This window comes from Hermetia illucens, chromosome 2, assembly GCF_905115235.1.
Source record: "Hermetia illucens chromosome 2, iHerIll2.2.curated.20191125, whole genome shotgun sequence".
NCBI lineage: Eukaryota > Metazoa > Arthropoda > Insecta > Diptera > Stratiomyidae > Hermetia > Hermetia illucens.
Genome location: NC_051850.1, coordinates 6,627,951 through 6,772,129, shown reverse-complemented (window position 1 = coordinate 6,772,129; position 144,179 = coordinate 6,627,951). Strand labels below are relative to the sequence as shown.

At 44.0% G+C, this 144,179-nt stretch overlaps 3 protein-coding genes across 6 annotated transcripts; 2 read left to right on the top strand and 1 right to left on the bottom strand.

Annotated features, from left to right (window-relative positions):
- Positions 1-54,090: 54,090 nt before the first annotated feature.
- Positions 54,091-84,695, top strand: LOC119650362 (inositol polyphosphate 5-phosphatase K). Of its 3 annotated transcripts, none has more exons than XM_038053050.1 (6): positions 54,091-54,682; positions 74,410-74,758; positions 74,828-75,003; positions 75,221-75,451; positions 75,622-75,775; positions 83,023-84,695. In XM_038053050.1, the coding sequence occupies exons 1-6, from the start codon at positions 54,654-54,656 to the stop codon at positions 83,590-83,592; spliced, it is 1,509 nt and encodes a 502-aa protein (XP_037908978.1). In that variant the 5' UTR covers positions 54,091-54,653; the 3' UTR covers positions 83,593-84,695. The 3 variants fall into 3 exon arrangements, with proteins under 3 accessions (XP_037908978.1, XP_037908977.1, XP_037908979.1); XM_038053049.1 differs by having other exon boundaries at positions 54,092-54,985; XM_038053051.1 differs by having other exon boundaries at positions 54,098-54,985; positions 83,182-84,695.
- A 6,699-nt stretch (positions 84,696-91,394) lies between these two features.
- LOC119647553 (inositol polyphosphate 5-phosphatase K-like) lies at positions 91,395-100,789 on the top strand. Its single transcript, XM_038048546.1, has 6 exons — positions 91,395-91,603; positions 91,661-92,018; positions 92,081-92,256; positions 92,382-92,612; positions 94,893-95,046; positions 100,178-100,789. Exons 1-6 carry the CDS (start codon positions 91,395-91,397, stop codon positions 100,727-100,729), a joined length of 1,680 nt encoding a protein of 559 aa, XP_037904474.1. The 3' UTR covers positions 100,730-100,789.
- A 351-nt stretch (positions 100,790-101,140) lies between these two features.
- On the bottom strand, positions 101,141-131,772 carry LOC119650360 (probable G-protein coupled receptor Mth-like 14). 2 transcript variants are annotated; one of them, XM_038053047.1, is made up of 6 exons: positions 131,214-131,772; positions 112,416-113,184; positions 106,206-106,673; positions 101,945-102,108; positions 101,661-101,892; positions 101,141-101,457 (listed from the first exon to the last, which is right to left on the bottom strand). In XM_038053047.1, the coding sequence occupies exons 2-6, from the start codon at positions 113,066-113,068 to the stop codon at positions 101,175-101,177; spliced, it is 1,800 nt and encodes a 599-aa protein (XP_037908975.1). In that variant the 5' UTR covers positions 113,069-113,184; positions 131,214-131,772; the 3' UTR covers positions 101,141-101,174. The 2 variants fall into 2 exon arrangements, with proteins under 2 accessions (XP_037908975.1, XP_037908976.1); XM_038053048.1 differs by having other exon boundaries at positions 101,661-101,880.
- Between the last annotated feature and the right edge of the window lie 12,407 nt (positions 131,773-144,179).

Here is a 144,179-nt window from a genome sequence, read left to right as displayed (position 1 = left end):
CCTGGTGGTCACTATGTGTTTATTTTTCGCCGAGGTATCACTGAAGTTCCTTAGCTAAAATATTGCTAACAAAAGTGACATCTATCATAGACCCTATTTCTCTTTTTCGAAAAGTGTTGACAAATCCAGTCTTTGCAAGTACCGGATTCAGGCAAGAAAGAACTACAAGTAGTATACGTCCTCTTGCGTGCGTTTCTCTGCTGTTTCAGGTCATGTGTTGAAATTGCCAGCTATTATCCTAGGATATTTGAAATAATTAAGACTTGCTTTTTCTATGCACTAGTGATATCCACTAGCTGGCAAACACCGACATTTCGGGAACCACTTGTTCCCTTCATCAATGCTAACAGGTCTACTCATTACACCTAGATATTATCTTAGGACTATGATAATTTCCACCATAGATTGGAACTCCTCCTTCGTACGTCTTGGTGCCGCATAGCAACTGTAGATGGATACTCCACCTATTTTTGCTCTCGTGAAGCCACTCTCGAGGATCTTCATGATTCCTTCTATGGCTCGATTTCCGCATGTCCATATCGCCGCTTTTCTGCTCTTATCCGCAACCGAAACTCCACTGCCTAGATCCTTGTACTGCTTGCAGACAATGGCGACGTCGATTTTGTTTTCCAATACTGTCAGGATAGGCAGTTCCTGGCCCACCTGGGAATGGTTCAGGTTTAGCAGTATCTGTTGTAGGTTAACTTCTTCACATTTGCTACTGCACCAGTGTACAGTAGGTGCAGTAGGTTAGCTATTATCACTACAGTGCTTTCCAAATCATATTATTTGTGCAAATGACTTTTCAAAAAATGAAAAGGAACGGATTTTTTTTAATATGTGCGCAGGGAACTGTCATACACTCAACGTTCCTCACATAGAGAAACACAAAACCCGTCCTGACTTGTTTCTATATAATCTTCAGCTGAAGAAACTGTGCCCCGTTAAAAGCCAACCGAGGACCACTTCTAAAGGATCAATAATAGTCGCTCCAGAGGCTTTTACAAGGATTATCGCCTACTGGCAGAAATTCAAATTTCTCCAGCCAGCTTAGAGAATCCTTGCATCTTATCCTTTCAAAGCAAACTTAACAATGGATGGCTTGATGCTGGCCTTAGTTCCATCATTGTGGATCTATCAAGTTCTTCACCAGCAACGATGCTGGAGTGCCCAGGCACTGACACCTGGAGGGTTTCGGTCAGTCGCCTAAGCTTCGGCAACAACTCGTGGCAACTCTACACCAACTGACTTTATATGGTGTTACTATTTAGTGCTGATAACTCTGCCCGACTGTCAGAACAGATTGGAATAGGACGACCCCGCCTTAACTCCGATAAATTCAAACCTGCTATGGAGCATACTTTCCTCGTTGCTTCTGTTTCATTTATATGCTCAGAGGCGGCTTATTGATGACCTGATTTTCTTCTTCTACAAAGTCCTTGTCCCATCATAAATGGGATTGTTCAGCTTCCAAACTGGGTTCTAGTTGGCACTCCTCCTGGCTTCCAAAAAAACTTTTATATTCGAGGCTCCGTACTCTCACTGCGGATTAGATGGACCATTGCGTATAAACCATGGGGTGTCACCAGTTCTTTAGAGTCGAAACACCGGACAACGGGTGGGAGTGCTTTCAGGTACTTCTATACTAATGGCTGGCTGCTACCAGCTAAATGGAAAATCTGAAAATTAGGACATTTTTTACTTTTAATTAATTGATCCAAATATTGAAGTATGGGTTCCGCTACCTACCTTGTCCTCTACTTTTTCTGTTTGAAAAAGCACTTCTTCCCTACTTTCATTTTCCAATACCTAAAATTTAACTTTTTACCAAGGAACTGCTGGTAGCCCCTTAATTGGAAACTCAGATTGCATATTAAATCAATAACGACAACTACCAGCCGTGTCAATATTATTTGCTCCGTATTAAATAATTTCAATTATAGTATGTCCTCCTGAGATCGCAATGGCTATCTACAAGTCAAGATATGTACGAGTATATGCATGTATGTTCGCTGGTTGATCAGCTCTTGTATCTTGCCGTTGGCGACCAGATACACAGCCTTTGGTATCAGAAAAAAACGAGAGTATTAGCCGTTAGGTATCTCTCATCTGGCGTGGTAGATACTCAATTTAACAGACGTCCGGGGATCGGGGAGGACTTGGAATTGATATTCAGGCATCACACAAAATGGTCTCAATTAGGTGTTGGAACGCGGTATTAGCATATTGTTTCAGGGAGAGCGCGTATTACGTAAGAGGGTTTATCAGCGATAATTTATGCCAGTAACTAATGCCTTCCTGTAGAAACTGCTTTTTGCTGGTATCACTTGCTCCAGAGGTGATTACATAGTAACATGGGATCACATTTTGTTGGAACTGGTTACTCGTTCTAAAGTTCCTTCCCAACCAATCTAGGCCAACAAGCAGGTACTCCAGCCAGCATTAAGTTGATGCGGACTTAGGACCCCATCATTCTCAAAACGAACAGGTACTATTTCTTTAAAAGATAGATTTGTCAAAGCAATTAAAGAAGATTAAATCTCGTTCCTCAAAACTTAATCTGGAACAGATAATCCCAAAGGGCCTACCTCTCATCCATCACGCAATATGTTTTCTCAGTGTCAACCTCCTTTCCTACTGTCAATCTTGGTAATTCAAAATTGATTCCAAATAAACTATCGCCGGCGGCAGAAGCATTCTTCTTGTGCTACTAGTTCACTACCAAAACCATTAAGCCTGAAACTTCGTGATGCAATTTGGATGAAGCTAATTTACATAAGATAAGTAAGTAACCTGGATGCATGTGCGTACCAACTGATACAACGACCCCCATTCCAATAATGCAGGTTATAAAATCTAATTCACCTTTCAAACAAGTTGACAGTGTGGCAGTAATTCGGTAATCACAAGAAAATAATTCAAATTGCGTAACGGTATATTGAGGTTGAAATAAGATAAAGATACTTTTTAGCCGTAGGAGAAAATTGAAGTTCAAGATAGTTGCAGTAGTTGAAATGGGTGGATTTGTTGTCTGTAATTTCTTATGCATTTGTTCAAGAGAGAAACAATTTTGGTGGAAGGCATTTTTCCATTAAAGTTGACTGTGAAGTTTTATTGAGTTTGGATGTTTGCTTAATTATGGTAGCAATCCAGCAGGTTTTAATCATGCAATTATGTTCCTAGATTCATTTCTATAACATGGGTATGTTTAATACTAAAAACTCCAAAGACCATGACTGCTCCGGTAAGAGCCAGGAGGCAAAGTGAAGTCTGTTTAGATCTTCAGCGGTCCGGAAAGCGGTCCGCCCCCCAGCAAGAGATTTCTCTGAGGTCCGCAAGGAATGGTTTACCTAGCGACCATAGTCTCGCTCTGCCCAGTTCTAGGCAATTGCAAAGGAAATGCCTGAGAGTTTCTCCCTCTTCGTCATAGTTCCGGCAATTCAAATTGTATGATATGCCCAGTCTGATAGCATGATCTCCTTTAGGCCAGTACGCCGTACAGGCCGCCGTTATCTTGTACGCGCAATCGTGTTTTGTTATTGGCAGGCCAAATCTTCCTTGACTTGGGATAAGTGGTGAGCCTATGCCATCTGCGGTCCGAAGCTGCAAAGTAAGGCAAGTAGATTTCACCTTTAACAGTCGAGAGTCCAGTCCGGTCAGCCCGCTCATTTCCCTCTATATTCATTCGACTGGGAACACAGAGGAGAGTGACCTTCAGCATGTCGATCAGTTAGCGCATTTCTGCAATGCCCCACCAGCCTGGAAAGTATCGTCACTGTGTACAAGGCTGTTGGTCAGTATAGCTGCGTTACGCTTGAGGTCCCGATCATCCCCCAGCCATCGACATGTTTTCAGTATCGCCACTTCTTCCGCTTGGAATACGATGGCGAAACCTTGGAGACGTACGACATACATATCCCGGAAAACCAACCCGACAGGCCATCTTTGATCCGTCGGTGAAGAAAACAGTATCATAACCTTGCAATACGCTACCGCTCTTACCGGTCTTTTTTGTCAAGTTCCGCTTGCGTGTGCCGTAGTCTGTGAGGAACGCTCAGAAAACCCGGGGTACTTCTTCTAAGAAGTTACTATGGCCACAGAGCTTCACTGTCCAGCATCTGGACAGCACCGCACACTACAACGTACTAAATGCCTCGGTGTGTTGAGGTAGGGAGGTGTAGTAGTCCATTAAGAGTATCTGCCTGGCAGGACTGCAGAGCCCCAGTACTACCTACAAACGAGGCTCTTTGAACCCTTTTGAACTTCGTTCTATTGTACCACAGTTGTACACATCCATAGAACTACCCTCGGCCGGAAACCCCATTTCTTTGCATCAGTTCCATTTTAGCGGAATTTATGTCGAATCCATATCTTGCAGCCCGCCCCTCCCCCCACTCATAATGAAAGGAAACATCCCAACAACAACCAATATCACCAAGTCGTCAGTATACGCCACAATCTTAGCCCCGCTTCTGTCCGCAAAATTTTATCCATCACTATCAACCAGAGCACCAGAGAGATAGCGCCAACCTAGGGCACGTGTCTACTCACAGATCTGCTCAACTGGCTATCTCCCAGATTCGACTAGATTATCTTGGTTCTTAGCATGGATATTACCCAATGCATAATACACCCTCTCCCTAATCTAATATTCCTTGATGACATCGGTACAAACGTTGCTGAATGCTCCCTTTATATCCAGGAAGGCAGTATAATGCTTGTACTGCAGTGGTCGCTCAAACGTGCCAATTACCTCGTGGGGAGCGGTTTCTGTGGATTTGCATTTGAGTTAGGCAAGCTGGGACTTAGGGAAAGGCGCTCTCCTCGTAATCGTCCTAAAATACATGTCCAGGACGCGCCCTAGGGTGTTCAACGCGAAAGAAGTCAGGCTGATCGGGCGAAAGTCCTTCGTGGACCTATGGCCTCGCTTGTGCTCTTTTGCTATGAAAACCACTCGTGCACGTCTCCAAGAATATCCCAAGGAGGTACCACTTCGGTAATTATTGACAAGCCACGGCACAAACCTTTCTTGCTGCCTCTGCAGCTTTACCGGCACTACGCCATCTGAACCACCCTCTTATTATGTGGAGAATCTGTTTATAGCCCATCCGGTTTTATCCTCGGTAATTGCCGAATTGTCTCACACACTCTCTCCAAGCAAGGCTCTGATTCACAATTCAGGCAGCTGCAAGGTTTCACCAAAGATTTCGTCCAGGAGCCTTCCGACTTTTTAACAAAAAATTGGGCGCCTATATTCCCTGGACAGAATCTTACTGAGCCACGCAGATTTTCTGGGGGATTCAATGTTCTGACAATAAGGGCATCTCTTGACAGGCTTGATGGCCGACTAGTACTTCTTCAGGCAGTCTGGCCAATATTTGCGCTTGCAGTACATGTTGAAGGTCTGGTCAACTTTCTGTAAAACTCTTCCTCAAAAAATCTTTATTCTACCATGGTAGCAGTGTCTTCTTGATGTATTTAGTAGGGAACGAGACTTTAGAGACGGTTTCGGATGTCATTTTCATAGCCAGGATCTTTGACTCCAGTTCGTCTGTCGTGCCAATCTTATCAATTTGTGCAACCCACCTTGGGTCTCAGAGAGCTTTGGAAATTTCTGCGTAGGCATTTAGACTTAAAAGTGTCCAACTATGATCTGAAAAGGATTTCTGGTCAGACACTGTCAAGTTCCCTACCCTAAGAATCCTACTGCCGGTTAGTAAGATGATATCAAGGGTTCCTCCCAATCATCACAGTTGAAGAAGCTGAGAAACACATGGATAGATTTGTATTAATAATAAAGTCAAAGAGAGACTCACCAATTTCGCTGATTTCTGAGCTGCCCCAAAACGTATGACTTGCATTTTCGTAACTTATCAATAGGTTGACAGTCTTTGCTGCAATGGTGGACGTTAAATGTAGCAGTTTTCTGCCAAAACTGACTGGTCGTAAGCCATGTAAGTCGAGGTAGTATACGCGTTCTCCGCTCCCGCCTGATCCTGCTTAACAACGCTTTGTTCGCTGGAACTCATTTCCCGACACAGACGCTCTTGTCCTTATTTTCGGCAAAAGCGACCAGTCTCCTGGGGACCTCGTCCTAAGGGATAACTTTGAACTCCCAGACATTGCTGATCTTAGAGACACACGAACTTAGAAGGTCCCTACTACTGACGGAGTACATGAGCGGAATCGAAACAGGGTCATCCAGGGGATGCCTGATGACCATCTTCGAAAGTCTGACCTCGACGCTTGGTCCGGGAATAATGTCCACCCTGGCTAGCACTGGCCGCCAGGGTAAAGGTCTTCTTCCAAAATGGAGGTGCCCAAGCTATTCAGATTTCGCAAACTAAAAACCAAGCGTATCCTGTTCCATATTGGTTTTGGGTCCTGGAAGCACTAGAAGAGTGCAGGAAGGACGATTCCTGGGTTGTTGCTTCGGCTCATCCTCCCACCAGATTTACTTTTCGTTAATACTTGATCACCAGGCAAACAGAACCTCGTCAGCTGGATAAGCCTATTTGCAGTGTCAATTTCGGCGAGATGGCTCCCGGCCGTCGATATTCGGCGACTACAATGCCTTGCTATTCGGAAACTAGACCATTGATATCTAATGCTTCAAACGATAATAGTAGGGCCGAGGAAATGAGATACACACCGTATTCTTTTCAGAAGAGCTCAAAACTTGAGAGGCCAGTACCGAGGACGACACTATCCCCCGGCAGAGGAGACTCGTTGCAAGTCTCGGAAAAGAATACGGGTAATCCCTGGATCGATACCAACGTCGCTGGTGCACAAGGCGAATGAAGACGCTGTTAAAGGAAAAACCAGACATTATTAAGGAGGTGGAGACTTTAGAAAGCAGTTACAGGTAAGATGGAGTAGAACGCAAAATAATCGAGTATTTCAAAAGTAAACTCAAAATATTTTAGGAGCAGACGACAAGATACTACGTCGTCCATCAGAAGCTGATCCAAGGACCCTTGCTCCGAGATACATCTCAATGTCAGTATGAACTCAAATAAGAATGCACGTACCTCAGGATCTTCCAAGGTTGCCACCCATTCAGATTCCGGTGTCGACGGGTCATAGTGAAGAATGGTGTCATTTTATGGAGATATTTCAGGCGGTCATTCACTCAAACTGTATGTTGGGTAACATTCGAAAAATATAGTAGTTGCTTGGGTACTTGCAAGGCATCGCCAAAGAGGCGTTATTTCATCTATAAGTGACCAACAGCAACCATGAAGCAGCATTAACTATCTTGAAAGAGCGAGTTGCCAATACCCAGCAAACTGCGACGGGAAAGCTTACATTATATATTTTCTAGCAACTTTTCAAACAAATGAGGATCCCGTGATCGATAAGCTTAAATGGACAAATAAACTGTTACTGACTGATCCCACATCTAATGTGAACTCCGGCACTGATTTGATTCTAGGCACCGAGACTTTTGAGGAAATCACCGGACGAGGCATCCAGAAAGAGAGCGAGCGACCTCTTTAACTGAAGAGGATAGGGATGTTTATTGCCTTCCTCATCATTCAGTAATCAAGCTTGAGAGCTTTGCTACATCAACTGGCGAATAAGGAAAAGGCATGGTATATTGCGGAAGCCAAACATTTAAACGGTTTCAATTTATGAAAATGGGCTTTCAACGATCCGAACCCGTGGGACGGGATCCCCGAGGATGTTAAGGAATCAAGATTACTCAAGGCAAAAGGAGGGCAAAACCAAGGACATGTGTCCAATGTCTTGCTTTCGAAAGATGTGAGCGGATTCCGAATTAAAAGACTTGAGCGATAGTTTGAACCATATCAGATGGACACGGACAATCTTATGTTTTAAGTATTAGACAAATCTAGCGATAAATTAGCCAACAGTTTCTCTTAAGAGATACTTCAGATGTCTCAGTGTTGACTATTTTGCATCACCATGCATCAGTAAGATCAAAAAGGTACAGCAAGTGCAGAGAAAAGGGCCGTCCCAACAAGGATTGGACTGGTGATCCACGATGCAAGTTATGTAAAAAGAAAGAGGCAGTGAGCGACTGGCACATTGCAGGCGGTGTCAGGTGAGGGAGCTAAATTGCATCTCTAAACGAGGTTAATACGAAATTATTACCTCATAACCTCATCCATTGCGCGGCAGCCCTGGGTCTAATGTCCAATACCGTACCATTTGTGAACCATACCGAAGCAATGGTAGAACTACATAGAGGGGCTCGCTTTGCAGTGACCAACATTATTGGCATCCACCTCTATAGATTTTACGCTCATTCTAGTGCAACAATAGCACAATATGAAAAGATACTAGACAGTCTAGTGTCAGACACCATATCCTACTGCAACCTTTGCAGAGGTAACTATTGCAGGGGTCAACGTTGGATGCCGCGCCAGTTTCCAAGGTGGAGGATTTGGTTGTCGACCTTACATACCTCAGTAGCTTATTGGTGAGAGGGATTGGGACTTGCAGGCCATCTTTCTCAACTTTGAAAACGAACGAGGAAACAGAAAAAGGCCCATTGACAGTAGCAAAACTAGATAACTGGCTGATCCGTTGGGCCTTTTGAGGATGAGGCATTGCTGGCAGCAACCCGAAGAGCAGCTCTGAAAAACGTGATTCAGTTGCGTAAGTGTGTAGCTGAGGTTTGCATCAGTAGAGTATCGCGACGGTGTTTGTACTACAGTAGGAAACCGAACTACTGGTAAAATCAAGAAATTTTGACTACGAGCGAAAAGACTTTGCCAAAAAGTAAGGACCCACCCAAGAGAGAGGGAGCCCATTCCAGCTTACAAGAACCGTTCTACACGAAACGTCTCACCATTGGGTCAAAGTTCTTACTGTACAAGACAATGATCTTGTCAGTCCTCCTGAATTCCTCGGGATGTTCATCTTCCCCCTAGATCCTGCATGTGCACATGAAGTGTGAGGGATTGAAGTATCCAGAAGACACGTGGATAACTTTCCTGCAAAACTCTTCTTTTTCGAATTGCTGAAGCCGTTTCGAGCATTTGATTCCTCCAAAAATTTACCTCCAACTATCTGGGTTTAGTAGCCGCATCCTCCAAATTGTTTCATATAATGGCATTTCCTCCATGGCGTTGAATGGACCTTCCTATTTTCTCCTCAGTTTTCCGACCGGTCTTCCTTTATAAAATTTCCCCTTCAACTTCCTTTTGGGTATCCATTGTGCCACGGTCGAGTCGCTTGGCTTACCATGGTTCTCTCTTGGTACTATGTAAATTAGCCAAGCCAAAGCCGAATACGCATATACAGGTACAGATTCATCATATCCTAGTGATTAATAACTACCTGCTTATTACCTCGAACCTCGAACTTGTACAGAAGTCAATGTAACGGAACCCAATAAGTGGCTGATCCTAATTTGCTGGATCAAAAATGGAGAAGCAGGATGTCTAATCCATATGTTCACAATTTTCCATCGCGCTAACCACCTGGAACTATCTTCCTATGTTTCGGTCAAGGTACTTCTCACTCCGTCAAATCGTCTCTGCCTCGCTAAGAAATGAATTATGACTATTGCATAAATCATACCAACTCGACGTTTGACTCTAAGAAACGATAGATCCACTGGAAGTATCGTAAATCAAAACTTTATTGAATGTAGACAAAACGTAACGGACAGGCCATTCCACCGTCCTATCATTCTATAGTGACTTTAAAGCGTATCACATACAGCCATAGTCGCATTCATACGTATCTCCCGAGTATATCGATGACTTCCCATAAAGTTCACGATAGTTCACATTTCATATCATCGTCATCACATGTGAAGCTCAGAGATCAATAGTCCTCCACAGACAACGTGGAAGAGAAGAAAACTGAGGAAGAAAAATTGCAAAATGATCGATCGAATCGATCACATCGTTTTCTTTTGAAGAGTCTGACGACCACGATCATTTACATGACACCCATGTAAAAAGATACTCTAGAATGGAGCTAAGATATAATAAGCGCCGCACAAAGCTCCATTGGAACTGTTTTATTGCAAAATGGGGGAGAACAATTCCGTCAAGAAATATATTTCCATGAAGATAATAGGATTGGGTGGAGGTGAGGAGTACTCTAGTAGACCTAGTAATTAGTAAAATCCACTTCACCAGTAGAGAGATCTGCAATAGTTTTGTAATATGTTTTACCTATTCAGTAAAATTCAACAAAATCAGGGATTTCTACCTGATACCCAGTCCCTTTGCAGATTAGAGAAAACCTAGCCTCTCTTCTCGATTGAGGGCCTTATGGTAATCTCTATAGCAAGTTTGCAAATATTGAAGTTCCACTGAAGGGTCCCAGCGACACCCGCTTGCACAACACTGTGCTAGCCAGGGCCCATTTTGACAATTCAGTCCCGCACGTATCACTTTATGAGGATCCACGTATCCTTTATCTGATGCGTGGAAGATCACCAGGTCCTTTCAGGATTGGTTAATATCGCGCGAACCTAACAGAAAACACTCTTCAAGCTAAACCTCCAAATAAAAGAAAACCGGTTCGACTGCACCCGTGGAGCTGTAAAACTCGAGGCCCGAGTTCCACAATCGGGAAGGAATCAACAATCGGGATCACGTCTTGAATCGGTGTGTTCGCTACGACGAATATTCAGGAGGTGCAGCCTTTGGGGTTTCCCTTTCTTGGTACCCCGAGACCATAAAAGGAGGAGGATACCTCTGTTTAGGATGGGGCAAGATAGCAGTCAAACAAGCCTCATTTTTTCAAACTTAAAATCACAACATTCAAGGCGAACTCTGAATTTTTGGTGGAAGTTCAATAACTTAGCAATCAAAAAAAAGAAGTCAAGATTCCTTTGATACTAAAAGTTTGTCCGCCGAATTCCCCACTCAACAAGCTCCAACAATTATCCCTGAAAAATCATCACTCATTACAAACCATCCAAATTAACGAGGTTTTAAAAATCCATCCATCCTTCTAGAAAACAAATATCTGATGCATCATCGATGGGGCAACAGCTGCTGTCCTGTCTAGGACTGCGCTAATATGGAACTTCAACCCTGGCGGGTTTCTGCCTCGGTCGCTGCATCTGTGGTGGTTTAATGTGAGTGCCCGTGGTTTAGGCCTAACCCCACGGTCTTCTTAAGGCACGGATTGATTGTTTGACCACAATCAAAACCCCGCTATCCATTTTATACTAAGTGCATAGCTTAGCATCCATACTGGTGGATGTAGCACCTACCCAAATCTGTTCCGAACAAAGGAATACGGCACCGGAGGTAGAGACCCTGAACACCAACAAGTCAATGTAAATAAAGTTTTTCCCGCTGACATCACGTAGGTGTTCTCCTCGGCCATCTTTACCCATATGGCCATATGACCTGCCACATTTTATCTACAACCAAATGGCAGTGATGTCACCCATAAATTTCATTGTCCATCCTCCTGTAGGGGATGAACAATTGGTTAGAGTATTTTTCTCAAATGTGATTAAAGGGTTCCTTTTGCTTTACTTAGGTCTTTTGTTTATTTCCCGAAATACCCATTGCGGCGACCACGTCTTCCTCAGTGCTTGGATTTGAATGAGAAAAGGAACCTATAATTTTCCGATTTATATAATATTTCTTGGCTCTCTGTTAAACAGTACGTCCTTCGCGGCTCTGTAAACTTCCAAACTTCCTTGCATCTCTCATGTATTTCACCAATCTCACGTTCTCCTTCCAAGGATGTGATTCTTCAAGACAATGTGCTCCGCCAACTTCAATCTAAAGTCTGCCGCTCCGGGACGAGTTATCATATTCCTCCTAGCCTGTCCACTGTATACTTTATTACGATTTGCATTATAAGTCCCGGACTAGACCATTTGGTTACTCGGGTCCTTGTTTGATTCCAGAAAAGTTTTGAGCTGGCTGTTCCTATTCCTTAAAACGACATCCAAACCATGTTTCCCCAGATTCCACTTTAAGAAAAGGGAGATTTGATTAAATTCCAAAACTATTCTCCTTTTGGGCTGTTGATCTGGAGTAATCTTGGGAACGCGTACCATCGAAATCGGTTTCTTACTTTTGCTGATCGAATTGCTGATGGTCTGATCAGGATATGCGTTCAGTCTTTGGGACATAAAAAATATATTTGGCCTCCTTCTCCACGCCGTCCAAGGGTATGGGAAAGGTTAAAATTCAGTAGATCAACCCGTTGAAAGAGGCGACTTTTTGCGGATTACAGTGGTCCAAAGGGCTGGGAATGACTCATTTGACATCGGCCGGTTAGCTGTAGACAACTAGGTCTAGTTGCTCATGTTTGCTCCCCAGGTCTAAAAAAAGTTGCCCCTTTTCTGGGATCCCCAGAATGAAGTCAATGTTGAGATGCAGTCTATTGAGGAGGTTGAGTACATTTTCGACCTCGTCTTTTCTGATGACTGCGCTGAAGTTATTCACATTTCTCTTTCCAAATCTTGTCACCAGACTGACCATGAAAATTTCGTTGATAAACGAGGAGAGGGGTTTTCTCATCAGCGTTTCTCTTAGCTACTTATAATAGTGGCCAATAAAAGTGAAGCAATTTTCCTTCATCCAGATTCTGAGCAGTTCCATGTACTGTTTCACCTTTCCTTACTACTGTGGATTCTTTTGTGGTTGATTTAGTCAATTCTCGACTGGGGTGGTAGGTTCTTTGACCAGGACACTCGAAAAAACAGTTTTCCAGTCAATTGAAGAGTTTAGGAAAACTCGCTTCAATTCTTAACTCCCTCGACTATCGTAATTTCACGCACATGCTGAATATTCAACAATCGCAGTACCACAGTAGTGGGAATTTTGGCTAATTTGGTATTAAATGTTACAATCGCATGGGAGGGAGTAGAATAAGTTCCATCGATGGACGTGTTCAGAAGAAATTCTGTTCTTCGTAAATACTAACCATTTAGGCAACATCCCATCAAAGGGACATTGCAGATGGAGGAAACCACCATGAACACTCTAACTATGGAGGCAGAACTCAAATTTTTAGCTCCAGCAAGGATAAAAATAGATGATGCGGTGGATGTCCTGGCTTGACTTATATATCGAATGCAGAAAGGAGCAGAGGGTCGTATTAGTAGAGGTTAGAGATCTCACTTTATAAATTAGGCATAAACCACATGCGGCTTACGAAAAATGCTACCGCCACTCCCACCTGACACCATCTTGTTTTGGGCAAATCTGCCTCGCTATCATGCATTCTAGAAAGCCGCACCTCCCTCCACACGTAAGTGCTAGTCACCAACGCGAAAGGTTATCCGAATTGGGTATAGGGATTCCCATCTGGTGCGGGCCCAGTCCCTAAGCTAGAGTAGTCGGTCGATATGCAAAGTTATTGTCGTGCAGATACGATCCGCTAAGATGGAAGCAGTCGTGCCACAAGTTCTAGTGATAAAGAGTAATAGCCCAATTCGTATAACTCGAAACTGTAAAAGTTGTAAACACTATACCTATCATCATGTCTGTACCGTAAAGAGAAAATCCGTACGCAGGCCGGGGGCCTTATCCCTTTTTTAATGAAATTTATATTGTAAGCTCCCGGAGGAAATACTTCCTTTCCCACCGCTTTCATCTCATGACGACTGCAGATAGGAAGGGACACCAGACAGAAGCTCAGACGGTCTTCCAGGGGGCAATCATCTATGAGGTCGCAAAATAAATAGAAATGTCAAGGAGACTTTACACTACTTAATGGGATGGGAATAGGGCAAATGAACACTGGTTTCAAGATAAAAGACGTTTAAGCCAAAACTTCAAAAAGGAAATCAAGTGTGGAACCTCGATGGGAGCAAAGTTGGAAGACTGATGTCCCAATAGAATTTGCAGGTGTGTCGGCAGATATCCGTAGATTCCACAGGTTTTAATTGAGCCTGCAGTGACCCGTAAGTATTGTTGAGGATGCTGAGTGTCCTGAGTCTGCACCCACTTGATGACGGACCGGACCACATAGGAAGCAACTTACTTCCTCTCTTGTGGTCCACGCACCCCTCTTTTTTGGGTTAAATACTTAAATTTTTTCGAAAAAGTTCATTGACGGTTTCATCTAGGGCAGAGGCAAATCATCTGACGCTGCCTCACCTCTGCCCTGGAGCAGCGAGATCGACAGTGGCGACAGGTGGTAATCGCTCCATTTCTCCGCTCATTCTGCTATCAGGGGGGCAATTAGTATATAGGTAATCATCCCACGGTATCAGTATTTCGGGATACCACCTAGAATGGATTTCAATCTTCTCCGCCTCGCTAATTCCCCCGGACATCCTAAAGACTACTGTCCTTGTCTGCATCTTCGTGAAGTGGAGGGTGAGTCAATTCCCGAAGGACATCCAGGAATACCAGCTGTACTTCTAAGCGATGCAATTTATTGGGTCTGAAATGGTTAAGTTTGGTTAGATTAGTGTTCAAACCTGGCCTTCTGCATCAGGTACTACTAATTCTTAGTCCCAGCGGAACTCTGTGAGGTCGGGTGTCCTCATAGACTGTGTAATTGTGCTTTTCATTTGTGGTGATATTACTAAAGCCTAAGGACAACTTGGGATTTGCTCATAATTATAGCATTTTCCCCATCCAAAAGGCCACGGGTTCCCAACCCTCTTGCGGATTGGGGTATTCTGTACCTCTGCATGCGATGTGTTGTTGAAAGCAAGTTCGACATCAAACACCGCACAAAGAGCAATTTGTTTGGTATCTATGGCATCACGTAATAAACTCGTTAGCTGATAGAGGCAAGTTTTGGTTGATGGTCTTGTTCGGTAAGCATTTTGATTTGAATACAGGAGATTATGCGCTAAAATAGAATATTCCGTACAAATGATGTCAGGTTTATTCATCTGAAAGATTTATGGCGAAAAAGTTCATGTTTACCCGCCTTAGGAATGAAGGTCGCTTTTGGTATGTATTCCGCAGCTGTGCTGTGTCTTACCACATTTAAAGGGGATCTTGAAAAAACAGGCCCATGTGAAGTAATGATGGAAAAATTCCATCCATTCCGTGTAATTTCAGTGGTTTGAAAATTCCCACTGACTGTCTTACCCTAGTGTCCTGGCGTACCTATTTTGCTATTCTCCGTGGGATAAGACGTGGGACGAAGTGCTTAAGTACCCCGTTCTTTTCATTATTGGAAAATGTCATCCTTTTTCAGATTGAGAGAGAGAGTTATGCTTTATCCTTGGATATAGCGTGGATGCTTCTGTAGTTTGTTCAATCTCTTCACAGAATTTCATCTGTGCTTTTTGTACCTTTATCAGTCCCCTGTTTGTTTCGCCCGGTTGAAAATTGGTGCTACCCCAGACGGCAGGTATGCATGCTTAGTCATTTCCAAGGTTTTTGGTCAAATAAAATCTAAAGTAAAACCAAGTGTGGAACTATAATGTCACATGACATGGAGGATACTAATGCATATAAAAGGAAAGGGTTCTCCAATGAAAAGTCTGAGGTAGTAGTTTCAGAAAACAAAGTGGGCGGGTCACTAATTCTGTATGGGGGAAAATGATCAAACCTGGAAGGAGATGTGGTAGAGCCTGCCTCAGATGGAGCGATGGTATGTGTCAGGACCCCAGCCAGCTGTTGGGGATCAAAAATTGGTAAGTCCTTTGTTTGATTAATAAGCGAAAGATAGTCAAGGCTCTATTATTTATCATTCATGGTCTTTACTTGATAGTTAATTCTCCAGTGTTCGACAAATAGAGAGCATGACCTAGAAGCAGGTCCTTGCCTTAGTTTCCTTACCTTACGCATCAATAAGTTAAGATTTTCAGGTTTCCATATACTATTACCAATTTCTCGCTTTCAAATTCACATTTATAAAAACTTCTGACCACTACTGTTGCCAATCCCATCCAGACTCCTCTCAGTAGAATATACAGAGAAATTCTTGGACTTGACTTTCATTATGAGTGCAAATGAAATTATCAAAGATGTCTTGTGAATTTTATTTATGCGTACACCTATGCGTGCGCGCTGATAGTCTCCTAGTCTTCACCTAAGGCTCAGACCCGCGTCCATCCCTCAGACTCAGACGCATATCTGCACTGTTGCATATCTAGACCTGTATAGACCCGAAGAGTATAAAATCCAAGACAGCAAAATTTATGAATATTCAAAGACCCACAAGCAACAAGTTACCGTCGTTCACGGACTCGTACAAGAACTTGTCCCCGCTGCAATCGGCCAAGAAGTGGTGAAAAAGAAGTTCAAGCCTCGGCCCAACTGTGAACATGAAAATGAAATTTATGATTTTACTTATAGTACGCGGTCTAGTGCCGATAATTCCTGGATAGTTGCACTAATTGAATTTTAAATATTAGTGAATTAATGCAATTTTCAGGCCGCAGGGATGAATTTGTTCGTTCATTCGTCGTTTCTGATTAATTTATTGATATTGGATGTAATAATTTTACGTATCAAAATGAAGCAGAACAGAAACGGTTCTAGACGACTTTGTATGGAATGGCAGGCATTGGTGATACGCTCTGTTATTACTTTATTAATTTCTAGAAATTTTTAATCTAAAACGACAAGAGCAGAATAATTAAATACCAATGGGAAGAGGATTTATGCTAGAAGTGTTAGATGTTTCCAATTTGCTTACAGTTAGCATCGAGTGCCATGTAAGGGCTTTCCATTTGAATGAGATAAGTGGAAGTACTCAGCGTAGTCCAAGAGCTGCTTAATTTCATGATTTAATCCATTCGACATTACATAGTTACATAATTACGTGCAAATTCCACGACATTTCATGAAGACCTCTATCCCTGAGGAATTTCTTATTCAAACATGGATCATTCAGTATCTGTCAAAATGACTTCTATGTTGTTGGTCATACACACTAAAAACTGACTTTGGTATTTCCAATCTTCCCCGCACAGGTTTACCATTCTGGTGTTGCTTTATGAAGCACACTCACTATGATCCCGTCAGCCCCTTCCCTTACTCAGCATTTAGACTGTTCTTTTACCGCTTTCCCCCTTTAATTTCACGAATAGGAACAGAATTTGAAGTCACAGTCAGACCTGCTCCAACTCTGTCAGTCACTCAACTTGGCTGAACACAAAGATCTTTCAAAACATGCATTGCAGCTACTAAAAACAAAGATACTTCTTGAGCCTCTAGGTCGCCCTTGCTAACTCTGACTTGAAGCTGCCTTCTTGCTCCGCCCTTAGTTGAGTTTTTCATTGGTAATCTTGACACTAATGTCGGACCTGGTTCTTATCTTACCTAGACTTGCTCCACAATTCCCGAGAACGTACGTCAACGACTGGCAATACGCCTGCTTCAAACCTTCTAGACCTTACCAACTTCATTGCTAAATGCCGTAATTTATGACAGAAGATACATGATATTTGTGCCGATTTCTACGAAACTTTTAATACGCTTAACCACAATATTCTCCTCGGTCAAATCTCTCTAATCAATCTGTCAACCCATTCCTGCAGAGTTTCGTTCCATAGTTACTTATCCCGTTGTTTCCTCGTTCCTCTGGTATTTCCTTCCTTTTACTTATGACCTCCTCTCCAACCCCACCGGCATCACGCAGACGACCTTACATTATTTGCCTCTGGGTCGAGGTCACTGGACCCTTCGGCAACCATGACTGTCGCGCTCTTGAGACTATGCAAAGTAAATTCACCCGATCCCTCTTCCTTCCGCGTTTGCACCCTCAATTTCCGTGCAACATTCCTTGATATGTGCACCCTTTCTAAACTTTGCAATTGCTTGCTGAACTACTCTGTCCACTCCGATATAATACTCCCTATCGGCTCCCGTAGTCCACGTAGCGCGTAGTTAAAATTCGGAGGAAACGTCCGTCCTATCGGAGGATGAAGTTCGAGAGATCTAGCATGGCTCGCTCCTTTCAATCTCCTCTCTTGATTCCGTCAGAGAACAACAGCTATGAGCCTCTGCGGGGCAGCAATTAACAGGATTAGAACTTGGCTATAAAAAGCCCCCGCAACGCCTCACTCAATCGATTAAAAGCCGCGCTGCTACCTCCGCCATCAAGGACCAACACCAAATATGTTCAAGACCGAGGAGATGCAGCCGACTAAGGAGCCGTCCCGATTTTCCGGTAGCGAAACCACACGGATGCTGGTATTACCCATTGTATGGCTTGTACGCGCAGAACCGACTTGCTTTTTCAACAGTATTAACCCGAAAAACTTGCAAGACAGGAGAGGTCAGCGCCACTGTTTCCGCAGAAAACCCAATGCTAGTATTTAACTACAATACCCGTAACAAGCTCCTAATTGGTTGTCATCAAAAGGAAGAAACTCCAGCGCAGCGTTTCGCACATTGCTATATTTGGTACGCACATGATGACGCTAACTTTGGGCTCTCAATGTCCGCAGATTTACAATCAACAATCATCTGCGTAGACTCATTGATCAGCTCCTTAACTGACATCCGAAGTAAGAAACAAAGGGATTCTTTGACTTAGGTTACCTAGTAATGCAGCGTAGTAAATCCTTCAATATACAGCATCTTTATTATTTCGAAGTTGCCCGAGCTTGGAGCGAACTCGGAGGTCGTTACCAGGGTCTCTTAGCTGAATTCAAGGACGTCTACAGGGTGCATCTTTCTCGCTTCCAGACCTTCTATTAAAGGACAAGATCCACAAAATAAGTCCCCAATTTTCGAAGAAATTGCAGACTCTTACCCGCGTTCGAGAGAAGAATCCTCCGAAGAATTGTTGGCCCCCTACATGAGCATGGACGATTCCGTAAACTATATGACGACGAACTCTATAAGCGATACCATGACCGTCTGGTTGTCGATAAAATCCGGCCCAATAGGTTGCGGTGGGCGGGTCACTTAATCCGTATAGATGAAGATGATGCAACCCAAAAAGTCTATAAGGGCAATATCTATGGTACAAAAGGAAGATGAGGCAGACCCTGCTTGAGATGGAACGATTGCGTAGACCAGGACGCCAGACAGCTTTAGGAACATCGAATTTGTGGACCTCGGTGCAAAACCGGGATCTCTGGAGTTTCTTATAAGGGCAGACCTAGACCGGACACCGATTGTTAGGCCGTTGGTGATGATGATGATTTAGATAGACGCTAAAAGAAAGCAGACGATCATCTAAAAAACTTCAAAATAGAGAAGACGACTCGAGTAGCATCACTAGTTTAACGATATTCAACCTTTGAAGTTGGAAAACGTAGTCACTCAGCCCAAAATAGTAGACCAAAATAAATTGTTGTTCATGATGCAGTAGGCAAATATTCCAAAGCCTTAGGCGATTAGACCTGGGTCTGCACTCGGCTTCATCTGAATTGGCTTCGGCCAATTGCGTTTACAACTTGGGTGCCAAACCCCTTAGTTAAGTAGAGATTCAAGTAAGTTTGCTTCCATCAGTACCTGCACTCAGTATAAACTGTTACCGTCAATCCGTGTCTTGGCAAGACGGCACGGTTAGGCCAACCCACCGTAGTTGTCCATTCTTGGAGTGGATACGCCCGTAGAAAGTAGTAACGGAAGGGGAATTAAACAGAATTAGGGAAGCGCGAAAAATGATGATGAAGTTGCAATCAGTGAGCACTCCTTTGAAGAGAGTATGAATGTTTCTAGTGAGGACTCAGAGAAAGAGGTACCTGCGGAGAAACCAAGGAAAAACGTGTTCTGCTAAAGAATGGTGCTAAACCGGCAGTTATTGATAAGGTGACCAATTTGGTCAGCATAGGTACGCTTATAGGCGAGGTGTATTTTGTTACAAAGATTTGGTCAGGCAGTCGAAGGAAGAAGACTAGAGATGTTTCGTCGGTGGGTACAGCGATGAACCCTGGAGAAAGATCTACCAAACTAGCAAAGCGAAACGAAGTCACCACATCACCGGCAGTATTAATTGTGTTTGTGCCTTGCTAGGTACGCTCTTTCCGACATCCGAAGCTTCGGTGTCTCTAATCCCTAGAGGATTACGGTGCAGCCAATGAGTTTAAAATATCCCATTTGACATCTGGAAGGCCATACAGTTTCTGAACTGACAGGTCGACCAACGACGCCTTAATGCATGTGAAAGGTTTCGTTACCCGTTCTGTTAGCGAATACGTCACTAATAATGACGAAACTCTGATTGTGATTGCAAATCACTCCTTGTCCGAAAAAGGACGTGGGGTTATGTCTACTTCGCAGATACTCATGTTAAAACCCCAAGGCTTTCATGTCGATTACTGGACGAAACAAACCGAGTCGGGAAACTGAAAGCTGGACGCTTCAAATATGAAAGGTTTTGTGTATTTCTTTTATAAAAACATTTGAGTGTGCATTTGTTCCACTAGTATATAGCACGTAATACATTTATGCATATATTATGAGAGAATACCCACTTGATTTTGGAAGGACGTGGTGCTTCGACTGCAGTGCCTCGGTGGCGAACAGCTTGGCCACCATGGCATCGAATGCTACAAGCACCTTGGACAAGGAGGTGTTTAAACCGAGCACATCGCTTCCTAGAACAACCATAGCAACGCGCAGAAGGATGTGCCCAAAGGAAACGTTGGTCGCTAAAAGCCGCGGTGAAACCAACCGCATCCGAGCACAAAGAGTTAGGGGAGGCTCCTCAGTATTGAGAGCCGGATCTGTTTACGAAAATCTCAACGATTATGAGATCTACCCAATATCCGAGGCGGAAAAGGACCTTGGCCATAGGAATCCTGTTAATGACGGAAAATTTATGGAAAGAAGAATGAAGGCTTTGGAACAGAAGTCCAACCTGGAACAATCATCCTTCATTTTGTTTGGAGTAAAGATTAGTGAGTTGTCGGAATTCATCAGAGATAAACACAACATGCACCAAGCATTTAAGCCTATGGTGAATGCTATCAGGGTTCCATATAACAAATCGCGAGAAGATGAGGACGATTTGAAGAACATCCCTAAGATTACTCCTTCGACGGTGACGCAGTCAACACTGGTGACACCCAACCGTATACTCGCGAATGGGCAGAGGAAAAAGAAGCTTCAAAAAAAGGAAAGCGAACATCCAGGACATCAGCAGGTTTCCAGAAAACGAAAACGCATACCACACCCTTTGAAGAAGGGACCTAAAACCTCGGTAGGCGCGAAAATACTGCCTAAAACACCCAAGGAGCTAATGTCTCAAAAGGTACGCGACGATTAGACTAAGGTTGGACCAAAGAAGCCAAAAAAAAAGAAGGAGAGAATTAGGATCCATCCCGAGGCGATCATCATTTCAAGCACGAGTAGTATTCTAAGAAGAATGAAAGCTGCCCCTGATCTCAGAAACTTTGGGGGGGGATGTAAGCAGGATCCGGAGGAACTAAAAGGGAGATCTCAAGGTTTCCGCAGCCAAGTCAAAAATTTACTTGGGGAAAATGCTGCCGTGCGTGCTCAAAAGCATGAGATTGCTATATGGTTCGAGGACCTGGATGAGGTCCATTCTAAGGCAGAAGTTTGCTTGCCTTAGCGGAGCAGTTCAAGCGGCACGACTTGCAAGAAGCATCTATTGTAAGCCTTAGAAAGGCATATGGAGGTACCTAGACGACGACCATCCGGCAAGCTGCTGGATGCGGGGATCGACATTTTGGGCGATGAGATGGCACATATCTATGATTGATCCAGTTACTCCTCTGATCGGCATGTGTAAACCCCAAAAGGGAGGAATCGTTTAGCAGGTGGCAGCAATGGTGGGAACGGGCGAAAAAAAGTCAATGGACCCGCAGATTGATTCCCAGCATCAAGGTGTGGACGCATCTCACACAGTTTCTCACGAGACATGGCGGTTACCGTAAATACCTCTCTAGGTTTTACCTGGACAGCTCAGCTAATTGTCCTAGGTATTCCGGAGGACCCGGAGCATGTTTTCTTCCATTGTCCTAGATTTGGTGAAAAAAGGGAGAATCTAGAGGAGGCATTGGGAGGAACAGTAGCACCGGAAAATATAATTGGGAAAATGCTTGCGTGCCAGGAGATTTTGAATGCAGTGAACGACATGGTAGGGCGGATTCAGCACAGGTTGAGAGGGGCAGAGGAGGCGAGAAATGCAACCGATGGGCGAAGAGAGAGGCCAGAGTCATGTCCACCCTACGACCAAATACTTTGTGGTGGTTCCGCGGGGAAAAGACAGTAGTTACGGAGTGGTATTCTTGGGTAAAAATCCAACACCCTGGAACATATGTACCAGTGTCTTTGAAAGATTTCTACCTCCAGAAAAAAAGACAAACAGACGACCGGACAGACAGGCAGAAAGTAAACCGATTTTAATAAGGTTTTGTTTTACACAAGGTAGCGGGAATTCCTCCTAGCCCCGAGTTTTCTTGGTGGTACAGAATAGAAATTACATTGGGAAAACGGGATCTGGTTGATTCCCTGGGATGGTAAAAGTTCAATTGCGATTAAGAAGTTGAACTGGTTGTGGGCAATTAGCTAGAGACTCAATTTCCATCTTTTGGTGGCTATGAAATCAGCGTGGTCTTCTTCTTGCTATCAAAGCACTACTGAGCCAGTTTCATGAATCTTCACAATAATTTACTATGGTCCAGGCTACAGTATCTCGGCATCTGAGGCCGGCACATTTGACAAAAATAAAGAAGAGTAGGTTTGCTCCAAACTCCATAAGAAGGGACTCGCTATACGGTACCCTTCCCAAAGTCTACTTAGTTAAGATTCTGCAGAAGCGATTGCCAATAAATCCAGAAGAAGTTTCAAGTGATTTCTCCTAAACCAATAGTCATGCTAATGATCCTATTCTTATGATTTATATTCATCTGAAAATCAAATAACTAACCACTGACTTCCAAGAACTGTTTCAAGTTTCCTGCCCATTCTCCCTGAACGAACAATGGAGTTATAATTTCTTCTACATCATACACTCAAATACAAGCATCATTAACGTCTGTTACACCATGAAATCTTACCTATAAATATCTCATGTAATATGCAACTAAGTGCGCAAAATTGCCACTTTCAATAACTCATAGGTGGGCTTTCCCTGGACTACATAACACTCGAGCACAATGAGTGAATGGATGAGATATCACCCAACTATTTCATATTAACATGGACCACAAATTAGAATTTATGGTAACAATTATTTCCTTTGCAAATTCATAAAAGTTTTGTAGGAAATCTTGGGTAACTTTTTTATAGGTTTTGAATCTTGTCTTGGAGGTGGCTGGAGGGCCGGAATTTTTCAGAGGATTCAGCGCGGATTTAAGACCTGGATTTCATGCTTTTAGAAAGTGCAGTTTAGGGCTCTTTTCTGGAATATTTCAACAATGTCTTCGATAAGATTTCCATTGTATTTTTTGTGTATCTTTGTATCTTTTTCCATTCTAGATGAGAATGCAACAACCTTAGACAACCACCCAAACTGTCCGGCACAGATCGTCCAGATTCAGTAGACGGACAGACACCTTCAATGCAGTCTAGAAGCATGTCTAGTCCAAGCAGCCTCTCCCACTAGACGTTCCTTAAACATTCCTGAGCCTCATTCTCCTCATTTTTCTTCTGTTAGGATTTGCTCGAAGCTATTCCTCCATCGGTGCCGGTCGTTCCTGTCTCTTATAGCTAGTACGTAGCCATTTCCCTGAAGCAGTCCCATTATACACAACAACCAGTAGCCGGGGAAGATGGCTTCTGAAAGCGACGTGCAGAAAGAAAATTTTGACGCGGTCAACAGACTACGAAGCTTGGATGGGTGTTGTTTGGGCCCATGAACCACGCTCCATCCACGGCTTACCAGGGTCTATTTCTCATTGCTAGATAAAACACTACAACGTTACTGAGAGATTGAAGAGTCCTCTTCATCAAAAACCAACAGTAAGGGGACGGACGAATTCGAAAACTATTACCTGGAAAACACCAAACCAAACGTCCGTCACTAAGATGGTGCGAATTCAGGATTCTCAGCATCCTCAACAAAAATTTACTTAGGCCTGGTTTAGGTCTGGACTTATGAGTGGAGCGATTTCCATCTGCCGTTACTTTCGGCCACGCTGCTCCCAGGGCAGAGGTGAGGCAGCGTCTGATGAGTTGCCTCTGCCCTGAACGAAACTGTCAGTCAGGGTTTTCGTTCTTTTTTGGAAACTTGGGTTTAACTCAAAAAAGAGGAGTCCGTGAGCTACAAAAGAGGAAGTAAGTTGCTTCCAAGTGGTCCGGTCCGTCACTAAGTTGGTGCGACCTCAGGATTCCCAGCATCCTCAAGCTCCCCATTCTTAGCCATCCAGACTCTGCAAAACGCAGCAGATGACGAACAGGTCACCCGTCTAGAAGCTACAGATACGCCGCTGTTTATATACCTTCGGGAAGAATAAATCCCTCCATTCAGTCGTCCATTCCACGTCTGTTGTTGTGCAGCGCAGTATTACTTGTGGAGACTATGAAACAACTAAAGAAGGCCCTCGGATGGAACGAAATACCAAGAACCTACTGCAAGTAGTTGCGTCCTAGGTTGTAGCCTCGAGAAAGTTTCTCGGTGGAGAGCGAACTGCTAATGACCGATACACGCCGGGACACACTGGGAGTCTCCGGAGCCATCGACAACTCCTTGTCGACATCGATAGGATGATGTGAGCCTAGCTTTGCCAAGGTGGTAGTTGTGGCGTGTATCAGGAGCCAGCCTCTTCGGGACCCTGGTCGGGCAGTGTACATTGAACCGGTATTAGTAGACCGCGTTGCTCCGAGCGAGTGCTGATCTTTGTCCCGGAGGGTATAGCCGTTCCTGACTATTGCGGCCCCCTCCATTGCACATGATGCGCTGGCGAACAAAAACAAATCAAACCAGGAGATAGTGGAATTGGAGAGTAAGCTGGCTGCGTTTATTCGTAGCACGAAAATGCGTCGCTCGCCCCAGTGCCCAGCAAAGGACGCAACAAGGGTTTAAATACTCGACATCAAGACGCGCAGATGGAGAGAAGGATTGGCAAAGTGATGCGGCACCTGCAACGGAGACAGGAACCCTGACCATACCACCCAGGGGTATAATTGCGGACATAGGCACAGTGGAAACTGCCGAAACTAACCAAATGGTTTCGAATATAAGCCGAGTGGAAGGGCTGTCGCTGTAATGGAACTGGGGGAGCTCCTGGACAGGATTTTATATTATAAGCGAACATGGAGAGTAAGAGAAAATCCTCGAGAAGCAGAAAAAAATGCACCTCCCAAAGAGATAACTACGAATACCAAACGGATCACAAACAGCCCATTGCTGAGCGAACTGGGGAAAAAAAGAAGGGAGGAAGGAACATCATTCTATGAAACAGTCAAGGGGCTTCTGGGAGAAAAAGCTTTAGTTTCCAGCCTGCAACCCACGTGTCCTCTAGAAATCCGAGATCTTGACTGCCACACAGAAAAGAACGAAGTAGAAGAGGCCATCAAACGCGAGTATCCGAAGGTAACCGATGCCCAGATTGGTATCACCTCTGCAAACTCCCGAGACCAAAAACTCGCTGTACTGAAAGTTTACAAACAATACGCGAGGCAGCTTCTAAACAACAGGAAAATCAAAATTGGCTGGGTAGTGTATAGGATACGAATCCAGGCCACCCCAATCAAATGTTACAGATGTTTGGATTATGGGCACATATCTGCAACCTGCCAGGGACCTGACAGAAGGGCAACATACCGTAAATGCGGTCAGGCAGGCCATAAAGCAAACGCCTGCAATGAAAAAGAAAGCTGCGTTTTATGCAGGGACGTGGCGCGACTGATGAAAATGTTCGGCACACTGCGGGCTGGGGGCGGTGTCCAATCTTCAAAGCAGAATTGAAAAGAACTAGGACGTAGTCAACATGATTCGCATCTTACAAATCAATATGCAGTGCAACCGCTGCGGAGACCAAAGCTGATTTAGTACTCATCAGCGAGCGGTACCAAAACAAGGATACAGTTTCATGCCACCCTGACATATCAGGTACCGCTGCCATCTGGGTTCGGGACCGCACCGTCCTTTGGGTTCTTACCCAAGGCCGAGGGGACGGCTTTGGGTGGATTCGGTGTTCAGGGATAACGTTTTTAGTGTCTATCTTATGCCGAATGAGACGATGCCGGACTTTCGACACAAGCTTGATGCTTTGGAGGACACTCTCTTAGGCACAGTTGGACGGATCCTGGTCGGGGGTAACTTCAATGCCAGGGCACTTGAATGGAACATGCCTCACAAAGACTTCAGAGGGAAAAGAATTCTGGAAATGGCGATGAGGTCAGGACAGTAAACACCGGATCCACTCCAACGTTCCGGTGCCCAGGCTACGCCTGTTGTTTGCGCTGGAATCACTGGTGTCACTATTGGACGGGTGGCGAGATATGGAAGACTTTTCGACAAGCGACCGTCAATACATTACCTTCGAAGTGGTGGACTCACACTCACGGCGTGCGCCACCCCGGCGCTCTTTTTGAACATGGGATATTGCGAAAGTGAACACCGGGAGGTTCGTCGAAACTCTTGGAGCCGGTAGGGCCCCGTTGGAGGGTACTTCTGGGGGCGGTGGCGCTGTAGTCGACATTGTCGTAGATTCAGTTATGAACCCGATAACAACGCCCTGCGGAGCCTCCATGCTCAGGAGTGCATCGAAATGTGGCAAACCTTCTATGTATTGGTGGACAGTGGTAATCGCTCAGTTCCGAAAGGAGTGTCACAGGCTCCGCGGCTTAACACAACGTCTAAGCAACCGAATCAGCCAGAATGAGACTCTACAGGGCAATAAGCAAGACCAAAGGTCGTTGCTGACAGGATCTGGTCAACGAAGTGAAAGTTGACCCGTTCACTTAAGGCCGAGCAGATGACCGCATTGTAAGGGCACTATCCCCTGCGCACCCCGTATGGGGTGATGACGTCGGCGCAGAAAGCGCAGAGGACTGCCTACTTTTCTCTATAAAGGAGTTGAAACACGCATTCTTCTCTATTAAAAGAAAGAAGGCGCCAGGACCCGATGGTATTCCAGCAGAGGTATACAAACTGGTATTCCAACACCGGCCAGAACTACTGCTCGGCGCATTGAACCCTTGCCTGAAAGAGGGTACTTTCCCTGCTCGTTGGAAGGTGAAGAGACTTGCGCTGATTCACAAAGGGAAAAGCGACCTCGAGTTGCCATCTTCATACCGACCACTATGTATGCTTGACGCTGCTGGAAAAGTACTCGAAAAGCTCATCAGAAGTAGACTCGCTGAAGCGATACGCGTTGCCGTTTTAGAGCAGGGAGATCCACTGTTGATGCCGTCATGCGTGGATGCGGGCTAGTGCGGAGGCACATAGCCGCCGAACCCGACAGGTGGTGCTCTACATAACGCTTCACGTCAGAAATGCCTTTAATTCCGTAAGATGGAAATACATTCTAGGCACACTAGACAAAACTTTCAACATGCCGAACTATCTGTTGCGGGTATTGAGGGAGTATCTGAGGAACCGCTCCTTGCTCTATGAAACAATAGAAGGTCAAAGGAGGATGGAGGTCGCATTGGGGGTAGCACAGGGATACATCCAAGGGCCGCCCCTCTGGAACGCTACCTATGATAGTCTACTTAAACTCGACATGCCAGAAAAGTCGCGCCTGGTCGGCTATGCCGATGATGTCGCGGCGCTTGTTGCTGAACCGACTGTCGATCAGGCGCTAAGCAGACTCGGCATATTGATGCGACGGGTAACCGGATGGATAACTACTCATAGTTTCAACCTTGCACTGGAAAAACCGAAGTAGTCATCCTGACTAAAACAAGAATTCCGACGCTACGTCCCATATCGTTCGGCAAGTCGATAATCGAGTCAATACCAGCGGTAAAGTACCTCGGGTTGACTTTTGACTCGCAGATGATTTTTTTGAGGAAATCAAAGCAGCAGCGAACAAAGCTGCAGCTCGGGCTTCGGTGTTAAGTAGACTAATGGCAAACATGGGAGGTCCTACATCTAGCAGGCGACGTCTCCTGATGAGTTCAACGCAGTCTGCCCTGCTCTACGACGCAGAGGTATAGGCTGACGCTCTTGGCAAGTAGGTATATTGTAAACGTCTCACACAAGTACAGAGATGGAGACCTTTGCGGGTGGGTCTGTGTACCACACTGTCTCTAAACCGGCTGTGATGGTGATCGCGGGAGTGATTCCCGTTGTCCTTCTTGCTAAGGTGCGTCAAGCCAACGTCAAGGGACGTTGTTGCTCGTGAAGAACAGCAACGCACTATACGCGAGTGCAGCTCTCTTGGCAAAATGAAACTAGACGCAGATGGACGGTGTGGCTCATCAGCAACTTAGGTCCGTGGCTGAATAGGAAGCATGGTGAGACTGACTATTTCCTTACTCAATTTTTCAGTGGGCATGGGGGTTTTCAGTTTTACCTGCACAGGATTGGAAAGGTGTGATTTCCGGATTGTGTGTTTTGCAATGGAGTTGTGGACGACGCCCATCACACTTCTTTTCTTGTGGAAGGTGGGATGAGATTCGTCAGCAGCTCTATTTATACACAGGGGAACTCCCTCCAGACAACATTATCGAAGAGATGCTGAGGAGTGCTGACAGGTGGAGCCATGTTGCCCATAACGTTCGGGTCCTGTTCGCTGCTAAGAAGATAGAACTCGACCGGTGGAAGAGCCGAATGGCAAGGGTTCCTTGACCTGACAGTTCCCTTCCTCCTCTCTCCTCCCGTTGGTGAAGGGTATTTCTTGATTTGAAGGCTCCGCAAGGCGGGAGAGTTCGGGGACTGGCCTGAAGTAATGTGACAAATGGTTAACTCAAGGCTAGCTCTTTGACGATGGGGAGGTGTTTAGTTGGTAGTCCGACGATGTACCGAACCGGGAGTCCAATATCCATCAAGTAAACCAAACCATTTATACATTGGAATATTTCAACGATGTTTTCGAAAAATTTCCATTGTATCTTTTTTATGTATCTTTGTATCTTTTTCCATTCTTGATGATGGTAATGATTTCAATTTATCAAACACAAAGTCTGCGTGTGGCATGAGAATGCAACAATCTTAGACAACCACCCAAACTGTCCGGCACAGATCGTCCAGATTCAGTAGACGGACAGACACCTTCAATGCAATCTAGAAGCATGTCTAGTCCGAGCAGCCTCGCCCACTACACGTTCCTTAAATATTCCTGAGCCTCATTCTCCTCATTTTTGCTCGAAGCTATTCCTCCGTCGTTGCCGGTCATTCCTGTCTTACAGTTTTATCGTGGCTCGATCACCGGCGACACATTATTGTTGCTATTCAAAATGAGTCTGGGTCTGAAATGCATGCATTCCGTGCACTTGGAACCATCGGACCTTGCGTCGGCCATTATTAGTTAATGTAACACTTTTGAATGGCATATGCAAAAGAATGGCTTAACACTTTCGATTTTATTGAAGGAATTTTTCAAACCTACTTTTTCACTGGCAGGAGTGAGCCGTAACTTGTTTCTAAGATTAATGTCGGTGGAGCACCTGCGGCTTATATTTGAAAGGGATATCGGCTTTTGTAAGGGTTTCTCTGTTGCGGTGACGATGGAATATGAGCAAGTGGGTTGCAGGCTGACATCGTCTGTTGGTGGCTCTATACGCAACCATATAAACACCACATCATATCATGCCTACTTCCATGAAGATTGAGTTATTTAAGCCTTTCAGGCCGATCTATATCAAGAGAAGGATTATGAATTATATTAACCGGCTTTCCGCATCAACGTTTCATAGAACTACCGCTGCGACTTGTATGTTAAAATCTCTTCAGTTCTTGGTAAATATTTTGAACCTCACCTGCCAACGTAACACTCCCACAAAGATCCCCGAAAATCCGACGCTTTTTGTTTCATCTTTACCCAATTCATCCTCATTTGTAAAAAGTTTTACCTTGATGCGAACGTGCGAAGAAAAAAATTTCATTATCGTCACACTATCTACGTGATCTCATTAATCATCGCGCAGATTATCTTTTTATCAAAAAAAGATACTCCCTGCAAAGTTTGCGGAATTCATACAACCTGTTATTCATATCGCTCTATTTTTAGGGTGATCAGATTCCTCTTGTTAGTTCTCCTACGTACTTTTTTGTTAAAGAGTTAGAACAATGATTTTCACATATATTTACATCACGAGCTGGACCAATGATCTGAAATGTACCAAAAAAATTTGTATACGAGATCAATCACCGAAAACAAGTCTCATTACTACAGGAAAGAGCAGAAAAGGTGCGCGAGCCAGTTCAAAATTCCCCATTGGCCAACGCAAAAGTGATCCTCAACGAATTTCATTATTTAGATTGATTAATCCCTTGAGCTCATCAGTACGAGTAAGATAATTTGGAATACACGCAGAGAGCAGAATGGGCTTCAAGTGTTTGCAAAAAAGATACTTCTTCGAATCTGTGTATATACCTGAATGCGATCTCACCACCTGTGTCCACGGCAAAAAATCTACAAGATCAACTGACCGCGCCAAGGACGTCGACGCTACATCCCAAGTGGGGTGTGATGCTTTCCTCTAGCTTTAATCACCTCGATTAGAAAAAGTAATAACCTTTCGTCTAGTTCTAAATTTAACTTTATTACCATCCCAGGTTTTAACACTTCATTCTTGGTGAGCTACTCCCATCCGAAGGTCGGTCAATGCACCTCGCCCGGTAACAATGCTCATACAATCTTCAGTGTCCAAGATACAATGTTCTGCAGTACATCTCGGAATCAGATAAAAGTCCGCAGCACAAATATACCCCACACAACTCTTTGAAATCCCATACGAAACGAGCAGATAACAAACATTTGTATCTTTTGTCAAACAAATGGAAATTTGAATATGAAACGCCTCAGATACGTGAGGAGAGATCTCCCTTTCGTTGGGATGCAAAACGCCTAAGAACAGATTTGTAGTCAGGCATTTCCTGATTCTGACTTTAGATAAGACCGCGTAAGGTTTTTCAACTGTGGCTACTATCGTAGCTACCAGGATCGTGCACATCCAATCAATGTGGATCCGAACAGTATCCAATATCTGTCAAATATGTAAATTTTTAAGCGAATAAGAGGATGATGGAGGAGAAGAATGAAAAGATAGTGAGTCTAAAGCATCAACCAGTAGGGGTGGTATCTTAAGATAAGCGTGCAGTGATTCGTAACATATGCGCTATAATAGAGCAACGGACGGTCAGATACGTACTATGTTTCTATGCGATTCTTCATTTATGCATCTAACACACTATTTCAACGCATATTTTATACTCTGAAGGGAATTAAGATAAGCTAGTGGTTTAGAATAGATGGCAAGTCTCTTAGGCACGCTCCTAATCGCCCAGGGATCTTCCGTCTTGGAGCTTGGAGGTGGCTTTCTAATCAGATATTTTCTGAGAGCGTGTCTGGTTTCCGAAGTTTTTTCTTCAGTGAACATAGAAAGTATAATTTGGTTGAAAAACTGTCGCTAGCTAGTCTCGCAGCTTACGGACGATCTTGGTTTCTCGGTCCTCTCATCTTGCCCTACATCATATTATATGGTTGCCATTTACTCTTTGGTATAGCGCGTCAACCACACATACGCGTAATCATTCGGGGTTACTTGAAATGTATTTCAGCTCCCACCCAGAACTTCGCGAGCCGGTCGCACTCTTTCTGTCACTCGCCCTGGCTTTTACTGCATGGCCTAGCCCGCAATGCAATTGTCACCCCCCGCCCTTAATGTGTGACCTATCTTTTTTTTTTGAGGAGGTGGAAATCTTCAAAAGACACTGGCCTGGACACACCAGCGTGTGGGAGTTTTACCCACTAAAACCACCCTCGACTCCCTCCCTGCCCCGCGGAACCACCATAAGGTATTACATCACGGGGCGGAGTCAGCTCACTCTAGCTTAATCCCATTTCTTCTATACGCGGCGCACGTGACCGCGCTTTTCTTCTTTCCTCTGCCTTTCGCAGTTTATCTTGAATAGATGCTATCATGGAGTTGACCGCATCCCAATTCTCTTGATGTGCTAGCATTTTCGGCACCAGATTTTCTGGTACCAGCACCTCTCCTAGAGTCTCCTCCAGATTTCTCCTTTCTTCCACAAATCTCGGGCAGTGAAAGAATACATGCTCTGGATCCTCTGGGACTCCATCACAATTTGGACAGTCGGGTGAGGTCTCCAATTTAAACCTGTGAAGGTATTGGAGATATCCTCCATGTCCCGTGAGAAACTGGGTGAGATTATAATTAATCTCACCGTGTCGTCTCTCCAACCACTCCTTGATGGCAGGAATGAGCCTGTTAATCCACCGACCCTTTCCCGAGCGTTCCCACCGCTCTTGCCATCTATTTATGGATCTCTCCCTCTCAGCGTTCTTCGTCTGCAATAAGGGAGAGATTGGCTTCGCATGGTATATATTCGCCATCTCATCTGCCAAGATGTCAATCGGCATCATTCCAGAGACGATAAATGCTGCGTCATCTGAGACAGTCCTGAAGGCAGAGCATACCCTCAGAGCTTTCCTACTGTAGACTGCATTCAGTTTGCTAGTGTTAACTGGCATCCGCAATGCCTCGCTCCAAACTGGGGTCGCATCAAGCATAATTGAGGTCGCCACTCTGGCTATAAGCAACCTAGAGGTGTGCCGTGGCCCTCCCACGTTCGGTATCATCCTCGCCAGCAGTGCATGATTTATCACAAACATACTGTAAGTGTTGCTTATAGCTGAGCTTCCTGTCTATCACCACCCCCAAGTATTTGATGGTCGGCTTAGAAGTGATGATATGATTCCCGATTCTTATGCAGGCGTAGTTTCTCTTCCGGCTCTTCGTAATGAGGACCGCTTCCGTTTTTTCCTCCGCCAGTGTCAGACCTGAGCTCTCTAACCAGCTTTTAACAGCACTGATTGCTTCGCTTTAGTATACCTCAGCATCTTCGAGATGCTTTGCGACAACAACCAGTACTATGTCGTCAGCGTAACCCACCACCGTGACTTCCTTCGGAAGGGGAAGATTAAGTACATCGTTGTACATGATATTCCACAGTAGTGGGCCCAATACGGAGCCCTGTGGGATACCCGCGGAAACAACATACTCCTGGGGTCCGTCATCGGTGTCATACCGGAGCCTCCTTTCAGTTAAGTAACTATCAACGATAGCAGCGAGATAAGCGGGAATACCAACCTTCGCTAAGGATTTGCGTATTAGATTCCAATTTGCCGAATTGAATGCATTTTTCACATCCAGGGTTACTACCACGCAATATTTGCTGGTACTACCCTTTCCGTGGATTGCATCTTCGGCCAAGCCAGTAACCAGTTTGATGGCATCAATGGTTGATCTGACTTTTCGGAACCCATACTGCCGATCTGAAAGGCCGCCTTGACTCTCAACAACCGGGAGTAATCTATTATAGATTACCCGCTCTAACATTTTTCCCACCGTGTCCAAAAGACATATGGCTCGGTATGACGATGGTTCACCTGGAGGTTTACCAGGCTTAGGCAGAAGTACCAACTTCTGTCGCTTCCAAGCCGCCGGAAATATTCCTTCGGACATGCACGATTCGAGCAACTCAGCGAACATGTCTGGCCTGGATTTCACGGCAAGCTTAAGGGCCTTATTCGGTACTCCGTCCAGGCCCGGCGCTTTATTGTCTCCTATTCTGCCGCAGATTCAGAGGTGGTTGGAATATGTCGGTGCTCTCCTCTTGCTGGGGGAATAACCCCTGGATGATTTTCAGCAAGAGGGACTCATGATCTGCGGAGAGGAGCGGCCTCTGAATCGTCCCATCATTATTCTATAAGCACTCCCCCACGGGTTGATGTCCGCTTCTGAGCAGAGCTCCTTAAAGTATTTTGTCTTGCTTCGCTGGATGTCGAGCTTGAGGGTTTTGCGGGCTGCCTTATAGGCGCACTCTTTCTGCCCCTGATCGACTCTACCTACCGCCCTCTGAGCCGCTCTTCTGGCTCGGTGGCAGGCTGATCGAAGACCGGTCAGTTCATCATTCCACCAGTAATTTGGTCTTCTATTCGGGAATGAGCACCTCCTAGGCATAGACGCGTCACATGCTTTGGCGATGCATTGAGCCAGATGGACAGCTCTTTCCGTAGAGGCACCCGCTATATCAGGTTGATCTAACCACACCTCTAAGAAGCTCTGCTCATCCAAAGATTTTGCAGACCAGCCTGAAACCTTTTTCGGTTTCGGGTATGATAGCTCTTTGCCCTGTGGCTCGACACATGTCTCAAAGAAGATTGCCTGGTGATCGCTGTGGGTGTAGCGTTCACTGACGCACCAGGACATACCACGCGCCAGCGCAGGGCTGATAAAGATCAGGTCTACAACCGACCCTGACCCCCCTTTCTGAAAGGTGTTTACGGCACCTTCGTTAGCCAAAAGCATGTCCAGCTGCGCAAAATCCTCTAATAGACTGCGCCCCTTAGCATTTGATTCTCTGCTACCCCACTCTAGGGCCCAAGCATTGAAATCACCAGCAATCACCTTTGGACTTCGTCCCCTTGCGTCGAGAACAAGATTATCAAGCATTTGCTCGAATTCAGGCAGTGTCAAACTTGGTGAGGCGTAGCAACTGTATACATATACATCACTTATTTTCGCCCACACAAAGCCACTGGCTGCCTGACTTGCAGTACATTGTATGGCTTGTCGACCACAAGCCCATATCGCCGCTCCACCAGTCGAATCTGTGACCCATACGCCACCATGGCGGTTTCTGTACGGTTCACTTATGATGGCAACCTCCATCTTAGATTCGAACGTGGTCTGCTCAAGTAAATCCTGAGCGACCCTGCAATGATTGAGGTTTTGAATAAACCTCTTTTTCTCATTGCAGTGAGCGCCTTCCTAAATTCCGGACATTTGGCACTTCCGGCAATGTGCCGGTTATCCTGTCCCTCTTTGGCTACGCACAATAGGCATTTGGGGTCCCTATTGCACTCTCTGGCAATATGGCCTTTCTCCCCACACCTTCTGCATCGATCGGACCGATCAATGTTGCTGGTGCATGCCTTCGCGAAGTGCCCAAACATGAGGCATTTAAAGCACCTTTTTAGTGAAGTTTGCTCCCTTAAACGGCAAACAACCCATCCAATCCGAACCCTTCCGGCAGCTAACAACATCTGCGCTGCCTCCGCTGGCACTCGTATGGTAGCCGTTTGAGTGCCACCATAGGCTTTCCGTAGACTGACAACAGACTCTTCTGTAAGTTCTTTCAACTTGAATTGCTCCTTCAGAGCAGTACAAATTTCTCCTTTCGATGTAACTTCATCGAGATCCTTACATTGTATATAGATCTCATGTTTTTGGGCACGCACTGCGGCATTCTCCCCAAGTGAGTTTTTCACTTAAGTGCGAAAGTCATCAGTTTTGCCACTGCTGGATCTTTTCAGCTCGAAGATGAGATCCCCTTTCTGGGTTCTTCGGATTCTGTTCACATTTCCGCTCAGATCTTTTAGGTCGGGATCAGCTTTGACCTTTTTGAGTATTTCCGCGTAGGACAGATTGCCCTTACTGGAGATAACAATTACATCTGGACGAGTTCGCACTTTTGCTTTTCGTTTCGCTTTTTTATTGGTTACTTTAGTCCATCCATCGTTTTCGTTCGTCTTGGGCTTCGCAACGCTGGTCGAGTTTCCTAGATTCGCTGTATGCTTTCCTCCCTCTGAACTGTTGGTGTTGGTTTTCAGGATGTCCTGTCCGCCTTTTTTTCTCTTAGGCGCCTGCTGATTATTTAAAGGATTCCCCTCTTTTTCACGTACTCGCATGGCCTAGCCCGCAATGCAATTGTCACCCCCCCCCCTTAATGTGTGACCTATCTACTGCCACTTCCGTTTTCTGATCAATGTGCACCGAGTGCTAGGCCTGTACGCCGACCAAGTTCTTGGTTCAAAATAGTATCAAGCTAGCGAGCTCCGATGATATGACGCAGACAGATGTTGGCGAGGGCATGAAACCGTCGAGTGACAGTGCGGGTCCAGTGTCTTTCTAAGACGATGCCCAACTTTCGACGCACGCTTGATGCTCTGAAGGACACTATTTTGGGCACAGAGGGACGGATCCTGGTCGGGGGTGACTTCAATTTAGGATACTTAAATATGGCATTTGTTACCCAGACTCCAGAGGGAAACGAATTCTCGAAATGACATGGAGAACGGGACTCTCTCTTTCAAGTACAAGATCCACCCCAACGTTTCGACGCTCAGGCTGCGGAGGAAGCATTCCCGATATAATCCCGCGTCGGAATCACTCATGTTTCTGGTGGACGAGTTCTGGAAGATGCTGGTTCTGGTTGCGAGTTCTGGAAGACTTCGGCAAGATGCCGAAGTGGTTCACTATTTTGAAGCATGGTTCAATAGTTGAATGATGATCCCATATTCAATGAGTGTTTTATTGACTCCAAGTAGCAGCCCTTACTGATTTATGGAAAAGCTAGATTGCTTACGCTGTCTGCACGAAAAGACAATACTAGTAATACCGCGAAACATCCAGGTTTGCTACAAATCTCTTCTGAGGGCGCATTTGAAAGCCCTGGGACCACGTCTTGATACTAGAATCTGGTCTTATCCGTTCAAGGTCATTATGTCTCGGTTAATCCGGATTAACTCCTCCGTTTTGAATAGAAAAATTCTTAATCCCGTCACTTCTTACAATCTCAGAACACCCTAAAAGATATTCCTAAGTAATTTAAGATAATAGACAAGATACCATATTGACCACTTGGCGCTGGAAAGAATGTCTTTTCCACAGATAAGATACGAAGTAAAACCACAGCCATATCATCAATAATCTCGAAGGAAATTGCATTCAGCTGAGTGGTGTCGTTAAATACCCCAAGGAATCTAAAAACACTTTGTAGAATTTTTAATATTGGCTAAGGTTTCTCGAAGTCATTGTATCTCTTAAGCGGTAAAGATACTAATTGTGAAGTATCGTTTGTGGTGAAGTGTAGCGGAGATGGTATGAAATGCCCCTCCGGCAGCGCTATAACTACTTTTGATTTTAAATGTGTTCACCACACATAACCGACAATATCCTCACTTAAAGAAAAAGCGTTTACAGCTTTTAAATGCTTTAACTGGTAACCATTGGATCACTTGTTCCTCTAAACCGAAGACCTCCTTGTACGTCGATTTTCATGACTTAACGGAGAGTGAAAAACACTTTGTTTTCCTGAGCTGAAAAAGGCCATTATTTTATGACCAAATGCAACAATTCCTCCTCCTTGGGCATGGGACGTGAGCAGCGATCCAAAGGACTTGGAACAATTCTCGAGCCTATTGTCGCCGCTCGTTAAAAGGCAACAACATGTTAACGACTAGGGAAACTGGCAGAAAACTTCGTGAATATTATGCAACTTTGTTGCCCATTCAGTGTGGGAATACTTTGTTGCAATGAAGGTTAACCCCGGCCTGGCAGCTAACGCAAGAAGAATCCAAGAAGCAAACATGGCTGCAAAAAGACCTACACCGCGCAAATACCGAACACCACTAAGAGCACGAGCCGCAATCTAGTCAGAGTTGCAAATCGTATCTAAAGGAACTAGACTGACTGCTCTGCAATAACTCCTCAGAATAGATTTGTTAAGATCTTTATTTAATGAATTTATGGTTCTGGAATGAGGGAGAAAAATGGCTATAAAAATTCTAGTGCATGGGCATAAGGTGCGGTATATCATTCCGGAGCGGGCTTTTAATAAATGGGACCGAGTAAGCCTGCAATTGAGCAATGATCCCTCTAAAGGGAATTGATGGCATAATTGCGATCCTCTTACGATAAAATCGCAGGTTACAACTCCAAAGTGTTGGGGGTGGATAGTGCACACTTATTGGACCTTGGGCGAATAAATCAAATAGAATCAATAGAATGGGACTCAAAGGCTCATCCGCGCCGCTCGTTTTCTATAAACCTCAAACGTGCCCCAAGATAGTCATAAATAAGTCGTTAATTCGCTATCGAACGCCATAAATGAGCGAGTATTTCCTGCAAATACTTTCAACGCTCGAATCAATTAGCATAGCACGTACGCCATGTACCCATTGATCCGAACCCTTAAAATCTCCGACACCTTCGGAAATTCGATAAATTACCATAATTTATGGAAATCGAAATTCACTTCTCTGATTCATTTTTACGATAATGAAAAACTGGTTCTGTTTTCTGCCCAATGTTTCGTGAATGACACGGTCCCACCACAACCGCATCCAGACCTCATCCTTTATTAATGCTGCAAAAAAATGGTAATAAAATTGACTTGAGAGGAAACCGAAAGGAGTTTGATTGTAGTATAGTTGATCGGGGAACGTGAGCCTGAAGCAAAGTTGCCAGTGCAAAATATCTAAAGGGGGGTTCAGCAAAGAATTCCAACCACCGAGGACTCTATTTCTAGGTTTACTACCCCTGAAAATTCTGAGAGTTCTGGTTTACTGATGGTTGCCTTTCGCCCCTTGGTGGGGAAAAACACGTCAACCACACCAAATAGCCAGCTCTCGCGGTTACCTGAAATGCGCTGCAGCTCCCCCCACGATCTCCCGAGATGCTCGTACTTGTCCTCTACTGATTTGCGCCAAGTGCCCTTGGGAGGACCCACTCGCCGATCTTCCTGGGAGAGTGGATTATATAGCATGGCATGGCCCGCAATGAAATTATCGCCAATCTTTAATGCGTGACCTAGCCACTGCCACCTTCGTCTTCCTATCACATCGCATACGAGTACCAATCCTGAGCGCTGACCAAGTTGTTCGTTGAAGACGTCCGACTGAGAACCTTGGTTTTGTTGGTGTTTATCTTCAGTCCAACTCTACTTGCCTCTCTTTCCAAATCCACAGCCATTTAGTCAAGGTCTATAACCCGGAGAGAACGATGAGAGAGCCAACAAATGTCATCAGCGTAGAGAGGCGGGAGAGGTAGTCCACATGAGGGAAGCTTTCCTTAAAGAAGAGGGAACAGATAAATTTATGTTGCACATTTTCAAGGGCAAGACAATCACAGTTGCGGGATAATGACCAGATCACGGAGTAGTACTCGAGGGTATTCCTCACAAGGGAATTGAAGAGATCTAAGGAAGGTTGGATGGAGCCAAAATCAGAGGAGGAGCCTGACAATTTTCGTGCTTTGAGATAATGGGTGACTTTGAGGTAATGAGGAGATCAAAGCGGAGCTTATTGTCGAAAATGACTCCGAGGTCTTGAGTGGAACTTAAACAGGATAAGGAATGTCCGTTAAGAGAGTAGGAGAAAGAAGTGGGTGAGAATTTTAGGGAGTAGCACATAGAGTGACACTTTGTGACATTTAGCGCTAAAACATTAGTCGAGCACCAACGAATCAGAATGTCTGGGTTAGATTGAAAGGAAACACAGTCCATAGGCGACGATATAGCGGGAAACAGCTTAGGGTCGTCGGCATAGAGCAAACAGGGACAAGTAAGGAGGGAGAGGGAAACCGTTGATAAAAAATCAAAAAATGCAAAGGGCCCAAAATAGATCCCTCTGGGACGCCAGAGGAGGGGGACAAGGAGTGGGAAGCGCAGCCGTCAAAAGTTACGCGGTAGGATCGGTTGGAAAGGTAAGAGGCAATCCATAAAACTAGTGGTATGGGAATGCTTAGAGGCGAGAGTATGGATAGAGATATCTTGTGATTTACAGTGTCGAAGGCTTTAGCGAAATCAGGGTAAATGGTATGTACTTCTTGCCGTGAATTTGGTGAAAAAGTTGGTAAAGTCAAGCAGGTTGGAGGCAGTGGACCTACGCTTAACAAATCCGTGTTGCTCTTGCACTATATGATGGCCAAAGTGGGCGGACAACCAGTCGCTGATATATCTTTCCAGGATTTTGGAACAGGAGGAGAGGAAGGAAATGGGACGGTAATTCTCGGCATGTATGGGGATGATGAGGGCCTCTCTCCACAAGCCGGTAAAATGATTCTCTTGGAGGCTTTTGTTGAAAATAAGGCATAGGAGAAGGGAAATGGTCTTACTAGTTTTGAGCAAAAAGAGATTTGGAAGACCATCGTAGCCAGATCCGACATTGGCATCAAGTTTGCCAATGAGGTACTCGACAAGGATAGGGGTAACAAGGGGAATGGTAGGCGAGGCGGGGCAGGCTACACCCACTATCGGAAGGGATTCGGAGGAAGGAGGGGGAACATAGACTGAGGAAAAGTAGCGGCAGAGCAAATCACAAAATAGTTGGAGGGGGGGAGGGGGAAGTTAGCTGAGGAGCCAGAGAATTCAATGGACGGAGGGGATAACTGAGCAGGACAGCGGGAATTGCGAAAGTGGGTCCAGAAAGACTTGAGTTTTCCGCGCTTTAGTGAGTCCTCAACACTGGTCAAATATTCGTTTCTGGACTTACGTATTAAGGATTTAAAGGAAAAACGTAAAGATTTGAGAAAAACTAAGTCTGCATAGATTCTAGAACCCAAAAATTTCTTCCTCGCAGCCTGTCTTTGACTAGTTTTTTGTGGATTTTATTGGTGAACCAAACGGGGCAAGAGCGTAAACACTTAGGAGAGGAGTGGACGTAGCAAGGAAGAAGATCAGATAATATGGTGTAGAAATTGTTGAGTGTTTAGTCACATATAAATGGAGAGTGGACGGAAACCCAGCTAATTGCCGCAGGGCTGAGTTCAGACCTTCGAAGTTCGCCTTACGAAATTTGAACTTGGTAGGCGTGCAAGCGACAGACGAGTGGAGTCGGGATATCTGAGCATTGAACTCGAGAGCAGGATGATGAGGGTCAGGGCCAACGTGAGACGGAGCATGAAGGTATTAGGAAGGGCAACGCACAGGAAGGTTAGAGAGGACAAGGTCAAGAGTGCGATCTCAGTGGTTTTTAGAAAGGTTAAACTGGAGGGCGCCACAGGTGGACATGAAAGTGGGAAAGGAAGGGAACGGTTGGTCGAGTTATTAGGGAGGAAGGGAAGGCCTGGAGAGCATGGAGAGATTAAAGTCGCCACAGAGGATGAAAGAAAGTAAGGGAAACAAAACGATTCGGACCTCTGATAATCTGTCGAAGAAATCCTCGTATAGAGAAAGTGGGCTGGGGCAGAGAAAATATACAGACGATATGGCGGAATGACTCGTATAGTGACAGAATCGTAGGTGGAGGAGGAGTAGGAGGAAAAGATCATTTCGGCACGGAGAGGGGAGTTAACATCTATTAGAGCACTTCCGCCAGTTGTCTTACCAAACGTAGCGGAGTCTCTGTCACAACAAAAGACAAATTAACCTTCGAGGAGCTTGGAATCTAAAATCCTATCATTCAGCCAGGTTTAAGAAAAGAAGATGACATGATGTTGGATTACTAAGGCAGACAGTTTGAAATCCAACAGCTTGCTCCTTAGACCCCTTACATTTTGATAAAGGAGTGTGAAGTTGTTGAAATTATTTAAGTTCGGTAAGGCAGGCGGGCAGGCCAGAAATTTTCACGAAGCTTAGTTCTCTGATAAGGCTTGACGAAGATCCTCTATGGACAAAAGGAAGATTAGACGATAGCATCGAAGTTGTGGAGATATGTCCCTTTGAAGCAAGCTATCACTCGGTCAAGAGAGCCATCCTTGGTCAAGAGAGCCATCCTTGGTCAACACCAACACATGAGAGAGGTGACAAAGTTGAGTTAGCTTTGCTTCTGATATTGGCCAGAATCTCGTCGGAGGTGGTAGAGTACTCTAGCCTTGACACCAACAGTTGTTTCGGCGGGAAGGCGACGTTCAATTGAGGCCCGCTCGGGCGACATGAGGTCTAAAGAGCCTGGGATTCAGCGGTGGCGGGCGTGTGGTGTTGCTAATGCAGCGACAGTAGGACAATCGTCAGAAGTGCGTAGCGCAACCGATGCTGAGTAGGGAACATGTCCCTCGGATGGGGGACGATGTTTCAGTTGGCTAGTGGAGGTCGTCGGGCTGATACAATCTTTTATGGAACCAGTGGAACAGTGCGTGGCAGATAGAGGCAAAGAATTAGTCGACCTTAGGTATGGCGCCAGTATTGTTCGCCGCAGTCGCTGGCAGGGTATAAGCAGAGCCAGTCAGCCGCGTTGTGTTTTCTTGTCGGACGATGGGCTTTAGGCGAGCCAACGAGACCCGATTGATCGTGCCCCGACGATAAGGCTTAAATACGAGTAATATAGGTCTCGCTTGAGGACTTCGAAAGGGCTCTCATGAGGTGGCTTCAACGGATTCCGAGGAGTATCCGTCCTAATTAGGATGTACGTCAGTTACGGCTTTTGACTGGTTGACGGGTGGTGGCGGCTTCAGTTTTGCCATTGTATCCTTGAGTGGACGCAACGGACCAGTAACGTTGAGTTTCGACCTGATTTTATCAATGGTTATCTCGGGAATTTCATCGGGATCTATCCTGACAGTGGGTAGGTTCGATTCACTTGAACTTGTGGGAATAGAGTACTGATGATATCCTGCAGCAAATCAGGGTTGGTGATTGGTGTTGAGCGCTTACCCTTGATTGATTCTATAACTGACTTGTATGCACCTCCCCATGGGTGGAAGTCCGCTTCTTTGCATAACCTCTTGAAGTCTTCAGGTTTACTTCTAGAGATCGCTGCTTACAGTTCTTTCCTCGCTTCTTATATCGGTTGTGTAACTCTTCAGACTCAAACCGGTTTCTGCTGCGTAGACTGTATCTCCTGGATTTAAGGCAAACTTAACGAAGTTCTTTGATTTTTGATTTCGGCATTCCACCAAAAGTTGGGCATTCGCTTCTCGAATTTAGGAGGGGGGGGACGGTTGAAGTCCCCATGCAAAAAGGGGGTATACACTCTTTTTCATATAGTCATATGGGGTATCAAATGAAAGGTCTCGATTAGTAGTTTCCGGTCTTAATTTTGACATTTTTTGAAAAGGTAGGTAGTGTGGGGACTGAATGTGGTCATTTCTTTAACGGACCCAATGTCCGAAAAATCTTTAAAAAAAATCAAGAGACTGCTACTATATGATGGCTAGGCTCCGGAATGCCTGATATATGATGCCTAGGCTCCGGAATACCGATATTTGTTCAAATCAAGTTACTAATAGTATATTACCATAATTTTTAGTAATTGGCTGGAAAGCCGCCCTTAGGTTTCTTCTAGCCCCACGGGGAAGCAATGTAGGGTATTATATAGAGCATGATCCTACCAAGTTTGGTGGAACTCCGACTATTACTAACAAAGGTATAATAAGTCAAATTTGCTGCTTCTTTGCAAATTCAAGTCTTTGAATTTCAATATCACGCGAAAGTGGATATTCTCACATAATCTTGGGTTGGGAAAAAAGAAATGTCGTATTTTGTCAATAGATGGCGACACTTAAACATATCTTGTGTTGTGCTTATCACATCGGGTCATACTATACGGCGATTTGGAGATGGCAGTCTGTGCTACAAATGTTTCTTTGACAGTGTTGCGCTCGTACGTTTCAGCCTCAAATTATAGCGCATCAAAGATGGAGTCCTTCAAGCAAGAAATTCGTTATTTTTTACGTTTTTACTACCTGCGAGGTAAAAATGCAACGAAGGTGCCCAAAAAATTTGTGAAGTTTATGGGCCCGATACTGTAACGATTCGCACAGCCTAGCGTTGGTTCGATCGATTTCGTTCTGGTGTAGTGGGTGTCGAAGATACACCCCGTACTGGTAGGCCAATCGTCGTAGAAACCGATAAAATCGTCGAAATCATCCAAGTAGACCGACATGTGAGTATTCGCTCGATTGGCCAGAAACTGGGTATAGACCATAAAACCATTTGGAACCATTTGCATAAGATTGGATTCCAAAAATAGCTGGATGTTTGAGTGCCACACGAGTTGACGCAAAAAAATCTCTTGGACCGAATCAACGCTTGTGATGCACTGCTGAAACGGAACAAATTCGACCTATTTTCGAAGCGAATAGTGACTGGTGATAAAAAGTGGATCAAGTACGACAACCTCAAGCGAAAAAGATCGTGGTCGAAGCGCGGCGAGCCGGCCCAAACCATCACCAACCCCGGATTGAGGGCCAGGAAGGTTTTGCTATGTGTTTAGTGGGATTGGAAGGGAATCATCCACTATGAACTGCTCAACTATGCCCAGAGCGTCAATTCGGTCCTCTACTGTGAGCAACTCGACCGTTTGAAGCAGGCGATTGACCAGAAGCGGCCAGAATTGGTCAATAGGAATGGTTTTGTGTTCCACCAGGACAACGCTCAGCATCACACATCTTTGATGACCCGCCAAAAGCTACGGGAGCTCGGATGGGGTGTCCTTTCGCACCCACCGTATAGCCCGGACCTGGCACCAAGTGATTATCATCTGTTCCGGTCCATGCCACTAATGGGACAAATGTTTTAAAAGAAATGCATAAAACCTTTCATACTTGAAGCGTCCAGCTTCCGTTTTCCCGAATTTTTTTAGCTTCTAACCCTTTCGGATTAAGGTCAGGTCGCCCAGATCAACTTCGCCATTTTTGCCGATTGTAGGCTTGGTCCGAATGAGGTTCAAAGGCTTTCAAATCACTATCTAAGATATCAAGCCATCAGAGTTTCGGTTAACCTTTGGCCAGTTCCCATCAACTTAGATTCATTCGACAGGGTTGAACGGATGGCATTGGTGGACACCGAATCCAGATGCTGGCTTGCGCTTCAGTCAAAGGCGGTGATGGAAGCGGCCATACCTTTACTTTGCCCTTCATCTGGTATCGAGATTTTTCCTTGATATCCTGACAAGTTTTCTAAGAGTTTTTCAAGAGGTGCGTGGGGTTCTGTATGCCAGGTAAACCCTAGTCAGTTGTGATCTTTGACATGGTATCCGCAATATTACGAAACTGGTGACCACCTCCATATTTCCAACAATAGTCCGAAACCCTGTTTCTTCTTCTTTCGTAGAAGGGAAAGGTTCACTTTTCAGCAGGAATTTCCAAGAACCTCGGGCCGGAAATACTTCTAAAGTTCAGCGCTTATATTCATCATACTCAACTTGTTCGTCATCCAGGAGAGTATAGCTATTCCTCTCTCCATTTCTAGATCAGTTTCCTTACATAATTAATGGATTTTGATCCAACCAACCATCATTAAAGGTATTTTCCACAAATTTACATAAATTCCTCCTCCATTTAAGGCTTATCTGAATTGAAGAGAAAATTCCAGGATCACGAACTGTATCTTAACTCCCTATTCTGGCAATACCAAACCCCAAGAGACCACTCCAGCTCAGATTAAACATATCTTAAGAATCCCACAAAATTCTATAGAAAATGTCATGAATAAAAAGTGGCGACCGGAATCTTTGTTGCAACGGCCAAAGTATCTTCTTCGGTAGATTGTTGCAGACCCCCAGTGAGAAGTTGCCAAAATATCCGTCCTAATCCTTTTTAAATCTTTTAGCATCGTTTAGTGTTCATTCCATGTCTATCGTTGGTTTTGTTGTATACGTTTTGTGTTTCCAAAACAAAGATACTGTGAGACTGGATTTGGGGAAAGACTACATCTGAGATCGCTAATTGGAGGTGAACGACTCGGGGGAAATCCGACGATTCGTTCTACCCTTTCGGATTATATTTTTTCATGGGATCATGGGATTAAATTGGATTTATTTGTATTTATGTACGATGGTCTGGTTAAAGGAGGAGGCGTAGTTTCTGTTTGAAACAATTATATCTTCAATCTTTTTCGGTCTAATTTGGAATTAAACTATCTTCAGGGGAAGAACAAGTCGAGTCAAGGCCGTGTCGAAATCTAATAACTTCGGTTAAAGTTCCACAACAGCAGGACGTCGGTTGCTCGCTTGGAACAGTTTTTATATCATGGATATGTGCAAATTCCGCAACAGGTTCTAACTGCGAATTCGTTCTTGAAGGAGAGACATGAAGGTGCGCCTCGACTGCCACCCTAGTGCACTTCTATGCGTACAAACCTGAACTTTCCCACCATTGCTACGAGCATCTCGCAACGCTTCATTTCAATCTTAGATTCAAGGACGACTTACCAAGAACGAAAAAATGTGTCAGGTTTTTGTATCCATCCATAAATATGTTTTCAGAGTTCGTCCGGTCTCAGGCGTAGTCTAGACTGTGGAGCATAGACGTGTGTGCGTCTCAGAATTGAAGCTTAGACCACTCGCGGCAAGGCAAGTTGACGTCCTAAAGATACCTTTTCCATTTGTAATTAGTAAGTACTCCACATTTGTGCCATTCATTCCACCGGCGGGCGAAGAACCACAACACGCCGACCGGCCCAGGTTGTTGGTCTTGTGGTTGCAACTCGGAGCGGCATAGGAGGAATCTGTCAATCATTGCCGCCAAGACCTCTTCTTGTAGGGAGACATGTTACAAACCAGCAGATTTGTTTTTACACAAATCCATAAAATGTTTGCGACCATGTTGCAGTCGGAATTGCATTAGTAAATGGCTTGTTTCAATGGTCGCTTTGGCTTAAGGGGGCAGACATGAACAGAGTCTGTTTATCTCCATAGATTGGCACTCTTCCTTCAGTAGCACCAACTGAAAGAGTGACCTCAGAATCAAGTTAAAACCAAACATTCAGAAATAAGGCCGCCATAGAAGTAACCTAGTCATCGCATCTGCTCCCGTCAAAAGCAATAACATTCAAAAGACATCCCTTCTACCGTGAGGACCCCTTAAACTTAATACATTATTAATCCCTAAAAATGTATCTTTTTCTCATCTGAAATCATAGACGTGTACCTCTGGAGATGGAAGGATAAAGCTCTAAGAGATTGAAATTGAATGACCGGTTTGGAAAAAGCATGAAAAACTTGACTCTTGGCCGAAGAATTGTGTCAAAATGTTTGAAATGGAAATATTGGATGGAAGACCGGTCAGGGATCTTACAAAGAATAGGGGAGTCAAGTTTCTATTTATAACTGAAACTAGTTGGCAGTGTGTTGGGGTGCTCGTAAATTAACGTCAGGGTTTTTCGTAATCCTTTTTCAAAAGAATGCATTTAAACTCGGCACAAAAGGAGGAGCAAGGAGATGGAAAATATTTCAAGTTTTGCGGTAAGAGCAGTTTACACTGCAATAAGAGAGCTAATACGAGCATGGATTGTTTAGTTTAAATTGAAAATATGTTGAACTTAGAATTTCCATTGAAATTGGGAACATATATCCTCCAATTCCTCTCAAAAAATCCCAAAAAAAATCACATACTTCCTCAACAGCCCTGCGTTCGTATTTATTGGACCCTACCCACTGACACTTCTATCTTCTAATAAACTCATCCTTGGTATATCCGATACGCCGTAGTATCTTCCTCTGAACCCTCCTCCAATAGCGTCGTGTAAGCATAACTTTTTAGAGCACCAAACAACTTTATTAAAAGTACCTGGTTTGCGCGGCGAATATCTACTAGCAACCATAGATCACTCCAACTGGGACCACTTTCAACTAAATTGACCACATGTAAATGGAACGCCACCGAATCTCAGTCTAGGCCGCAAGGGAGAGTTTCTAGGAACCCCAAACTTCGTCTTAGCATGCCCCAAGCCATGGTTGAGAAAGGAGGAGGGAGGGATAGCTGTAGCCTGAAAGGCTGAGTTACAAACGTAAGCGTCTCAAGTGAGTAGGGTGTCACGAACTATGTAGCGAGACCTTTTCTTTTTGGGAGTAGGTTAAGTGAATGCAACAGTGCGCCGTTGGCCTACCAACTAAACCCCTTCTTGTCATCAGAGAACTACCCTGAAATCATTTGACACATTACTTCGAGCTAGCCCTCCCGCTCTCCCAGCTTTGGAAGTCTTGAAGTCAGGGAATCCCTTTCACCAACGGAAGGGGAGGGATGGAAGGGGGTTGTTAGAGTAGGGAACCCCTTGCCATCCGGCACCTCCCACATGTCTACATAAAGCTGTTGACGAAAGTCGTCCCACCTCTCGTAAGAGAAAAAGATGTGTTTAGTGTCGTCCGCCACTCCATTGCAGAACACGAGGAGGATCACGCCTTCCTAATCTTGTGCAGGTAAGACTAAAAACCTCCATGCCCGCTTAGAGGTTGGGTAAGGAAGTGATCAATCTCACCGTGCTTTCGGTTCAGCCGTGTGTCTAAAATGTAGATGAGCCGCGCAGTCCATTTGCCTCTTGGCTTATTTGGTTCATAGGGTTGCCACTCGGTAAGGGTGCGTTGAAGTTCTTCATAGGCTACCACCTCTCTTAAGTTTTCGCATTTACCCTTCAGATAGCTTTACGCTCCTTAACGAGGAGGGTAACAGGGATCACTCCCGCGATAACCATCATCGATGGCTCTGAGACAGCGACAAGCAGACGCCACTCCGCATTTAAGCAACGCACTTACGATGCACCTCCTTGCCAAGGACATCAGCCGATACCTCCGCACCATAGAGCAGAACCGACTGCGTTGCTCCCGTAAGGAGACGTCTCCTTATAAATATAGGATCCCCAACATTTGCCATTAGCCGACTCAAGGCCGAGACTTTAGCTACAGGCCTGTCTGCTACTGCTTTGATTCACTCGAAAAAGCTTATCTTCGAGTCGTGCATTAAACCAACCGCTGGTCAACTCGTCGATCGATATCGGATGCACGGTCCGGATTCTCTTTCTGGTCAAAATAACTGCTTCGGTTTTTCCAGCGCAAGACTGAAACCCTAAGCAGTCATCCGCCCACTTACCCATCGCATTAATATGCGAAGTCTGCTTTGCGCCTGTTCAACAGTGCGTCCAGCAACAAGTGCGGCAACGCCGTCTGCATAACCGACCAGACGTGACTCTTAGGGCAGATCGAGCCTCAGCAGACTACTGTAGGAAGTGCTCCAAAGGTCCTACCCTAGGATGAATCCCAGTGCTACCCTCGACGTGATTTCCATCCTCCTCTGGCCCTCTAGGCTCTCATAGCGCAGGAAGTGATCTTTCAGATAATTACTCAATATCCGCAAGAGATTGCTTGGCACGTGGAATGAGTTTTCTAATGTGCTTAGCATATCTATCCATCTTACCCAATTGAAGGCTTTTCAGATATCAAGCGTTACGAGGAGCACTATTCGTCAAGATCGACGGATGACGCGTCCACGACCTCCATAACAGAATCCACGGTGGATCTCCCTGTTCTGAACCCAAAATACCTTGGGGATAAGTCCCCGACAGTGCGGATCACTTCAGCAAGTCTACACCTGATGAACTTCTCGAGCACTTTCTCGGCCGTATCAAGCATACACAGCGATCGGTATGTAGACGGGAGCTTGGGGTCTCATTTTCCCTTGCTGATCAGCGCGAATCTACTGGCTACTTTCCAGCAACAAGGCAAAATGCCCTCCTTCAAACAAACTTTGAACACCTCAAGCAGCAAGTCTGGACTTTGGTGGAACACCACCGGGATGCCATCAGGACCTGGCGCCTTCTTGTTTTACATAGTGAGAACCGCTTCTTCGAGCTATCTCATTGTGAAAAGGGGGCAATCATCAACAATTTCCGCGCTGTTGACATCAAGCCGAACAGGATGTCTGGAAAATAATACCCGTAGAGTGCGGCCCAATCTGGTTGGTACTTAGTATGCAGGGCTTCCGCAGGGCCCCGATTTCTCGGGTGACAAGCTTATAGCCATATCCCTACGGGTCCTCATTCACCTCGTTCACCAGGTTCTGCCAGCTCCAAGTTTTGCTTTTATTTATCGCGCAACGTCTCCTTCTCTCAATACTCTGCCATTGTGGCACATGCCTTCTCGTTGTTGTGCCAAACGGAGGAGCTTATGACTGTAGGGAGGGAGGCAGTTTCTACCGTCCACTAGTGCATAGTAGGCTTATCGCGGCTGAGGACCCTTCGGGGCATGGAAGTCTCACACGCCATCGTTATCTGGTTCATCACTAAATTTATGACGGTGTCAGCTGCGACGCGACTACCCCCCGAAACGCTCCCCTGCGCGGTTCTACCTGCTCCAGGAAGAACTGCCCAATATTCACCCTCATTACATTCCACAAGCAAGGGTAGCGTCGGATTGGTTCTCGCCGGCAAGTAGTGTGAACCACTTCGAACGCGATCTATTGAGAGAAGTCTTCTAGGACTCGCCACCAGGAATGCTTCCTTCACAGCCTGGGCGCCGAAGCGTTGGCGTGGATTCGGTGTTTGAGACCACTTGCCCGGCTCTCGATGCCATTTCCAGAATCCATTTCCCTCTGGGTCTGGTTGAGACATGTCCCATTCTACGGCCCTAGCATTAAAATCACCGCCAACCAGGATTTGCCCCCCCCCCTCCCCCCAGCAGTTGCACTCCTGTGGATGTTAATCTGTAAAATGCGGATAATGCCATTCGCGTCCTAGCCCTTTCCATTTCCGCCCTAAAGATTGGGCACCATTTCAAAAAACCTGGATCGGAACTGAAGCCTCCGAAAATATGATAAACAGATTCGAAAGGAAAGTCCATCGGCGAATTTTCGGAGCAGCTCGCGACCGTGATGGATGACGCTTTCGGTATAACTATGAGTTGTATGAACAGTACGATGAGCTAGAAGGCTCTAAATTTATCAAACAGCAACGCCTTCAGTGGGTAGCGCATGTCCAACGAATAAGCGACGATTGCATCCCTAAAAAGGTTATGAACGGACGACGTGTCGACGGAGCAGCTACTGGGCTTCCAAGATTGGAGGACCCGGTGACCGAAATAATTGGAGAACAACAATCCCTGGGGGCCAGGGTCCGACGTCGGGCTGTAGTGCCACGATGATGATGAGGGGGACCTGGGGATACCTATTTGTCAATCTAGATTTACCCCTTAATTTTCAGCTCAGCCATGAATTTTCTCTCTACGGCCCTGGTTTTAAGCTGGCTGCCGTTCAAAACCATAAGGATCAATTTTAATAGCGAAGAGGGTTTTTATAATTTAAAATAGTTAGTGATCCTTGCTAGAGAAGCATCGTTCAACACACCTATTTTAATGGGTGGATATTGAATCGAATCTTGGGTTTGACTCGTCGGCCGCTCCTGCTAATATAGTCTTCTTGGTTCGGATGGTCTAGCGGCGGATTGTGGTGCTCCAAAGTCTCGTAGAAAGTACGCTGGTTCAAACCTGTCCATTGAAATTGTTGCCTCCCTGTCTGGTAGCTGGCTGATGTAGTGATTCTCCAAACGTTTCAGAACTCTGAAAGTTCCGTCATAAGGTGGTTTCAGAGGTCTCTTGACGCCAGCTCGTAGAAAGACATGTGTACAGGAAGAGATATCATTGGGCCAGAAGACCCGTCCTGGTTGATGATGATCGATGTCGGCCGATGTCATCTTCTTCAGAGTCACCTTCAGTTTATCTACTATTGGTTAACCGTCTGTGTTGGTCACTGTTGGAAAAAAGAATTGACCGGGAAGCCGCAAGCCAGTGCCGTGAACTAATTTGGCGGTGCTTTGTCCAGTATCTTCTTTTGACGTGGAACAAAGGCCTAATAAAACTGTGAACTAATGACGAGTCCACTGCGGATCATCGGATTTAACCATCAGGGATCGGTGCAAGCATCGCCACATGCGCTTGTGTTAGGGCGTGGTTTGAATGCGGCCAATGCCTAGGAACTGGGGGAAACTGTTTAATAAGTTCGACTTGAATTAAAGTCCTTGGTCCGTTGTGATGTGGTGATGTGCACCGGATCAAGTGATCCGAGAATACCCTGGCGATAGTTTCCGCTGAAGTTTCTTCAACTGGAATAAGTTCTGCCCAACATGTCTATCTATCGGTCATGATCAGGCAGAAGCTTTTCCCTCGGACGTAGGTATGGTGTCGAGGTGCACGTGCTCGAAACAACCTGCTTGTGGAAAAACTCCTTTGGATATGAACGTATGCGTGTGGATCTTCAGTCGTTGGCAAGCTGTGCAAGCTCGGGACCATTCTCCGATGTCGTGATTCATGTTTGGCCAGAAGTAACGCTGAGAAACAAGCTCGAATGCCTGTCTGGCTGAGCCTATGAAAACTGTCGAAAATGTTTCTTTTGAAGCTGGCTGCCAAGTAGGGCTGTGATTTTGAGGTTGTTTCACTCAGAATAGAGAGGAGTCGAACGTTCGGATTGGCCTGTAAGTCCCACCTGTTGTTTCTGTGATGTGTTCCACATGGTGATTTGGTCGTTCCGTAGGCTGCGCAGGTCTTATCAATTCAGGAAACTGGGTGAGGAGATGCTGGAAACGGTTGCCTTTTGGAACCGTCGAGACTGTGGACAGGTTGTTTTGCATCACTCTTCCTTTCATAATGAGGCCGGTTCTACTATCGATCAGTTGCCAACACTGAAGGTCTATTAGAAAGTAGTGGATTCCCAAAAAGTCGGCTCCTATGATGGAGGCTCTAGTTGCATGATGACGAATTCCCACTGAAGAAGATGTCTTAAGTTGAAGTCCAGAATCTTGCTGGTTCTGCCGAAAGTCTTGATACTGCTGCCTAGGGAGTGTAAGGCTCTGGTGCCGCCTTGGAATTTTTAGGTGGGGGCAATATTGGGACTGCTGCATTCGTGTCGATGAGGTACTCTTATATCTCGTTTGTCCGCTTATCATTGATAAAAAAACGTAGTAGTGTGCCAGCAGTGGTTTCCACCATTAACGTTGCTGGTTGGCGTTTAACTTACACGCAGCATGACATATGTCGGCTTCTACCCCAAAATGTATGATGGTAGTAACAGTAACCATCGTACAATTTAGATTTTGAGCTGTTGTTTGCCCTCGCATCATTTCGATGTGGCGTTGTTAATCGACCTCGGAGCTGTAATTGGACGATTTCCTAGCTGAGTTTTGCAATTTCCGCTCCCAAGGACTGTGAAGAGTCGTCGTAGGAAATCGTCGGTCATAAGTAAACCCGCAAGTCGTCTCAGCTGGCGAACAAATTGAGAAAAAGTTGACTGACGGTTTCATCCAGGGCAGAGGTAATTCATCAGACGCTGCCTCTCCTCAGAGGAGCTAAGACAGGGGAAATATACAATGGATAAGTGGGTTTTCATTGGGCGAGGAATACGTAGGATACCAAATTCGTAAACGGAAGAGGTGGTGATAAAATGGTTTTCGGAGCAGTTAACCCCATTGCTTAATATCTTAACCTGATGTTATACAGATAGATAGGTAAATAGATTGTCCTCAGTCAGTCTTTTTTTACTACCAATTGGGTTGATAAGTTGGGGTAGTTAGAAGACTCCTCCTGCTTCGCCTTCTCGCAGATCGCAAATTCCTCCAAAGATATCTTTTTCTCAACATTGGTTCAACTTAAGGGTTGTGTTTTTCCGAATGCGATTTTCCCGGATGTGGGTGTTTGCATGGAGGCGGTTCACTTGAAAGCATTGTTTTAGTCGAAGGTTTGTACTTGTCCGTTCGTGGAATGTTGGATTCCTGTCGTTTTCGCTGGTGAATTCCAAAACCATTGGTTTCTAATTTAATGTGCACGAAACAAAATTTAGACTGAGATTTTCCATATATCGTATTTTCAAGGGATGAAATTAAGAAAAGAGCCGCCTCTGCATCTTATCCTCTGTGATCACCCAACCGTCGGCCCAATGTATCGTATCTGAACACAGCAAAAACCTTTACAACTTGCTCAACATCCTGAAATAGAAAAACCTTTCAAATCCATTTCAGTACTATTTACTAAATCCTCTATAAGATTTATTTTCCCATCCTAAAAGATTCCTTAATCTTTTAGGTAGGTCGCATCCTGACCTCGGCGGGTGCTACTTTCCTCGGATCCTTGCCACCAGCTACATATGATAGAACGTTTCTGTTTGGCTACTGAAATTTTCGATACTGAACCCAATCAGCTTAATGAATTACGCAGTTAATCCAATTTAACTTCCAATACCAGTTTTTATCTATAAATGACTGTATAGAATCAAATCGTCTGACCATAGAGCCCGACAACTGGGCAACAATACACAAGTGATTGTAGTTGAAGTAGCAACGCATCTCAATAGTGAAGTATAATTTGTTCATTGATTTAAGATAGAATTCAAGGAGTTGCTTGAAATGCATACGTTGATCAAATTTAGATCAATCCATCTTTCTTGGATGCTCGACGTTTGACGGCTCCCTGCAAAATTGTGACTTCCGTTAAGACGAAAGCAGCGTTCATGGTGAAGACTTCCAGTACTAAGCGAGTAAAGTGGCGCCACCTGTAGGACAGTAGAAGGTCTGAAGATTTGAAATCTTATATACAAACCTCTGGATGGTTGGAAAGATGAAAATTTCCCTGAAAGATACTTTGTTTTCTTGAAAGATACTTTTGCTTGTTATGACATTTGAGCAATTTCTGTCATCACCTCTCCTTTTTGATTCTGTTTCTGACCTTACCTGTCAACGTCTGAACCTGTATTTCCCATTCGCAACATGGACCTCCCCCACCTTCCGCGCGGGTGAATAGTTTAATCAGCTGTGCCAGCTTCGTAGGAATTTCGTACGAGATCCAGTTTGGCGTTCGTTTTAGGTCTGGCGTCATTTTGAATTCTGCTTTTGGCGTGTTTGAAAGTGCGATCGGTGGTTTAGCATCGCGTAGTGGCCCAGATTCCCAAGCGGATTCCTTGCAAAATCAGGAAAAATTGCGAAAGGTTGCATCCGGGTTTTTGCGCAATCCTAGAGGTACCAGTGCGGGTGGCTTCCTCGGTAGACAGTGCGAGATATTTGCGTTTTTCTCGGCTCTCGAGATTCATTCATGGTCAAGAGTACGCAGTGCGGGCGCGGGACGTGAAATTTGATTGAACTGTTTGGTTTGTACGGAAGCGGGACGGCGGATTGACTGAAGGGAGGCGTGAGGCAACGTTCGGGGTGATTTCATTGTGAAGTGGACATTGAACAGTGATTGGAGTGGAATTGATATTTTCAAAGTGACCGAGGTTTCTGTGCTGCTAGAGTAGTGACGCAAAATGATTACGACGATTCTGAAGCAGTTGTGGTAAACAATATTGAAATTCGGTAGATTAACGCAAAAACAGCCGCGGCCGAAGTACTTAACCTCCTCCCATCCGCCCTGCCTGCCTTGAAGGACGACCGATCCACCCACTTCCCATATGTTCTGGTCGCCCTCAAGGGTGCAGCGTGAACAATTCACCCTTTCCTTCCAGTGTTGCCGGAAAGTGTAACCTTTCGCTGATCCCACAATTAACCTCCAGCAATTCGTAACTAACCACCAGGAAGTGCCCGAAACTCCGGCCGCCGCCATGAGTAAAACCCAAAAAATAAACGCTTGGAACGTGGAGTAAGTTGGCTTTCCTTGACTAATACTTTGCAGTGGGGCCGGAAAAGCGGTTTCCAATTGATTTTCCCATCGCCCAGTTACTCTGCATTCTAGCGCAAGTTATGTAAGACATCAGCCGAGGGTCGGTGCTCGGTGACGGAACCGCATTGTTAGGTGTGGGGGTGCCAAGTAGCACATATGGCTAGGGGGTGGGCCGGGTAATATGATTCACACCGGGCCACCTTTCAAGCTTGAGAATGCATTTTGCTGTCCCGTCCCTAGGATATCTCCGAACTATAGTCGCCGGCAATCCAATATGTAGTGCTGGGGACTGGAGTTCACTGATGACGCCAGTAGCTTCCATGGAGATGCGAATGTTTTTATGGTTGAGGAGCATTGAGTAGCTCCAGGGGGGAGAGTTGGGAAACTGTGAGGAATGTAGTCAGGGAATTGATGGGTATGCACTTGGTATTAGGTTACAGCAGAGAACATGATTACTAGGCGCCATCATATTACCCTTTATCTGTGCTGTGGGTTATGTAGCAACATCCTCATCTTATAATCTTGAATAATGGAAAGATAAGATTGCAGTCTTTTTTTTTTGTTTCATTTTATTTTTTGGATAGTATTTGTGCAGTATGACTAAGATTTGGTGATTTCAATAAGTTTAATTAATTCAGACTTGACTTTAGATAATTCCCAATTGTTTTTACTGGCTTATCAGCGTTCAGACTGAAAGAAAAATGTTTGCTCCCAGTTCCAGGTAAGTAGTAAACCGTGGAAATGCTTTACAGTGTGACCTAGAATGGATCCTTTTGGTGATCTCGAAATTACTAGTAACGAATCGAAAAACTGTTCACTCATATTCTGGAAAACCCATGTCTTAAAAAACCATTTTATGGTGGAATTAGAGAGAGAAGATGATCCTCTGCAGCAGGGACCATAGGCGAACCGGTTTATAACTGGCTTAGGAGTATGCACTCAAGTGATACGGAGTGGAAGCTACAGTAAGCGAAGTTCTAAGGCAACTCAAAGGATCTATCATTAGTATGGCCCTGAAGACCCTAACACCAGTCCAAAAAGGACATACGTAGACAATAACAAAGACCTTTTTGAGCAGACGCAACAAACCAGTGGTGTTAATTTCTAATCTAATGTCGTGTATGGGGTTGCTGGGGAGTCTCTAGTTCCCGTCTGTTGCGTACGCAACAACTGTGGCCCCACGTTGGACGCCAACTCTCTTGCGTTGAGAATCCACCAAGGTTGTCAACCAACCAAACTCCCCTAACAGATTAGCCAGTCATGAACACTGACTGCGCCAGATAATATATGGAACCGGATGGTACGTACTGGAGCTAACCAGAATGCTAGCAATTCGGCGAGGTATGAGCCGGGGTTCTTGGTTTTCACATATTATCTCCCTGTCAGGACATAGACATTTTAGAACGTGCCTAGACTTAGGAGTCATCAAAACTAAACCCACCCGGGTAAACTACTCTTAGAGGTGAAGTGATACCACCGAAGACCTAACGCCAAACGTCCTAATAAGGGAAGGGGACTAAATCACAAAAACCTAACGCGTGCGGGATGGACGGGGAACGATTAGCTCTGAGCTGAATCTGATATCTACGCAACGAGCGGTCCCCGTCTTCCTTTCCTCCTCAAGGGGAACCAGATGATATGATGGTCCTACGGTGGTCCACCCTAACCTAATTGTTCACCCCGCCGGTTTAAATTTAATGGGAGAACCCTATTAGGTTGGAGTTTGGATGGTTAACAGCTTCGGTGACCGTGTTGGTGAAAAAGTCATGCAACGGCAGACTCTCATCGCAACAGAGTCGGCGCCCAACGTGGGGCGTGCGTAACAGAGTTTATCGAGCATCTGTTTTTGATGAGGAGCGACCAGGACGCCCAGCAGATGTGGTTAAAGAGGAAATCATTCAAAAAGTCCATGACATGATTCTCGCTAATCGACGAACGAAAGTGCGCGAAGTAGCAGAGGTCATAGGTGTTTCGACCGGAATGAAAATTAATATTTTACATGATAAGCTGCCAATGAACAAATCCTCGGCCCGTTGGGTGCCGCAATTACTTACGGTGGACAACAAGCAAATGCGGCTGTTAACTTCGAATCAGTATTTGGAGCAATTTAAGCCAGATCCGAAGGAGTTTTTGCGTCGAGTTGTCACCGTTAATGAAACCTGGATTCATCATTATACACTAGAAACTAAGCAGCAGTCAAAACAATAGATTTCTCCTGGTGAATCTATTCCAAAGCTAGCGAACACGGTCCCATCGGACGGAAAGGTTATGGCGACGATTTTTTCGGATGCGAACGGCGTCATCCCCATGGATTTTTTTTAAAAAAAAGGAAAAAAATCTCTGGATAATACTACAGTGAATTATTTGACCACTTCGACAAAAAATTGAAGGAAGCAAAGCGAAAAATTTCACCACAATAACGCACCAGCACATTCGTTCGGAGTTGTCGCCTCCAAACTGCATAAATTGCGTTATGAATGGCTGCCGAATCCACCCACCCAAAGGGGTACATGTTTTTCACCAAATATAGTAATCTTCTAGACATTTGTGCCGGAAAAGTCTATAAGAGCAATATCTATAGTAGAAAAAGAAGACGAGAGAGATCCTGTCTAAGATGGAGCGATGACGTAGGTCAGGACGCCTGACAGCTTTTAGGGATATCGAATCGGTGGACCTCGGTACAAAACCGGGATGTCTGGAGTTCCTTATTGAGGCAGGCCTAGATCGAGTACCAATTGTTGCGCCGTTTTTTTTTCACGGTCCAGTTTCCTGCAAACTTCCTTTGGTGTCTCAAGTAATATTAACGTCTCTGACAGCTCCTGAATGTGGCATTATTCTCTCCTCATTGAGGGAATACAATTTAGGACGAACTCCTGAGGACTCATTGACAGAAGACAGGGATAGGTGATTTTTAAAACTGACCTCCCGCAAAGCCAAGACATTAGAAGCCCAGGGGTTTATGTCAGAGTCCGCAGTTTTGAGTACGACGATGTCCTTCCACTTAATTCTCTACTTTGGAGAAAAGACGGAAGTTTAGCAAGGCAAAATGGGGATTATAGGACCACAAGAAGCCAGATCTCTGTGTATGGACAACCTTTGCTATATGTCTCGTTCAAAGATCATGTTAGTAGTACGACCTCGCGGCGTGAATTTTCCTGATGAAGTCTACAGCATTTAACTCGAAAAGTCCATGTTTCAAAAAGAACTACTGTCGGTATTGTCCAGGGTAGATGCAGCTCATTAGGTGCTGATTTGCAGGTAATAATCGCTCCTCTATATATTTTCGTACACAGGACGCAGGTGCAAATTATATACTAAAGAAAGCTGCCTTATGTTCATACCTAAACTAGGTCAAACTGAAATTTTTGGTTAGGAATTGAGAGAGTCATAAGAAGTATCCACTTGATGACGGACCGGATCTCTCTTCTACTCGGAGGAAACTTTCTTCCACTTTTGAGATCCACGCACCCCTCCTTTTAGGCTGAATACACAGGTTTTCAAAAATGGCGACTGCCTGTTTACTCATCAGACGTCGTTTTACTTCCACTTTGAGTCCTCGAAAAGATGAGTCTTTCAGTGGACTCAGAGCTCATCTATGGCCTAACAAAGCTTCAGATCAGATGCTTTGCGAGTTTAGATCGCGAGGTGGTAGTACCGACGGAGTGGTAAGAGTTATACGACGGACCTGGAAAAATTGCTTTACTTAACTATGTTAGGCTTACTCTTGCATTCGTCTGGATTTGTATTAAGACCTGCGAACAAAAGTCAATGCTGGTGAATTATCTGCGCCACTTCAAACAAATAATTGCTTTTTTCGTCAAAAAAAAACCATACAGATTTGGCAGTTTCAATGTTGTGCCTGATGTGCCATTCATATCCATCGCGAACTGTTCTCATATTTTACTTAGGACCTTCCGCCTTTAATACTTGTTTTGTTATTTCAATTAAGGTCCACGTTTCGCCGTCAGGACCTTCGTTTTCAATTTTTTTCCATCTACTGTAATAGGGTTTTTATTGAAGACAGTGTGTAGGCGGATTCCGGGGCTTTGAGCCAATTGAGAGAATCAGATCAATATCTTGTAGCTTCTTGACGAACAGCTCGGATTAGATATGGCGAAGTTATCAAGCTATATCTAGCACCCATGCATACTTTCTTTTACATTTTCCCTGACCCCTGCACTACTACCCAGGCTTATGGCTTGCATGCTGTATACAAAAGATGGCGAAATTGTTGCACTTAGGACGATGGTAAGTCCATAAAGTTGTTGGGCCACCATCATCATCATCATCAACGGCGCAACAATCCGTATCCGGTCTAGGCCTCCGTTAATAAGGAACTCCATAGGCGATACGCCCGTGGTCTCAACTATTTTGCGCTCTGTGGATTTTACCAATCATTTTGAGGGTTGTCGCAGGACGTCTCAAACAATGTTCATATTTCGTGGATATACGGATATGTTTAAGTGCATTTAGCCAACTATAAGCAGGGGCAGATGTGACATGAACTTCGTCTAGTTTAGTAGTAATCCCTTTTCATGTTCAAACTTTCATATTTCGAAATAAGCAGAAATCTATTTCTTTAATTGACAATCAAAAGGAAACCATGTGATAGATATCATACAGAAAGTAAATACTTTCGGAATCCATAACCACAATCTCTTAAATTTTTCAAGAAACTATCGAAACTCTCTATTATTATTAAGTTTTAAGTTGATATTTATTATTTTTGATTGTCGTCCTTAATGAAGTGAATAATATGAAACATTAAGTCTTTAGTATGAGAACTTTCCCGAAGAATATAAAGGAGCATTCTCGATTTTTATGGTTTGAGGCAAGAAGATTATACACAGAAAATTCAACTCGCAGCACATTCTTTGAGATTTTATGGAGACGGAAAAGTCTTGCACACGTTCGACCGCGCCGGGAGTTACGTGAGCCAATTAACGTGCATGAGGGCTTTCGTTAATGACATGTATGTGATTCAGTGCATTGATGTACACATACGTGGCTGCAAATTGCTGTGAGCACGTGGCGGCAGCTGTCATAACAATAGATATTAGACAGCTGTTTTCAGCTTCTTTAAAGATTCATTTGAATGGATTTTAATCGTGGTGGTGATGATGCTCCAACAATATCTCTATGGGAAGCTTGGTGGAAGCAAACATGCGCAACATTCTTGGCAATAGATCCATGTCTGCTCACATAGGAAGTGAGAAGGGAATAAGTAAATACATCCAGGATAGTATCCCTATCCGAAAGGTGCAAAATGAGACTCCGTGTCCCTTTGCCGCTGAAGTTGCTCCTCCTGCGTGTATAGTTTTCTTGGTCTGAGGATGCAAAAAAAGCGTGGAAACCCCAAAGCTTGTGTCTCCTAGAGATCTGAGGTAGAGGAAGCATCGATTGAGGATGTAACCCGTACTGGATCTTTCTTCTTGATCGCAGCATTTGTCTCTCGAGTTTTTCCAGCACCAAGCTCGCGGTCAAGCTGATATTTGTTATTTATTTTCAACTTTTGGCTTTGCATTCGTAATGAATGCATAGTCCCATATTGTATTTTAGGTTCTGAAGCGGTACCACGTATCAACTAAAAGACACATCTTCAACGACTTCAAAGGGACTACACTGTCCAAAAAAGACTCCCTACATTCTCGAGCTTTATGACACCGTTTCCTTAAAAAAATTTTGAAATTGATTCATCCATAATGAGCCAAAATTTAAGTTTTTTTCGGATTTTATCAACAACAGTTTAGTATGTAAACAGAATCGATATTCCCAGTAAATATATTAGTATAGCATTAGACGTTTATCTTAAAATATAATTTCAAAGTCCCTTGATAACAGAGAGAGATTGCTTTTGTTATCAATCATAATTTCCATCAATTTTCCAGCTTTCGTTCTAATTACTGATTAGAAACGAGTCATTGGAAACGCTTAGAAATGATAAGTTAAACTCATTCCATTTTGCGATATAAAAGCGCAATCTACTGTTCGACTTCCTCGAAAGTACATACAAACGCATGAATCTAATCCTGATAAAATCTTTAAACTGTCGTTTCGTCGACTATTTCTCCATTTCTCTTTCAATTAATCATCACTTCGCTTCTGCCTAATGGTCACGCCACTATTGCTTTACTTTTAAGCCCAATTGAAACTCGGGTAGTGGAGCAATTACTCCATTGCACAAACTACGTAATTCGCAAGTCGCGATCCGCGAGTCGACGTCTATATGTCGCGGTCGAGTCGTCTACATAGTTCAGCAATGCTTCAAAAATAGTTGTCTTGGAAACGATATACGCGTTCGATCCATGATATCATCAACCATCATGGAACCAACAACAATACGAGTAATTTCTTTACAATCACTTTAGAGTCGTCTTGTTGTAACCTTTCCCACATTACAGCACTCCCATCTTGTTCGTCTATAAAGTATGGAGCCAACAAAAAGATACTTTGGTATTAGATAATTGCGGTTTCTCGCTACCGGGAAAAGTTGTAGATTTACTTTATGATGCTGACGTCAGAATTTGCTGGAAGATTAGTTCATGTTGCTGCATAGAAGGTTTCCTATCATGAGTAGATACTTGTATCTGAGTACTTTACCGGGGTAACGGAGTTATACGTATGGAATGTAGCATCTGAACAAATTTTTCATCGTGACATCCAGTTATCTGGCATTCCTATTATCGTACAGTTTCTGAATTTGCTCTGACTTTCAGTGTTTTGAGCCATTCTATTATTTACAAACTTTATCGGAATCTTAGATGCATATTTGCGTATGTCTGCTGTTTTCTTTTGTAAGGATAAAAATATCAAATATCTAGGGAAATCATAACGCTTGGGCTGAAAAGTTTGTAGGCTAACACACAGATGGCGCTTTTAGCTAACCCTAATCTTCAAAAGACACGTGTAAGACTTTGACAGCTGTCGGACCATTAGTTTGAGGGATAAAGCAACTTGAGTGAAGCAACTTTTGTTAGTTTGAAGAAAATGGATAAAAAGGAATTTCGTGTGTTAAAAACGCATAGTTTTTTTGCCAAAAAATTACTGCTGAAGCCATGGCTTGGCTTGATAAACATTATTCAAACTTTGCACCCAGAAATACATCCGTAGAGAAGTGATTTGGTAGGAGCGAAATGAACGCCGCAGCAGTGGATACCTCAAAGAGGCTGTTACTGACGAAAACATCAAAAAAGTCCACAAAATAATTTCGGATGACCGCAAAATGAAATTGATCAAGATAGCTAAGGCTCTAAAGATATCAAAGGAACGTGTTGGGCACAAGGGCGGGTATGGGAAAGCTCTGTTCGAAGTAGGTTTCGCGTGAGCTCACAATCGACCAAAACCAACGAGTTGACGACTCTGAGCAATGTTTGAAGCTCTTCCTCCATAAAAACCCCAAATTTGTGCGTCGTGTGTGACAACGGACGAAACATGTCTCCATTATTTCAGCCCTGAATGGAAGCTATCGTCATCTGAATGGACTGCACGTGGTAAACCGACTCAAAGCGCGCAAAAACGCAACATTCGGTTGGCAAGGCTATGGATCAGTATCTTGGGATGCACATGGTATAATATTCATCAAGTATTTTGAGAAGGGAAAAACTATCGACAAAATTGAGGTCAATTTTGAGGCTAAAGACAAAGCGTACTGTAATAAAAAAAACCTCGTTGTATCTCCCTCGAAGGCAACTATATTGAATAATACAACCAAATTTTATCAAAAAAAAATTTTCTATGATAGCGTATAAACTTTTCAGCCCAAATGATAGGCAATTAAAGAAGTACGCGGAAGTCTAGTTGTGTAATAAACGCATCCATCCGTTTCACATCTGGAAATTCGCAATCAACTTGCATATCATCTTCATGGATGGTGTAAACTTGATTGAAAATCAGGAGTTCGAAGCATCCCACACCGCGATATCCCTTCTATTCTAGTCTTCATATGGCATCAAATCACATGGGAAACTCGGTGGCCATAAACCGAGTGCAGGAGATGGGGTCAAAATGAAATAAACTCTAGCCTTCCGATGTCTACGGTCTTTTCCTCAATATCCATTCGACGAGACTACGTTTCAGTTTCATTACCATCACATTTGATGCTTTGTACGCCTACAGCATCGGGCCAGCACAAAGATGAATACAAACATCCATGAAGCCTTATATTATGTCCATATAGTACTGGAAGACAGAGCGGTATGGACCTATAAAATCCCGAAATTACATTGAGGTACATATTTAAGGTCATTTTCCTGTACTAAATGCATCACGTGCCTGCAAGATACCGCCCTGGGAGTTCAAAGAGATAGCACACATCATTTCAAATCATCTACACATAATATATCATAGTCAATATCTTCACTACCCTCGATTTGCGTTCTGCATAATAAGAGCCCTACAACGTAATTGAGCACCAAAAGATAGGTTTGGGTTGACTTCTGGTTCAGTTTTTGCCAACATATTATGGCAAAATAGGGAAACCTTCGATGTGTCGGGATTACTGACTCCACTCATGCCCCTGGTATCGCATTTGACATAGTTTTCGGAATGTTGTAGCTATTTGGTTTCAAATATTACGGTAAGCAGGATTTTCACTCTTCGTTGTAATCATTTGTTTTAACATTCATTGAATCTCTGTAGTTTTGGCTTGCTTTAAGTTTAATATCACATTATCATCACTGGCCGTGATGCACACATCAGCAAACATCACAATATCACCGCATTACCACACAGTAGAGACGAGATGATTATCTTACTCTTGTGATATCACATTATTATCACCAATCATCACCGTTTTTCCTCGTACAAATAGCGGTGGCAAACAATATATCACTGACAGTATTGCTTTCCAAGTGCCTCGTCTTAATGTAAATCCTATAAGAAATCTCTTGCACTACCCCATTAAACAAAGACTAGCTCTACTGGGGGGAGTCCCATAGAATTGGGAATGTCAATAAATTGTAAGAATATCAAACATCTTTCATCTTAAGTGCAGTATAAAAGTCTCGTGTCCAAGTTAGATATTTTTGAGACAATACTAGAATACTTAGAAAGCACACTTCACTTCTTCTATCGTCAAAAAAGTCGCCCACTGTGACTAGGGCTCCATGATCTTCCAAGCATAGCAACTCAATGTTGACGACTCCAAACTTGGCTGAAATATACAAGTTGACAGCTAGTCGCCGCACAAGCCTGCAATGTGGTCGTGAAAGTGACAGTGGATATTGCACACATTGAGAAGGCGTGGTATTGCTAGATACGTCATGCAGTGAAACCCACTGTACCAAGTTGGCCGACGAGTGGATCTCCCTAAGAGCGCTCTGCGGAGAAGAGTAGAGAGGGGAATGCATGCATAGCGCGAAGTCCTAGTGGAGTTAATACGCAATTCAGCGAACTACGGTTGCGCGTAGGCATCTTTGAGGCGTTATACCCATCAAGGGGTAAATCGCAACCAAATGTTCATGATCTCATCAGATTTAAATTTTACAAAAATCAGCAAATTGAATCGGCCTAGTGTGAGCAGGTCACCCGATGCTTGAAACCTTACAAAACCCGTGGAGCCTTAATCACCCAGAAGACTTGCAGTTGCGATGCTCCAGAAGTAAGTAAAATGCGCTTTCATTAATTTGGAAAGAAACCAATTTTATATTTGAGGAGGAGGAACCGCCAGTTATACATATATACATATGTGATATCGCACGAGCATGTTCCAGTGCCGGAGATGGGGAGCGGAGGGTCATATCAGCAAGAACTGTGGAGCAGACCCGAATTGCCTACTGTGCAAAGGGAAGGGGGATGAACCATCGGCACATTGTAGGTAGCAGCAGATGCCCGGAATACTGGAGAGGCCTAAACATAAGTCGCAAATGAGAATGATATAAGCCAACCTCAACCACTGCGAGGCAGCGTAGGATTTACTCTCGCAAACCATCCGTGAGAAACATCGATGTGGCCATAATTAGTGACTCATATCGGAACCACGGTGGTAGCATTTCGGTCAAAGACCAAACGGGCCAAGCAGCACTGTGGACTTGTGGAGATTAAGCCTGCGAAGAAATAATGGAGCATCCGAAGGAGTGCTTCATCAGCCAGGCAGACGTGGTGCTGTCGAATGTTGGGGCCTCCTACACTTTCCGGGGAAGGGGCTGGGGTCTATAGTGGACCTCACATACGTGAGTGCCACTTTAGCCGTTAGAGTCGCTTGGCATGTCAGTGAGGACCATACTCACAGCGACCACCAGGCAATCTGCATGGAAATCAAGGGCGGATTGAGTTCGAAAAAGAGTTTTCGCTGAATGCCAGGTGGTATGCTCGGCTGAAAAACGAAAGCTTTTGAGGGGATACATTTTCCGCGGCGCTCATGCGCGACATATCCCTGAATAGTACGGCTAAACAAAAAGCCACCCAAATCACCCGATGAGTGACAGCAGCTTACGGTGCTACTATGCCCAAAAGGCGATTGTTCCCCAGTAGGCAACCCAACTACTGGTGGAACAACGAAATCGCAAGTTTACGAGCCGCATGTTTCCGGGTAAGGGGACTTTGCCAGAGACTCAGGGGAAAGCTTGGTGGCGACGGTCGAGAGAAGGCACAGAGGCAACTTCGTGTCCGCCTAAAAGAAGCCAGCCATTCGGAGGAGCAAAAAGAACTGCTTCAAACAAATGTATGACGATGCTGACATAAAGCCTTGGGGCCTATAGATTGGTATTTAAAAGGCTACGAAGATCATTCCAGGTGAGCTGTTCGCAAGCTGTTCCCAAAACAAATTGTTAATACTCTGTTCCGTCACCACGAAAATAGGAGAAGGCAAATGGTTGTCCAGCTAAATGAGGGCATAATGCCTCCGGTAGCTGTGGGGGAGCTATGGGAAATATGTTATAGGATCGGTGGCAACAAGGCCCCAGGTTAGGATGGCATTCCCAACCGTACCGTCATATCTGCCTGTTGGATACAATGAGGACGATGGTGGAGGGAGTCGTCTACAACAGCCTCCTACCAATCGTCGAAGCCAGCCAGTATACCCACTCTATCGTGGACGCAACTAGCATGGTAGTAATCCTGGCAAAAGGTGCACCGATTTCTGGCAGCTACTGTGCCGTTTTGGCACTGGATGTGGAAAACGTATTCAACTCGGTCAACTAGAATAGAATTAAAGGAACGTTGGCTGATATAGGTATTCCCGGGAATATAGCGAATTTGGTGGAAAACTACCTCTCAGAGAGGACTCTCTAGTCCGGGACGGATGAGGGCCCCAAAGAGTACATTTTCACAGCCGGGGTATCACAGGGATCGGTACTTGGTCCCCTGTTGAAGAATATCATGTATAATGGGGTGCTTGCTCTTCCCGTCCCGAAGAAAACTACGATTGTCTGCGTCGCTGCTGGCCTAGCTGTGCTTGTTAAGGCAAAACACCCAAAAGATGTGGAGGTCTATGCGACGGAAACAGTAAGAGCGGTAAAGTTTTGGCTAGAAAAAACCGGACTGACCTTGGCGGACGCGAAAACGGAAGCGGTTTTAATAACCAACCACCAGAAAAATAACACTGTAAAAGTGTAAGTCTGTGGATAAAGGTCGTATCGAAGCCGGCTATCAAATATCTGGGGGTGATAATTGACACCAAATTGGGCTTGAGGGAACACCTAAAATATGCATGCCAAAAGGCAACTAGTGCCATCACGGAACTTGCAAAAATGTTGCCGAATACTGGTAGGCCGAAGCACTGTCGCAGGTTGCTTCTAGCTGGAGTGGTGTATTCCATCCTGCTCTATTCGTCACCTGAGTGCGTAGAGGCCCTTGCAAAATCTCAGAGACGGAAGCAGGTGAACCCGGTTTACTGACTAATGGCTTTGAGGGTTTGTAGTGCCTTTTGAACCACATTAGATGAAGCAGTATTTATGGTGGCGGGCATGATCCCTGTTGACATTCTGGCTAAAGAAATAAATGTGCTGTAAAATACAGGACGTATGGAGGGCCACACAGGGCGTAGAAATGCGGCAAGATCAGAGTCATATGATCTCTGGCAACGCAGATGGGACGAGTCTACGAGAGGGCACAGGCTCATTCCCAACGTTAGGGTGTATTTTGAGCGGAAACATGGGGAGATCAACTACCACATTACCCAGTTCCTCATGGGACATAGTGGTTGCTACAGGCAGTATCTGCACCGCTTTGGGTTTGGGATGATTCTCTGAATTGTCCTAGATGCGTTGGCATACCGGAGGACCCAGAGCATGTGATGTTTCATTGCCCAAGATTTGCAAGTGTTGAGCAGGTGTGTGAGCCCGGAGAACTTAGATGTGAAGACGCTGAGGTCCAAAGAGGAGATAATGAAGGAGGAAAGCCGAGCACCTAAGGGCAAACCTACCCCGCGAAGTAATACCTAAATGGTGATCCCGCAGGGCTGAGGCTGAAAAGACCGCTGTGGTTTTTAGTAGGTGCGAATCCCCCCCAGATTACCTCCATTCAGCAGATCTCTAGTTATTTCCGCTCATTTATGTATGTTTTTTCTGGTAAACTTGTTTGTACTTATTTGGCAAGCCAACTGTTTGCGCCATTTCTGAGGAACTAACCCTCATTTTCCATTAAGACTGTGAATACGCCGTGAAAATTAATCTTGTTTCACTTCTTATTAAATTTTGAATATTCCTCCATTAATGACCACTTCCCATTGACCAAATCAGTTCAGCAGAAGGGGCTGCTTACCTTCCAATGTAACTTAGCGCGTTACATATGCATATGTAAACCATACGGTCAGTGGTGTAACAACATTTTAAACCGCATCTATCTTTTTTCACTCAACCTGGTTGCATTTAATGGCCAACTGGAATAGTTGAAATTATGAGGAAGCGAAATGAAAAACATCATCATTACCGGCGAGTAGATCATGAAATTGAAATTATTTTCACTGCAATGGAAGGTGTTTTTCCTTTCCGTCTACGTTGTTGGCTACCAACCTGGCTGGCCACAGGTTGTAGTTCTATGTTGTAATTCCAGTTGTATCTTTTTTTTTTTGTTTGTTAGTAATCATGATTGCGTTTGCCGTTGTCGACTCATTCAGATGCACATGCGGTTGTTAGCGCTATAAAAACTTGAGTAAAACTAGTTTTTACGGAAGATTAAAATGATTTCAACAAAATGAATGAGAAAATTGTGAAAAAAAAAACGTTGGTCATTCCGCGAAAAGTGTGGGGTAATTTGAATAATATTTGGGCGCGAATTACACTCCGGAATTTGTTTGATTAATCAATTCAGATGTTTATGAAATACATACATATGTATTTGGATGGCTTTGTTTTTACCTCTTCCTTCTATTTTTCTCACTTTTTTTTTCTTCGGGCATCACATTGTATCTTCTTTTTGTTTAATTTTGAAAAGATAAAAAATATGGAGAGTGAGAATGAGCGGAGCTGGTTCTAGAACCGGTGTCCGGCGTTTCCCACATAAATTAGAAACGGGCGTAGTTCTGACCTATTAACCGAGTTTAAAAGTGTTTCAGGTTTTTATACGTTAACTCTTTTTTTCTGATCCCCGGCGCCACATGATTTGCAAATGCGGACCTAATATTTACGTAGTCACATCAGCGAAGCCTCCATATAAAATATAATTCGTGAATTCTAAGCTATCTGCCCTTATCATGCCATGTTATGCCGAACACTAAGTAATTCGAAGGGGATCCTTGGGTGATTCCAAACTAATCGGACATCCTACAAACATAAAATCCTCCTCCGTTCAGCCAAATGTCCTTCAAAGTATCATTGACAACTTTTGTGTTGTCAACAAATGTTAGTAACATATTTCTGTAAATATTCTAAGTCCCCAACAAAAACTCTAAATAAATACTGATCTCAGGAAAACAAGTGTTAAGGATATCTATTTGCTCTGTAGATATGCTTTGTCAGTTGAAATGGGAAACATGTCCTTCGTGGTGACCTTTTGAAGAGTTGCAAATGCTTAGCCGGAGTCAAGTTTTGGATTGTCAAGCTGCAGCCTCAGTTCAGACCGCTGCCATAGGAGGATAGCAAAATGTCAGAAGAACAATTTACCATCCTCCGAGAATGCCTGTGGAAAAAAATACTGCAGCCTGAAACGAAGACAGGATTTGACAATCAAGGTGCACTGGAGTGCACTGATGAGGCTGTCTTAAAGTGCCTCCGGCAGGTAATCCCGGCTTTGAGTTCTGATAGTCAGCCAAGTTCACTTTGTGATCACTGAGCCGTGCAGGAAGGCAGAGTACATGATCCGCATGCTGGTTGCAAAGAACCCGGGCATGGCGTTCGGACACTGAAAGGTATAGCTCATGAATGCCAAGAAGGACAAATCTACGAACGTGTAGGGTTTCAGCATGGTATTCAAACTGGACCAAAAGTGTCTGAATGTGCTCAGGGGAAGTCACCATATAATAGTCCACTTTTTCCTAGATAGATTGAAATTCAATCATATCAGGGAACTGTAGAGTATCATCTCCATTTTGAGAGCAAAAAACAATAATGGTCTTCGACTCACACAATATAGAGCAAATTGCGGCATCTTCAGTGCGCTCTCTCACAATGGAGCTGCGCGCGGAGGATAGTGCATACAGTGGCGAACCCCCCGTATGGGGATTCACACTGGTGAAGGGGCTACTGAATGAATCCTACCTGCTAGTAACTTCTCCTACACCTATCAAGGAACAGGCGGAAGGAAGGGAAGCCAGAGGCGTCAACGGAACTAACTTGGTGCAATTCGAGTCGATCGAATCTATGCAAACCGAACACCACAAACCAGTCAAGGTGCTAAGTGGAAAACGCACGAACGGTCTGCGGGATGAGATGAGACCTTTCATGGATGAGAACATGGAAGCTGCTGTACCCCCAAGCGCAGCTTTTCTCCGAGAAATCAAAAACGAGGGGATCGAGTCTCCGGCGGTACGATGTGAGCGAAAACCCCGTCACACGCGAAGCGCGGCATACGCTTCTAATCATTTTCCATTACATATTTGACTAAGTTTATGTCGAAAAACATAAGGATCGGTCAAATTAACCTGCAGCAAACCTCCTCCTATCTCCTGGCAGCGAAGCTGACAAAGCTGCAGGGCTGCGCCTATATTTTTCTGGTGCAAGAGCCATGGGTTCGATTTAATATAATCTTAGGCATTGGATCAGGAAAAGGGGCTAGGATATTCTACGATGAAAGATCCATAAGACCGACAGCTTGTGTCCTGATGACAACACGGTTGCAGGCACTCATGCTGAGACAGTTCTGTTTCCAGGACTTAGTTACGGTCATCGTACAATATCAGATTAATGATCAGAGGAAAAACATCATAGTTGCCATCGCTTATTTATCCTATGATTCTTTGTATCTTCCACCGACGCAAGAACTATTGCATCTGGTAGCATACGCAGAATCAAGTGGTCTCGAAGTCTTAATAGGGTGCGATGCGAATGTTCAACATATTTGTTGGGGCAGTAGCAAATGCAATCCAATAGGAGAGAAGCCCATTTGATTTCATCACTTCAGCTGGTCTCATGACTGTAAACGTAGGGTGCGCCCCTACGTTCATGTGACCACAAAGAAGCGAAGTAATTAACCTAACAATCTGCACTTGAAAAGTGTTTAGAGTTGATTAAACACTGACGGGTGCTAGACGAGGTCTCACTGTCAGATCATCGACACCTAGAATTCAATCTGACTATTGCGGACAAACAGTCTGTATTATAAAGACGGAACCCTAGGGAAACAGATTGGACAAAGTTCAATGAACTTCTTGACAATAAAGTACAGCTCCTTTGGTGACTAAGGACTCCTTTGGCGCTTGAAAATGAAGTAGAAATTCTGAACTATACACTTTTAGAATACTATAAGGAGGCTTGTTCTATTTCCCGAAGCCAAAGCAGTAAAACGGTTCCTTGGTTGAAACGGGAAATGCAAAAACTCAGCAAATCAATCAGGCGACTTCTGAACTGTGCTTGCAAAAGTAATAAGAACGAATACTGGTTAAATTTCCGGAACTCACAGCGTGAATATAAGAGGCTCGTAAGGTGTTCGAAACGAGACTCCTTTAGTGTGTACTTTAAGGAACTGTAAGGCGAAAGAGAAACTTCAAGACTGTCCAGATTCGTTGAAAGGGATGAGTCACCCAAGTTGGGCTTTCTTAGAAATCATGGTACTTTCACGAGTTCGTTACCTATAAAAAGGTGAGAGCTACCATACTGTTCTTTGAATAGTTCAAAGCACCTGGCATAAATGGCGCTCCGATAATACTTAGGCATCCGAGCCTATGAATCTGCGCCAGCAGTTTCCTGCTGTTAGCAAAGTTGAGTCTCGGTCACCAAATGATGCATGCATACATCAAAACGGGTTTTATTATGGATGTATACATCGCAGTCCTGCAGCACCAGAGCAAACTGCAGAATTTCTGGTATTGTTCCTGGATATGGTGCTTCCATGTTAACTTAGGGTCTAGGATGTACTACTAAATATTCGACTGCTTGTACCAGCTGGATTTCCACCCTTGCTAAGCTCCTCCAGGAGCCACAGCAAGGTGTGGGCCTTGAAGTGTGAGCTGATAGGTTTAAAATTCACTCAAAATATGTCCTGCTTGGCATAAAAGGCGACTAACATAGATGTTTGTGAGCTAGCAACCTGCAACTCTCGAATTTTACTGAGCTCCAGAAATGGCTGCCATGTCTTGGAAAAGGATAGATTCTTCGACTATAGAAGCCTTTATCCGTGTTTTTATCTCCTGGGAGTCGGTGTAAGGCAAATTATTAGCTACGAGATTCCGGCCCACAATCAGGAACATCTCAATAGTACAGTCTTACGCACCAACGGAAACTTCCGATACAGAGGAAACGGAAGAGAGAAATTGAGAATAAAAATAAGGGACCTAATCATAGGCGTGGATCTGAACATCTCGCTCATCCGTTCTCCCATATTTTTGGACTGACTAGGAAAAAGACGAGCTAACTAATATGGACGGGTGCTAGGGTAGAGCTGCAGCTGGATGCAGGAACATCGAAACGGTCAAAATTTTCTATAATGATGGCTTTATGGCCCTCATGGTTAATAACAGTTAACACAAAGGATCTTTGATCATTCACCAATTCCTTATTTCATTGCAAATGTCGCCCAACAAAGGACTAAGGAACTCTGGATAGGGGAGTCGCTGGGTAGCATCTATAATGATCCAGGCAGTTGGACAATGAATATTCATGGAGTTCGGCAAAAGAAATAAGCTCCTGTGTTGCTGCGGCACTTATTATTGGATGCACTGTTGGACAGGCGCAAAGTAGACTTGGCAAATTTATGGGGCGGGTAAGCGGGTGGATTACTATTCATTGTTTCAGCTAATGACAAGTATTGGGGGTCCTATATCTATCAGGAGACGTCTTCTTATGGGATCAAGACAGTCTTATTACGTATAAAAATATAAGCTGCTTGAAGTAAGTTGCAATTTGTGACCTTTTCTTAAAGTTGGCTTGGAACTCAGTTTCTCACTGTCAGGGATATGGCTGAGGAAAGTGACTTTGAAGAGGAGAACAATATTCCGCTTGCAATTATAAGGGAGAAAGAATATGATTGTTTCAACTTCTGGATCAGGTAGATCATGTCTTTCAGTGGACAATGCAAGGATTTCTAATTTTTGGACACAATAACAGGAACTCATGTCAAAAAACGGAATAAATTGTTCGACTAGCTGCTTGTCTGCAAAAATTCGGGCAAAAGGACAGACTTCTACCACTCTTTTCGCCCTTAATTGATGAGGTGTACCATGAAGACTGAAGAGTGCCAATCTCTCTAAGCAATCTCAAGAAACACAACTTCCACAACCTGCAAATATACCCGGTGCATGACCTATGGCACGCGTCCCAATCAGCATCGATGTAGCTTATCTGGCTATATCTCCTTGCTCCGAAAGTAAGATCTAAGTCTAATGTACCTTCAAGGTAACGTCGCATACGCTTCACAGCTTGCCATTGACTGGTCTCAAAACAGTCATTGAATGGACTTGAAATACTGGCGAGCATGCCCTATATCAGGGTGAGTCATGGCTGAGCAACACATTAACACTCCAACGGGGACTCTGTATGGCGGCTTCTCTTCATCTTTGGCGGTTTGAGCGTTCTTGGGCAAAATGGGGTACTAATTGGGTGTGATTCTGCTATTCTGAATCGATATCTATATATCTAAGGTGTATTCTTTTCTTTCGCTTTTGAAGTTCGTGTAGATACTCGCATTCCCGATTTTCGGTTCTGCCCCAAAAATATGTAACTCTGCGTTCTTCCACTGGTGTCTACAATGCCCAGCATGTTTCTTCTTTAGATGACGTCCATCGTTCCCTCAAATTAACTCCAAACGCTTCTTCTTGGCTTTGACAATAATGTTCTTGGATCCTTACTTCCTTTCAATGATGAACTTTCAAATGTTCTCGGTGTATCCTAGGATATCCATTTGAATTTCTTCTCCAATAACAATGTTCACAAAAGCAGTGAAAATATGAAATTGCTCTATGTGCATACTACGTTCCCACCATTCTAGCATGTTGAGGAAATCCCTTTGTGACTACTGTGGCTTTCCGTTAAGTTTTATTCCTCAGGACTAGTCGACTTGCTACGTTGACTTCACCTAATCCCAGACCTCGGTCTTTAGTGTTTAGTGAATTCACATCAAAGAACAAGTAAGGATCATGCTCGCTGAAAGCATCCTGAAAAATTGTCCTATTATCCCTGGGAACTTCTGTCGAATATGGCGCCTAACCAACTTAGAAAGCTTTATATTATCGATTCTAGTTGTTTAGTGCAACATCAATGATGTCTTTAGGTAACAAGTCCTCCTCGATTCCCCTGACGACATCCGATTCATTGCCTGTCACGTTGATGTCAGTCTACCTTTTGAAACTTTTTCAAGAATCGTACATCCCGGAGAACTTCAACTCGGTATTCCCCAAGGATTCAAACTTCGAAAGCTAGCTAATGTCAGGAGCAGAATTTTCGCGCACATGGTTCAAACTTGTCTGTGCTCTTGATTCATATAAACATTAACAGAGGAACTAAATTCTTGAAAGTGTCTAACGTTCGGCGTCTCTCCCATCTATATCTTGTAAAAGGTTTGACAGAGATTCCTGATGAAGTTCCAGTTAATATTTTTTCAGTACAAAGGGAGGATGAAAGTCCAAACTGGATCAGTAGACATTGGGCCATTTCAACTAAGATACGGGTTCTCCGCTCGGTTACTCCGTTCTGCTCTGGGTTGCTGGGGATCGTCAGTGGACGCTTCACCGTTGACGTACTCCATTCCATAGTCTATGTGTGGAAACTTTATCTTTTTGCTGTATTACGTATCGATCATTTTGAAATTCTTGATCTGATCTTGAAATAAAAGAATTAAATATTTGTTATTACTAAGTATCAATCCATTTATTTCAGCCTCTACATAGTCACATGGAACGTAAGCTCCAAATATCCAGATGCATCACCACTCACAAACCTTCTTGGATTAGAAAAAAATCCTGAAAATGACAACCATCAACCAGATTTCTATGTTATCGGTCTCCAAGAAATCAATGCTCAGCCACAAAATATGGTTTTGGGCTTCTTCAAGGACGACCCTTGGACACAACGCTTCAAGGAAATCCTCAAAGAACGTGACTATGTCGCTGTCAAATCTGAACAAATGCAAGGAATGCTTTTAATATTGTTCGCAAAAAGGAAACACATATTGCATTTAAGGCAAATCGAAACAGAATACACTAGAACAGGTTTAGGAGGGATGTGGGTGAGTATCTGGAGAATATATTAGATACATCTTTTTTGAGAATTGGCTAATTGGATTCTTCTATTTCAGGGTAACAAGGGTGCTATTAGTATACGCTTGAGTTTATATGGGACAGCGGTTTCGATAGTCAATGCTCACTTGGCAGCTCACGATCATATGCTTGACGAGCGAATTGTAGATTTTAATCAGATTTTAGACAATCATCACTATCATGTGAAGATGTATCGAGAGATATTTGACCATGAGTAAGTTCTTCATATTTTTAGATAGTTACTGTCAACAATTCTTGGAAATTGGCGGAAGTCAAATGTTGGTTGGCCTAAGTCGGACCCCAAAAATCCGATATTTTTAATCAGTTTCCAGATGCGAAAAGTATCTATAATTGACGCAACAGTCTCATTGTTCTTTCCTATACGCTTACTAAACTTGGGATTAACTATGGTTTCCTCTCTGTCATTTCAGCTATGTATTCTGGTTCGGTGACTTAAATTTCCGTCTAAATGGCGAGAATGAAACTACGCCCCAAGATATTCGTGCAATGATCCAAAAAGACAAACTATCCGAACTTTTGGATCGTGATCAATTGAACTCTGTCCGCAAAGAGGGTAGAGCCTTTTATCAACTGAACGAACGACTACCAGCATTTCCACCCACTTTCAAATTTGAACGAGGAACCTCTAATTATGATATGAAGTGAGTAAGCAAATGATGGAGTTAGATAGTATCTAATTCCACCGCAACTTTATATAAGTAACTAAATCACTTCATCCAATTTTGATAAGATAAAGAGCTTTATCGATAAAAAATCGATAGTACGTTCCACAGGGGAAAGTTTGCTTATTTTTGGGTTGGAAACATTTCAGACGAAGGCCAGCCTGGTGTGATCGGATTCTGTACAAAGTTAGGGCTGATGCCTATCAAAACGTGCAATTAAGCATAGAACAAACATCGTACAAAAGCCATCCGGGATATACGATTAGTGATCATAAACCTGTAACGAGCGAATTTGTAATTAAGGTACGTAATGAGAACATATTTCAGTTGGAAGTTGTGCCTGTAACCGTGCTTCATTGTTGAATCACCGGGTTTCATTGTTCTTTGGTTTTGGTAGTGGTGCATTTATCTAATTCATGACTATCGCTTGCTATCAGATTTATACTATATCATTGCCTTTAATTTAGTTGGCTGCTTCATTAATCTTGGCTAGGATCATTTCTCTTCATATAAAATGAACTTTTATTGGTTACTCTTATGCCTCTACTATCAAATTGCAGCTTACGTTCTCAATAGAATAATGAAAGCATGATTTATATTTATTATCTTATCTGAATGAATATTTTATGGGCTTTGCCGAAATTCACCCTATTGCAATGGATAATGATGTAAGCTTTATGGCAGCGCTTTTGTTCGGTTTCCTTTTTTACGTTATTAGTGCTTCCAGATCGATTTTATTAGTCTTTTAGGTTAATTTTTAGTTCAGGCTATTCCATTTTATTTATCAAATGATCTATACGTTCCGCATGAATTCTTTCATACACATATATATATAGTAGGGTAGGTGAATACATTTACGCAAAGAGTAATGAACTTCCGCAATAGTACGTCGTCGCAATACCAACTAAACACCTCCCTGTCATTAGAGAACTAGCCTGGAACTATTTGACTGATTACTTCGGTCCCTCCATCGGCCGAGCTCAATCTTGTTCGCTACAAGATGCAGTCGAACGTAATTCGCAACACGACTCCATCTGCCAGCTCTCCTCAGCACCTCTCTGATAACTTTGCCTGGAGAGCTCTCCTGTGTCCACGAAACTCACCCCACCTTCCAATCCATAACTCAACACACACAATCAGTAAATAAGACTAAAAACCTCCGCACCCTCTTAAAAGTGGGGTAAGGAAATAGTCAATCTCACCATGCTTTAAGCTCATAGGATCTGAATTGCTAATGAGCCACGCAATCAATCTGCCTCTTGACTCATTTCGTCAACAGAGTTCCCCTCGGTTCGTGTGCGTTGCCGTTCTTCACGAGCAACCACCTATCCGCAAGCGATGGCTCGGCACGTGGAATAAATTTTCTCATGTGCATACCATATCTGTCCATCTTATGGAATTGAAGGTATTTCTGACATCAAGTGTTATAAGGAGCGCTATCCTTCGAGATCGACGGCTGTGTGCCTCGCATCCACGACCGTCATAATAGCATCCACCGCGGATCTCCCAGATCTGAGCCCGTACGACCTTGAGGGCAAGTCCCTAACACGTTTCGTTTCAGCAATTTAACTCCTGATGAGCTTTTTGAAGACTTTCCCGGCCATGTCAAGCATGTTCAGTATGGAAATTGCAGGTCACTCCTCAAAGTGTCCTCCAGCGGAACTCTACCTGTTTGAAGAGCTTCCACGAACCTCCCGATATTTACTATCGCGACGTTCGCGCACAGGGGAAGCGTCAACCACTTCGAACGCAATGTCCTGGGGGTCACTTACCGAGAAGTCTTCAAAAATTCGATTTCGACGCAAAAGTTACGTCACGGATGCTTTTTGGTAGCCTGGGCGCCGGAATGTTGATTGGATCTAGTGTTTAAAACTACGAGCCCGATTATCGCCGCGATTTCCAGGATTCGTTTCTCTGAAGTACGGGTAAAGCACGCTCCGTGCCTGTGCTCCGTGCCCAAAACTACGTCCTTCAATGCTTTGAGTTTGCGTCGAAATTTGGGGGGGGGGGGGGGGGGGGCGCTCGGCCACCTCCGGGGACCGGGTCTAATTCAACAGCGATTCCGCCATCGTTCAGTTTCCCTATAAAAGACACTTCTGTTCAGCTGTTTACGGGTTTCATCTTGCGGCGGATTTCGCTGGGAACTTTCGCAAAGGTTTTGCTTGCCGTAGTTCTAAGTTCTGAAAGTGATCTACCTCCTTGAATTTGGACCGACGGTTTTCTGACAACGTAGAGTGTTGCTTCCTTTTTTCCTTCTTTGTCTTCAATATATCACGCCCAGGAATATATTTGGATAAAGTCTCCTTCAATCCCAACTTCCTCTTTACACTTTTCCCCCGGTCCACTTTGTAGGGGGCTGTCTACGATGCTTTTGGCGTTTACAATGTTCTCAGCGGGAAGTACGGCGATTTCTGCCTTTCTCGCGTATTCTGCTGAAGTTCATGTTTGCCAATAGGAGGAAATGCGGTCCAGTAGTTCCTCGAGTTCCTGCAGCCCGTTTTTCACGCGTTTGCTGACGTTCTTCTTAAGAAACGTTACCAACCGCATGCGTTCCATTACTATCGCGCATTTATTGATGAGCCTTTCCTTTACGGCTCTAGCTAGGACATTCCACTGCACGCCCAAATCCACTTGGTCATGTCTAGCTACTTTCCCTGAGCTTTTTTTTTTGCAGAACAGGAACACTGCAGGGTATTGGAGATGCCTTTTCCGCACCATCAGTCGCATCGCTTCGCAAGGCTTCCGCTATTTTGGCATCCCGGGGTCTCGTCAGGTCTTTCAGCCTACATTGCCTCGTGTGTTGAGCAACACATTTCCACGCTGCGCCCAACCCTTCCTTCTTTCCTGTTATTTAATCGACTTAGCTTTTGTTCTCCGTGGGGATTTTACCAGCGCATCTAGTGCAAGCAAGCGGACCACAATAATCAACACCTACTCCAGTTTCTTCAGCCCTAAACCTCACTTATCTGATCCCGGAACTCACGGGCGAATTAATGCTCGCTTTGGGCAACGCGGGCTACTAATACTCATTCAATGAACACTATCCAATCAAGGTCCTGAAGACGCTGGCTCCTGATACACTCCACAACTACCACCTTGGCATAACTTGGCTCACATCACCCAATCGACGTCAGCAGAGAGCGGTCTAGAGGACTCCCAGTGTATCCCGTCGTTTACGGGACATTCGCGATTCACTCTTCACCTGGAGACTTTTACAAGGCTACCACTACCTAGGACGCAGGTATACTGTCAACTAGAGGGTCACACTTAATTCGCAAAAGAAATCCGAACAATTTCTTTTGTTTCTATGGCATCCCGTAGTACATCCGTCAGCTGATACGGTAAGCGTGTTGACACTGATTACGCTTTAGAACGTTAGTTCTAATATGACCTTCTCCACGGATTTGATTATGAATGATGTTAGGCAAATTGGTCTGAAAGATATAGTGTGAAAAGGATCCTTTTTACCCACCCTCAGAATAAAAACCAGTTTTGCCCACCTCCATGCCCTGTATATATCCCAGGGCTTTGCTGCCCCTTACCATCCTCAGAAGGGAATGTAAGATGATTTCTAGGCCTCTCTGGATTAGTGCTAGGAAGATGCCATCTACTACGGGTGATTTCAGTGTTTTAAAAGCTCCCACCTTACCCTAGCTTCCGAGCATACCTCTTTTGCTAGTTTGCAGTTCTCCTTTATCTCTCTTTTATTCGTTGTTGGGGTGTCAGGCATAATGCTGCCGCCTGCCGCCGTGGGGTAGGACCCCGTGAAAAGAGTTCTGAGACGCAAGTACACTCATATTTCCTCCTCATTCTCGGTAAATGTCCCATTTTCACTTCAAACAGACAGAAGAGATTGCCCCGTTTTTAGCTACAGCTTTGTAAAGCCTGGTTGCTTCGGCAATCAGTTCGATCCCTTCATAAAATTTCCCGAACCTGTTCCGTTTTGCTTCCTTGATCGCGTTGCTATACGCAGTCAGTCCATTTTTGTACCCTGGCCAGTCCCCGGTTTGTCTTGCGCGGTTGAAGAGTTTTCGCATCTTCGGTCTTCTTCTGAATAGGTTCCTTTTACACCAAGATACATCCCTTTATAACTTAACTATCTTAGCCGGACAGCTGGCCTCATATGCATCAATGACGACTAAGTTGAGGTTTTCCACCGTTGCTTCTAGTTCCAGTTCGCTCCTGTGTCACCGCTCCTTAAAGGTGGGCCTTGTTGTTGCTCAGGTGGGTTGCATAGAATTCCTAATCCGTTCTCCTGGGATTCCTTATTATTCTTTCTATTTCGGAGTTGCCTTCAATGTCGAATCTGATTATTCTGTGATCAAACATAGGGGACTCATCCGACACCTTCCAATTCCTGACCAGCCCATTCATTAGAGTATTTCCTAGAGTTACGTCTAGTACCTCCTGTCTAGTGCTGGTCACAAATGTTGGAGTGTTCCCTATGTTTAATATTTTTAGCTTATTGTTAAGAATAAATTACCGAAGGTGCTCATCTCTTCGATTGGTGTCGCGGCTTCCCCAGACTTCGTGATAGGCGGTGGCATCGCAGCCGAGGAGAAGTGGTAACGCGCTCTTCTCACAGTACTTCACCAGTTTAGCGACCTATCCCAGTGGAGCCTGGATGTCGCCTCCTGAGAAGTAGCCCGATGCCACGACTGCCTCGCGATTGCTCCTCCCGGCTTCCAGTGAGACTTGGATAGCCACAAGGTCCCCGGTCAAAAACTCTAAAAGACATATATATTAAGAATTATGCAAGTTCTTGGTTTTTCATAAGAGGAGTCCTTGTTTCCTCCATGCAGACCGCGAATCTGCCCCCCGGACATCCAGGGCTTCTGAGCCAGCACTATTCCAATGTTCTCCTTAGAACTTGCCCTTGCAATCACCGCAGATGCAGCTTTCGTATGGTGGAGGTTTATCTGGGCTACCTTAGTGCTGCCTATCGGCTCCGTTATTGTTTGGAGCTCTTGTTCACTGTCACGTCAAGTATCACCCTCTTCCTTCGACATGGCGCTTTCCTGCACGTTGCTGTTCACCCTAAGCCCTAGAAAATCTAGGTCTAAGTTGTCCAGCTTCTGCTCTTCACTGGGCAACAGGTGTACTTTCTTGGCTGATCCAGTCCTTTCCGCCTCAATGGCTTCCGAGACTCCTACGGGGACCTCGGTATGCTTTTCACCCGGTGTCTCCTCAGAGGTATCTTTCTTCGGCTTTTCCCTGTGCACGTGGACAGGTATGTTGTGAAATCGATAGTTGATATGGCAACTCCGATGTTTGATTGCCTCCAGGGATCGGTCATCCATGAGATCTTCCGTCTCTATTATTGCGGATGATGATAAGCTAAGCCTTATTATCATATCTTAAATCTATATTTATCGATAAATCCTGTTGCCGAAAAAGTCGAAAAAAAAACTTCCACTCGCGTTGGATGGGATTGGCATTTGGTCCTTACCAAGTTGAAGCCTTGACGGGCTAGGACAGCGTCGATGCGGGAAGTTTATCAGGACTCATACAGGACTTGGTTGGAAATGTATTTGAACGTGTCCTTGTTTTTGAAGGTTTTCGAGTATATTGTACTTTGGGCCCCGCAGGCACTCCATTTGGGATTGGTAAATGTCAGACCAGAAAATGAGGAGAGGGCGGATAAGCTGTTTGTAACAAAACAGTTTAATCTTCTGGAGCGTCGGGATATTGTATTTGATGATAAAGCATCGGCTCCAGTGCCCTGAGGATATGAGATACCTAGGGCAAACGGGAGGTCATTGTCACCCCAAGATAGGTGACTTCTTTGACCCTTGAGATGGGAGTGTTGTAAATTTTGAAGGAGATGTCCTCCAAACTTTCGGCATCACGTGAGTGTTTTCGTGAAACAGGATGGTTTCGTATTTGTGCGAATTTAGGAAGAGAAAAAGTTGACGGAAAGGATTGATTCTTGCGGGATGCGAGGATGACATAAGTAAGGTGCCGACAGGTGTGACTATATGTGGACTTGGGATTGCTGCCCATCTAGGAAGCTGAAGATCAGTTTGTAGAGGTGCGAGTGGAAGTTTAGCATCCCGGAAAGCTTGAAGACGGATCCATATTACCATGCGGAGTCGACAGTCTTCCTTAGATCGAGGAGATGGGTAGTTGTCGGTGTTTTCCTGAAGAACGTCCGATATTAAAATGAGAAGGACGTGCTCAGCCAAATGTTGGTTGGTGAATTAGAAGTGTGTTTGTCTATATGACATTTTGTTGCACGCTCGAAGATTTCGGCGGACGAATAAACAATCGACATAAGCCTGTAGCTATCGCGATTGAGAGAGTTTTGTTTTTTCTTGGAAATCGAGACAATGCGAGTACTCTTCCAGTCAGCGGAAAAGTGGACGTTATTGCGGCAGTGGTTGATGATTGAGGACAAAATAAGGCGTATTTTTTCAGGATGGGATGTTTTCCCAAAGTTCTTGATCAGGGAGTGGTTGAGAGAAGGGGTTCGTGTTAGCCTGTCGCGGTAGGAAAGATGGATGTAAAAGAAGGTTGGAGATGGGCTCGTTGGCCTTGTTTTCAAAAAGCTGGTCATGAAGATGGAAAGTGCATTGTTGCGCTTGGAGGAAGTGGTCGGCAAGGGTGTTCGCCTTTTCACGCGGAGATGTTTTGAGGAAAGTTGACACATTGTTGGCGAGTTTTCCCAATGCGGGGACAGGTTTTTCTGAGTTCCTTGTATTGTGACAGGATTCAGCTCGGTGTTGGCGAGGTGGCCGTGGAGGTGGTTAGTGCAGAAGGTTAGAACTCGCTCGCGGGATGACCGGATTTCATCTAGGAAGTGTGAGGATTGAGAGTCTTCTTATATTTCATATCCGGCAAGATGTCATTGCGAAGAGAGGCGAGATTGTAGTAATTGAGAGAACGGGTCGGAACAGTTCGTCACATACTTGTTTAGTTGCTTCAGTGTTTTGACAAACTTTCAGATCAATGGTACCATTGGAGTCTTGACTGTTGAAGGGGAGTAAGAGAGATGGAAATTCGGATGTAAAGGCTGCATTTATGCGCTCCCAATTGGCTAACTAGAAGTTAGGGACTGTTGGGTTGGGGTTTTGTCGGGGGTCTGGGAAGTTTTCAAGGAAGGGAAAAGTGTTGGGGTTTGAAATCTTATTAATATTGTAAAGGAAATGGTCGAGGTTGGAATGGACAACCGTTTGTTAAAGGTGATCGACTTTCGTATCAATTTTGTAGGTAATATTTATTCCTGTAAATAGCTGACATTTACTGCACTAGGATTTTCCTTTTTTCGATTCATTATTCTACGTTTAGCAATCACAGTACAAACACTTCAGTTTTATGGGGAAATTTAAATTCTCAGTACAGCACTTTCTAGTTCGATGTTAATTGCTGAATGTACGCACTCCATGCAATGCTCCGCTATCGTCCTCTGTTCGTCCTATTTAATTTTACTTCTGATTTTACATTAATTTAACTTCTTTCTATTTGCATGATTACTAATTTGATCCCCAATCCCTTGAATGATGCACGAATTTCCTGCTTTTGACTTGCAATTAACCAAAACTTGCTTGAAGGTAGTAGAAAAGCCCCAGCATGAACAACCCACTGCTAACCGGTTTATCGGGATTCGCTCCTTCCGATCTATGGAGCCTGTTGATTTTGGTGATGGAGTCCAACACCAAATGATGCATAATGAACTTTATCCTGATTCCGAAAATTCCATACCCGTTCAGGTGTTCGAGGACCCAGCGGAGAAGAGTATCGAATTTGCATACATTCCATCATGGCATATTGGCGAGGACAACAGTATCCTGTATACAATTCCAGAAGGATTCGAGGAGAATGACGGGACCGATTGGATTGCCATTTATCGTAGTGACTTCAGCAGTTTTTCGGAGTATGTAGGTTATGAGTATACCGCCCGGGTTGATGAGAAGAAAAGCCCAAGGACGAAGAATCGGAATGTCAGGCGTTCGCTGAGGCTGGAGTTCTCCGAGAATATTGACCTAACCGATGGAGAGTCTTATATCCTGCTGTATTTCCAAAGTACCGGACTGAAGGGAGTGACTGGCATGGCTGGAATGAGCAATGTGTTTAGGGCCGAAAAACGGCCCCCGTCGCCACGGTTCGAAGCTGTAGATTAGTAAGAATGAAAATTATCGCTTAGACTATAATATCTATGATTGACCCTGGTAATGAGTTAAGATTTACATTGTAAAATATTCTAGATGAAAACTGGATAGAACGAAGATAGTTTTCGTTCCTTTCCTTTGTATTTATTATGTAAATTCATCTTCCTGCTGTTGAGCTTGTAGTTTTTAAAGGAAATGTTACTAAAAATTTTAACACCACCAGATTCAGATCTGTATTCAAATCTTTTAGCTATTTAGATTGCTTCACCACCGAAGATGAATAAATTAAATTCACCACACCTGTGCTAACCGTTTAAAGGAAGAATGAGTAGTTTTAGTGGCAGAAACTTGGTGAAAATGCCAGAAGGGCGAAAAACATTTTTGAAAATTCATGGTAATGTGTAATTTCCATCTTCCAAAAATACTAAAAATCTTAAAAGTCAACAGTTACGGCAGCTGTTTATCTTATTTTCCCCCTTTGGTATTGGATTTTTGGTCGTTTTGCATTAATTTGTTTTATTTCCGCAAATTATTAAAAACCTGATTTTTTTTCCTAATTTATTTTGTTTTAAATTTTGGTTGATATCCTGAGTTGATTGTCATTCGTTATTGTTTATCTATGTTTGGTTAACAACTGATTTTGCAATGTTAAGTGTATAAACATATATTCAGCAATTTTTAGATTTTGACAGTGACATTCATTTAAAAAAAAAAAATAAAAGAAAAAAATTCCAATTACCTTCAAAAAAAATTCTAATAACAATTCCAAAATGAAAAAAAAATTTAGATTTATCAAACGACATAAATGAAATCATCAATAATGCGAGTAAATAATGAACATCTTATCACATCTTTGATAAGGTGAACTTACATTCAAAGTCTACGTTCAAGTCATAGAAATTAGAGGCTTACTTGGTGATAGAAAAAAAAAGAGTGGAATTCTTTAGAGCCTTTGGTAAATTTGGTGCTTTTAATACAGTTAAACATTGCTTACATATGTGTCTATGAAAACTGCAGATGCGTTTCATCTAAAGATAGAAAACTTAATCAGGTCAGTTGTTTTTATCTTACATAGTAATTGCAGCATTTGCTCAATAAACACGCAAATTAAAGAAGATTGTTGTTTCCATTTTATACCACTCTGTAGCGTATAGGACATCCACATGGTCCCTTCTTTCTTATAGACTTATGAGACTGTACTTCGGTTTGACTGCCACATTTACTATGATAAACCTCCAACCTCGAGGCAAACACAAACGTTCATGACGCAGTTGACACATTTAAACCCCGGGGACAAGCTCGAGAATCTCAAGAGACTCGTCCGCTTCAACTAACCGCGAAGCGGAGGCGGGTGGGATTCATGCTTATTAAAATCCAACCCCCGTTTTATCCAGCAACAACCACGCGGTATTACCTCACGATGATTTGTCTTTAGGCCCTGGTATTTTTGCTCCTTTGAACTTTTTTCAGCAGCTTGTTCTTTATTTTTACGGTTGCGGAGGAAACCCTATACCAGTTTCCCTTCCCGCATCTTCGCAACTAATATCTTCCCGGCTTGCGCTTTTTCCCGGCCCTTGATTCAGGTTCTTTCTCCCCAAGAAAGTCCTGACATAGTGAACCATCACATGCTCTGCATCCTCCGGTGTACCAACACTTACGTAAGGTACTGCTTGTGGCAACCACCATGTCCTGTGAGCAACTGGGTAATGGGTCAGTTACAATCCCCTTATTTCCGCTCCATCCTCGCTTTAACGTTGAAAATGCGCCTGTACGTCTACCGATCCTTCGAAGAATCGTCCCATCTACGTTGTTACAGATCATACGACTCTGACCTTGCCCACAGTGCGAAAAAGCGTGCTCATTTTTTCGCCAAAACTTCGACTGGTGTCATATCCGTCAATGATGATGATGATCATACCTGCCGCCATCAGTACTGCTTCACCTAAAATGGTTCTGAAAGCAAACCCTCAGAGCTATCAACCGGTAAACTCAATCCATTTACTTTAGTCTGTAAGAGCTTGCTCTGCCCAAACAAGTGACACGTAAATCAGAATGACACGCACCATTCCGGCTAGAAGCGGTATTCGACAGTGTTTTGGCCTGCCAACTTTTGGTAACATTTTTGCGGTGGTCGCACTAGCTGCCTTTTGACATATCTAATGTAGTTGCTCGATAAAGTTCAACTTGGCAATAATCGTCAGTCCAGGTATGATTTCCACTTTCATTCTCGACTCCTTTTTCTCATTCACCAAGGCAGTCCACCTCTTTCTAGCGAGGACTTTACCGCTCGCACCGGCTCTGTCACGTAACCCAACATATTCTCTGACTGCTTTTATGTAACAACTCAAGTGATTGTAATATCCTTTGGAAGGGGAAGCACAAGCACCCATTATACATGACATTCCACAGCAGGGTACTCAATACCAAGCCCGGTCGTGTACTCTTTGAGGCCCTAATTCGTTCCGTACCAGAGAGTCCTCTTTAAGAGATTATTTGACTATGGGACTAGCGAAATATCAAGGAACACCGATGATGGTTTCAGTCGGCGGGTTTGAATACATTTCTGACATCCAAAGCCAAAATGGGACAGTATCCACCAGATCGCGACTTTTTGGCAGTGTGGAGTGGAGGCATCGAAACCGATGCTTGTATTCTTCCTAGTCTTCTGATTACCAGAAAACGCTCCATCTACTGGTACCATGGGAGCCATCTGAATTTCTATGACTCAGGAGAATTCCTGGTTCATGTACTTTCAGCCCAGCTGTAACGGTTGGCCCCCTAGTGGAAATTTCATGGGGATTGTGGTTGCGTCCTGGGGGAAAAAAGGTCTTCGAGCCCCAAACGTGGTGTTTCGTTTCAACACGGGTGCCGTACTCCAAAGTTCGGTTGAGATTTAGATAGGTCTTGCATCCATCAGTATGAATGCTGAACCATGCACTCAGTACAGACTAGTATAGTTGTGTTTGTCTCAGCGGGACTTTGATTGGGACACCGTGGGCCTCTCGATAGGTACTCACGTTAAACCACCAAGGACGTTACTCCATCGGTAGATGCGTTACCTACTAAAAATCAGTCACCTTCTGGGCATAGTAGCGTCACCCATTGAGTAATTCAGGTGACCTCTCCTATAACCGTACCATCCAGGGATATGTCAGGATCTAGCGTAGCGGGAAACGTGTCACCTCGAAAGCTTTCGCCATTCACCCAGGCAACTCTCCCAGCATTTCGCGAAAGCTTTTTTTCGAGGTCAATTCGTCCTTGATCTCGATACAGATTGTCTGGTGGTTACTTTCAGTTTTCACTAACGTGCAAAGCAATTTCACGTATGCCATGTCTACTGTAGACACCATGTCCCTAACTTTAAAAGTGTATGAGATCTCGGCATTCGGCAAGTACCACATCTAGCTCTGCAAATGCTTTGAACAGAACCCCTTCTCTCATATTCGTCGTCCGGCCTACGCGTTAAAATGCCCTTCGACGAATTTTAACCCACGTCCTTTCTCCTTTCACATTCGGTCGGATATTTTGTTATTTTGCTCTATTGTTTCTTGAAATACTTGTTCCTCCCAAGCCTGTTTGGCCTGTTTGATCTTTGACAGAAATGCCAACGCAGCGATTTCGGTATTCCTCATTAGTTATGGCCACATCAGTGTCTTTCTCGCGGATGGTTCGCGAAAGTGGTGCGCTGTCTGGCAGTGGTTGATTTGTATCAACTTCATTTATAGGAGTTGAGCCTTGTTTTCTCTTGGGCGTTTGCTGCCCTGTTGATTCGTGCGTGTAGCCTCTTCCCGGCTTCTCCTCTTGGTTATCAAGTGCTATTAAGACAATGCTCGATTGGTCACCGCATCTTACATCCCTCGGGTGGTTAGACGTCACAGTTTCTATCTTTGCGTATTATCCCTCTAGACACTCCCCACTGGGGGTATCACTTTCAATCGCGGGTTCGTCAACGGATTCAGTTCTACTCCCTCCCGTGCGCTTGTAACACTTCTTGCAGCATTAGTCCAGGTTCCCACTGCTGAAACACTGCGGTTCGCTTGGCCACTCCCAAAAACCACTGGCACTGGGTTTTCGAAATCCTACACCGTAAATTTGTCTTCGTCTTTTTCTGAGTATCTTTCCTATAGCCAATTTTTCCCACCTACCCTGCGCATAAGTATGCCCATACACTGGATGCACGCACACCCATATAACACATCCTCCGATAGGAGTTTTGGCAACACCACACAGGAACTAAATGCTAAGCTAGTTTCGAGAAATTACAAACCTAATCTGGGATCATCTAGCATCCTGCGTTCATATAAAGGACACCCACAAAGTGCGCTTTCATGACATGGAAACCGATTTTAGGCAGAACTTACGAAATTCTGACGAAATCTGAGGAATAGTATAAACTTTCAATACTATACACTAGCGATGACCTCCAGTATGAAAGATAAAGAGGCTTTCTAGGAACGTGTCCTCCAATCCTTGAATCCGAGGAATGATTCGCTGCCTTCGTTTATTGAATTCGCCTAGCATTTCCTTGATTCCTAACTGGTCGTTTAACATTATAATGTACTTTTGAACGATATTGTGGAACACTTGAGGCCGTATCTGCATCTGTATCTGTTACTTCCTTTTCCTCGCTAGCCCTTCGCCGCAGCTGCAAACTCTCTACGATCCTTCACTTCAACTTTTTAGCCTCAACTAAATTTTCCTTCTGCATTTCGAGTTCCATGAGCTCACCCGCCGGACCCGCTGGCAACTAAGACAATGTGCGACGTGCTCGTCGAAGCGCAGCAACACAACCCTCTAACAAAGTATGACCTTCTTAGCAGGCATAAATTTCTGGTGGGCAAAGTCTCAGTTCTCTTCGTCTCCAGACCCAAGAAACAGTTCCCTCATCACCAGAAATTAGACGCAGCAAACTCCACGTGGTGTTTCATTTTAGCTGACATCAGTGTCCCCTTGTGTTACCTTGGGTTGCTGATGAATATGCAGCATAGGCCCCTGACAGACCCCACAACCTTAGGCCGCCAAGGAAAGTCTCAACATGTACAAGCGACAATACCTTTTCCATCATTTCTGAGGACGTTCCCGATCCAAGCATTTGCGTTTCCTTAAAAAATATCGCAGCATTACTACCAAATAAAGTGTCTCTTAGGCAATTAAGTATGACATCAACACTACTGGCTCCCAAATTTTCTCGAAGGTCTATCCTTTACCACCTGAGAAGGGTTTGAACGACGAGGTCTACGCATACCATCCGAAGTTATTCCAAAGGTACATCTTTTGGAATCTTCGAGTTCACACGGATGACTTTTGGCCAGTGCAATACCAAGGAAACCTTCCAGAGGTTCACACACTCTATACTTCAAAACTTGGGCTTCTCTTGCGTCTTATTGAATGATGTTCTAGTCGTCTCTTCCACCGAGTCTGAGTATTTGGCACATCTCGACTGCAATTTTCAACGACAGCTTGACAATGGCCTAGCTCTTAACGTTTAAAATGCAGATTTCTTCAGCAGCAGGTCAACTTTCATTTATCACCCCTGATGGGGTACAACCCTATCCTTTTCCGCTTCCTAATAAGAACAAAGACCTTAGAAGGTTGTTAGACATGGTAAGCTACTATCGTCGTTTTCTCCACAAAGCCGGTCGCCACCAGACCATACCTTGTGCCTGGTCTTAAAACTAGAGAATCACGGGAGGTTGTGTAGTCTCCAGAAGTTGTCTGTTAAACGCCACATTTTTGGCATTTTCTCAACACAAAGCACTCCTACCCATGTTTTTCGATGCCTCAGATATTGATGGTGAACCAAAGCTCGCAGCCCTTGGGTTTCTCTCAAAATAGTGGAACCTTGCTTAACAGAATTACAGCGCCTATGATCGTAGATTACTAGTTGCGCACTGCATCAGGTACTTCTGTTTCTCCCTTGAAGGCAGGCCGTTCACCTTGTTCACGGACCATACACCAGACAGAGCGCCCCATCGTCAACTTCGGCACTTAACTTTCATGAGCCAGTTTATATCGGACATTCAAGATTTGTCCGATAAAGACAATTTAATCGATAACAAGTTGTCCCGAATCTCTGAGATCAACATCAGATCTGCAGTCCATTTTTCGGCGATCACTGCCGGCTAAAAGGATGATGCAGTTCATCAAATCCTGCAGTCGAACTCCAAAGACAATAAGAAAGAAAAAATCTTGACTGACGGTTTCGTCCAGGGCAGAGGCAACTCATCAGACGCTGCCTCACCTCTGCCCTGGCAGCAGGGTGAACGGAAGTGGCATCAAACACAACATGAGTGCGAATTATATTGAAGTGAAATCCGTCCTAATTCAAACCTAGACCAGACCGAAATGAATTTTTTTGTTGAAGATGCTGGGAGTCCTGAGTCCGCAAATAGAGGAGTCCTTGGACTACAAGAGAGGAGGTAAATTGCTTCCCAAGTGGTGCGGTCCGTCTTCAAGTGAATGCGGATTCAGGACTCCTAGCATCCTCAACAAAAAACCCCAGATACAAGTTCAAGGAGTTCCTGACTTTTTAAGCTGCGGGATCTCTGAAAAGGGAAAGAGGCCGTATATTTCGGACAATGAAGCGGCTAGTCTCCAGCAAGTATTTTCAGCTGTCCATGAACAAGGACGTTAACTCTTGGTTGGGAGACTCCATCGCATGCCAGAAGTTTAAGGTGACTAGACATGTTAAGAAAAAATTAGGAGTATTTTCTAAGTCAACAAAGCAGTTCCACACCATACATCCCGATATTGTAGGCCCTTTGCTAGACTCGCATATATTGTAGGCCCTTTGCGAGACTCGCACACGGTTACAAGTATTGCTTCACGATCATTAACTGGTTTACACGGTGGCCTGAAGCAATACCTCTGAAAGACATCACAGCACAGTCATGTGCTAAGGCGCTTTGTCGAGGGAAGGAAGACTGGATTGCTGCCAATGCTGCAGGAGATGTTGCCAAAGTGAAGCCGCCCTCGCCATCTCGTCACGCACAGCCAACGATTTACACCCCTAGCGAGCTTGAAGTTGGCACCCCAGTTTTAGTGAGGACTGATGCTACCCAGAAGCCGTTGCGGCTATCATACCAGGGCCCCTATAAGGTCCTCGAGTGTTCAATCTAGATGTCGGTAGCAGTACAGGCTCAATACTTCTACCCAACCCCAGCGAAGTCACCTTCCCCCTCCCAATTATGGCCTTGTACTTGCAAGTTTACAGTATCTCGAACTATAACAATAGCAATGCCAGATGTTTTGGCATACCCATATGCCATATTCCTTCAACGGAGCACGATATATAGGCTTTACACTAGAGCCCCGGTTCAGAACAGCTCGTCGCCGTTTTCCTATTATTTACTTTAATGCTATGAAGAAATTTCTCCGGTGTTTTCTCGGGGACGCCTATCGTCGGTTTTTGCTTTGGAACTGATAAACGTAACTCCCACCCTCCATCCTACAACTCTTCTTTAGTGGAAGTAAATTCATACTACAATATAGTTAACTACGTTAAATGAAACCAGGACTTAGTCAACTCTTAAGGAGTCATCGAGGATATCAATAACAGAAATGCCATATTGGACTTTGCTTAAAAAAATAATAATTGACCTAATTGATTCCTCCCGGTACCTTCACCATCTGTCAGATTAAACCTTCGTAATGTTGGTTCAATGCCTAGAGTTCTGTTTTTTTTCCACCCTTCAATGAAAAGCGTAACGTCAATTTAAATATTTTGACCATGGAACGTCAGATTTAAAAATTTTAAGTAAAAATCACCCTTAGATTTGTCAGACCGTTTAATTTCAATCTTATTATGTCACACAATGGACATCTCTTGGGTCCGGGATTTCTTACATTGGATGTCGGAAGCAGTGGCTCAATACAACTACAGCAACCTACTCACCACCCCTTCATATTTCCGTCAATTATTTTTCTCAGCTTACCAGAAAATAGCTTCAGCAGTCTTCCTTCTTTCAACCGAAGAAGCCCCTGACAACTTCTCCTACGAGACTACGCCAAAAAGAGAGTTCACGTAAGCTCGCTCTTGGAAAATTCCTTGAAAGCAAACTAACTTCTATCCTTGCTGCAGTGTTTATATCGTAACCTGGAATGTGGCATCTAAACCTCCACCCCCTGCCGATCGGATGCTCAACATGATGAAATTTTCCGAGGATTGGAATAAGGCAAATGACAAAGATCCTGATTTATATATCATTGGCTTGCAAGAAGTTGGGACGGCGACTTTGCCAAAAATCGGCACCGGTCCTGTTGGTAACTCCTTATGGCATCTGCGGCTGAAGGAAATTCTAACCCCGCGCGAGTATATTTTAGTAAGATGCAAGTCAATGCAGGCCATAAGGATATTTTGTTTTGCAAAACGGAAGCATCTGTTGCATTTGAGGAAAATTGAAGCGGAGCAAACACGGACTGGATTGGGTGGGCTACTGGTAGTTTGTTTCCTTAATCCCTTTTGGCTTTTGATTGATGGACTACAATCCGTTTCACTTAGGGTAACAAAGGAGCTGTCAGCATTCGACTTAACTTGTCAGGATGTGCAGTTTGTTTTGTGAACAGCCACCTTGCCTCTGATGAAAATTCGCCTGAGGAACGATTAGCGGATTACAAGCAAATTATTGAAAATCATCGATATAAGCTGCCACTATATCCGGAAATATTCAGTCATGAGTGAGTGAGGGAGTCTATACCTATTTTTTGATTGTTGAAATCTTTATTTCGGACAGAAAAAGTCCTTGAAAGCCAGCTCTAGGTACTCCTTAGGTCTCACATTGTCCTATCCTTCTTCCTTTCAGCATAATATTTTGGTTTGGCGATCTAAATTTCCGGTTAACACGAGATAACAAATTAAGTCCCGAAGAAATCCTGCAACTGATCGAAGCCAACGAGCGCAACAAACTTCTGCGTTTGGATGAGCTCACACAATTTATAAAAGATGGAGAGATTTTTCAAGGGTTTGTGGAACAATTACCCAATTTTCCGCCGACTTATAAATTCGATTATGCAAGTCCTTTTTACAATTTGAAGTAAGTTAATGTCAGGATATTCGAAATATCTTTTATTTTAACAGACAAAGGCAACATCACTGAAGTTACATACTCCGGCGGAATTTTATGAAATGTGCTTCAGCTCTCCCAAGGACTTCCCGAGATACTCGCACTCGTCCTCTTCTGCGCCAAGTGCACTTGGGGTGACCCACTCTTCGGCCATCTTGGGAGAGTGAGTTCCTCTGCATAGCGTAGCCAGAAATGCAACTGTCATCCCTCCCTAATGTGTGACCTATCCACTACCACTTCCGATCATATTGCGTACGGATGACAGACTATTATTCGCTAATGGCAATGGAAAGGATGTTGAAATTAGTCTCTCGTTTCTTGATCAATTTGAATAATGGCAAATATACCTTACCTGGGTCCGCCTTGACGTCAACGGACACTAAGACTTCCCCGATTAACTAAAGGGCTAGGAGAATTCGTTTGAATTCTTAACCGACTTGGTTTCATATTCATATTCTGAAATTCTATCGTTAGCCATTTGACCGTCAAACTCCGGACCTGAGTGCTGCGATCGAGAGGGAAGACCCACGACGGTTTGCATCATCAATCGATGCTTCTCCTGCTTCAGATGTGGAATGAAGCGGGGCTTTGGGGTTCGTTCCCTGCCTTGGCATCCTCACGCCATTATATTGGAGGGTGCCCTTTGAACTTTAAGGCCGGGGTCAGCAAAAATTTGGTGACCCCGGCATTAAATCTCCAGTGATACCAGCATTCTGATTTTGTAATGAATGCCTGTAAACGTAATCGGAAGAGAGAGCAGTGTCGAAAGACATCTATCTGCCCGTGTATAACCACGTTTGCAGATCTATAATTTGACTTGACAATTGTTGGTCTAGCTGCATTCATCAAATTTCTGTTGAAGGTGAGGATGCTGTTATATGACGTTGTTGTCACGATGCTTGGCAGAATTACGCTCTAAATAGCGTATCAGCAACAGTACCAGCTTGAAGCGGCTGAGACTGGAGTGGAGCCGAAATTTTGCGGATGGGAAAACTCGAAGCCCTGAAGCCGTCAGCGAAGGAAATGAGTTGTATCGTTCATTCCTCCTGATTGGCACACCGACCCTATAATGGTGTCACCGAATTTGGTGATATATCGTGATGGCCGCACTTTCCGATTTCCCTATATTGCAGCAGTGGATCTGAAAACTCCGCCATGCTATTACCATAGTATGCTGGTCCCAAGCCCAGGTAAAGGAGGAGGGTTTGAGGCAACGTTCTTTGTACTATCCTCAGTAAAACAAAAATAAAATGCTGTGATCAGAGAAAGAGATAAATAAAGTACAGTTGAAATTATTCCACTATGTTGTATCCTCCCCGATCAATCTTGGTGATAGGTCCCGCGGCAGGCCGGCCAAGAAAATGTATCCAATGTCGTTAGAAACAACATGATCGGATCGAGAAACAAGCCTCGGAAAAGTGCTAGGCACCCACCTCAGTCGATGCGGCAGGACGGGCCCGGGTTCTGTCGAAAAATGGGCAAGGGTTTTTGACACACGGACAGTGTCAGGACGTAAATTAGTTTTGCAATCCAATGATCCAACTTGGCAGCCTATCTGTTCTCCGGATAGAATATCGTTAGTCTCGATTTGCGTACTGATCCTACTAATAACGAACATTGCCAATTAGCAAGCAATTAATCGGTTTCGTGTCTGTGAGATCCTGCACTGTATCCTTTTTAGGGACATGGTAAGTGAAGGAGGTGGAAATTCCTCCCGGCGACTAATGATCTGGTTAATTATGATGACAAAAGATGCGGAAATTGGGTGGGGATCTTAAAGGCCATGACTTCTTGAGATCTGAGACAGGAAAAACGTGGATTGAGGGTGCGATCAGTCTCGAGTTTTCTGACTCCGCTAGCCTGGTCGAATCGGTTTCCACTTGGCGCACTGGGGCGCGATCCTAAAGCATGTCAATGACATGAGAAGGATTGAAATGCCAAAAAGGACTCTATACATTCCCAAGGCTGGCTAGCACGAAGATGTGCTCGGTCGGTTGGATATTTTATAATAGTAGATTCAGATTCAGGTGCGGAAGGGTCTTTACAGTCAATGTCAACATTTTATTTTTGTTTCGACTTTTTAACTGCAGACCCGAGAGAGGAGCCGATACCTAAATTCCTCTAAATACTTGCAAGCGACGATAGATTCCCTCCTTCCCCGGAATGAGCAGCAGTTTGAACAATCACTTTTTAAATTGTGTATACTTCTAGACCGAAATTATTTAAGAATGAATATCCTTTCGTTATTAGGAGAAAGCCTGCTTGGACTGATCGCATATTATACAGAGTCAAATCAAATCCTTACAAGAATGTACAGTTTCAAGTAACACAAGGATTATATACAAGCTTTCCGGAATGTGACATCAGCGATCATAGGCCAGTAACAAGTGAGTTTAATATAAAGGTGGGGTAACATACATTACTCGTTCTTTTATGAGTTAATTTTGTTTGAAAACTTATTATATATGCAGTGACTCTGCATACTTCATTGTAGTTAATTTACTTAAGTACTAAAATTACTTACTACTAAAACGGTTGGTTGGACAAAAAAATTATAAGAGAGAAACCAAAGTGATCCTTTGCTTCACATTTGGCAGACCTAAAACTTCGATGACTGCCAGTTGCCACTTTTGTAATAATTTGGTGTAATTATTAGATTGCTAAAAATCTTATTCTTTTCTCCTTCAAAAAGGAAGATGCCATGGCTACGAGAAAAGCCAATATCACCAAGGATCAGTTAATGAAATGTGTACATCCAATATTAGTCTTACAACCGAAGTCAATCCCAACCTCAACCTTGCTACAGATAGAAATTTAAGGAGGTTTCTGGTAATCTATGATACACGTTGATAAGGGATTCGCGGCAACCAGGCTTTACCCACTGCGTTTACTAAAGCCATATGATAGCCTGATTTATGCTATGTGCCAACCGACTATGTATACTAGGAAATTTCTTATATCAGAAATTCTGCAGTTGAACCAGACCAGGACCCTTCCTGTTCTTCGAGCTGTTTATGGCTCGTCGAAGCTCCCCCCCATTGACATCAAATTCATGCCAGGTGTAGTAGCATTGCAGTTGCCTTCGGGGGTGATCCACTCAGCATGCTGTGCGGGTAACTCCTAAAGTCCACTCCAATATACTTTCACTTCTGTCACCAAAAACTGACATCCAGACCATCGTTCTGTTGGGATTCTTTGGAGTGACTTTCGCCTATCGTAACCGACTGCATACGACAAAAAGCTTCTGCTTTAGTGTGTCTAGAATTGCAACTATGGGTGTCTTGCTGGGGATGGCATAGTTCCTCTAAACTCCCTTTATTTCTCATCCATCTGCTATTACTGCCAGTGCTGATTTGAATCAGTCTAGCAATGTCCTTAGTGAATCCAGCCGACTTTTCAGACGAATTTTTCATGGTGAATCTCTTCGGTCACTCAAACCAATAACGCGAAAGCGAATCTTCTGACTGTGCAATCTGACAGCCGCAACTGCAATACAACACACGTGATATCACCACACAGCTCAGATTAAATCTCATCGTTGATTTGAGATTGAATTCTCAGAGTTACTCGAGATGTATAAAGCCTGGGAATACCTGGTCTATGCAAAGAATCCCTTTTCGAGAATTCTATACACCCTCTTTGGAATTCGTCCCGAACCTCAGCGAAGAATTCAGCTGAACGGTGCTTCGGCGAGTACTGAAACTGTTGCCTGCAGAGCGGCATGGTGTTGTTGATTCGCGGACTCTGCTCCGATCGACTCTTCGTCACCAGTTTCCATGATAACTTTAAGTTAAACATCCGCTGCCTAAGTTGCTGAAGTGGTCGCCATAGATTGTGGCGAAACAGCTGGAGCAGGCGGAGAGTCACTATGAAGGTGTACAGTCATTCAGACTGAAGCTATCCATCTATCCATCCCTCTTCCTTTCACAACCAGGCCTGGGACCGGCAACGGCGGAGTTATTATGATTTTTTTGGTTCATTAATTAAAGCGGTTCCTTAAAAGGAAGTGGAGCATTATCTAGCTTTCTCTTTTGGTGAACGCCAAAAGACTATTTTCCGTTCACAGTACTTTTCTATAAAACTCGAACCTTGCTGCAAAAGCTCCGAGATTGTAGAAATATTTAAGGCATGGTAGCACTACAGCCGATACTATCGCAATTTCAGTTGTGAACCGGTGTTACTTTTGCGCATATTGAGAAATTATCTGAGATACGTTCCTACTCTTTGAGACGTTGGAGGGACAAAAGACACTGAAAATCATATCGGAGGTAGCTCTAGAACTCATCTTAAGGGCGGACCTTTTGACAACTTGGCACACTTGGCATATTGGGTAAGCGGATTTCAACCCTGGGTCCCTTACCAATCAACGAGATTATTAAAGAGTTAAAACCAATGGTTAAGTAACTTGGAGTGACCCTCGACTTGAAGATGAAGTTTTTTGACTAAATAAAAGGACACAGCACGAGGCCTTAAATCAACCGATGGCAAACGTTGGGGGTCCTATCTTTAGCATGAGTTATATTTTCATGAATACAACGCAGTCCGTTTAGGTCTATGACACACAGGTTTAGACTGAAAAATTTGCCTATGAATCTGCTTTGTGCAAGTACAGAGACGAGGAGCTTTTGGGTGGTGTCTGCCTACTGCGCTGTATCACAATCGATAGTGATTCCCGTTAATCTCCTTGCCAGAATGTAAAACGACTTACAAGCGCAAAGGGAGATACTCAAAAAAGTTGGTTGCTCGTGAAAGACGACGACATATACTTAGGAACTAAGTGTTTAAACCAAAAGCCTGGCAAGATTGATTATTTCTTTACTTTTCTTCTAAGCAGGCATGGAGACTTCCAGTGTTACTTGCAGGCTCCCCCAAGATGAAGCTGGCCAAAAGTAATATGTCAAACGAAGGTATTCAATTTGCAGTCGGACGGCGTACCATTGTGCGGGTGAATGTGTTTAGGTACTAAGTGCATTATATGACTTTCGGCTTCGTCTAGAGCAGAGGCTATTCATCAGACGCTGTTTCACCTCTATCCTGGGAGCAGCGTCACCGAAGTGGTTACAAACCGTCAAAGTCAGATAATTCTTGCAAATTGGTTGATTCCCCGAGAACGAGGGGCTGTAGTCACTTCAGTCACGCTGCTCTCAGGGTAAAGATGAGGCAGCGTCGATTGTTTGTCTCTGCCCTGTCAACAGTTCTCATTGGCGAATCCATTGTGTCTGGAGAGTTTTTCATCACACAGGATGTTCCTAGTGAGCAATATTTTTTTGAGAATTGTGGGATCCTAAGTCCGCATCAACTTAATGCCGGACCGGACCAAATCCCTCTTTTTTGGTCCACGGATCCCTGGTTTAAGACTTTCCACGATATTTTCGACGATTCTGTTAACTGGGCAAGGATTGATAATTGTGTGTGTTTGCTGATCTCTGGTGATTGTCAAAGGTGTGCGAAAGATCCATATCTACTAAGAATATAAAGCTGATGCTACTGTCTCAGCTATCTGGTCGTCGGATAGATTAGCTCGAGGCCATCTAGAAAATGTGTTAATGATGGTGAGACAATACCTGTATTCTTAAATTGGAAGGATTGTGACAGGTCCAGATATACATGATTAAACCAGTTTTCTGGCAGGAAGTGACATCTGAAGGAGACTCCACTAAGGCATTCTCTAGGGCTCAAAAGAACTTACGAGCTCTCTGGATATCCGAGACCTTGACTGCCTCACAGATAAGAATGAGGTAGAAGAGATGACGCGAGTGTCCGGAGGTAACCAATGTTCGGATTGGTATCACTTCTGCGAACTCCAAAGGCCAAAAACTCGCTGTGATGGAAGTTGCCGAGCAATACACGAGGAAGCTTCTTAATGTTCACATAAAGCCGAGCAGATGGACAGCATTTTACGGGATGGTGACGTCTGCGAGGAGAGCGCCGAGGACTGTCCACTTTTCTCTATAAAACAATTGAAATAGGCAGCCCTCTCTATGAAAAGCAAGAAGGCACCATTACATGATGGTATTCCACCAGAGGTATACAAACTGATACTGCAACCCCGGCCAGACCTACTGCTAGGCGCATTCAACGCTTGCTTGAGAGAGAGCATTTTCCCTTCTTGTTGGAAAGTGGCGAGGCTTGCGCTGATCAGCAAAGAAAAAGGCGACCCTGATTTGTCGCCTCCATACCGCCCACTTTGTATGGTTGACGCTGCTGGAAAAGTGCTCGAAAAGCTATTCAGAAGCAGCTGAAGCGATACGCGATGCCGGAGACTTATCTCCACGGAAGTTCGGTTTTAGAGCAGGGGGATCCACAGTTGACGCTGTCATGCAAGTCGTGGATACCGTTCCTTGAGCGGATGCACATAGCTGCTGAACTCGAGGGTTGGTGCACTTCGTAACGGTTGACGTCAGAAATGCCTTGAATTCCGTAGGACGGAAAGACATTCTACGCACACTAGACAATACCTTCCGGGTGCCCAACTGTATCTTACGAATGGCTGCTCATGGTTTCAACCTTGCACTGGAAAAAACCGAAGTAGTCATCCTAACTCAATCGGTGAGCCGATACTCGAGTCAAACCAACGGTAAAGTACCTTGTACTGACTCTTGACTTAAAGATGAGCGTTTTTGAGCAAATCAAAGGAGCAGCGAACAGGGCTACGGCTGGAGTTTCGGTGTTAAGTCGGCAAATAGCCAATATTAGGGATCCTATGTCTAGCAGGCGACATCTCCTGATGAGTTCAACGTAGTCTGTTCTGTTCTACGGCGCAAGGTATGGGCTGACGCTCTTGGCAAGGAGGTATATTGTAAGCGTCTCGCGCAAGTACAGAGACTGGAACTCTGCGGGTGGTGTCTGCATACTGCACTGTCTTTGAACCGGCCGTGATAGTGATTGCAGAAGTGATCCTTGTTGTCCTTCTTACTAAGGAGCACCAAGCCATATACAAGCGCAAGGGAGAAGAGCCAATAGAGGTAGTTGCTTGTGAAGAAAGGCAACGCACCCTAGAGGAGTGGCAACTGTCAATGAGTTGCGCCGCTCATTGGCAACTTAGATGCATGGCTGAAGGACACGATCTCCGGATTGTGTGTTTTGCAATGGAGTAGTGGACGACGCCCAGCACACCTTTCTTCTTTTGGAAGGTGGGATGGGATTCGTTAGTAGCTCTAGAGGATCTCCCTCCAGACAACATTGTCGAGGAGATACTGAGGAACGCTGACAAGTGGAGTCGTGTTGTCCATTATGTTTGGGTTCCTCTCGTTGCAAAGAAGATAGAGCTCGGTCAGTGAATGTACCGGATTACAGGGGGTTCCTTCAACTGACAGTTCCCTTCCTCCTCTCAAACCTTTTCTGAGGATTATGTGATGCCTTAGTTAAATGTTCCTTATTTTAAGCATGCTTCCTTTGGGCTTGTTTTTGTAAGTCAGGTTTTTGTTTGGAATTTTGTTTGATTACATTTGTTTGTGTTGCTTTGTTAGTTTGTCGTACATGTTCTGTTTATTCTTTCCTGATCCCCTTATTAATATGTTCAATTTTCAATCCAGTTTGTTGATGCTACAAAAGTGAAAAACGTCTCCTTAAAGCGCAGACCTAAAATGGAAAGGACCAGTGCAACTGCGGAAGCATCATTTCCACGCCAGATATTCGTGGATCAGAGTCAAAATATCGTCGAATTCGATCACATTCCACACTGGCTCTTAGATGACGACAACGTTATTGACTACACTCTACCTCCGTCCTTTTGTGAACATCCTGGGAACGATTGGATTGGGATCTTTCGAAGCGATTTTGACGACCTCTCCAAATACATTGCTTATCAATATGTGCCACCGCCGAATATTGCCAATCATGCTATTACGGAAGCAATGCCCACGACGAGTGATGGTTGTAATACAAGGAGGAGACGAAGGATAACGCTGAATTTCTCAGAGAACTCCGTTAATATTGTAGCGAATCGAAGGTATGTCCTGTTGTATATAGAACGCGAGGAAGGAAGCGCGATGGGGGTAGCCGGAATAAGCAATAGTTTTGCAGCGAGGTATGGAACGGAAGTGGATGTTGGCCAATCTGAGGTGGAAATTAAGAAAGAAGATTAACTAAAGGTATCCGGGGAAAAAAATTGTCGTTCATGTTTATTCCAAAAATTAGCAAAATAGTGCATTGAAATACAAATATTTCCAAGGAAAACAAGCTGAATTCTTTTGGAAGGATATAAATAACTTAAAATAATCTGTAACAGTTAAATATCATGAGCAATATAAACTATGCGTATTCAAAACAATACAATAGAAAATCCTTTTTGAGTCTTACATCTAGTCAAATCCTTAAAATCTTCTTGGAGCATAGAATTCAGTAAAGATATTGTCAACACTTATATCACTAAGCAACGCTAGCTCTAAACAATGTCCTGCTGCGAAGGAGTCCATAAAAGATAAAGGCCACAAATTTTGAGATCATCACCTTTGATCATGATTCGAATAGAAAAATATAAATAGCATTTATTTCTGAAATTCTTAAGATATCCTGGCAACCACAACGTCATCATTTCTCGTCCTGTTCCTTGTCCTCATAGCACCTCCCCTTCATCGGCTGCATTTCCGTCCCATCTGAAATGTTATGCGAACCTCGATCATGCCACCAGCTCGCAATGACTGTCCTTTTTTTTCGAATAATGACAAAGATGATAAGGATGAAGACTCCTTGCATGGCGTTCATCGCTTCCAGAAAGCCCAAGATGTCCCCAGCTCCAGGGGAGTAGAACGTGACTACCTCCAGTATCCACGTGAAGACGACTATGACGTAAAGTAGAGCAAGACAACGCGCACTGAAATTATAGATTGAGGTTCTTTTAGTATGAAAGTAATGATTAGGGTCCTCTCGGTATTTTCGGGTCATTGTGCTGGACATGTTGTGCAGGGGTAATGCGTGCAAGCAGCGTCTTTAATATATTAGAGGAGTTAGTATTGCTTTTGAGAGAAGGTGTAAGTTTTGGTACAAATCGGGCTCCATCTGAGTCCCCTCACTTACTTCAACTGGACCTGCTCAGCGAATGATCGATCAATTTTAGGTAAAGTAGGCTCAAGTCGTGTAGCACCATTTTCTGCCAAATGGAGGGACACATTGTCCCTGGCAGTGAGGAGCTCATCTAATTTCCGGAATCCAAAGTATGCTAGCACGAGCAACACAAAACAGATGGCGAGAATTGTACTCACGGGTGGAATGAAGTAGCGTTGTCCCATTTTGATAGCTGAAAAAGGATCTAGATAATGCAATTATGAAATCATATTGGAGAAGTGTCCTGATCTACTTACATTCATTCCAGGCTTGTTGGAAGTACGATGGCATTCCAGGTATTCGCTTGATTTTCGTGTAGATTACCAAGAAAATAGGCAATACCATGGCAATCATGAAGTAGGCGACAAAGTGGGCGGTTTTATGACGTGTGCGTAAGTTCACGTAGTGAAGGACATAGATCCTGGAAGAAATGTAAGGATATTTATAGTAAAATTACCGACGTGACTAGTTTTATTTGTATAGGTTTCGAAAACAAGTGTTGGTTCAAACATCCGAACAACAGCCGAAGCAACAGCCCGGAGATCGTCCTCCTTGTCCTGGAGAAGGTGCTAATAGGACCCCAAGCCAAGGAGGAACTGCATACGTCGAGGCTGTGTGGCCAATGGAGAGCTTGGTCTTTAGTATGCAAACTCTGAATACGTTGGGCACCTTCGGTTTCAAATAAGACCCTTACCCCAGGCCACCCAGGGTGAACATTCCTCCTGGATTATTCGTGGGACCAAGACATGGATTCAATCTCAAAAATAAATAAACCGACGATAGAAGAAGAGGAAGTGATGCCAAGGGCATCATCGGTGGACGAGCTGCTGGCATCCAACCAGGAGACAGCAGCCATCGAGACCAGCACACTCGGTGCTAGTCGTAGCACCGCTGTACTGAAACCAATCGCAGGGACCTCCCGGAGCGAGGCGGTAGACGGACTAGTGGTTTTCAGCTTGAAATCCACTGCTGTCAAGCTAGGTGTAGCTAGTACCAGACGTAATACTTCTAACCCGAAATCCTCGACGTCGGGGGTCCACTCAAAAGCAAAGACCGACAAGAACATCATCGGAAACCGACTGGTGTCCTGCTTAAGAGCCAGTACCAGAAGGCCATGCATATTCTCAGCAAGATTGCTGAGAATAAGGAGGCCGGTATTATCAACGAGTGGGATGAAAAAAATTTCGCTAGATACCAGGCAATTATTGAGGAATACAACAACGAACGCCTGGCAGGCGAGAAGAAGGCGAAGCCTATCGCTCTGAAGTACAATCGATGTGAAGGCGAGGTCGAGCAAGATCACAAGTGGAGCAGAATGGACAAGAGCGTGGACGCTAAGCAACATCTGAAGAAAAGTACGCAGCAACAGCCAGCCGACGAGCCACGAACTGCGGAACCCTTCAACGACGTGGCCAGAAGCCACTTACGTGTAGCGCTGGGGGATGGTAATTCCACAAGCAGCAAACTAGCGCTGGAGGTGTGAACTAATGTTGAGGCCAGGCTGTCGGAGATGGTCACTGAACATTTTCTGGACGCCAAAGGCAAACACAGGGGATTCAACCCCTGCATTGATTCCTCTGAGATGATCCATGGGTTCCACGTTATAGCTTGCGAGGACCGATTCTCCAGGGACTTTCTCGTTTCGTGCGTCGCTAAGATCAGCGATGCCTGGGAAGGCGTAAAGTTCAATGCCATCCCCTGCAACGAGGTTCCCAGGAGACCAGCCGCACGCATATGGTCCTCGAAGATCCGTATAAATAAGGGTTCAATTCCTGCGTCTCCAAAACCCCAGGATTGCCATGGACCACTGCGTTGTTATCAAGGAGGAAGAACCCCAGACAAATAATCAAACTTTTCTACTCCGTATAAACGGAGAGTGCCTGGAGGTGCTGGAAAAGGTGGATTATAAAGTGCGGTTCGGAGTCAGGAACGCAAAGGCAAAAGTGTTCCGTTCTGCAAAACCTGACGACGACCTAGATTTGGTTGGACTATGGTGAGAACATCGAAAGCACCAGCGAATATGCGAGGTTCAGCAAGATTCTGCCCAAGGAACACAAGAGCCTAGCTCTTCTTTAGAAGTCGGAAGGCTCTTAGATGGAATCTTCTTATGCAACCTTGGAGCTGCTTGTTCAAACGCACTTTCGCACAAGCGAAAAGGACTGTGACTTAAAGCCCTGCTTGGAGGGTTTGCGGCCACTCTAGCCGTGCGAGATTATCAAATCGGTAATTACCGAGGATAAGATCGGCTGGGCTGTAAGTAGCTTCTTCCCATATAAATCTGCTGGCTCAGATGACATAATTGATTGACTTGCCATCGAGCCGAACGATCGGTTCAAAGCAATAGCCAGGATCGATCTAGAACAAAAGGAGCAAAAGGAGGAGAAAGTTGACAAGAACCTCAAATTCACAATCCAGCGGAGCAAGAGGGAATGTTTTAAACAGCTCCGTTTGGAAGCGGACATAAACATGTGGGGTAGTGCCTTGGCAAGACGATTCAGAAGCCGTCCACCTTTGCAGATCACTGCGTACCCGTTTGTTAAACATCATCCAGGGATTATTTCCCCAGGAAGAGGGGCCCTTGAATTTGGCGCCGATTCCTTCAGTTACCAGAGCCAAGCTGCTAGAGATCTGCAATCAAATAGGCCCCCCAGCCTGGACGGCATACCGAATAGTGCCCTCAAGCTTGCCGCGAAATCCAAACCGAACACTGAGTTGTTCGAAGCATGCATGTCCGAAGGGATCTTTCCTACATCATGGAAGTAGCAGAAGCTGGTGTTGCTGCCTAAGACTGGTAAACTTCCAGGCTGTATGGGTTCCGTATAGCTAGATCAACAATGGATGCCATCAAACTGCTTACTGGCTTGGCCGAAAATGCAATTTATGGAAATAAACTCCATAATCGATGCGATGCGATCGAAGATGCGGAGACCTAGCTAGAGAGCTTACTCCGCCCCGTGATTATGTAATGGTGGTTTCACGGGGCAGCGGTGGTCGGGGGTTGGTTTCAGTGGGTAAAAATCCCATATTTTGATGTGTCCAGGCCTGGGGCTTTTGAAAGATCCTCCCCCTTAAAAAAAGGTCCCCCTGACAAGACTACTGCGTTCTGTAGATACGGGCAGGTAGGTCACAAAACGAAAACCTGGAGTGGAAAGGAAAATTGCCTCCTTTGCAGGTCGGTCTAATTGAAAAGGGCACATGGAATTCTTAAGGTAGTCTCCTAGGACCAGACATTTCAAAAGAGTCGGGCCTGGGCAGTTATGCAGATGACTTTGTGGCACATGTTGCCGGATGCACTGTTGAAGGGGCGTAAAGTACACTTGACATGTTGGTGTGATGGGTAAGTTGAGGTGCCCATCCTGCCTAAAAAGAAGATCCCGCCCCTGCGTCTCATCTCAATCGTGTGAACTTTTTCGAGCAAATCAAAATAGCAGTGTATAAGACTGCAACTGGAATTTTGGCTTAAGTCAGTTAGTGACAAAGTTTGGGAGTCATGCATCCTGTAGGAGCTCGCTCTGAACGACATTATTATATGCTAAGGAGCCCTAATAGATGTAACCATGTTGCGCATTACGTTCGGGTTCTTCTTATTGTAAAGAAGATAGAACTCGACCGGTGGAGAGACCGGATGACAGAAAATTCTTAGAAGTAACAATTTGTTGGTGTCGCAACTGCTCCAGCCAACTCAAGAAAAATTTTTCCCAATAAGGTGGGATATATACTCGGTAATAGCCCTGACGTTCATTAGCAACACACTGTACAAGGATCTCCAATGACAGGTTAGCGAGGAATACGGTCCTAGATTTTACGTGCTTCTTTTTTTCAGCTTTTGTCCCGTTCGCAAGTGGGGTCGCCTTGTCGTGATCGGTTTCGTCATTGGTTCTATCAAATGCCTGAACTGGATGCAATCGCAAGGCTTTTAAATTCCGATATAACGTATCAAGCCACCGTTGTTTTAGCCGCCGAAGCGGTTTTGATACACCCGCCATATTTCGAACTTTACTTTTCGTATCGTGGTAGAACAATTGAACCCAGCGCACGAATTCTTCTGGCACTCGGTGTTATCGCTTGGTAATAAGGTGATATTAGGTAATGTGGTGATGTTAGGTGATGTTGTACATGTAAACATAAAGTGAAGTAAATTTGATCAAAAAACGAAGGAAGGAAACCTCCATATCAATCAGGAATGTTGAGTAAATTATGCATTCGCGGCCGACGCTTAATTTCAAAGACCTTGCTTTATTCAGCTCCTGTATAATTTCGCTTTCAAAGATAGGATGCTTTTGGGGTTAAAGGAGACTAACATGGGCTTTCTTTCACTTGACAGGATTTAAGAAAGTTTTAAATAATACTGAATATTTATTCGCCCTTGGGGACATATTAATAGCCACGCGAATCTCTTTAGAGCGGATAATCCTACTTTTTAACTCGTGATATTACTTTAAAAATATGTTGAAGGTACAGGCATGGAAGTGTGATAAAATTTACTTTTGACGAAAATAGTTATTTTCCAATACTTACCACAAAAACAGAACCAAATTCAAGCACAATATGAATATCCACATGTAATACGCTAAAATGAAGTACTGCACCGCATACTGAAGACGCAGTTCCACCAATGTAGACAGCTGGGTTATGCTATGCAGCAAAAATCCCATCCCTAAACAGAATGACATCGATCCAATACATAATCCGTGCAAGTGATTTAGCTTGTCAATCGCAAAATGTATGAAGGTGACAAAAAACAGGCATGGGATTGAAATCATCATAAAAATGGTGTAAATGATGCTCTGGCTCCTGCCGATTTTAGCTTCAACCGGGGGTGAAACGCATACAATGGCATCGTATTTTCCAGTTTTGGCATTAATGTCTATGCAGTAGTCATTGAAAATCCTGAAGCCTACGGTTCCTTCGGGGTCCATTACAAGGAGCGAGCCATTTTGGATGATGTACATGCGATCGTTCAGTGATTCACTATAGTATACTGATCTGTAAATAGAAAGGACGAGTGGTTATTGTTGGTTGAAATTTATAAAAAGATTTTTCAACGGTGTTAATAATAATAGGATTTCCATCAAACTTTCCGGAATTGGTTATTGCTATAACCAGCTGAGAGGTTTTTAAGCGCAACACTTAATTCCGTAGAACACCAGTAAAGAGAATTGTTCAGATGCAATACGTAACTCCCTGGAACACCAGTTACAAAGACGTAGAGGGGTGGTTTGAAAAGAGAGCGGTACGTAATAGAAATTGCAGTAACACCAACCGCACCTGAGCTGAGGGTATTCCAAAAAGCTCCTCAGAAATGAAAGCTAGATTCGTTTGGGAGGACCTTAACAATTTTTAGACTACTCCAAGTATCTAAGCGCTGAGAGATTAGGGTGCGAACCCTTCGAAATTTTAAGAAGCAGGGAGGAAAGTAAACTTCGCCCAGAAAGTGGCCAAAGGACAAAATCCTGACTTCAAAGCAGTTAAATATATGGTGAGAGCCATCAGGTTGTGCGAGAGGAAACAAAAAATCTAGGGAGGGGCTTAAAGCTACTGCGTCGACGGTATCACAGGCAACACAGTTTGCACCCAATAGAGTACCCCCCGATGTGCAGGCAAGCAAAGAAGGGGATAAAACGAGAAAAATTCTTCAGGTAGTCACCAGGTTCCAGAGAAGCAAAAAGGCGGAAGGAGTTTAAAGTCTCGGGGCAGGTTGGGTAGGTTGCACCAGTAGCATCAAAAGTGTAATTGCCAGCAAACAAGCGATGTCAAAATGAAATTTGCATATGTCTATAGTTGCCACGCTTCTTCAATCTTCAACAAAGGCTACCCGTCAGCTGGATTTTGTCAACTAGAAGAGGGTCCTGCCTTCCGTAAGCTTTGGCTCAACTACAGGTTTTATTAAAGGCATAATTACAACAGCCTTCGATCCGAATAACACGTCAAAGGGTTGGAGGTCTGCATTCCTGACAATAAAGTGCGTGGATAGGGGAAGGATACCCAGAACATAAAACCACCATAGAAGACGAGAGAAGAAGGAAACTTACGGTGCAACGGCTCCGAACCCCAGTACCGGCGGCTTTTGGGAGGGAGCAAACGGGATCCTGGTCGTCGATATCACTCGATCGCAGTGCCTCGGTGGTGGACAACTTGGTCACCTTGGCATATAATGCTACAAGGGATTTGGATCTGGAGAAGCGGGTATTAAAGTGAAGTACAACCTTACCAAGAACACCGTTAGCAAGACCAAACAAAGATTAACTGAAGGCAGATCGTTGGACGACAAAAACCGTGATAACACCCCACCCACCCATAAATGCGCGACAGGAGGAAGTCCAAGAAAGGGACCCATTCAAAAGGAAAGGTAAGGTACAGGCAAGGCCAATAAACGCCAAAAGTGAAGGAGCTTATAAAAGGAGTAACCCTGTCGAGAGCAGAGTCCCGATCCGGAGGAATTACCCTTCGCTCAGCTTGGGGCAAAAATAGTTGAGCTGTCCAAGTTTATCAAGGACAAGTACAACGTGCACCAAGTCATAAATAATATGGTGTCCTTTATAATAGATAACAGATGGAGAAAAAGAACACTAAGGATACGCCGAACCCTGCTGTGCCAACAGTATTCCAAGCGACCTAAGTGGCGCCTAACCGTACTGCCATCCAATCACAGCGAAATAAACGAGTACGGGAAAAAGAGGGGGATCCTCTAAATAATCAGCAGGCGCAGGGGGGAGGGGGGACATTGTAGCAGTGGAATAGGAGACAAGAAATTGTCGGGCTTGGACAGAGTACCGAATAAGGCTTGCGTGTTCGAAGCATGCATGTCCGAGAGGATATTTCCAGCGGCACGGAAGCGGCAGAAGCTGATAAGTCTGGTAAACCTCCAGGCGAACCATCCTTATACAAACCCATATGTCTTTTAGACCCTGTGGGGAAAAAGTTAGAGCGGATAATCTATAATAGATTACACCCGGTTGTTGAGAACCAGGGAGGCCTCTCAGATCGGCAGTATGGGTTCCGTAAAGCCAGATCAACCATTGATGACATCAAATTGGTTACTGGCTTGGGCGAAGATGCAATTCACGAAAAGGGTGGTACCAGCAAATATTGCGTGGTAGTAACCTTGGTCGTGAAAAATGCATTCAATTCGTCCAATTGGACTCTAATTCGCAAATCTCTAGCGAAGGTTGCTATTCCCGCCTATCTCGCTATCTTCGATAGTGGTTTAGCTGAAAGGAGGTTCTGGTATGACACCGATGACGGACCCCAGTAGTATGTTGTTTCCGCGGGTGTCCCGCAAGGCTCCGTATTGGGCCCATTACTATGGAACATCATGAACAACGATGTACTTAATATTCCCTTCCATAGGAAGCCATGGTGGTGGGTTAAGCTGACGACATAGCGCCGGTTGTTGTCGCGAAGCATCTCCAAGATGCTGAATTATACTCAAGCGAGGCAATCAGTGCTTTTAAAGGCTCTGATCTGACACTTGCGGAGGAAAAACGGAGGCGGTTCTCATCACTGAGCACCGGAAAAGAAATTACGCTTGTATTAGAATCGGGAATCATATCATCACTTCCAAGACGACCATCAAATACTTGGGGGTGGTGATAGATAGGAAGCTCAGTTAGAGGCAACACGTGCAGTATGTTTGTAATTAATCATCCACTGCTAGTATGGCCCTGGCGAGGATGATGCCGAACGTGGGCGGGCCACGGCATACTTCTAGGTTGCTTATAGCTAGAGTGGTGACCTCAATAATGCTCTATGCGAGCCCAGTTTGGAGCGAGGCATTGCGGATGCCAGTTAACACTAGCAAACCGAATGCAGTATACAGGAGGACTGCCTTCAGGACTGTATCAGATGACGCAGCATTCGTCATCTCTGGAATGATGCTGATTGACACCTTGGCAGATGAGATGGCGAATATACACCATGCGAAGCCAATCTCTCCCTTATCGCAGACGAAGAACGCTGAGAGGGAGAGATCCATAAATAGATGGCAAGAGCGGTGGGAACGCTCGGGAAAGGGTCGGTGGACTCACAGAAGAGGTTGGAGGGGCGACACGGTGAGATTAATTATAATCTCACCCAGTTTCTCAGGGAGCACGGAGGATATCGCCAATACCTGCGCCAGTTTAAATTGGAGACCTCACCCGACTGTACAAATTGCGATGGAGTCTCAGAGGACCCAGAGCATGTATTCTTCCACTGTCCGAAATTTGTGGAAGAAAGGAGGAATATAGAGGTGACTCTAGGAGACGTGCTGGGACCAGAAAATCTGGTTCCGAAAATGGGGACACATCAAGAGAATTGGGATGCGTCGCATCTAATCAAAGCAAACTGCGAAAGGCAGAGGAGAGGAGAAAAGAGCGGTTTTGTTTTACACAAAACCTTAAAAAGAGAGAAAGGCCAACAAAGAAATTCAAAGCGGACAAGTCGACGTCGAAGATTATTGCTACCATTTTCTGGGACAGTGGAGAAATTTTACTAATTGATTACTTGCCTAAAGGGACTAGGGTGTATGGGAAATACGACGCTAATTTACTGGGTTGGGCACTTGAGGCAGTCGTACGGAATAGGCGTGTTTCTGCAAGACAACCTGCCCGCTCACACCGCTCAGATTGCGAGGGCTGCCCTAAAAGCTCCAGGATTCACAGAACTTGACCATACAGTCCGGACCTGCCTCCCAGCGACTTTTTCCCAATTTAAGGAAGGAACTACAAGGATGAAAATTTTCCAATGATAGCGAAGTGAAGGCGGCCGTAGAACACCATACGAAAGAGAAGTCTAGGGAATAGTTTTTTAGTTTTAATTAAGTACCTTAGGCCGCGAACCTATCAGCCGGCCCTCGTTCATTACATACTACATGCAATGCCTGAGTGAGTCCGGTTTAGAGTGCCTTTAGGACTATTTCCGATGATATGCACATGACGGTCAAAGGGTAGTATAGATCCCAGGGCGACGCAGAAATCTGCACACGCTTTTTGGCTACCAACAGAACCTATTTCAGCTACAAAAACTGTTTCGTTCGAAACGTCTCATCATAGAGTCAAAGCTCTTACGGTACAAGGCTATGATCTTGCCAGTCCTTATGTCTTCCTCGGAGGCCTGGGTTCTTTGCAAAAAGAATTGCGAACTCTTAGCCGGGTTCGAAAGAAGAATCCTTTGAAGAACTGTTGGCCCCCTATATGAGGGTGGCCTACATAACGACGAAATCTATGAGCGATACCACGACCGTCTGGTTGCAGATAAAATCCGGTTCAACAGGTTGCGGTGGGCGGATTACCTAATCCGTATGAGTGAGGATGATTCACCCCGGAAAGTCTATAAGGGCAATATCTATGGTAGAAAAAGAAGACGAGACAGATCCTCCCTGAGATGGAGCGATGGCGTAGGTCAGGGCCCCAGACGAATTGGTGGACCTCGGCGCAAAACCGGGATGTCTGGAGTTCCTTAATGAGGCAGACCTAGACCGGATGCCGGTTGTTGTTGCGCTCTTGGTGACGATAATGATTCACGGGGAGAAACTACTGTGTTAATGGTAGCGAAACTGAAGAATATAATTGGCGAAATGCTGTGTCAAGAAAACTGGGTCACTGTCAATACATTCAGTAGAGAGTCAAGAAGATGAAGGAGCTTGGAGAATAAAAAAGACAAGGAAAGTGTAATTTTGGTGCTTCTAGTGGAGTGTAATTTCCGGTTGTTCGGGAAAGATAGTGAGAGTAAAGGGAGTAAACAGGGGCAATGCCTTTTGAAGATTTTCACGGCCAGTAACGAAAGACAGGCAAGCAAGGAGCCGCCTTTGTTTGACGTAAAACAGAATCTGTCAAATGATCTGGATAAAGATCAAATATGAATTGTCGATTTGGAGCGCCAACATTTGTGCACAATAACTGAGAGAAAGGTGATCGAGAGAATGTATATAGGCGATTAGAAGGTAACCTGAAGAAAGTCACATGTGGATTTACAGAAGAACTGGCTGATAATCCCATGAGGTGTGACTTCAAGGATGGTATCCAAGATGCCTCAGGACAAAGGGCACCTAGCTTGGAATAACAGAGGAGGAGTGTAGGCGCCCAGGAAGTCCAGCGAATTTCAGGTGACCGCGAGCGATGCTCCGTAGGTGTAGTTGACGCACAGAAGTAATGACAGTTTTCCTTAGAGAAAGAATTAGTGGAATACATGCAGCAAGCCAGATTAATGAACACAGGTCTTTCGAAATCGCTGAAGAGAAACAGCAGGGACAACTAGTCTTCAAGTTAATAGAATTAACCATCATGAAACCCAGCATTATATCAACCTTTTTACTGAATCTAATTGGGAAAACCATGGACCATTGTTCAAAACAGTAATGGTCTGCCAAACTGACAGTAGGAATTTTGGTAAGTCCACTCAACTGTTAGTCTAACAGGCCTGATTGCAACAGTAACCCAAGATCCACAGCAAGTTCTGGGAAAGCACAGTGGCGGGTTTTTGGTAGATGTCAAAAGCGGATTAAACTCTGTCAACTGAAACAGGATTAGAGAGGGTGAGTTGAAAGTTCCTGGGTTCTTGGCGAAGCCCTTCAGGTATTATTTTCTTGGAAGGAATTGGTGTGGAGGATGGGGCTTTAGGATTGTAGCGTCACAGTTAGCGTACCTAAAGCTTGCTACTAGGTCTGTGACTGTGGTATGTCATACATGATTCCATTCCAAGTAAATTTGTTAATTAAATTAATTGAAAAAAAATAAAATAATGACTCACCGATTGCAAAAGTTTCCAACGCTAATATCCATCTCAACACGGGTCTCATTATCCTCTATACAACCATTGTACATTGTTACTGCGATTGGCTCAAGCAGGAATGGAGCATCATTGTCCACACATTCATTAGGACGATCTGTGAAATTTTCATTTGCAAAACTTTCCCCGATTGCACAACATTTTCGTATCATGGAGAGTTCATCCTGTTCTGGCTGGATAGGTTGCAGAGCACGTTCCGCACATGTCTCAGGATGTCTGTAGGGTGGTCGACTTGACTTCACTGGTTCATCTGGTATTGATCGAGTAACAGGTGAACTGGCAACCGTTGATAGTGTTGAGGTAGGTGCGGATGAGTCACCTTCTGGTTTTAGTGCATTTGAGTTGGAAGCGGCTTCTCTGAGAGGATTGGGGTCCGTTGAATTTACGGAAGCCTCCGTTGATGATGAGTTTGCTGTTGAAGTTGGCGAGAGGGTAGATATCTCTGAGGTTGCACTAGGTGAAGTGATGTTGACAGTGGAGTTTGCTATACTTTCTCCAGGATCCTTTCCAGGATCTGTAAACTGAAGAGCGGGACTACTGGTATCACCATTTTGAGATATTGCACACCGCAATGCAGTGCTTAAGATAAATATCAAAAGATATTTACTGGGCATTCTTGTATTTATCTTTTGCGGCAACGAAAATAAATAACAATTTCATAAACTAACTAGCGACATGTCATTGAAACGGCTAAGGTTATACGTGGCTGGCTGTTGATGCAACACTATTCCTGAAAATTTAATAAAAAAGTCATCATTATTTTTTTATAGTGATAAAACCGGTATCTTTTTACTTATTGTTCATATTAACACGTTTTGATATTTATTTATTTTTTTTTTGTTTTGAGATCGTGGCGCCCATGTAGCATTCATTTTATCTTAGTTACGATCCAGGGCGTGGAGACGATTTTTATATATTAATGAAAAACTTGGGGGGGTGTGTCAAGGGGAAGAAACAAGTTTTCGATAACGCTGCATGGAATAACGAATTATTAAGTTACGTTTATATTTGCGGGTCGTTATCGTTTCAAACAATGAATGAATATCAGCTGACGATAATTGTAGATTATTTGAGCCATTAACGCAATTATAGGATTTACATACTTCCAGGCAGAGAGAGGTCTATAATTAATTTTTCCTATTGTATTAATGGTAAATGGTGAATGAATCTTTTTCCAGGTATTTTAAAAAAAAGTTTTATCATTGATCAAAACATTAATCGGGTAAAACAGGTTCATATCTAGGTTGATTCTTAGGGGTCAAGAAATGATCAGGGTTATCAGAACAAGTGCCGGATGCATTCAAGGTATGAAACACAAATTAAGATCTTCAGGAGGGCTGGTTTTCTAGGTTCATACTTTTCCCCGGCATCTTCAGACCAAGAATGGACGATGCCCCTCTCGAACGTTTGACTTTGAACCTAGTAAATGTTGTGCCCCACGTTAGGTGCCATTTGTAAGGTTCAAAGCCAGGGGCAACCCTTTTTTTTCGCCCGAAGATTCCGAGGAAAATTAGGAACGCGAAAAGACATCCCACCTGTAGATACAAGGCAGAGAAAAAATTGATTACGAATATGATCCGTCGTAGATTTTCCCTGTTTCATCATCATCAACGGTGCAACTACTGGTCTCCGGTCTAGGTCTGTCTTAATAAGGAACTCCAGACATCCCGGTTTTGCGCCGAGGTCAACCAATTGGATATACTTAACAGCTACCTGGCCTCCTGCCCTACGCCATCGCTCCATCTCAGGCAGGATCCGCCTCGTCTTCTTTTTCTACCATAGATATTGCCCTTATAGACTTTTCGGGTGGGGTCATCCTTATAAATATGGATTAAGTGACCCGCCCGTCGTAACTTATTGAGCCGGATTTTATCCACAACCTGACGGTCATGGTATCGCTCATAGATTTCGTCGTTATGTAGGCTACGGAATTGTCCATCCTCATGTAGGGGGCCAATTCTTCAGAGGATTCATCCCTCGAACGCGGCCAAGAGTTCGCAATTTTTCTTGCTAAGAACCCAAGTTTCCGAGGAATACATGAGGACTGGCAAGATCATGGTCTTGTACAGTAAGAGCTTTGACCCTATGGTGAGACGTTTCGAGCGGAACAGGTTTTTGTAAGCTGAAATAGGCTCTGTTGACTGATAACAACCGTGCGCGGATTTCATCATCGTAGCTGTTATCGGTTGTAATTTTCGACCCTAGATAGGAGAAATTATCAGAAATTATGCAGAAATACTGGTATTAACTGGTATTAACAATGTGTGGCTCCATTTTCAGTAATACATGGAGAGGTGCCCTGAATGTAGTAGATATGTTTTTGGGTTAATTACTAATCTATTCAGTCGTTGAGACTAAAACTGGGAATTTTAGTCTCCTGCATCCGAACGGTTATATATTGACTTTCTCATCTGCTTTCGAAATTCTCTTCCAAAAAAGGGCAGAGCTATCCCCGAAACCTAACAAGATGGCAATTTTGGCCATGAAGGTCTGCTCGTAAATACTGGAGCTTCACCGACATGTTCCTGCACGCCTCTGTGCTAGCTAAGCTCAGGAATATGGGAACGTCCTTTTGGACACATCAGCTTCTCACGTATCATTAACTAAAATTTTACGTGTCTCTTAGCTGATGCTTGGTACCACAGTGGAACCCAAAACAGTAAACGGCATGTGAAGTGAAATGAAGCAGACGCAAAGGTAAAATAGAGGAAAACAAAATTCGAGACCTGAAGAGGTGGGTCTTTTGGGTTTCCATTTTTCCTTGGTATCCCCAAGCCAAGAATGGAGGATGCCTCTCACGAGCGTTTAGTTTTTAACCTAATGAATGTTGTGTCCCACGTTGGATGGCATTTGTAGGTTTTGTGAAAAACAAAACCTTATTAAAATCGGTTTACTGTCTGTCTGTATGTCTGTCACACGTATTTTTCTTGGAAACGGTTATAGCGATTGACACCAAATTTGACGGAAAAGTGGGAATTGTGATCGCTCACGCATACAGTGACATACATCCTGTTATATCGAATGTAAGAGGGGATCGCCGTGCATGCATATGGGGTATCAAATGAAAGGTCTCGATTATACTTTTCGAAGCCGGTCTTAGTTTTGACATTTGCTGGAAAGGTGGGGAGTTCGAGAAGTCGAAAGTGATCATTTCTTTAACGGACCCATTCTCAGAAACTACCCAAATCTGAATCTGAAGAAAAATCAAGAGGCTGTCGAACTGCATTCCCTGGTCCGTTATGATTACGGCTGGTACACCAAAGCGCGGGATCCATTTTCGACAGACAGTTACTCAAAGGTATAGCTTCAGGTCATCGCGTGAGCCTGTCGATGATTGTGAGGCAATACTTGTATCCGTGCGAGTCTCGCAAAGGGCGGATGATGTCGAGATGGATATTGTGGAAGCGCTTAGTCGACCTAGGGTATACACCTACTTCCTTTCTTACATGCTTGTTGACCTTGCACATCTTGCACGCGATGCACTGTCTGGCCCAAGAGTTTACGTTCTTGTTCATGGACAGCCAGAAGTATTTTGCAGTAACTAACCGTATTCAGTGATGAGTGCTCAGATTCAGAAATGAAAGCGACCAAAACCGTCAAAGGATAGAGTGAATGAACTTTTGGGAAATCTGTGCAGCGTGTCACAAGCCGAAAGTCATCCTGGTGAATCCGAAGATTTCAAAAGGTGTGCAGATAGCCGTTTTCGGAATGTCTTCAGGAGCGACAGGGATCTGGTAATACGCCTTGGCTAGATCCAAGGTTGTAAAAATACGGAAATTCGTAAGCGACTGCTTAGGGACCAAATGAAGTGGAGAGGACCAACACCTTTGAGAGGCGTTTCATCAAATTGTTAAACTCTTTCTTCGCATCAGCTATCTTCTGGAGTGACAGTGGACGCACCTTTGAGAAAATTTGGAAACCGTAGTAATGTTGCGGTATTTTCTGAGGAATGTGCGAATGTGGTGGTCGGCAATGTCCTCGAAAATAATTGAAAGAGTGTCGTCTTTACAGGTGGAAATTTCCCTGACGTCCGTAAAGAGGTTGCGGGGTCTATCAAGGCCATGTTCTGCAGGTGAAACAGGAAGTCTGCGTCTAAAATGGGAGTGCTGATGTCCGCCAGAGCCAATTACCACGAAAACGTTGGGCGCGGTCCAAAAATACGTACACATACCTAAAGCCATAGGTGCGGATAGGAGAGGAGTTCACCACCACAGCTGCAATCTCTCTGACCATTTACTTAAGGATGTTACTTGGCGGTAAAAGAGAACCAGGTAACACGAGAACCCTTTGTTCACGACCAAGTTTCGTTTTCTTAGTGATTGATTCCGCTAGTTGAATTGTTGCCCTTTGTTCGTTCAACAGCCAGGGTCTCCACTATACGGTTCCCTTTTCTAATGCATCGGCAGAGGCGCATCCTCTATGGCGTTCGGGATTCGCGCCTCCAATATGCCACCACAGTCTGCCTACAAATAATAAAACTCTACTGAAGTGTCCCATCGACATGTGCGTGAACGATTCTGTGCTAGCCCGGTTCTGGAATGTTGGAAAATCGATTTGAATGCTACAGCCCTTCACGCGCCATCGACTTAAATATCATGTGCTCTTTAGCCGATGCATGGACCACGCAGCATAAGCGAGAAACCGAAAAGCGCTATCGAGAGGCGCTATCGAGAGGAAGGAGCTATGACGGATCACATTTTTAGTCGATTTTTTTCCTGCCTCATATTTTCAGGAGGAGCGGCCCTTGGGGTTGCCCCTCTTCATTGATATCCTTCGACCATAAGAATGGAAGTTGCCCTTACGAGTGTTTGGCTTTGAAACCAATATTGTACCCCACATTGGGCACTTACAAATGGCGTACAATGTGGTCAGATATTCATAAGTCACATTTTCCTTTTTTATGGCCTAAAGATGTCAAGGAAGGATCTAAGGGGTCTGTAGTCTAATAAATATCTAATAACAAAAAGCGCAAAATACCTTGACCTACTCGCTTGAAACTTAGCTAGATAAAAAATAAGGACTCTGTGCGAAAGCTCTGTAACTTCTTGCAAAAGTCTTCCTTCTTCTTCTTCTTCTTCTTCTTTTTCTTCAGCCTTTGTCCCGTTCATAAGCGGGGTCGGGTCGTAGTGATCGGTTTCGCCATTTGGTTCTATCAACAGCCTTTTGGTCATTTATCATCGAGTTCAATGTTTGAACCAATCTTGACAAGTGAATTTTCGTTCCATTTTTGAAAAGGAAGAAGGTAGCTTGAGGATTCTGTTATTAATACGGTGTCTGATCGTTTAATTATTGCGAATGAAGCAACACAAAGGGCTAATGTAATGTCCTTAATTCAGCCTATGGATCAAGGTGTTACAGAGTGTTTGACAAGAAAATATTGACATAGGCTGTAGAATGTGTTACTAAAAACAAAAGAAAATGGACTTGGACAAACGGAAGTAATCAAATCCCTAAATGTCAAAGGTATAATTTAAGTGGTAGCATGCGCTTGACATGAGATTGAGGCCACCGATTTATTCAAATAATGGAGGAAATCTCGGTTTGATATTGAAAAAAAAAAAACTTGGGGAAGATAATGTCGAAACGGACGTCGATCCAGATAATTTGTCGTTGGTTAATGAAATCCGAACTTTACAAAATGTTCAAATAATGTTAATACATATATATGCTATTTAGGAATAGCCCACTACAGGTGACGATCCATTTGGTGACGTTGTTCAGGAAGAAATTTTGAATTCCGCTCTCGGAATAGCTCAGAAATCATCGGGGCCTATAATCCCTGCTAATAGTAACCAGATAAAAACCTCAAGATATTTGCAGTGTGTTATGGAGAAACAAAGTTTCTGGCCAGGAAGGCAAACCTAATGAGGCTTCCAAGCCTCCGTTAAAGGTAAGACCTTACACGTTTAAGTTATACAAAGCATACATTGCAGAGGAGTCCTTTTCAGCATTATGAAGTTTCTGTTGGCACCTAAAAGTGGTAGATCTCCAAGCGAACTATTCTTTTACTATCCATATAACTGGAAGCACGGCTCCGGGTAGTTGATGGCCTGAAAAATTTTCAAATTGGTCGTCTGATTTCCGTGAAGCGATCCAACCATTTAAACTGACTCGAAATATGTGGATGTAGAATCAATTGATAGTACGACAGTGATATACAATTTGACCAACTGGACTCAAGTCGGAAGGACCCTAGCCACGAGTGATATTCGCAATTATTCTCTCACAAAGTGCTATAAGCGGAATTAAGTTTTCATTAGCATTGGGAATCAATTGGGCTCGAAAGTGCTCTTATGTCTAGAGCAGTTAAGATTTTAGAAACACTGTATGTCGGAAGGGTAGATATAGACTTTCTCCACTCAACCTGATCCACAATAACTGGTTGTAGTCCTCGGGCTGAAGCATACATCCTGTTTGAGCTTATTATTGGAACATATTTCCTGATCTCTTGGAAGTATCTTCACAAAATGAACCAGAAACTACGATACATTGAAACGGTCACTATTTAAGGGAAAGAAGGTTAGATGCTTCATAAATTCATGAAAAATCCCATTAGGAAGCTACAACATGATAGACTTTATACTTAGAAGGGGTGTTATACAAGGTATTTGTGGCTCTACTTCAATCAGTCATGATTCTTTTTAAGCCATATCTTTATTATTACGAAATTCTAGGTTTATCAAGTAAATATAATAACGTGCAAGAATTTTACAACCAAAATTCAACAAGATAACTAGATAAACAAATTGAAAAAGGCGTGGAGGCCAAAAAATACCATGACTCTTACGCATACTTTTCTAAGCCCCATTTCTGCGGTAGCTGGAGTTTTTTTTTAAAATAGCACTGACTTGCTTTGCTGTAGATTATATCACCCGATGATGCATAGTTGAGCTGTGTCTGGGTTAATCATCAGATATGAAATATTTTCCCTAAAACTCCCTTCATGGATGACTATCATTTAAAATGTGTCCATTTTTGGGAATCCCAGCACATTGAAAGTCAGAGTATCTGCAGATGTCTGCAGACTATATGTCTAGTGGCGAATGGAACCAAGACTGGACCAATTAACATCAATTTAATTACGATCTGAACATGCTTTTTAGATAGATCCGAATTAATACAGCGGAAAGTCTAGGAGCTAATTGGCAGGCTACGTGGTTTGTTTGTAGGTCACTATAATTTATGAAGCGCTGGTAATGAGATTCCAAATATTTATCCAAGATGACTCGTATTGGGATTGTTGAATCATTTTGGACTATGCAGACAATGGCCTCTCTCGTAGTGATTGACCCATTTCTATCTGAAATTGAAAGTAGATACACTTTAAGGGGAAATCCCATGCACTGTCACTCTTTGTATGCATATTAGGAGGATTGAAAAATAATAATTTGCATCTTAACCTAGCTAGCCTGGAACCGTTTATCACATTACTTCGGGCTAGTCCCCGAAATCTCCAGCCTTGCGGAGCCTTCAAATCAGGGAATTCCTTTCACCAACGGAAGGGGACACGAGGAAGGGAAGTGTCAGTTCAAGGAACACTCTGCCATCCGGCTCCTCCGTCGGTCGAGCTCTATCTTCTTAGTAACGAGAAGGACCCGAACATAATGGGCAACACGACTCCACCTGTCAGCACTCCTCAGCATCTGTTCGGCAATGTTGCCTGGGGAGAGATCCCCTGTGTTTAAATAGAGTTGCTGCGTCGTCCACAACTCCATTGCAAAACACACAATCCGGAGATCTCGCTTTTCCAATCTTGTGCAGGTAAGTCTCTGTACTTGCGCGGGACGTTTACGACATCCTTGCCAAGGGCGTCGGCCCATACCTCTGCGCCGTGGATCAGGACAGACTGCGTTGAAATCATCAGGAGACATCGCCTGCTAGACGTAGGACCCCCAATGTTTGCCATTAACCTACTTAACACCGAAACTCCAACTGCAGCCTTGTTCGCTGCTGCTGTGATTTGCTCAAAAAAGCTCATCTTTGAGTCAGGAGGCAGAGGGTATATGGGAGAAGGGAAAGGATCCTGCTCTTTTACCGTCGCTAAAACCTTTGGTGTTCAGCTCTTGAAAAAGGCCACTTTCATATCGTTAATAAACTTATTGGTAGGACAATCATCATCGCGATTTATTATACAAGGGAACAGAGCGGAGCAACCACCTCTCCCTTCCACCCACCCATCTGGAACCGTACGAAAGTACCCTCTTTTTGGAGGCGTTAAAATCTTTTTCAATTCTTCTATGCTGTTAAAAAGGGGGGACCTGCATCTTTTCCCTGCATACCGTCTCTTATCCTTCCCTCTGGCAAGTCAAACATGAGTATGATGATGTCAAAGTACTCCCCATTTAAGGCACCATCTGCGGGGGGTTTAAGATAGAGGATTTCCCGCTTCTCCGTTCCTATCCTCTTTTCCGTCTTAAAGAATTGGGTTCAAAGTTAAATATTTCGATGACGCGGAAAGAATATGCTTTGTTGTCTTGCTGGTTTCCTTGAAATTGTTCAGCAATCGAAAATAGATTCCCTACACCAACGAAAATTACGCAGGTCCCTCTATTATCTCTTTAATTTTGGCTATTTCACGCTCGAGGGGAGTTACCAAATCGATAAAAAATTGTATGGTTTCAATTTTGAGGTCGCTTGTCGAAACTAAACTGTTTCCGAACCATTAACAACTCAGAGTGGTTATAACCGGATTCACCCTTTTGTATCAAAAAGATTTATGGGACAATAAAATGACGGCTCAATTTCAGTTCTAGCTACTCATATTATCCTTGTTGCCTAGGATTATATCCAACTACGCAAAGCTGAGAACCATTGAGTTCTTGCTGATTATCAGTAACAATTTGTACGTCGGTAAAGAAGCTACTGAACACCGCCTTCCATACATCATTGTAATGGTTCACCTAAGGTTGACTTTTTGTGGAAGTAGCCCGGGAATACCAATCCTTGCTGAGAGTTAAAAGTTTAACCTGTCTCATTCGATGAAGGTTTTTGACACTGGTTGTCGAAAAAATCTCACGCTCACGTAACGACTGGCGAACACTACTTCTCGTAGAGAAACTTGCAATTGACCCCATTTGCACTGGAGCTGTTGTCCATGGAGGACTTCGATGAGCTGAAGGTGATGTAGATGATGCTCATAATTTCTAGAGAGCAAAAAAATGTCGTCCTTTTAGACCTGGACGATCAGCAGCTTCCTGAGCAAATAATTGAGAATGTGTTACATCGTTTGGTCTGCATTATGAAGTTCGAGCGGCGTGTGCAGAAGTCGATGATGATTGAGTACGTCAATTCCCAAAGTGGCAGTATAGGCTGAAGAAGACGACGCAGCTCGACATCCAAAATCAAATGTGCTGAGTAGTGAATTATGGAGAGGGCGAAACTATAGTTTAGCAGGAAGCGAATCTTAGTGCTGTGGCCGGTCATATAGAGGCATTTTCCCAAGGAGTAACGACCGCCAAATACCACCCTAGAGGCCTCAGTTTTCCTGTCGTCCAATGGAGGTAGGCTGAGCCGTGAAACTGCAAGGCTGTCTGTAACGCAGCCCCAAAAACCGTATTTGGTAATAACAGCAGTGACCCGTTTGTAGAACCGAGTTTGTTGTAGCAGTCGACCACGCCTTGGACGGCGCTTTAGAACGCTGGGAGTCAGTGTTGATGAGGATCTATGAAAATGTCTCTCTGATGAAAATTGTCAGCTGAACAATGGCAAGACGCAAAGCGACGAACTTCGCTACTTTCAGATCGGATGTATCGGCCAGAACACGATGTCGTTAACCTTGAGAATGGTAGGGAAATCCCATAGACACTCGGATACATCATCATTATCGACGGCGCAACAACCGGTATCCGGTCTAGGCCTGCCTTAGGAAGGAATTCCAGACATATCGGCTTTGCGCCGAGGTCCACTAATTCGATATCCTTAAAAGCTGTCTAGCGTCCTGACCTACGTCATCGCTCCATCTGAGGCAGGGTCTGCCTCGTCTTCCTTTTCTGCTATAGTTATTACCCTTATAGACTTTCATACATAAGGATGAACTGATCCGCCCACCGTAACCTATTGAGCCGGATTTTATCCACAACCTGACGGTCATGGTATCGCTCATAGATTTCGTCGTTATATAGGCTAAAATTCTTCGGAGAATTCTTCTTTCGAACGCGGTCAAAAATTCTTCAGAGGATTCATCCCTCGTACGCGGCCAAGAGTTCGCAATTTTTCTTGCTAAGGACTCAGGTCTCCCAGGAATACATGAGGACTGACAAGATCATTGTCTTATATATTAAGAGCTTTGATCCTATGGTGAGACGTTTCGAGCGGAACAGTTTTTGTAAGCTGAAAAAGGCTCGGTTGGCTGCCAACAACCGTGCGCGCATTTCATCATCGTAGCTGTTATCGGTTGTAATTTTCCACCCTAGATAGGAGAAATTATAAAGGGTCTCGGATACATCTCGTGTGCTTATCGACCAGAGCAGCGAGCTCTTCTAGCGTCCGGTTCTTGATAAGACCAAGCATGTCGGATATGTACGCTGGCAACAAATCCAGCCAAGTGACTGCAGGACACTGTCGCTAGCTCGCGTTCCCGGCGAGTGCTACTCTCTAATCACAACAGCGGCTATGGTCGTCTTACTCTACGCTCAACACCCATGAGCTGAGCGAGGATGGCTAATTTCAGAGTCCCATATTTGTTGAATTACGGCAGAGGGCGGAAGATGTCGGAGCCCTTCGTGATGGGGTTGAAGTTAAGTGACGGGTTGTACTTGGTGAAGTCACTTACGACTTGACTTGATAAACCCAAAGTTCAGGGCTCCAGGGCCAGAAAACTGGTAACCTGCCCTGACTGACCAGCCTGACCTTCGGGGCTAGCCTGAACTGCTCCTGAAGTTGCAGAAGCTGTTGTTGGTTGAACTGGAGCTGCCGGAGGGAGGCAAAAAATGGCTGATTCCGTGACAGTTTCATAAACATCGAGGAACTCCGTGTTGTTGCTGGTTCAGCGGCGATGGTGCTGACGGCTGGGTGCCAGTGGCCGACGAAGGTCGAAAATTCTAAGAAAAGACTGACGATTGTCAGTGCAGAAAAAATAGGCCGTACGTAAGTGTATATCAACTTGGGTACAAAAAGCGTTCGAAAGCAAATGTGAGTGACAGAAAGAACTTTACGATTCTGACAGAATATCTGGTGACATATTTTGGCCTTCTATATGGAGAGGACAGGACTATAGAGATAGAGAGCTTTTCATCGGTTCAGCGCGTCGAGCGGTTTTTTTGCTAATTCCAGTTCCAGCTTCGGGTTCGCCTAATGTCGCGCGATATCTTTATTGTCTTTAGGGCTCCGGTGCGATCCCTTGTAACCGACTAAAGGGCAAGTGAAATTTTGATAATGACATGAAAAGGACTAAAGTATCCAGAAGGACCTCCACCCCCCCTCTCAAGTTTTCAAGTCTAGCTAGCAGAAAGAGGGTAAGGACCCTTTTTAATGGAATTGCAGAATTTTCGGGCGGACCTTCATGATCAATTTCGCCATTTCTTTAGGGTTTTAGAATGGTTCTGCCCTCAGGTAACCTTTGGTCAACTCGAATGGTCTTTGGTTATCATATACAAGCCATTGCAGATTACATAAAAAATTAGATAGATAGATACCAATGTTTTATTTTATATTCAGGTAAATAAAAGATAAACCGAGTACTTTAGAGAACCGGAAATTCTCGTCAAACTGACTGTTGAATAACAGAAGGTTAACAGAGGGACCTAATTTTGCCATAAATTCCTTAAATTCATTTTAACTAATTACGAAGCTGCTAAGGGGGAATAGCCAAAAATGTTTCCTATATTTCCCATTATAAAACTCTTAATTCCGCACCACAGCAAATGAATTTCTCATCATCCAAGGTGTTACTCAGATAAGATAAAAAATCCAAGTTGATATGCTTGAATGAAACTAATTCAGATAACTATAAAGATTGGGTGGTGTTTATCACTTAAGACGATTTATGGTATTTTCTGTAAACTCATTATTTCTAAATATTGATTTGAGATAACGACGAGAACCTAGTGTTTTGTAATTAACGGAAATTGAAAGAATTTCTCGATGAGAGCTGACACGTGTACGTAAATATAAAGATAGTCGCAGTGAATCGTTGTAATCAAAATGAAGATTGATCAATTGAGGTTATACACGCGAAGGCTTGGTCAAGTGGGGAGAACATAACATTAACATGCAATAAATATTCCCGAATTTTCGACAAACAGGGGAACCATTTCAATTTTTAAGGTTTTGTGTGAAAGAAAACCTTATAAGGGGGGCTCCTCATGCATGTGAATGGAGGGTGCAAAGTGTTTTTTCACAGAATGTGGCCGTGTGGGGTATCAAATGAAAGGGCTCAATTAATACTTTTCGAAACTGGTCTATTTATTTGATCTCTGCTGAAAAGTAGAGGAGCCAGGGGTCAAAATATGACCCTCAAAAAGTGTAACAGGTCTCGTTCGCAGAACCTAACCAACCGAAAAATCTGAAAAAGATCGCAGTGGAGTATCTAAACGTAATTTAGGCCTCAAAATATATCCCGTTCCTAAATCTGCATAAATAACTTTAATAATAGATCTTAGCATATTTCAGAAATTTTGCGGGAAACCCCCCTTATGTTCATGCTACAAGATGAACACAAAACCGAGGGATGGAGGTCAGCTCACAAAAATCGAATGCTCCTAAAGAAAGTAGCCTTGACTCCACGAAAAAAAGAAAACGAGATCTTGGTGCCGGGAACGGTGGTTAAGGATAAGAAAGGATAAGGTGGAGGATAAAAACCTGGTATTCACCAAAAAGAGCGGTCCATGAACTTAGCGCAATCCAAGCTCATTTTAAACCCACGGTTTTCGGTCATTATATATGTATTATGTCGATCAAAAACCATGAGGTTTTTGGATTAAAATATTGGAAAACTACAATATATGTAGCTCCTTTTGGAAGCGTTACTTCTATTCTGACGGACAAAATCGTCAGGAAACTTTTTAGAAACATTTAAAAGCTGGGAACATACCAAAATTTATTGCTAGTTTTAGACAAAGGCTAGGAAGAGGAAATACCCTTACTAAATGAATTCCGAGAGCGACCCGCATTATTTTTAAGCTGGATCCGAATTGAATTGTGTATTCCATCGTTGGCTCTTGTGACAAATCAATAAGGACATGACTGGCAATTAGATGCGGTCTTGAGCAAAAAACGACAGCAAAAGTTTAACAGGCCCAAAAGCCTTGTCAGATCCTACTGTTTTCGGATGCGGCAAACTCAAAATTAACTCCACTTTAACTGGGTCAGATGCCTGCAGGCGTTAGTCACCGAGGAATGTTACCTGCGGTTACAAGAGTTAACATTTCTCAACATTGAGGCCTCAAGGAGACAAAATGCTCTCGAAGTCTCTAAATGGTGGAACTCAGAGGAGGACGTGACCAGAACACAATCTAAGCAAACGAAACAAAAGTGAAGGTGGATGAAGGATGAATCTGTGAAAAATTTCCGCCGCATTGCCCTGCCCAAAAATCATCTTAGTGAACTTGAATAGTCGGAAAGGAATATCTTCGGAAGCTACAGGTTTTTGACTAAGTACAAGGTTGAGAATATACGGCGATCTGCGATTGAGTATGCAAAGTCTTGGGTGAGTGGAATGAAATGTCGGTCTGAAATCCTCTGGGCATTTAGATGCCTGTAATCACCACAAGGTCTGAATTCACCATTGGGTGTTGGGACCGTGTGAAGTGACGAAGACTAACAGCTGTGTGCAAATTCACTCCCTATGAAGTTCTTCGAACTCTTTCCACGCAACTGCAAGTTTCTGCGATAGTAATGGACACACTTTAGAAAAGATACAGGAGCCAGTAGTGCTGCTGAACATCATGCTTAAGGGGCACAAGGGCGCCATAATAATAATCGTTGGCACAACAATCTAATTGGATCAACCCTTTACCGCTGTCCTGGAGACCAAGAACTGATCAGTTTAAAATCAACACAACTTCAACCGAGACCATTAGAATCACGAAACGAACCATTAGCTCGGATATCTTTCGCATCTTTGACCCACTTAGGTTGGATGCCACAATCGTATCAACAAGGAAAATTTTCCTGCAAGGCATGTGGAAACCAAAACTGAATTCGAATGCTGCACTGCCGATGGAAATACATACCAAACGGATGAAATTTCATGGGAAATTGAAGGCTGTGGAAAATATAGTCATACCACGTCATGTCTATTCACAGAGTTTACCAAAAACAGAACAGCTTCATATTTTTTCCGGGGCTTCCACAGAACCACACAGCGCCATGGCCTATATATGTTCAGTTGAACAAGACAACACAGTGATCGTAAGGCTATTGTGCGCAAAGCATCATGTAGCACCAATTATATAGATCGCTTTACCTCGTTTGGAGCTGTGTGCAAATTAGCAGCGGAATTGGCAGATCGTATCATAGACATGCACTCCGATATTTTGCTGGACAGACTCCTAGATTGCCTTATCATAATCGTAGCTAGCCAGATCAGCGTTATTCACGAGCCTTCCCAGCACTCACAACGCCACTATCATCTGATCCAAACGATCTTACTGGCAACGCTGTGTAATGACAATATGGGTTTGCAAATGGTCAAGCGACCATGCTTAGTGGCCTGAGACGACCAAAAGGGAACCATACCAAAAACCATATTCACGTGTCCTTTCCGATACGTGGATCTGCACCGGGTGTGCTAAACCTGGAATTCAAAAACCAAGACGAAAATAACATCTCGACTACGTGTGTGGAGCCGTGAAACTCCGGACACCTTGACGCCAACAATTGTCAATTAATTTGAAAACAGAACTCCTCCCAACCAATCTCCTCCTCAAACAAAAATGATCTCTATCCCATCCCCCGCTCATCAGCTGTCTCTTCGATCAGCCGGTCCCGTTCATCCTGATTCTGCTAAACAGGGCCTTGCATTTAGAAGTTCATGCCGCCTCAGTGACTACTACAACAGAAACAAAAGAACGGCTAGAGCATGGACCCAACAACATGGTGACCCTTTGGCTATGTTCGGACGCTACGTTGCGAAAACAATAGCAACGTTCCAACATTATTAAAGTAGAAACAAATGAGGTCAATGTGCATTATGACACTATTGGCTTGCGCTATTTGGAAAATTAAAACAACATTTGGAATTGTCCAAATATAAATAAATTCTTCTGGTTAGGGAAGAGGGACCAGTAGTTACTTTTTTTATAAAATAAATAATATTACTCAATTGAAAAGTTTCATGTTGAAGTTGAAAGTTGAAACTGAAATGCAGAGATGGAAATGGGTAAATTGAAAGTAGTAAATTAAGAAAGCTAAGGACTGTTACGACGGCAAAAAATGAAGGAATATTGCATATTATTAAATGCATTCTACCATCAGATTGTACCTGGACAAGACAAAGGAAATGTTGTCAATGTGGCAAAGTCACGGCCACTACACCACTACAGCTGGTCCAAGGAATACCTTCATCACCTGCAACACCGCTATGGCTGTAAAACAGTATCCAATATTGCTATAGACACCATTGTCGTCATCAAAGACGATAACTTACCAGTAAGCGCTGGGAAGAGTCATCGAGACTTACAGAGGACAGACGACAGATAACAGATGACAGATGACAGAGTACAGAGCACAAAGGACAGAGAACAGATGACAGAGGACCGAGGACAGAGATCAGAGGTCAGAGGACAAAAGACAGAAGACAGAAGACAGAAGACAGAAGACAGAAGACAGAAGACAGAAGACAGAAGACAGAAGACAGAAGACAGAAGACAGAAGACAGAAGACAGAAGACAGAAGACAGAAGACAGAAGACAGAAGACAGAGGATAGAGGGCAGAGGGCAGAGGGCAGAGGACAGAGGACAGAGGACAGAGGACAGAGGACAGAGGACAGAGGACAGAGGACAGAGGACAGAGGACAGAGGACAGAGGACAGAGGACAGAGGACAGAGGACAGAGGACAGAGGACAGAGGACAGAGGACAGAGGACAGAGGACAGAGGACAGAGGACAGAGGACAGAGGACAGAGTACAGAGGACAGAGGACAGAGGACAGAGGACAGAGGACAGAGGACAGAGGACAGAGGACAGAGGACAGAAGACAGAAGACAGAGGGCACAGGATAGAGTATAGAGGACAGAAGACAGCACCTAACGCACTCATTATTCGGCATATTGGACCTGGGTTATGCTGATGAAATGTCAGCAACTATTCACAACATCAAAGTGGGCCAAGGTCACTTAATAAATTTACTAAAAAACTAAACTTGTCGTCCTTTTTGAATGTGGGACTTAACAGATGCGTCATTAAGCCCGGAGACTGACATAAACATCGGGTTGTGATTACCATACTTCCATATTTTTAGAAGATACGTGTGAAAATTTCATGACATTTGGTTTAGTAATGGGAAAAATATACCGTCCAAGCTGAAAAATGGTTGAAGAAGTGTTACCCAGAAAAGTGCCCCTCGAAAGCAACCATCGGCCGATGGTATACAAATTTTAAACGTGGTCACATACAACATATCAACATTTACCGGAGCCACAGGGCGTCCATGTCACCCCATGCAGATGGCTGCGCCAGAAATCATCCAGAAATTCATAAAATCGTTGTCTGATTGTAGAGCGAGTTTGAAAGACATACGCAAGATCCTGAAGATATCAAAGAGCGCTGAGCATGACAGTTTGGATATGAAAAAATTTTCTTCCAAGTGGGTGCACGTCGGAGTAAAAGCAACAGCGAATTGATGATTTAGAGCAACTGCTTACGCAGGATAGAAAGGACTTTTTGCGTCGATTCATAACAATGGATCAAACGTGGATTCATCATTATACTCCGGAGTTAAAACAACCATCAGCCGAATGGAGACGAAAGGGCGAAATCCGGCCAAAGCGTCCGAAGGCACAACAGTCAGCAAGCAACTTTCGCTTTTAGACTTTCATCCTTCTGAAGGGCCAGACGATCACCAACGACTACTATATTGAATTATTGGAACGATTGGTTGATGCAATTGAGCAGAAAAGGCCTCACATGGCAAAGAAAAAACCCTTGTTTCACCAGTAAAATGCGCCGATTCACAAGTTGTTGAAAATGATAGGGAAATTGGATGATTTGCGATTTGAATTGCTTTCAGACCCCCAATTTTGGTCAGATTTGGGCCTATTTGACTTCTACTTGCTCGCAGGTCTCAAAAGGAAGTCCCAGGGAAAGGGATTCGGCGTCGATGATAAGGAGGTTATAGCCGTCACTGAGGCCTATTTTTAGGCCAAAAACACAGTGTTTTATAAGAAAGGCATCGAAAAAACGCTAGAATTGTTGAATAAAGTTGAAATTTGCGAAAAAAAATCGTTTTATTGGTTAGTCTTAGGACTTAATGGTCCATGCAAGAAGACCATACTCAGGAGGAGAAACTTCAGCCGCAAAGCCGCACGGAATCTCATTACGCACCTTTTAGGTAGGGACGAGGTAGGTAAGTGGTATTAGTTTGACGATGAAACAGATGCATCCCAAAGATTGATCTTAGATGCATCTACTTATTTCCCCCTGACTTCCTAGGAAAGCAAACATGGATCAGTTGCCAAGAATGTTGCGCGTGTTTGCATCCACCATCATTCGCTCAGTGATTCCATTAAAATCTATTATCATTAATTCGAAATGAATTTTTAACGAACCTCTCCCTTTAGTTCCCGCTGTGATGTGGGAAACCATAAACAGCTGTACAATGTCTGTTGTTATGACAACAGCCATGTACTCAGAACTACATGGGAGCACACGAATGCACTGCATCACATACTCGGCATTAATAGCAGCCCTTATAGGCGGAATTTTGTTCGCGCAACTCCCGTCGTGGTCGATTGTGTGCAAGACTTTTTCATCTCTATAAAATTTCAAAGTATTTGTTAGGAGTTGAATCTTTTGTGTATAGTGTTTTTCGACCCATCTATTGTCGCTTTCGGCTGATGTATGGGATGGGAATGAAATGCAATCTTCCTGCACAGTAGTGACAAGATTATGTCAAACCAAATATAAAAGAATAACATACCAAGCTAAACAACAACAAAAAGCCTTCCCGTGCAGATGACCGCGTTAGTGGAGCTTGTTTTTCATTCATCATCATCATTCAGATACACAGGTCTATAGACGCCGGCTTAAATGTTGTTTATTAAGATATCTAAGAATATAAACCCAACTTGTATCTATTATCACAATTTAGCTAACTTTCAAAATAAATAAAGCCGTCCCAGTTTCCAGTACAAGTGATAAGTAAGCGATCAAATCTAATCAATTAATTGATAACTTTATTTTGAACAAAATTGTCGCTGCATTTGACACCATTGAAAGTTTGATAGATTTTCAACTGCATATTTTACGAAGGAAGTCAACTCTATTCTGGGTTATAAATTACATAAGATGCCGCTTCCTCTTCTTTACACTTATATGGAATATTTGGCAAGTGATCAATAAAAGTGATACAGGCATACTTTTGGAATTCCAGAAAGTCATAGATAAGAAATTTATTTGGGGAATTAAAATTCAACATCGTCTATATCGGTAGTGTTAATTTTTTATTCGACACCTATCGATGTTTCGGGAACAACTTGTTTCTTTGTTCAGAACCGGGTGTATAGACCCACCCCCTCCACACCCGATATTGAGTTTTAATTCCTAAAAACTTTTTGCCAAAAATATCCCAAACACGAATTGATTGAGTTAAAGATAAATCACCTGAGCTGTTGTAAGTTTCCTCCCGAGCGTTAACAATGCTTAGATCCACTATAGTAGGTATTACCTCACATAAAACCTTAACAAATATCACTGAATACACGTTGAATTCACCGGTAAACTTGGTTTTTGATAACAATAGGTTATTATTTCACAGTCCCAACTCAACCTTCACTGATCACTTCAACCAGTAGAACTGATCACTTCCAATCTTTTTCTGATTTAGAAAATTATCGCACTTTTCATGAGAATTCTACGCACCAGAACACACATGCATCAATCCAACCGGCTTCAGTGAATTTCGCTTACTAAAATGCTAAATAATTTTCCCTCTTAACACTTTCGGCGCGGTTACGTTGCACAATTTGATGAGTAATGAGGCATACCCCGCGATATCTGTTGTGCTGCTACGTCATTTGGACCTGGTATGCACCGAACATCTACACCATTCAACTGGTTTCTCCACTTGCCAAGTACGCAATCTAAAATTGAGACATGACTCCATTGATTAGGGGCCCGAAATTCGTTATTACTTATCCAAGGCACCGGTGGGAAAGATACTTTTTCAGTGATAGAAAAAGCAGACTTGAATGTCTTCAGTGGAATTGCTCGAATTATCTTATCTTATTGAGAATAGATTGCGATATCTGATAGTTACAGTAACCGCAATTAGAATTTAAACTGGCTGAATGGGCATTAGAATCCATTTAAAATTAACACTGATAACACCGAACTCTACTTTGTGAAAATATTTGGTCCAGTAAGCAATGAGTAATATCAACGCAAACGGTTGAAATTCGACATCGGAAAACAACCAATTTCAGTAGATACAGATACAGCTCTGAGAGAATGCATAGAATACGCTTCTACCGAGCAATCCATCCGCATGTTCGGCTTCCCTGCCTTTGGGGACAATTTCGCAAGACTGAAAAGATGGGTCAACAGGTTGGAATTTGCAAATATAAATGCTAAATATAAATTCTGTTTAGAACTCCAGAAATATTTGCACGTAGAAATAATGAAAAAGACACAGCGACCTGGGAGCTTTCAAGATGTTCTATAAGATAAGCTAGCGAAGAGCTGGTGCAAAGATTGTTCACCAATTATGCAGTAAAACGAGCCACAAAAACCAGCGTGAAAACTATCAAAAACCCATTATTATGGAAGTTTACATTAACGCGTATCTGTTAATACACCCAGCGGTTTACCATTGTATCTAACCCAATGGTTACACATTCGGAGTATAGACAGTATCTTGCAAATAGAGGGAATCCCCTGAATCGATCTGATCGTTCATTCATTTAGTTATACTGCGGAAAACCATAGACTGAGATCTCTGCATTCCCAGACGCTATTTTGATGTTGCTACCCACGATATTGGTCATCGGTCAAAGATAAATCTTCAAGTTGAATATTCAGATGCATTTGCATGCAGCTTGTAATCTCTATGCATTTAGTATGTCAGTCCCTCGGTTGTGGTGGGGAACCCTGTAGTAGTTTACTACCAGACTACGGGTGTCCAAAAAAACATGAATCTGGAAGCTATGGATTTGTGCTCTTCAAGTAGTAAGAAGTCACAGACTTCGAATCCATCCGCGATCATGAGTAATCAGGTCGCGGCCGGGGGACGAATTTTGGAGATCTCACCAAATTCTGTAGAAGGCATACTTTCGCACTCAGTTGAAAGCTTGCATTTAGTGGCTATGGCGCAGTCACCAGAAAAGAAAGTACGGTAACTTTCACTTTGGCAAAAACTAGAAATGTCACTACGGCCGGTCCGTCAGCGGTACTACAGTCCAAATCTACCTGTAAGTGGAAGAGGAAAGCTCCGCAGAAGGAAGCTTCCGCCACTAAGACTGCATCCCGCCTGTCAGAATCTTCCCCTTCAACACTACTGGTTTAACGCCGGTATATGAAAATGGAGCCAGGTGGCCCGGAAATCGTGAACCTGGAAAGACTCCAAGCCGGCGACAGGGGAAGACACTGCGGAAGTAGGTGAAGCACCTTGGCAATGAGGGTATGGACGTTGCATCACCAAGTGCAGTAATGTCCAAAGGAATCGAATACAGGGTAGCGGAATCTTCGGTGTACATGAGTCTGATTGGTAACCCTGGGCAGATTTCTCTGAATCTTGAATCTTTCTCCCTAAATTTTCAATTCCCTAAACAACTTCCGAAAAAGTAAAATTCATCTGATCTGTCACTTCATCCCGGCAAAGAGGAAAGAATTTCAAATTTTTCCAATTTCAGAAACGATGAGATAACCATTAACATAGAGGCAGGGAGAGGGGCGGAGGAAGGCAGCCTACAACCGCAAAGGGCCGTAGGAAGGCAATCAATTACGAGACAATAGATCTCAAAGACAAACACAACAAACAACCAGCTCTTGCGGTACCCTACCAAGGATAGAACAGGAAACTATACTCTACAAGGTCGGAAAGGAAAATCGAGGCTTAGAAACACTTACTTCTGGGGAAAAAGGCTTGAAACCTAAAACTTGAAAGATGAAGTTAAGTGCACGTGGAGTCTAGCCGGGAACAATGTTGAGAACTATTGTTTCTCTATTCGACACAGCAAAATAACGTCGTGAGCTCGAATTGGCTATCTTTCATTGAATTAAGTAACCAGCACCTAAGAAATGTTGACATGAACCTAGGATATGTTAGGCCCCACGTTGGGCGCCATTTGTAATAACAGTAACAGGTTCACAGTGGACAATTCACCCAAGTGTCCAAACTATGAAAGAGTCCCCGAGCACCCAGAGCACGTATTCTTCCACTGTCCCAGATTCAGCGTCGAGAGGAGAAACCTGGAGGAAACTTTAGGTGAAGCACTGATACCGTAAAATGTGGTGAGTAGAATGCTAATATCACAGTAGGATTCGGATGCGATCAACTCAATGATCGCATCAATTCAAGGCAAACTGCGAAAAGCGGAAGAGGTGAGGAAGGCAGCGCTTTATTGTGCACAACCCCAGGGGCCTACATCCGCGCGTTCCGCGAAGATTAGTACCCGTGTGCCGGGATGTGATCAAACCAACGAGAGAGATCTGAATGAAGCAGACGCGAAGGTGTCAAAGAAGAGGACGTATGCGGAAACTGCAGCCTTATTTCTGACCGCTGCAATGGAAGTTTCCTCGACAAAATGTAAGAGGACAAGTTCCAATCCCCCGAAAGGCCTACGTGAAAAAAATGCTGGGGCTTGCAACGAAATCAACATTTAACAATCAAGATTTTCACGATGGGATCTTCTATTTGGAGTGCACCGATAAGGTTGCCTTCAAGTGAATCTAATCCCAGCTTTGAGCTCTGACAGTCGGCGCAAGTTCATTATTGGGAATATCGAGCTGCGCAGGGCTCAACATGTCGGATGTTGGATACCAGACCTCCGAAGGAAGGCAGGGGACATTGTCCGCATGCTCAGTCATGGACTTTGTATACCGGATTGAAAAGTACATGAAAGTCAGGAAAGAAGTCTGGTAGCGTATGCAGAATCAATTGGGTTCGAACTTCAACTGGACTCATGACAGCAAGCGTATGTTGCGCGACTACATTCGTGCGACCGAAAAAAAGCGAAGTAATTGACCTAACAATCAGTACTTCAAAAGTGTTCGAGTTAATTACTGATCGGCGGGTGCTAAAGGAGCTGGGCTGTGCAGAGTCCTTAAAAGGACGAGTCGAGTCAGTTGGACACTCTTAGAAAACCCGATAGTACTTTCACGAGCTCCAGAGTGGAATCAGTACAGACGCTGTTGGAAGTACACCACCCAGGAGAACAAGTGAGAGAAGTGGTAGGGAGAGAGTTGACGGTTCTTGCAACTCCTTCAATATGCAAGTTCTGCAAGGGTAATTGGAACATTGCGAAAGTGGTTGTTACTTTCAAAAAGGTGAGAGCTGTCGTACTGTCTTTTGAACATTTCAAAGCACCTGGCATGGATGGCATCTATTCAGCAATGCTAAAGGAGGGTATGGAGCACTTTGAGGGATTGCTAAGAAATATTTTTTTAGCAAGTTTTGCTTTGGGCTATGTGCCTACCTCTTGGCAAACGGTTAAGGTAGTCTTCAAACCAAAGCTTGGGAAAGATGACCCAAAAAACTTCAGGCAAATCAGTTTAACATAATTTTCGCTGAAATGTCTGGAGAAACTGGTTGAGCGTCACATGACTACATTTGGCGAAAAAAATTCACACATACATTTGCTTGTATCCCCCCTTAAATTCGACATAAAAGGATGTAACTCAGTGTAAAATGCTTGTGACGGACAGACAGACAGACAGATAGTTCCAAATACGTTTGCCGAGGTATTCACCACATGCCTTAAAGAAGGACCATTTCGTACTCAATAGAAGAAGCAGAAATTAATACTAGGCTCCAATTCAAACAAACCTTTGGGGGAAGCTTTGTCTTACAGGCCGATATTCCAAATAATACTGACAAACTTTTCGAACGAGTAATCTATAACAGATTACTTCCAATTGCCGAAAGGCGGTCTCTTCGAAAATCAGTTCGGTTTTCAAAAGGGGATGGTCTACAGCGGATGCAGTTGTTCTAGTAGCTAACACAGCTAAGACCGCACTTGACAAGGACAAATGTTGTGCAGTGATCACACTCGATGTGAAGAACGCCTTCAATTCCGCTAGATGGAGCAAGATACTTGAGTCCTTAATCAACTTAGGCGTGGCGAAGTACCTGGTGCTTATCGTTGCCGACATCCGAATCGATAGGGTTCTGTGCTGTGAATGCGACATGCGGAGTTCCACAGGGGTCTGTCCTAAGGCCACTCTTGTGGATTATTATGTATAACGGAATACTGACACTAGACCTTCCTACTGTTGTGGTCTCCATTGGTTTCGCGGGCGATATTGGTGTGACGATTGTTGCACGCCTTCTCGAAGAAGTCTAGCTTTATGCAAATGAGGCAGTATGCGAGAGAAACATGAATGTTAACACGAGCGCAGAATGAATTCTGATCGAGTCCCGCAATGTAATACCAAATGGAAGTTCCGCGGGGAGAGTGGAAGGAGAAGGAGGTGGTTCTAGTTGGTAAGAGTCCTACATAACCGTCTGGCAGGAGCCTGCGGTAGCCTCTGAAGCTTTCCACCTGCCATCGGCAAAAAAAGACGGACCAACAGACAGTAAATTGATTTGAATAATAAAGGGGCTCCACTTTGTGATAATATTTGGTCCAGTAAGCAATGAGTAATATCAACACAAATGATTGAAATGCATCATCGGAAAACAACTAATTTCAGTAGATACAGATACAGCTTTGAGAGAATACATAGAATACACCTCTACCGAGCAATCCATCGGCAATCATTGGACGAGTCAGATTGGAATTTTTTTAAAATTCTGGGATTCTCGAAATATTTGCACGTAGAGATAATGAAAAAGAAAGAACGGCGTAGGGGCTTTCAAGATGTTCTATAAGATAAGCTGGCGAAGAGCTGGTAAAAAGATTAGTCACCAGTTATGCAATAAAACGAGCCACAAAAACCAGTGTGAAAGCTATAAAAAACCCATTAATATGGAAGTTTTCATTAACGCGTATCTGTTAATACACCCAGCGGTTTACCATTGTATCTAACCCAATGGTTACACTTTGGGAGCATCTAGTCTAGCTTTATCATTAACTCTAGACGCCGCAGTGTAGACATTATCTTGCAAATAACGGGGATTCCCTGAAAGAACCTCATGAGAAATCATAGTCGGATCATTTTTAAATTTAGCAAGTCTGCGTGCCGAAATTGCCTCCCTTCATAGTGTCATAAACTCCGTCGTTTGGTACAATGTTTACACGCCAACGAGGAGGCATGCGCCATAAAGGCACAGTATAGATCAGCAAACAGGAGACTCCGCAGTGCGATAAATGAAAGTAAAGTTCTCGAGGTGTACGGGGACTCTTGGGGACTTGGCTATAAGCTTGCCACCCGGAAAATCGGGCACTGCGGAAGCCCTGCATACTCAGTGCCGACCAGATGGACCATATTGTACTGGTATTATTCCCCTGACATCCTGTACGGGTTGATATCAATGGTGCGGAAAGCGTCGGGGTTGCCCCCTTTTCACAATGAGAGAGTTCGAAAAAACGGTTTTCATTATGAAAAACAAGAAGGCGCCAGGTCCTGATGTCATCCCGGCGGAAGTTTACCAACTGGTGTTCCCCCAACGGCCACACTTGCTGGACGCTTTTTTTCCTTGCCGTATTTTTTTTGTCGCTGGAAGTTGGCCGAACTCGCGTTGATCAGCAAGGGAAAAGGACACCCGGAACTCCCGTATGTATACCAACCGCTGTGTATGCTTGAAACGGCAGGGAAAGTACTCGCGAAACTCATCAAGAATAGACTCGCTGAAGTATGTAATCCACGCTAGCGGATTCAGAGCAGGGAGACTCACAGTGGATGCTGTAATGGAGGTCCTGGATGCGGTTCATTGAACCGAGACACATAGCCACCGATCTCGAAGAAAAGTACTCCTCATAACGCTTGATGTCAGAATTGTTTTCAGGCACATAAGAAAACTTATTCCACGTACCAAGCTATCTCTTGCCGATATTGAGGGATTATCCGAAAGACCGCCCCCTGCTCTATGAGACGCTCGAAGAGTCGCGTCTGGTCGGTTATGTAGACGACGTAGCGGCGCTTGTTGTCGAACGCACTGTATGCAGAGACTGGGAGCTTTGCGAGTGGCGTCTGCTTATCGCGCTGTCTTAGAACTGACGGTGATGGTGATTGCAGGGGTGATCCCCGCTGCTCTCCTTGCCAAGGAGCGTAAAGCCATCTACCGCCGTAAGGGTGAAAACTTAAGGGAAGTGGTTGCCCGTGAAGAACGTCAACGCACCCTTACCAAGTAGCAACTCTCTTGGCAAAACGAGTCATGGGAGAGACGCCCTCCTGGGCTGATCGACAATTTAGGCCCATGGCTGAACCGAGCGGATGGTGAGATTGATTACTTCCTTAACCAACTTTTATGGAGGTTTTCAGTTTTACCTACACAAGATTGAGAAGGCGCGATCTCCTGATTGTGTGTTTTGCAATGGAGTGGCTTACGGCGCTGAACACACATGGCTTTCATCAGTAGCTTTATGCACTCTCTCCAGACAACATTGCCAAAAAGATGCTGAAGCGCGCTGTCAGTTGAGGTCGTGTTGCGCATTATGTTCGGGCTTTTCTTATTGCGAAGAAGATTGAACTCGATCGGCGAAGGGACCGGATGGCAAGGGACTCCATTCCTCACCTCCCCTGCCATTGGTAAGAAGGACTCCCTGACTGGCAGGCTTCCAAAGCATGTAGAGCGGAGGGCTAGCCCGAAATTTAAACAGTTTCAGGTTAGTTCTCTGATTATAGGGAAGTGTTCACTTGGTACTCTGACAGCGTACTGTTACGTGAGTCCAACACTCTGGGCGTAAAAGCATTCGCCTTCTCTACTCCCAAAAAATAAAGAAATCTCCATACTCTAAGGATCAGTGCTTGTTGTATCGTGATATACCGTGAATACTCTCGAACTATATGGATGTGGAACAGACTATCATCTTCTGTTTTCCCGTCTTACTACAACATACAGATGCTTAGGCCAGGAGTGCATCGCTACTTTCTTCACAGTCAACCCCCCCCCCCCCCCCTCCCCCCATTTCAGCCCCTAACTTCCTTCCTCCAAGCCAAGGCTGTGCTGCAGCTTTATAGGATCAAAGCCATGGCATCGTCAAAAAAAATCTAGTAACAACTGATACTTCGACTTCGTCCCTGGTCGCCTTAACTGCGGACAACCTGCGGCTGCGCGACTGGGAGCTAGCACGTTTGCGCTCTTCTTCCGGGCCTGGGCACATTTATATTGGGTGACTAATAATTGTTGCGCTACCGCGACAAATGGCGACTGCGAGATCTCCACTCCATTGGTCAGCAGCTTCCACCAGCACGTTACCAGAAACTGTTCCATGAACGGTGTCTTCAGCTCTGTTAAGCTAACGCTCGATACACAAGTCCCCCAAATAATGTGATGTTTTCTTGCCCACATTGTGCCCTTGCAAGATTTGCTTGAGATGCGCTTCTTTCGACTCTTTGGACAGAGCTATGATCCAGGATTTAACCACTTAGGGTAGGGATTCGCAGTGGGTAGGTCCCTGGCGATGGGGAAAATCAGTAGTAGAAACTTGGAATCTGTATCATATCATAATATTTTGTGCAATCACGCGTGATTCCTCGAATACTGAACGCAGCTTCAAATTGGGTAAACCAGACGCGGAAGCCAAGTCGATTGATCAATCCAAACATCCTCCAACTGCTGCCTGGGTCTGGGGTGAAAATTATGCGGGCCCCTAATATCCCCCCGAGAAAAATCCGTCCCGATGGGTATCCCGCGTTTTCTACTCCCCTCGCATCAGGCCGGATCACACCAATGATAAGGAATAAGAGCATACGGCAGTAAGGGATGAAAAGAGGTAGAATTGTATCGAAAGAACAACTTGAATGATAAGAACTACGAGGGCGGTCCGATAAGTACTTAGCCTCTCCGCCCGATGGCGCTACTATCGCAAGAAGTATTTACTGTCGTGTAGAACATTCTCTTAGACGGCTACTGTCAAAATTTTAGTCGAATAGGACTTGTAGTTTTGTTTTTAGCGCGTGTAGAAGCGGGCGTGCGGGCGAATTTTAGAAAAATGGAAAAAGAACAATATCGGTCGGTGATTCGATTCTTGTTTTTGGAAGGGAAATCGCGCAGCGAAATCAAAGAACGCTTGGATGCTGTGTACGGTGACGCTTCTCCTTCGATGGCGACCGTCAAAAATTGGTTTAATGAATTTCAACGTGGTCGCACGTCAGTTTTTGATGAGCACGCCCCGGTGCCCCGAAAACGGCTACTGCGGAGAAGAACGTTACAAAAATCCATGACCTTGTATTGGCAGACCGCCGATTGAAGGTACGCGAGATAGCCGAGACAGTAGGCATCTCAAAAGACCGCGTGGGTCATATCCTGAACGAAATTCTGGGCATGAGAAAGCTGTCGGCGAGATGGCTGCCGCGTTTGCTCACTCCGGACAACAAGCGCAATCGTGAAACCACTTCAGAGCAGTGTTTGACGCTGTTTAAGCGCAATTCGAAGGAGTTTCTTCGTCGTTTCGTGACCGTCGATGAAACATGGATCCACTGGTACACTGCAGAGACCAAGGAACAGTCAAAACAGTGGACTTTACCCGGCAAACGTGCTCCCAAGAAGGCAAAGACTGTGCAATCGGCAGGAAAGGTGATGGCCGCCGTTTTCTGGGATTCACAAGGTGTGATCTACATCGACTACCTGGAGAAGGACAAAACGATCACAGGGCTGTACTATGCCGAATTATTGAGCCGATTTGACGCCGAATTGCGGAAAAAACGGCCGCATTTGGTGAAGAAAAAAGTGCTCTTCCACCACGATAACGCACCGGCTCACACTTCCGCCGTCGCCACGGCCAAATTGGTCGAATTGGGCTACGAACTGCTGATTTGGCCCCGTGCGACTATTATTTATTTCCTAACTTGAAAAAGTCACTCGCCGGGCAGAAATTTGAGTCGAATGAGGAGGTTATAGCCGCCACGGAAGCCCACTTTGCAGACCTCGAGAAAACGTATTTTTCAGACGGGTTAAAGAAGTTGGAGCATCGCTGGAAGAAGTGTATTGAGTTAAAAGGAGACTATGTCAAGAAATAAATCGCCACTTTTCAAAAATTTTCGTTTTTTTTTTGGTAGGCTAAGTACTTATCGGACCGCCCTCGTACCTGGGAAAAGATTTCAGAATTTTTCGATTCCCACTAATACTTCCTCCATTCACTGTACACTGATAAGAGTTATCGTCAATTTCGCGTATCGTACTTTGTATCTCTGATATAAGTCGACTCTATCTGGCTCATTGGTGCGCTAGAAGCATACCTATGATTTGATCGTAGTGGAATGTTATCAAACACTTCGGAATTTAAGTCTACAGTGGTTAGTATTTACTAAGTGACTATTTTTACACATCAAAGATATGTACAGGTGTGATAACATTAACTTCAGGTGAACTCAGGTAGAGGAAATTCTTCACTTCCGTCCTTACCTTACGGAACACGAATCGAACGGAAGCATTTACTTTGTATCAGCAGAAATCATTTAATCATTGAGAGTGGACACTTTGGGGTTCACTTATACGGATTATGTCACATATGAGAACGAGCGGAACTGGATGAGAATTTCAATTTTCTCAGAATTTCGTTGCTTCCTAGCATTTTGACATATAACACATGGCGTCAGTCATTATTAAAGATTTATAATTCTGGGCATGTCATGTATTGGGAATGTATCTATGATTCAAAATAGCTGCATCTCATGGAATTTATAGGTGCTATTATAGTAAGAAGAATGTAGGTGCTTTTGCTATCATTTAGTAGATAAGATCATTTAGTAGGTAAGATAGATACGTAAGGGGGATCTTACCAAACTCATTCTGTCCATCTTCGAATTCGACGTTATTTCTGTGGTTTGCCAGATCATTAATTTTTAATCTATATCTATACTAAAACTTTGACAAACCTTTTATCAATTCTATTTCTATCTATGAAACCTCATTTGTATCTCAGATAGTATAATCGATCTTAAATGATCTCGTGTACTAATGAACCTGTCCTAGTTCATGCAAATATTACTCGACAATGCATAAAAATGAACAGCAGAAGTTCACGTTTTTATATGCAGTTGCCTATATTTGGTTTCATTTTCATTTTACTTAGATGACATTGACAGGTAGACATCATAGACAAGTCAGAAAAGTAGAAATCTAAGGACAAAGTAAGATGATCTTGTCCTATTTGGTATAGACCTTCTTCGAATATATTTCTCTTTATAGTTGATGTAAAGTTTTAGATTGGGCCATTTGCTCAAGTATTTAATTAATTTTATTTTTTTAATTATATCTGTAATTTATCTATAAAATTACTTTGATAACGAAAGATATTATTACAGTGAAGAATGTGAGGAGAGAACAATGCAACAAAAAGATACGATCAGTTAAATAAAGATGTCTTTTTAACGCACTGAATGTTATTAGTTCCTACCAAAATCTTTCAGCTTGATGAAACCAATGTTTCTGTTTAGAAATGCGAATAAATCCTGAGTCCGCCATTCACTTGATGACGGACAGAGCTTCTCTGTTTCTGGCCCCCCAACCTCTCTGTTTTGGGTTAGAATCAAAGCTTTTAGAAAAAATAGACCTCGATCTCGCCCAGGGCAGAGGCAACTCATTAGACGTTACCTCACTTCTACCTTGGGAGATATTTTTTATTTAGTTTTGACAGGAAACATTTGGTGTGCTTAGTAGCATTAAGGCTAAGCCACCTGTCATTATGGGAAGCTTGTCCCCAGTTTTTGATAGCAGCGTCAGCCAATGCTACTGATACCCCGATCCCGTTCGGATATGAGAGAAATTGAACCCTCTTTTGCTAAAGCCGCAACGACCGGGTAACCAGAGTAATTCCACCGTATTGAATCAAGAAACAGAGTTCAATTGGTTTCTACATTCCTGAACGATTTTTGAAGTGATCAAAGTACTACTCAACGCTCTCAATGTAGCTTGACTGTCGCTACAGATTGCGCTGCGCCTGCCTTTCAACCGTTCGTCAATCATCTAGGCTGCCGCCCTTCGGATCGCATACATTTTAGCCTGAAATACCGTTGTATATTGTCCCAAGGTAAAATCCCACTTTTCGTTTTTATCCGGGAGGTAGACTCCTGCTCCAGAACGCTGTTCTATTTTTGAGCCATCGGCGTAGAAGCCATCAATATATCCTGACACACATTCTTCTGGATTGTCCCAGTTTTCTCTTCGTTTCAAAATAGCATCATATCTTCTACCAAGCAGATGTATGGGGACCCGAAAATCAGATGGCATTACAAAAACTGGATTCAGTTCTCCCAATAACTTTTCCAATGGTCCGTGCCCCCCGTCCATTGGTTCCTCATATATATAATTAATCTATGAGTTGCTCTCATTGCAGTGTTCTCAATAAACAAATTCAAAGGCTACCAGCTGAGTAATGCATTGAGAGTTGCGTCAGATGTGGTGCTCATGGCATCGATGATACCCAGGCACACAGTTCTTTGGAGTGTGGCTAGTTTATAGTGAAAACCCTTTTGTTTCACCTTAACCCACCACTCTACGGATGCGTAAGCGAACATCAGCGCAATGAGAGCAACAAATATCCACATTACCACTTGAGCCCTAAGTCGCCATGTCGAGGAAAAGATACACAGCCCATAAGCTGTGAGAGCTCGTTTCATCTTTACCTCTACATGTTTGTTCCATAGAAGCATCTTGTCTAGAATAACTCGCAGATATTTCATTTCTTCGGAGAGTTGACAAGTTGTACCCGTCATCTCTGGAAGGCAATGACCATTCAGTTTCCTCCTTTTTGTAAACAATACCATTTTGGTTTCATTTGGGTTTACTGAAAGTCCATGCCTGAGGCACCAACTGTCAATCAAATCAATGGCACGTTGTGTATTTCTACACACCGTTCCGAGATCTCGACCAAGAACAGCCACGCATATTTTACAGTTCGCATAGTAATGAGTTAATCAGCATACTCCACAGAAGTGGCGACGGCACACTTCCTTGAGGGCAGCCTTTCATGGCTTCCGTTGTTAAGTAGCAATCAACATCCACTTCCGCACACAGCGATCTCTGCGTTAGCATAGCGTAGATCCACTTTAGTAGAGTTTCATCAAAACCATCCCCTCTGGCGGCATCACAGAAAAAGTGGAAGGGCTCACAGTATACCCTTTCAGAGTTGCGTCCAACTTGGCCGATTGATCCTTATTAAGGACTCTGCACACCCTGGAAGTCTCCCTTTCATCTCCCAGTTCCTCACAGTATGGCCTAACAGTGTCTCGTTTGGAACATTTTACGAGCCTTTCATATTCACGCTTTGAGTTCTGGAAGCTTAAACAGTCTTCATTTTTATTGCT

What these genes read in the sequence shown, in the direction of transcription:
- LOC119647553 (XM_038048546.1), top strand. Translation starts at nt 91,395, where the DNA reads ATGGACATCTCTTGGGTCCGGGATTTCTTACATTGGATGTCGGAAGCA. An exon ending in CCGGAAATATTCAGTCATGA is followed by an intron (nt 92,257 to 92,381) that starts GTGAGTGAGGGA and finishes TCTTCCTTTCAG; the next exon opens with CATAATATTTTGGTTTGGCG. An exon ending in AGTCCTTTTTACAATTTGAA is followed by an intron (nt 92,613 to 94,892) that starts GTAAGTTAATGT and finishes TTTCGTTATTAG; the next exon opens with GAGAAAGCCTGCTTGGACTG.
- LOC119650360 (XM_038053047.1), bottom strand. Translation starts at nt 113,068, where the DNA reads ATGCCCAGTAAATATCTTTTGATATTTATCTTAAGCACTGCATTGCGG. An exon ending in GTTGGAAACTTTTGCAATCG is followed by an intron (nt 106,674 to 112,415) that starts GTGAGTCATTAT and finishes TTCTATTTACAG; the next exon opens with ATCAGTATACTATAGTGAAT. An exon ending in AATTTGGTTCTGTTTTTGTG is followed by an intron (nt 102,109 to 106,205) that starts GTAAGTATTGGA and finishes CATTTCTTCCAG; the next exon opens with GATCTATGTCCTTCACTACG.
- LOC119650362 (XM_038053049.1), top strand. Translation starts at nt 54,948, where the DNA reads ATGAGTAAAACCCAAAAAATAAACGCTTGGAACGTGGA. An exon ending in ATAAACGCTTGGAACGTGGA is followed by an intron (nt 54,986 to 74,409) that starts GTAAGTTGGCTT and finishes CATTTATTTCAG; the next exon opens with CCTCTACATAGTCACATGGA. An exon ending in CGAGAGATATTTGACCATGA is followed by an intron (nt 75,004 to 75,220) that starts GTAAGTTCTTCA and finishes CTGTCATTTCAG; the next exon opens with CTATGTATTCTGGTTCGGTG.